We start from the raw sequence: 135,843 nt of genomic DNA, 5'->3' as shown, positions 1-135,843 counted from the left end.
AGGGGAAAAAAAAGGAGTTATGAACTATATTTACTCTGCCCGAGATCCTTCACTGCCTTCACTTCTGTGTGTGGTTATTTATTCACCGAGGGCCAAATCGCAGGAAGCGCTCGGAGCCGGCGGCTCCTGGCAAATCACTGGAGCTGCTGCAGCTGCCACGGCAATCCTGCCTCCCACACCCCTCTGGGACCTTCTCCCAGCAATCCTGGCTCCTGCATCCTCAGGGACCTTCTCCCAGCAATCCTGGCTCCTGCATCCTCAGGGACCCGACACCGGCGTCCTGGCCGGAGAGCGTGGCACTCACTCCCAGAGGCTGCAGTGGTCCCCATGGTGGTTCCCCCCACTTCCAGGTGGTGGTTCCCAGCTTTTCCAGGTGGTTTTTGAATACTGCAAGCTGTCACCACCAGCGGTTTCTCAGCAGAGCAGGCTGAGTGTTGGTTAAGCGGGAGCTGATCCAATTCCATGTGTTGGACCAGAGGAGCTGGGGAGGGGCTGGTTGGGCACCCCAAACTGAGTCCAGCCCTCTTCAGCTTTGTAAGGCAAGTGCAGAGCAGTTCAGACCCACCCCAGCATGGCCAGGCTGCTCAAAAACAAAAGACTGCAAAGGCTGATGGCTGCCTCCACGTAATTTTTAATTTTGTTACTTCATTTTCCACTGAAATGCCTCCTACCGGGGCACAGGGGTTTCCTAGGGAGCCGCAGGTGAATCCCTGACCTCGTTTTCACCCCTTTCAGATGTAGCAGGTGGGGAATGACTCGAAATGCAAAATCTCCCTTGTTTTCAGATGCTCTTAACACCTCACTCAGGCCGGCAGTGAAAGCGTGGGCAGCCCTGCCGAGAAGTTCACACCCGAGTGTGCAGCCCTGTGCCATCCCCAGCACCTCCACCATCCCCAGATCCAGTGGGACCAGTCAGAGCAGGCAGGAAGGTTCCTCTTGGACTCTGCTGCTTTCCAGGAGCAGCAGCCCCAGCGAGGAGTTTCTGCTCCTGTGGCTGTCAGGGCTCAGCATTCCCACGTGCCTCGATGCAGGGTTATTTTTCTAACTTTTTTTTTTTTTCACTCATCCGGTAGGGTTGTTGTGACACTGCAGTCAGCAAATATCACTGAGCAGTAGGAAACGTGAGGTTTTACTGCTTCAGTGAGATTCGGCTGATTAAAAAAGGAAGAGAGAAACCCTCTCTGAGAGGGTGTGAAGCCCTCATGTGCCATCCCAGACCTCCCCTGAACCGCTCAGATGCCAAAATCTGTGTCTGGTCCAGCTGCAGCCACACTTAGGGGTCACCCACAAAGATGCCAGGGTGTCACTGCCTGCCTGGCACCCCAGCCCTGGAGTGGAAAGAGCAGGACATGAGTTGGGTGCTGCTCCCAAATTCCACATAAACCCCACAGGGCTTGCTCTTGCTGGTGCTGGTGGCCACGGCCAGCACAGTTCCTTTATCTGATGGGACATTTTGAGGGAACAATGTCCCCCGTGGCAGAGCTGGGGTGAACAATGGGCACGGGGTGGCTGGGCTGCCGGGCTGCGGGACCCCGGGCGCCCCGGCCCGCAGGAAATCCTTTTATTTTTCACTTGTGCATTGAAACAAACACAAGCTCCTGTTTATTTCCTGGTCGATTGTATTTTGGAGGATGGAGGTGGCTTCCCAACGCCGGCAGTTTAACCCCTGCCGTGCCAGCTGTGACTGTCCCCCTCCCCAGCGAGGTCGCTCCTCGCGGGGCAGCGGCCACGAGCGGGACCCCGCTTCCCTCGCCCTCGCTAATTTATGTTTAATTTGAAAACCTGGGGGTCATAATTAACACGTGCTGGCGTGGGAAGTCTGGGAAGAGGGAAGCCAGCCCATCCCATCCCCTGGCTGAGGCTGGGGAGTCTGGAGCTGCTGCTGGAGGAGTGATGCAACATCCCTGAGGCTGCTCCACACCAGCCGTGGTCCCATGGGATGTCCCACTCTGGAGCAGAAGGGAAATGGGGTGGCTCTGGCTCAGCTGGGCAGCTCCGTCCCTCCTCTCTCCATCCCTCTGTGCCTCTCCATGCCATCCCCCAGCCCAGACAGCCACCATCCTTCAGGACTGGCATTGCCCAGCAGCCAAGTCCTGTCCTGTGAGGGAGAGGATCCCACGGCGAGGCCGAAGGTTTGCCGACCTCAGGCTTTTCTCACAGCTTCCCCATCACATCCTCCCCAGCTCCCACGTCTGCCGTTCACAGGCGCTGCTCTCTTGGCTCCCGGCCCCGGGGCCTGTGCCTGGGTGGAAACAGCATCCAGATGGAGCTATTTTTTCACATTTTTGAGGGGGAGGGGAGGAAGGTTTGGGAAAAAGCTGCAGGGACCAGGAAAGCAGAGGGAAGGAGAGTATTTGAAAGGGGTCTGGTTAGCATGGTCCCGTTTCTGCAGGGAATGGAGGGTTTGGCAGGGAAACTGAGGCACAGAGCATCCCACCAGGCCAGTGTCCTTGCTGACGGTGAACTCTGGCTCCTGCCCCAGGAATTAAATCCCTTAACTCCTGCCCTCAATGCAATTAGGGGGCCAGCACAGTCCAGATCCCACTTCCATCAGCAGGAGCAGCTGCCCAGACAAGGAATTTGGTGCCACAGGCAGAAACCAAACTCATCTCTCGCTCATCCAGAGCCCAAAGGGGGAGGAAAAGCCCCTCCACCCCTCCAGCCTTAAATCTCATCCATAGAAAACTTTTGAAACCCCACCATTGTGCGAGAGGATAAACATTTATTGAATATTTCCTGTTTGGCACAAATTCTCTGAGAGTCCTCTGCAGCCTTTTTCTTCTCGGGTCTTTAAATGAGAATTATTTGAGTTGAATGTAAAGGAAAAGTATCCCCCAAGCGTGGAGCTCCTGGGAGCAGGGAACGAAGGGAAGCCCACGTGTGTGCCATGCCTGCTTGCTGTTAGCTATTAATTTCTGTCTCCTGAGGTCTGACATGAGCAATGCATTATGCAAAGGTTGTGGGAATATTTCAGACTCTGCATCCCGGGAGAACTACAATTTCAGTTTTACAGGGTTTGGGGTATTTTTTTTTTTCGCTGTTTCTTTCAAATGTGTTATTTCACTGAGTTGGAGAAGTGGTTATGAGTTACACAGAGTAGGGAAGGACAAGCTGGGTCCTGGTCAAGGGATCACTGACTGGCCCCTTGTGTCCCCAGAGCTCTCCAAATCTCCAAATCCTCCATCCACCAAATAGAGCAGCAGCAGTGTCACCCCACTTGCATATTTGGGTGCAGGAAAAACCTGTGGGGGTGAAGAGGGGCTAAAATCAGGGCTAGAGAGGGGTTGGAAGTGGGGATGTGAGCCATGTGCCACTGATGCTGAGGCAGTAGCCAGGGTGGGAGGCTGGTGGAATGCTCGCACCAGGGAACACACTGGGGTTTGGGCCAACACTTGGCATATCCTGGGCTGGGAAAAGCCTTGCAAAATATTAATTTATCCAGCAGATAAGTCTTGCAACAGGCAGCAGCCTCTGGGAGGCTTCTGCTCAGCACCACTCCTTGGGGTGTGCCACCACGGAGCCTCTGGGCTGGAGCTGCAGAAGGTGGGGGCACGCAGAGCCACCCTGTCCTGTGCCACTGGGAGCCCAGAGGCAAAGAGGAGGCTCAGGCTGAGATGAAGTTGAACAGGGCTTGGCCTGAAGGCAGTCTAATCCTGGCCCAGGCACAATCCAGAGGGGTTTATTTTTAGTCTCTGGGCTATCGCTGCTTTGGGTAATTGAATGGAAAATGTATATTTAGCTTCTTTGGTGATATGCTTAGAAAAATAAGCTCCTGTCACTGTTGTGGGTGGTGATTTGTGCCAGCCCTGCCCTTGCCAGTGCTGGGAAGCATCGCCCACCTCACAGCTGAAGCCTCCAGCCCTGGATCTCTTGGACAGCATGGAGCTGGGAGCTGGATTCCAGGCTTCCTTCTTTTTTGCTCCTCAGAAGGATCTCACCACCCGTCCCACAGACTTTGCCCTCGCTGTGCAGGTGTGGAGGGCAGCAGCAGGCAACCTCTGCATTTCCCACATCCCCGTGCCATGGGTTATCCCACCTGGCATCCCAGCAGGGCCCAGCACCGTCCTCACAGCAGGGACAGGGTCACGTAGGTCCCAGTGCCGGGACCTGCTTTGTGCTGTGCCCGTGGGAAACACCAGGGCTCTCCAGTGTGGAAGCTGCACACGAACACACGGCAGGGACACGCTGTTTCCTCCCCAAAACACAGGTGAGAGCCAGAAGGGCAGCACTCACAGCGCCTCTCACACTATAAATATACCACATACACAGGAACCCGGGGCTATTTTTGCCTGCAGGAAGCCGGGATGAGAAGGAGAGCATCCCTCCCTCCCCAGCACATTGCTGGTAGTGGGACGTGCCCAGAGCCAGGATTGCCTCTGGCAGAGGGTGCAGGGTCCCTGTTCCAGGCTGCTGCAAGTGTCTCATCTCTGGGTAGTGGGAGTGGCTGGGATAGAGCCTGGGTGGGTGACCCCAGAGCCACCGGACCCCAACATATTCCCCAACACCCTCTGGTTGGGCAGCTAATGGAATAGATGTGACTGAAATCAGCTCCACAGCCCAAGGAAATGTGCCTGATATCCCTCTCCTCTTGCATGGGAAACGCCAGCACTGGATGAAGCCTGCGAAGCTCAGCCAGTGTGGGAGGCATGGCTGGGGCTGCCTCTTCCTCTGATCAGGTCTCAGACAACTCTCTCCATCCACACTCCTCTGTCCTGACTGCCTCCTTACTCAGCTGTGTCTTGGCTAGCATCACTTCTTTAGAAGAAGCCAAAGACAAAACTTGCACGGAACCAGTGATGGCAAATCCCCAGCAGCAGCATCACTAATTGCACAGATGTTATCAAACCCCCCCAGCAGTGCCTGTCTGTCTCTGCATTCTCTCACCTCTAGAAACTGGGACCCAGAAATGTTTCTTGGTGCAGAAAAACTTAAAGCAGAGTCCTGTCTTTGCCAGATACTTGCTCAGTCCCTACCTGTGTGTGTTGCACATCTGCGCCTCTGGCTTTGAGTGTGTTTGTGTGCGTAGAAAGCACATTTTGCAACAGACAAATGGGAATGAAATATTTCAGGAATGTCTCTTAAATCAAGTAATCTTGGGGAATTTGACAGCCAAGGTCACCAATGACTTTTGGTTCTTGTTTGCTCAGTGTGGAGCCAGGGCTGGGCTCTGCCTGGGCAGGGCTCCATGACTGAGGGGGGTGTCAGGTCCCCAGCACCCTGAGGAAAATCTGTGTGTCTTAAAATCTATGTCCAAGGGCAGGAATAGCTTCAGGACGTGGCTGGAACCCAGAGCTTCCACCTCAGGAGCAACTCTGCCTGGGGAATGCCTCTCCTTCGAGTCCTGGCATGACCTGCCGGGGCACGCTCCAGCTGTGGCATTCAACAAGAGAAAAGAAGCAGGGAAATAAAAAAGTCAGCTCCTCGTGATGCAGCCCCGTAATTACCTGTTATTCTCATATCGAGGTAATTAACAATTAGGCAGCCGTCTGAATCACATGCACAGGAACAATCATTTTGTTATTAATGGATTCTATTTAACAGGTCCGATTTTCCCAGTTGTTTTTTTTTTTTCCTTCCTTGCGCTCTCATGAATTATCCTCACAATTAAACCTGCACCAGAAAGAGGGAGGAGTAGTCCTAATATTTACTGAACCTTGCAAAGCATCACATTTCTCAGCTTATGAACCTGTCACAAGCCATCGGGGGGCTCTGGCTGTGATGGGGAGCCCGTAACTCAACACCCTGCACTGTCACCTGCACAGCCCCGCTGGCTCTGCCCTGCTGCTGCCAGGAGCTTATTCATTTCACTGCAGATAAAAGCCATTATTTACAGTCAGTTACATATTTCCGTTGGCAAACCTCCTCCTTCAAGAGCAGGTTTGAAAACATCCCTCTCAGCAAACCGAAGCCAACCCGCTCTTGCAAGGGGGAACGGAGCCCCCCTGCCCGCCCCGTGCTCCGTGAGGCTGTGCTGGGTGTCACCCCCGGATGGTTGTGGTTTGGGGGGCAGGGACAGCCTGGATGAGCCCCTCACCCTCCTGTTCCCTTTGCAGGAGACACCTTGGGCTCTTCCCAGGGAATTTGATAGGGTGGGATGAGCTCCCCTTTCCTGAGAAGCACATGTTGCTCCTGCATTGCTGTGCCTGTGCAGGGAAACACGTTAATGTTTCAATTCAAATAATGTTTTAATTCAAACCCCCTGAACACTTAGCACAGCCCAGGTCTGATCCTTGGAGTCATCTCCCATGGATGCAGAGGTGGTTTTGGTCACACTGCCAAGGATTCTGTAGGGACAGATTCTGCTGGGCTGCCTGGGGGCCAGCAGGGATGAGGTTGGAGGGGAGTAGGAGCATGGGGGATAATCCCTCTCCAGGGAAAATTTAATTTTGATTTTCACTTTGTCTCATGCCCCAAAGAAGGAGAGTTTGACTGCCTCCCAAACCCCTGGGTCTGGGATTTCTGTGGAGAGGGGATTTTTCTGAGTCGCTTCCTCAGTTTCTGACTGTGGACCAGTCCAGCTCTGGAGTTCGTGTTTTCAACAAACAGCCAAGGCTGTGCCCTTGCAGCTACCCTGCACAGGGCCGGGCACCTGCTCCGCTCTCATTTGTTTTTTTTCCAGGCATGGAGTTACGGATTTCGCTGAAAAACAGGAACTTTGCTGGACAGCAGCTGCTCCGAAGGCGGTGAATCAACTCATCCCACTGACGCCCAGCAGAGCCGTGCCAGCGCCGCGCTCCCATGTCCAGTGCCGGCGTGGTTGGTGTCCCCGTACACACCAGTGTCCCCAGCAGTGTCCAGGGAGCCAGCCAGTGGCTGTGACCACCCACGTGGGCAGCAGTGAGGGGTCTGTGGCTGCTGCCCTGGCCCCACCACCTGCACAGAAGTCGGTGGCCACGGCCAGGCACGGACAGCTAATGCCTTTTGTCCCAGCCCGACTTTTCGCCTCCCAGCAGGATTAGGATGGGATGACCGGCCAAGGAGGGCCTTAATCCCATTAGGGATCCTGGTGCAGCCCTGGGAACTGGCCTCAGCACCGGGGGACTGGCGGGTGAGGTAGCAGCCTGTGCTGCCACCATCCCGCTCAGCCTTGTCTCCACCAGTTTTCCTAAATCCACTTTGCTCAGAGCACTGAGCACAATGCCCTGGTATGCACGGGCAGCAAGAGACACAAGGGCACCCACGACCCCTGCAGCCCCCACTGGCAGGGTTCAGCACCCTCACAACATTTGGAGCAGGTGGTCCCAAGCCCTTTAAACCCATTTGGTCCATTTGGCTCATTTGGCTCAATTCTCCACGGGGTCACAGCTGAGCAGGCAGCAAACCTTCTCCCGCCTGGAGAGAGAGTTGTTTTTGTCCCCCGCCAGTTGCGAGGAGCCGTGTTTGTCTTTCTGTCCCTTCCTGTTTACTCACTGCCATCAGGACACGCTTTGATGTGTTTATGCTGCTGGATGTCCGTGGGAGCATCGTCCTGCAGCTCCCTGCTCCACGGGGCAGTGCCCTGGCTCCATCCAGGCCTTTGCAGGACCCACGTGCCCAAGGAGCACAGCTTGGCAAGGACACCACCACCCTCGGCAGCTTCTGCACTCCAAAGTCCAGGTGACAACACCAGCCCAGCCCAGCTGTGCCAGGAGCAGGCGTGACTCCAAAGGCACAGAATCCTGCCAGGAGTGGGGAGCTGCTGGTGGCATGCGGGTCCCACCAGGCAGCGTCACCTCGTCCCCATGTGCTGGCGCAGGGGGTCGGTCCCATCCATCCTGTGGGTCCAGGTGTGTGTGGCTTCTTTCCCTCTCGCAGCCCCCTCTTCCTCCCTGGCTGGGAGTCTCCCCGCCCTGTGCAGGAGCTGCTGCATTTAAAAGGTCACCGGGCTTTGAAGTCGGTGGCTCCGGGTGGCAGAGGAGGGATCACACCTTGCTGGCATGTCCCGGTTCCCAGCCCGCCACCCGTGCCGGCCCGTGCCGCAGGCGCAGGTGCTGCCGGGGGGTGGAACGGCACACGGCCCGGCCCGTGTCACCATCCTGTGCCACCACCGTGCCACGGCAGCAGCCACACCGTCCTTGTAGTGGGGGAACAGCCAGGGAACCTCGAGCCCCCCATCCCGCTGACAGGCAGCACCAAGCGGGAGTGGGCTCTCCCCATGAAGGGAAGACAAAGGATTCTGGCATCACAGGGACTTGTTGTTAAATTTGCTTTTCAGGCTAAAGCTAAAGGAAAAAAAAAAAAAAGTTGTCTAGGAAAGCCAGTAGATGTAATCACTGTGAACTTCAGCAAAGCTTTTGATACCATCTCTCACAGTATCATGTATAGGGTCAGGAACTGAACTCCGTGATCCTGATGGGTTCCTTCCAACTCAGCATATTCCATGATTCTGTGACAACCCACAAGGATTTTCTGGGATAGAAATGGCTCACATAAAACTGCCTGTGAGCAGAGGTCGGGGAATGGGCTCTGGGGCTCCTCCAAACCCTCTGGAATCACCTGTGGCACCACCAAATCCCCACAGCCAGTACCATGGGAGCCACGGTGGCACAGGGCAGGGTGCCACAGCACAGGAGGCGCACACTGGGCATGACAAGGATTTCCTGGAGCTCCTGGGTACCCCAGGAATGGTTTTCAGGGGTCGTCCCTCCCTGCCAGGCACAGATCCTGCTGTGGTAGGACACACTGTGATAGCACAGGCCCCACAGCTGCTCCTCTCTGAGAGGAAATGGCATCTTTGGGCTGATTTCTCCTGGTTCCCATCTTCGTGTGTCTGGCTTTGATTCGCGGCCGAGCCCTGTGATAATGTGGCTGCCTGGGAAGGAAGGGAGTAGAAGGAACTGGCTATTATGTTTGGCCCCTCTCCAGGAGGTGTTTTTGCTGGGAGGCACCAAGGTCAGAGCTGGGTGGGAAGAGTTCCCCCACAGCAGCCCTCAAACATGTGCCCAGCCACGGCAAGGGGGGGGACAAAGGAGCACCCCCACCTCCCCAGTATGGGGCTGCCATGGTGAGTGCAGCAGCCCAGCACACCCTGCATCAGTGCAGAGGGTGTGTGGTCCTCCCTGTGTGTGTTTTGGGGTTGAAAGGGCTGCTTTGCAGCCATTTTGGAAAGTAAAACATCTCCCAGTCTTCCCGTTTCCATGCGGAAGGAAAGAGGGGGTGGTGGGTGGGAGTGCCCGTGAATGGAGCATCAGCAAAGGCTGGGGTGCAGAAAAGTAATTTTTTACTCTCTTTTTGTAATCACTTAAGAATTTCAGCTGGCTTCATCCCGGCACAGGAATCCCAAATCCCAGAGCTGTGAGAACAGAGCTGGCACTGAACTGCCCCTGAAACTCCCTGCTGGTATCAGTGGCATCCCAGGACCCTGCAACCCAGCCCCCTGGCAGGTAGGGCACGCCCAGATCTCTGTGGGTGATGTCTCCCAGAAAACCAGCCTGAAACCTGTGCAAGGCGAGCGGCCACATGGCTCGAGGTTTTTCTTGAGCGTGTGCCCTGGGAGAGGCAAATGCCATCAGCACAGAGCTGGGTGAAACTGCAGGGATGCCAGCGTGACTTGGATGAGCTTGGCATTGCACCACGGTCAAGAAATCCAGTATCAGGTTCATGCCCAGGCTTGTGCACAGAGAATCACACTTGGGTTTTTACAGCTGTGAGCGATGGTTTTCGATTATTTAATGGAGATATCAGAGGAGGTTCAATCCTAGCCCCTCCACACACTCTGGTGAGCAATTTATTTGCTGAGGTGATGAAAACTGCCTCAGCAGGAAAAGGAGGAATGGAAGAAAAAGCAAAGGAATGGATGGCTTTGAAGGAAGATGCACATGAAATGCAAACATGTCCCACATGTCCCCAGAGCTGGGACAAAGCTAGGCTGGGGTCTGCACTCTGGAGAGTCAGGGTCACCTCTTGCATTTCCTCTGTGGGTGGGAGCTGTCCCCATCCTCAAGCTGGGTGTCTGTGACACCCTGAGGAACCACCCTGGCGAGGGACAGGAGAGGGACACGCAGGGTCTGCAGCACCAGGGTGCAGACAAAGGCATGAACAAGCATGGAGGGAACAGGGACATGCACCCAAGGACAGGGAGAACTGCATTTCCAGCAGCCCATGTGGGCTGGGACGGGCCTGGGGACAATCACATTGTCACTCACAGCTCCATAAACTCCACTAGGCTGTGTTTACACAACAGAGAATGTTTCAGTTGTTTTATGGAGGTGGATAGGAACAACATAGGGACCAACGAGGCCAGGGCCAGGCTGAGCAATACGTGCCCAGCACCTGCTCTCCTCTCACAGCCTATAAAAACATTTTATTTTAAACGTGACACAGATTTTATAGCGCAATTTCGCAGCAGCACCTTTCACCCGGGTACAAACCGTGCGAGCAAAGCGGCTCCTCCGGGACGTCTTCCCGCCTGTCACTAATCCCTGGGTGAGAGTTCCTGAGCTGACTTTACACACCGAGAAATGATGGCCAGGAGCAACCCTGCAATTTAAACCAGTTTCAGCAGCCCGTGAGGAGGAAAACTCTGCGGGCACCAAGCCTGGTGCAGCAGCCGTGCCAGGGCAGGGACACACATGGCACCAAGCTCTGCCCATGGCAGCAAGGATTGATTGTCCTTTGTCCCATCCCAACCCTGGGCATCCTGATGGGACCAAATCCTACTGCACTGCCAGGAGGAAAGTCGTCCTCCACGGGCACATGCTGCCAGAGCACCATGGCAGAGGCATGGCACAATGGGTGTGATTTAACTGTGACTGTCCAGGCACACTCCTCCACTCAGCTATTTAAGAAAAATAAGATTTTAAAAAAAAAAAGTAAAAATCGGGATTTAGACCACTCTTGCAAATCCAGTCCCTTTCCTCTGATGCCCCAGAGAATCATGCCTTAATCCCATTACAGAGAAGTTTGGGGATTGTTTTACCTCACAGACTCCATGACCAGTGCATTTTTATCTGCTCAGACTTTCCAGGATGCTCTACCTGCTTTGATTCATGCTTAATTACTAAAAATTAGTTTTTTTCAGAGCATGAGGGAGGGTGGGGGTGCATGTACCAGCATGAGGAGGGCTAACCCTCTGTGCTGCTCCAAAATCCAGGCGGCAGAGCAATGCCAAGCCAAGCACAGTGGGGAAAAAAGGATAGATCCAGTTTGATGTCTGCCTTATCAGTCTTATTTTTATTGCACCGAAGGTATAAGAGCAAAATATTGATTGTGATGATAAAGAGATGAAAGTGTCAAGAAGGAATAGGCACACAAGTTACTCAGGCGATTGGAAGCCACGTTGGTTGTATTTAACAGGCATTTGCCATTAAGAAAAAACGCCTGTTTTTATTTAAATAGCCTCGGGCAAATTTCTCACTAAACCAACTTTCCCACGCCAGCCCAGTGCTCTAACTCTGGTTTTTGGCAAATTTTTTCCTGAGCTGTCAAGGCAAAATATATATAAGAATGCTGGTCTCACTTAGGTTTTTTTCCAGCCCCTGGAGACATGAAAATAATTTACAGATGTGCATTACCTGTTTATATTTGTATTAAGTTTTGCTTAACGGACATGATTTTCTTAGCTTGCAGTAACAAAAAAATATTCCCAGAGTTTCACTCATTTAATTTTAACTTATTAAAACTTTTAAACATGTGTGGAGGTTTCATGTTTTTAAATCACTAATCACATGGACAGTTGCCAAGGTTTCTATTAAAGCCTTTTACAAACACTATTTTTAAAAGGACCTAAAATCCCATTATTTTTAACCCCTGAAGACCACTCATAAGAAAAATTTCTTTGGATTTATGTCTTATTCACCTCTTACTGCAAAAAGATTTATGCTGAGCGCTGACTTCTGCCTTCCTCCCTTTTTGACTTTTGCTGGTAGGAATCTCTGGAGGAGACGTCTGGGAGAGGGAAACTTGAGGAGGTTCCCCACGAGGATCTTGCAGCAGATCCCTCTGTACCAGGGGAAGGATGGAGCCAGATTAAAGCGGCACATCTCGCAGCAGCGCCTGGCTGGAGGAGCCTTCCTCGTGTTGAGACTTTTATGGGATACCACAGAGGACCCTTTTAGCTCCCTTACAGCAGAGCCTTTTCCCCAAGCAGAGCCCCAGAGCTGCGGGGTCACAGAGCCCCCGGGTGATGGCAATAAATAGATGTATTTGACCTTCTGCGCTCGGGGGACGAGGCGGCGCGGCTGCGCGGCCGCACGCCCGGCTCTGCCTGTGTTTATCCACGGACACAGCACAGACCCTTCCAGCCACGGAGGGAACCCAGGGCTCACTCCTGGCTTCCCGTGTGTCCTTTCAGTCCAGCACCTCCAGGAGTAGCCTGGGACACACGGTGATCCGGTGTCTCGGCCACTCTGCACATCCCTCAGCATCACCACCTCTCCATCCCCAGATGGCACAGGCGTGGCACCCTGACAGCCCCGTGTCCCCAGGCATGCCCATGATGGTCCAGAGGGACAGGGGGGTCTCTCCCAAGTCTGAGGGATCAAGTTCCAGAGTGCAGCTGAGCTGGATGCACGGTGCTTTCTGCACACGGAGAACAAGCCCGGGCAAAGCTTTGGCCGGTATTTCCAGGCAGGTAGAGCTGAGGTGCTCCGTGGGCTCTGACAGAGAAGGGGAAAGGGGAGGGATGGAGAAAGAGCACAAAGTCTCCGTCTGCAAGGATGCCCAAGTGGAGAAACCTCAGGCTGTCCTCACACCTCCAGAGGATGGTGACAAGGTTGTGGTGGCACAGCTGGGGTCACATCCCACTGCCCAGTTGTTGTCACCCTACTCGTGCCTCCCTCTGCAGGGAGGATAGAACAGGCAGCACCCACATTCTGGATTTGTTCAAGGCTCAAGCTACCAGTGGCACCAGGACCCCGAGTGGCACCATGCTCCACACAGGGCCCTGGCTCCCCAGCCCCAACCAGGGCACTGCTTTAGAGCCCAGAGTGGGGAAGGCAGGAGGAGCAGGGAAGGAGGGAGCTGCGGGAGCGAGGTACCGCTGCAGGGCTCAGGCCTTTGATCTGGTGAGCAGACTCTGCCCTTCGGTTTGTTTAATTGTTTCACACTTGCTCTGGAAATAGTTTACAACAGGAAGCAGTGGGATAACAGCAGGGCTGGCATGGGATGGGATGAGCCCAGGGGCTGGTGGAGAGGTACCTGAGATGAGAGACACAGATGACCACAGTGTCACCCCCTTCCCATTAACCCGTTGCTGACCCTCCTTCCTCTTCCTCTTTCCCAAGCTTTCAGCCATCCCTCCATGTCCTCATGTTTGGGAGCTGTAAACGAGCCATCCAATAACCTCCAACAGCTCTTGAGGTAGAACACAAGAGTCCAATGAGATTTAAGTACCCACGTCCCTGGGAGAGATGGTATCCCAAATTCTCCATGCTCTGAGTTTTTGCTCCCTGCTTTTGCAGGCACTGCAGCCTTGCTGAGTAGGGCTGGCCCCAAAACCCCATGGAAGCATCATTTTTAAGCACCCTCACAGGGGCTGTTCCCATTAGTGGTGCTCTATGGGTACAGCCCTGAGCATCCCCCTGCAGCCACAGCTCACAGGAGACACCCACAAACACCGGATTAAAGGCTCCAACCTGTCCTGGGCTCAGGGCAGGGCACTCCAACTTGGTTTTCCAGGCTTGGCTGTGGCACGGTGGCAGCTGGGACAGAATGGGGCTCTGGGGATGGAGGCACAGGGACCCTCTGTCACCGCTGCTCTAATGGGAAAGCTGCACACACATGTGGAGGTTGTGGGGCTGCCCCTGGGTTTGGCTTCTCCACTTCTCCCAGTGTGTTTGTTTATTTGTGGATGCGGCGCACGGGGCTGGCCAGGCTCTGCCTGGGAGTTCATGAGTTCACAGCACAAAACAAACAACATCCGACCCAGCTCTGCTAGCACTGCCAGCACCTGCGGGGGAGCTGGGTGGGAAATGGCTCCATGTACCTGCACACACCTGAGTCCTGCTGGGGGTCAGAAGGGGAACCCCACACTGAACTTCCCAGCACCCAGGGGATGGTCAGTCCATGTCCTGGTCCCCCTGGTATAACCACCACGTTCCTGCGTATCCCGTGGTTTGTGTGCTCTGGGACCTTGCACGGACACACCGTGGGTCAGGCTGGGCCTCGGGGCTGCTGTGGTCACTCAGAACTGTGGCCCCCGGGGCTGTGCAGGGACTGGGGGGGCTGGACTGGGGAAGGTGTGCAGGAGCTGCACTGGGACCACAGAGAAGCTACGCTGGGATTACCCAGAGTGTGCATGGCGGGGGTGCTGCACCAGTACTGGGGTGAGGGCTGAACTGGAGGTATCCGGAGCTGCACTAGGGAAATGCAAGGCCGCTTGTGGGGGCTGCACGGAGGTGTCCAGAGCTGTGCTGGAGCTCTGTGGTGGCTGTACGTGAACTGTCCTGGAGCTGCACTGGGAGGATTTGGGGGACTGGAGGGGCAGGCTGCACGGCGAGAAGAACCTGATCCGTGCCTGCATGCAGGGAGCTGCACCGGGGGTGTCCGGTGGCCGCACACGGGGACTCAGCTGCCCCGCAGTGGGACTGGAGGGGGGCTGCGGGGATCCTCGGTGGCGGGAAGGGGGATCCCAGCAGCGGCCCCCGGGGCTGGGCAGGGAGGAGCGTCTCTCCCATCCCGTCCCATCCCCTCCCGTCCCGTGGCGCCCGGCCCGCCCCGCACCGTCCCGGCCCGCCCCCCGCCGCCCGGCCCGGCCCGCCGGGGCTGAGCAGCCGCGGGAGGCGCCGCGTTCGGAGTCGCTGCTCTCGGGCGAGCTGTGCTTGGGGCTCCCGGCGGGGCGGAGCGGACCCGCACAAGCACCGGCACCGGCACCGGCTCGGCTCGGCCGAGGCCCCGCGGATCTATGCGGCTGTGAGCGGCGGGAGCAGAGCGGGATGGAGCGGCTCCTGGCGCCCGGCCTCCTGGTGCTCCTGCTGCCCGCCCTGACGCGAGGTGAGGGCCGCCGCCGCCACGGGCCCCGCACCGACCGCCCCGAAGGAAGTTTGCCGGGAGCGGGGCCGGGCGCGGTGGGCACCGGAGCCCGGCAGCGTCGGGGGTCCGGGCCGGGAGGTTCCCGTGGGAACCGGGACTCGGCTCCTGCGGCGGGACCGGAGCGCGGAGCCCTCGGGGGTGGGGTGGGGGGGGGGGTGTCCGGGAGCGGAGTCCTCGTGGGAACCGAGGGATGCGCCGGGACCGGGCTCGGTTCTAGCGGGAGAACCGGGACCGGAACCGTGTTGGGAGAGCTGGGCTGAGCCCCGCGGGGGTGAGCGGAGCTCGGGGGAGCCGGGGCCGGAACGGCGCGGGGGGGAGCGCGGCTGAGCCCGCGGCTCGGTGCCCCCAAGGAGGCGCTCGGGGCCACCGGGAGCCGGAGCTCGGTGCCCGGGGCTGCCGCGGGGAGCGGCGCTCGCTGCCGTCGGGGGGAGCGGAGCTCGGTGCCGGGAGAGCCGAGGCTCGGCCGGGCGGAGGGGCGAGCAGGGCGGCCTCTCTCCTGCTGCCGTTCTGCGAGAGCTTTTGACCGTTTTGCAAATTTTCTTCTCGGTTTCCTGTTTCTTGAAAGCCGGGGCCCCTCGGGCCCCCGTCCTCCGGGGCGGGTGCTGGTGCTTCGCCGCTAAGCGCTGCGCGACCGTCGGGGGCAGCGGGTCGGGGCGCGGGAAAAGAGCGCCTAAAGCGGCTGGGAATGCGGGACGGAGTGGGGGACAATCCATCCCGGGGCGGGTCGGGACCCTGCAGTGCCCCCCTGCCTCGGGACCGAGCTAGTGGGGAGAACCCGGAGAGGATTTTGGGGGAGCGAAAGCAGCGGTGCTGCTCCCACAACAAGGCTGGGAGCCGTCGAAGGCTAAGTTTGCAGAAAGTTGTGCCCGGTCGGAGTTCCAGCACCCCCGCTGGAGTGATCCCCAGCCCCCCAGTCCGTCTGCCGTGGGACACGGAGCCGCAGCGGGGTGAGCCCGGGGCTCGGCAGCCGTCCGGGGCAGGATCTGGGTTGTGGTGGTGGCGGTGCGAAGCTGCAGTCGCTCAATGTGAAACTGCCCCGGCTGCACACGCGTGTCGCAGAACCAGTTACCGTGAAGAGCGAGAGGGCAGAGAAGGGGAAGAGCGAGCCGGGGTGGAAATCGGAAGCGATTCTGGGTACTTTCAGCGAGTTGCTGTGGTAACTCTGCAGAATTTGGCTCTGAGGGCCAGACAATGAAACCTTTACTCATAGCAAGTTATGACGGGCGACTCATTTCGTTACCGACCTCACGGTAACTAATGAGCCCCGGGCTGGATGTTTTTTTCCCAAATGGCATTTGTCAATCAAGGGCCTGATCTGCGGTTTCTCTCTGTCGGTCCTCCTGCTGGAGGAGCAGGCACAGCCTTCCCTCAAACCCACCCTGGGTTTATTTTTAGGTGAGCCTCTCAGTGCAGGGGCCACACAGTCCCTGCCCCATCCATCACCCTCGGATGAAGGCTACCAGGTGCTGGACCCCACCTCACCAGGCTGTGCAGGAGGTCTGGGGTTCTCAGCGAGCCTGTCCCCAGCCCAGGTGACACCAGGGGATGCAGCCCCCCTGCTGCCACCAGGGTCCTGAGCTGTGGCTAATGCTGTCCCTCTGTTTGCAGGTTTACGGTGCTCACAGCTTGCTGAATCCTGCCTCAACGGGGGCAAGTGTGAAACTTTTCCCAACGGGACGGAGGTGTGCCAGTAAGTATGGAGCAGCCACAGGATTTTCATCTCCCCCGACCAAAGTTATTGACATGCATGTTGACTTTGCTTTGAAGGCTCTGGATTTAATAGGGCAAGATGCGTTTTCTTTCCTTGAGTGGCAAGAATAACCTGCTTGTGTAGGAGTCACCACGAGTTTGGCAGGATCGGGCTTTGTTCCTGGCTGGGTGGAAAAACATGGGCAAAGGGCCATGTTTTGCTGGTGTTAGCCTATGCAGACTGCCCTTCTGATGGAGCAGGAGGTAGGGCCAGCCCGAGGCGCTCCTTGGGCCATCGGGCGGGGAGGGAGGCTGTCTGTCTGTCTGTCTGTCTGTCTGTTTTCCAGCTACTCCCTCCTGGCCCCGAAGCATTGCCTTTCAGTCCCTTGCACACTAGAGTGACCAGTAGATCTCCAATAAACACTCGAGACAGGTTCCATGGCATGGCTCTGGCTGCTGGAGCTGCCCCAGTGGTGTCCGTGGGCCGATGAGGCATCACCAGGGGAGCAGGGCACCTCCTCCTGCAGCCCTGCCAGTGCTGGTGCCAAGCTGTGGTCTAGCCTGGTGTTCCTGGTGGGACCTGGCACCCAGGCTGGGGCTTTCTCCAAGCTGATTGTGGGGAAACGGATGTGTAAAGCGTTGGGACTCTTTGAAGGACCAGCCGACCCACCGCAGCGATGGCCGATTCACTCCAGGCTCCCAGGGAACAATAACCAAGAGAAATGAATAAGACTCCAGCTCCCTTTTTAAAACTATTCCATAAAAGAAATGTGAATGGGCAAGGCTCTGCTTTCCGGCCAGATTTCCCCTCTGCCTGTTGAACATGGCCTGAGCTGCGAGCAGGCAGGGAGACGTTCCCACCCACCCCAAATTTCCAAATAGGAAGTCCTCGGCGGAGGAACCTGAAGGCATTTCCAATCCCAACCTGTTGAATGGCAGTTTCCCTTGACAATGTGTGTTGCTTTTTTGCAAATCCGCCTGGGTGCCGTTACTCTGCCCAGTAGCCGGGCACCTCCCGCCCCCTTCTCCAAGCTGAGCCCCCCAACCCTTTGGTGCAAATAAATCAGCAAATCAATCAGGCACATGAGCAATTTAATGGACAAAGGCTGGGTCCCTTTGTGAGGCACTAATGAATGCACGCCACTTTTTTTTGCACAGAAGCCCTTACCAACGCTTGACGCTCTAAATCTTGTTTTCTTTCATTCAAAGAGCGACAGCTGGGATTCGGTCGAAATTCGGCAGCTATTGTTAAGGGAGGCAGATTAATGCTGTGTGACTAATCATGTATGGCTTCCCAGAATGCCCAACCCTCCACCCCCTCCCCAACCTTACACCCCTCCTTTTCCTTGTGGTCATTCTTTCCTTTTTTTCTTAAGTCTCTGCAACTCCTGATTTACATTTCATGTGCAGATGGTGATGGAATCTAATTAGATCTGATGTGTTCGAGCTCTATTTGGAGAAGCCTCCAAAGTAGGCTCGGGGTGGATTGTTTTTTTAAGAGAAAAAGTTAACTTTAAAAAAGTTCTTGGTTGCTGGCTATGAGTAACCACTTCTCTCTTGGCTGCAGATGCTTCGTGAGTGTGCGTGAGTTATTTTTGTAGGAGCACAAGGTGTGTGCTCTTGTCCCGTGCAGGGCGATGGGGGGCAGATACTGGAAGTACAGCCAGACTGAAGGAGGTGCAACTTCCCAAGTTACCTGATAGCAACTCTCAAAATCCTAGTTTTTCACTTTGTTTGAATATCTCTTGACGAGGAGCTTTGCTTCCAAGCTTCTTAAACAAAGCAGAGCCAAGAGCACAAGATACCAGACACAGAAAAGCTTGGCACTGCCCTTTGGCGCCTGCGTGAAATGCACCATTTTGGCTGCTGGCCACATCTCTGCTCGGCCTGGCACTTAACAAAGTTTGGCCATAAAGCCCCTTTGTGCTGCCCCCACAAATCCAATTAGAAAGTGGAGTGAAATAAATAGCGTACGAGGGGGATGCTGCTCCAGAGAACGAGTGTCCCGGCGCTTGCGGCGGGACAGAGCTCGTTGGGTTACGTGGAGCCAACTCTGATAACTCCAACCCCAGGTTATCAGCCCTGGTACGGAAAGGGAACCGCCAGCGCGAGACCAGGAGCTTTCTCTGCCTTTTAGTATTTTACAGGGGTAGTTTGTAAAGCTTCAGGTGCCTTATCTTGCTTTGTGCCTTTGCCAGGTGGTGCAGGGCACACAGGGCTTTAATTGAGTGGAGGGGACCAAGCATTGGATTGGAGGGCTTGGGACAGAAGTGCCCTAATTAAGATCCTTCAGAGCTGCTTTCCATCTTGGCAGGGTCTTTCAGTGCAGGGAGAGCAGCAGCAGTTTTGTGGGTCTTGCACAGACCCCAGCTGAAGGCTCTGGGTGCTTTTGTCCCAGAGATGGAGCTTTAAGAGGTCCAGGCTGGAGTTGGTGGCTGCTGTGAGGTTCCGTGGCTCTGGGGAGCTGTGGCATTCCAGAAAAGGCACTCGCCTTGGACTAAGGAATTTTCCCAGACTAAATGAGAAGGTTTTTCCAAGAGGTCGTTTTTGACTTCTAGTGATAGCTCCTAATTAGACTGTTGAATAACCCTAGTTTTTGACTGGCATCCCTGCAAATGAGTCAGGCTGATTTTAGCTCCCTGTGCCATGTGACATTTATTCCCAGGACCTCCCTTGCTCTGCTAGTTAAAAGCAGATGGCATTGAAAGAGGGCTGAATTTCCAGCCCTGCTCCACCAGGCTCTCACCACTGAAGCCAGAGGAGCTGTGCCTGAGTTCTCCTCTTGCTCAGAGATGCAAAAGACATGGTGGAGGGAAAAAATAAGTTAAATTAATCACTGGGCTTGTGCTGAAAAGGGGGAAAAGTCAGTTTGCTAAAGTACTTCCTCTGTTTATGAATCAGCACAGCGTTGTTCAGCCAGTGCAGTGGCTGCTGAGCTGGTGCCCATTGCCACCACCAGCTTCCATGGGCAGCGGGCCAGAAGCATGGGAAGAAACATTCTGAGGGGGACCATAGTGGGAAGAGTTGATTATTTTAGTTCAAAACTCTTTCAGGAGACAACCAGGAAGGCAGAGGAGTGATGTGAGCCCCGTGAGTTTCTGTGCCCTTCAAGTTATTCAGCTGCTCAGTCATTGTTATCTCATTGTAAAGGGCGGAAGTTTCCTTCTGGTTTGGTTTTTCTCATGTGCTTTAAACCCAACATTATTTCCATGAAATAATAACAAAGAAAAAATGCAGTCTCGGTGCTGGAGAGGAAGAGGGTGGAGTGTTGAACAATCAACCAGAGGAAGCTCTTAAAGAAGTAGACGAGCAGTGATTCAGCCATGTTGAGAACTCTTGATGGCTCTTTCGAGTCTGATCTCATTCTCGGAAAGAGCAAGGTGGAAATGGGTAAGAGGGGAGATTAAAAATACCAAAGTGTCACCTGTTGCAGATTCCAGTGGAAGAGAAACCGAAGCTCAGCTGCTGAAGTCATTGGGACAGCAGTGGGGGTTTTAGGTCTTGTCTAAAAGAATCTGTTTGTATCTCTGCTCTCTGCAAGGTGTCTCAGGTGGTCCCACTCACTCCTGCTCTCTGTCCTTGGGATTTTATTGCTTGGGCAGAGGTTTTTTTTGCTTGGTTTTTCTCATGGCTTGGATGCCTGTGGTGGCCTGAGGGTTGTCCTCTGTGTGATGAGCATAGGATATGCTGGAGAGGAGTTAACTCTGGAGGTCCCTCAGCAGCAACCACAGCACAGAGATGAGCAGGAGAGATGGGGTGATGCAGAGGGGATCAGAAACTCACAGTGGTGTTCATCACTCAGATTAGTGGGGCTATTCCCCAGCAGCTACTCGAAGCTGTGTGCTCACAGGATGGTTTGGGTTGGAAAGGACCTTTAAAAGTCATCTGCAATGAGCAGGGACATCTTCAGTTTCTGTGGTCTGGTGGTGTGAAGCAGTGCACGGGGCTCTGCTCCCTGGGGCTGGAGGTCACTCACTCCGTGGAATGGGGTGAGTTTTATTCCACCAAAATCTCTTCCATCTCAACACCTGACTCGCTGCCTTCTTTCCTGATGGCAGTCCATTTGTTCCAGCTGATACCTCACACCTGGCCTCCCCTCCCAGGCTATTATGCTTTATTGTATGTAGCATGAGAGTGACACGTATAAGTCACTGCAACACCAGGCTATTCACCAATTAAGGACTCAGACAACATAATCAGGAGGCAGTTAGCAAGTTTTAAAATAACATTGTTTGGAAATTAACCTGCTTTTTCCAGGCCTGGAGGTGTGGTGACCCTCATTTTGCTCGTGTTGGTCAGTGTCCCGAGTGGTGGCGGCGTGTGTACATGAGTGGAATGTGAAATTTATAGAGCATCAGCGTGTTTAACGAGGGAGTAGCCCCAGGGTGCACTTAGGGAGAGCTGGTGAGCTCTGGATTTGGATGGAGACTTCTCTGTGGTTCACGTGCTGCCAGGTGAAGGTTTTGCACCATGTGTTGGGGCCGCAGAGTGCAAGAGCTTCTGGGATATAACTTAACCCCCCTGGAAAAGCAGACCTGCTGTGGGGTCTTGGTTGAGTCTTGTCTTTTTCCCAGTGGCCAAAAAGGTGTTCAGGGTGCCCTGCTCCACTCAGGGCTGTGTGCAGCCATCCTTGAGGACCTGCCAAGGATGGGGCAGCACCAAGGGCCACTTGGGCTGCTCACTCACCACTGTCCAAGCCAGGCTATTCCTGCAGCCCTGCTTTGTGTTCAGGGTTAGAAAGGTCAGCAGTCTGGAGAAGTGATGGTTTGGGATGATTCCAGTTTCCTCCCAAATGGTGTTTTCATCTCATTACATGGCCCATGGTGCTGAGCCCCGTGCCTGAAGGATGGTGCTGCATCCACCCATCTCAGCAATGCCCAAATCCCATCAGTCCCTGATGCTGCCTTGCTGCATGGTGCCCCCATGACCCCAGATTTGCTGCAGCCAGAGCTCTGGAATAAGGACAGAAATGCTGCTCTGGTGTCAAGGGGGAACGCTGGATTTTTGATTCTTGGGTATCTGAATGTGGAGGCACCCAGGAGCAGAGAGGTGTTGGACTTCATAGCAGAGCTCCTGTGTGTGATGCTGAGAAGTCTTTGCAGCACCCTGCTGGTCCCAGGCCATGGCAGCTCCCCAGGACAGTTAGAGATGCCCACCTGGGAGCTCCCCAGTGTTTAACACATGGGTCTTGCTGGTAGAGCAGCTCAGTGCTGCTTCCAGCTGAGCATCTGGCCAGGTGTGATGGTGCCAGACACCCACATCTGGACTCTGCCTTCCTCTCTGCATGTCTGGTGGGTCAGGTCCTCTCCTGTCACCTCTTCATGCTGGCAGGTCCCCAGTGGGCAGGGTCTGTGGTACTGTGATCTTGGTATCTCAAGCAATTTGCTGGTGGTTAATAGGGTGATCGTGGAACTGTGGAATAGTCTGGGTTGGAAGGGACCTTAAGCATCTCATTCCGCCCCCTGCCACCCACCTTCCACTAGCCCAGGTGGTTCCAAACCCTGTCCAACCTGGCCTTGGACACTTCCAGGGATGGTGCAGCCACAGCTTCTGTGGGCACCCCAATGATGCTGGAGGTTCCCATTGGTAAATGCAGTGCTTGGTGTGAGACATGCAGGAATAAAACCTCTGTGAGGTGTTGGAGATGGGGGAAGAGATGTTTGGCTGGGCTATATGGGGAGCTCTGTCCCTAGAAAGAATATTTTCAGTTGAAAGGAACCTACAATGATCACTGAGTCCAACTCATGCCTACCACCTCACATGCAGCAGAATTCATGCTGTACTTCTAGCCATCTGTACCCAAAATCAGTTCGGTAGAGAATCATAGAATCACAGAATACCCTGAGCTGGAAAGGACCCCCAAGGATCATTGAGTCCAGCTCTTGGCCCTGCACAGAACAAGCCCAAAATCCCAGTGTGTGCCATGGGAGCAGGATGCTGGTGAGAAGCGAGCTCGGGGTGTGCCTCCCTCACACAGCAGTAATTAATGTCTGCTTTAAGCTCTCACCCATCACATCCTCCCCTTCCCCCCATGGCAGTTAATATTGGAAAAGCCAGTTAAACAGTTAATGTTTAGGCCATGGTTATTAGGCCCTTGCATATTTCCAGCAAAGGGAGCCCAGTCGCATTTTAATGGGAAACTTTCATGCTCAGTCAAGTTGCAAAAATTTATTTGTGCCAAAGTCATTTTCTTTTAACAAGTTTTCACCCTAATTCCCTTCCCCAAAACCTGAATTTAATGGTATTTATATGGGAAATGGATTTATTAAGTTTTAATGATGCTATAACGTTGCCCTTATTTAATAGAAGGGGCACCCTGCAGGCAGGTGGCCTGGTGGTGGTGGGCTGGGAGGGCTGGGTGCCACAGGGGCACCCTGGGGTGGGGATCCCTCTTGCTTTGGGCTTGATTTAAAGTCACCATGGCTGAGAGTGGCAGTGCCAGCTTTGCTTCTCCCCTCTGGGTTGTGCACGATCTGTTGGCAGGACTGAGTTTGGCATCCTGCTGCCAATTCCTCCTCATCCTCTGTGGTGTGATGTGATGCTACCTGTGCATGTCACACCTGTCCCCAAGAGGAGCATGGAAAGGAGCTTTTGGCAAAGCTTTTGGCTTTGTCAGCTGCTCTGTCCCACGTCAGTGAGGTGACGGGGACCCCAAGGGCCACACGCTCCCTGCTGGCTGTGGATTGAGCATTTGTGAGTGTCCCGTGGTTTATTTTAAGGAATTTTCTGCTGTTAATGAGCAGCCATGGAGGAGAGCGTGTCCCCAGCACTCCTGCCCCACTGGAGCATCCCTGCTTGGGGGGAACAGGAGGAAACCCTCCGGAGGGCACTCCTGTATGGTTAACCCACGGGATGGCTCCTCTGGAGCAGGTGGAGAAATGTGGCTATCCTCTGGGAGCTTTGGGACGGGCTGGGAGAGTGACCCCATGGGGGAACAGCCTGGGAGGAGGGGTGTCTGTCCCTGGCCCCCAGCCCCTATTAAAATGTTAGACACAGACCTCCAAGTCAAAAGGCAGGGCGACAGACGGCCCTTTCACAGGGCCTGCTGCTCCCCACAAAAGGGGGGTTTCCAGGGGAGGGGGGCAGGAATGCAGGCTGCGGCCGGAGGGCAGAGCCGCCACCATTGTCCCCGCTCCCTCGGCGAGGGCGTCATGTTGACACAGGGATTTCTGCCGGCAAAAGGTGTCGGATGCAGAGGTTTCTCTCCCTCTCTCTCCGTTTCCTTGGTTAGATTCAGCAGAAGAAATCGGCAGCAGCAGAAATCCTGGGATCTGTATCCCAGGAGCTGATACCCGTCTGCTCTTGGTGTTTTACGTCCTTAAGCGCATGGTTTCCAAGTGGGCAAGAGTTCTGTTGCTAATAACAATTTTTGGGAGTTTTGCTTGCAAAAAGGGAGACCAGCAGCTCCATGTCTGTGAGGTTGAGGGGGACTGGATCCATCCCTGTCTGGGCATTGCCACCTTTGCCCACTCCCCATCCCACTGAAACATCCCCGGCAGGAATTTCTCTGGCTTTCCATTGGCTTTGTGCCACAGGGCACCCGTGAGCTCTGCAAAACCCCCCTCTCCTCCTTGTTTATAAATATCAGGGCTAAATTTAGCTTGCTTAAACTTTTGGTGGCTGTTCAGATCCTAATCGTAGGTTTTAAGTCAGGATTAGACGAGTGGGATGGTGGGGTCACGAGTGGGAGTTTTCCATATTTGGCTCTGGGGCAGGACAGTGTTTAGCCAAAACTTGGTTTGAGGGGGAAAGGGGAGAAAAGGAGTCCATCATCACTTAGTGAGATGGTGACACTGGGGCTGTGTGTGTGCCAGAGCTCTGAGAGCACAGCAGAGTGAATTCAACCTGCACGGGCAGCAAGGGCTGGGTCCAGAGCAGGGAAAAACCAGGAGTTACCCCAAAAGGGGTGGGGAGGAAAGAATGACCTCAGGCACCAACAATGCTGGGCTGGCAGGCACCCTGTGGAGGTAGAAATTCCTTATCTCCCCCAAATTCTGACTTTTTCTTCTACTGGCTTACAGAATAACAGATTTTTAGAGGGCAAGAGCAGGGAGTGTTCTCAGATGCCACAGGTGCCGCTGCAGTGTCTGATGGGCACTGTGGGTGCTTGTTGAGGGACCTGCCCCAGGAAAGTCACACGGGTGGGTGATGGGACCATGTGGCAGCCTCAGCCCCAGGCTGTGTTGCCTGGGGATCCTCTGCTGGAAGCACATCCTTCGTGGTCAACCCCTCAATGGGCAAGAGAAGGAGCAGGGGCCAGGGTGAGCAGAGTGAGCCGGGCTCCCACAAACAATGGGGCTGTGCAGCTTTACTGCACAGAGGATATAAAAAAACATCGACTGGGGAAAACAAATATTTCATAGCAGCCATTGTTGAGGGTGGGAATGAGGCGAGTTTTGTCTTGGGTTCTTCCTTCGACATCTTTCATGTTTGTTGTGAATGAAGCTCCATTGAAAGGCAGCTCCTTCCCAGGTAGCCAGTTACCACCCGTGAATAGCCTGGCCACTCTGCTTAGTAATGGGATTATATTGTTTTTCATTACAATGGGAACTTTGATTCCCAAACTGTCCTGACTAATGTCTGCTTAAGAAACAAAGCCATTTTTTTCCTTCATAGGAGGAACAGGGCTCTAGCATGTTTTTTTCCCCACTCCTGTCCACGAGTATATCCAGCTTTGGGAATTCCTTTAGTTTCTCTCCAGATGAAAGTCTGGATCTTAAAATCTCAATTAGATGACTTGGGCTAGGTTAAAAATGAAATGGAACAAGAAAAAAAAACACATCAAAGACTCAGGATTGCAGTTTGCTTTTTTAATTAAACAAGAGTGGAGATCTGCTCTTGCTTTATTAACCTGATGTCACTTGGAGTAACCTGCTGCTTTGCCAACCACCTCCCTGTGTGAAACTCTGCCTTTTTCCCAGGCTGGTGTCCCAGAGTGTTTAATAAAGCAGGACCTGGATGAGACTTCTTAAAAAACCACCACTTAGGTCTTGTGCTGGGTTTTGGTACCAGGAGGTCCATCATGGCTGCTGGAGGTTTCCTTTTTTTTTTCCATTTTTTTCCAATTTTTTTTGCTGCATGGGGCTGTGCTGGTGCTTTAGGATGCATCACCCAGTCGGGGTGCCCCACATGGGTGAGGACAGCTGGGCAGCTCTGCCTTCGTGCCTTGGCTCTCCTGGGTGCTGTGGTGAAGCCTTTGGTTTCTTAACAGCCACAGGGCCAGGAGCCACCGAGAAAAGTGAGGTTGGGTGAGCCCTGCTGTGCTCGCTGCCAGAGGGGGCTCAAGCAGCCCCCCCAAGCCTCTGGCTGCCAGGGTACAGGGAGCAGCCACAGCCCCATGTGCTCCAGAGAGGTCAGGGCAGCGTCCCAAAGTATTCCTTGTCTCCCTACACCCCTTTCTTTCTGTGTGCTCCTGGTGATGCTAGGCGGGGAGGTGGGGGCAGAGAGCAGGGTCCTGAGCTCCGATTCTCCAGCAGGATCGTTTGCCAGACCTCCCTGCCTTCCCCCGGCTCCAGAGTGTGCTCATGTGTCAGCAGGATATTTCCAAGGCATCCTGGAGTCCGTAGTAGTAACACCTGTTGCTCCATGCATCACAGGAGGGATTCTTGGGGAGGCAGTGGAATGAGAATGAATGGAATAAGATGCAGTGAGAAGCAGGTTTTCTTCTCTCAGGGACATGGAGACATATCCCCAAGCACTGGCCTTTTTCTCTGGTCAGATTGGAGCCAGGGGAGATCACGGTCCCCTGGGCTGGCAGCGAGCAAACGTGTCTTACGGGGAAGGGTGTAACTTCAGGAGAAAGCTGGGGTGTTGCTCCCAGGCTGGGCCAGGCAGGGAGCCACTGGCACAACTGGAAAGGTGACTCTTGTGCGTGGCTGCCTGATGGAAAGCAGGCTCCCTGATGCCTGGGCTGTGCAGCTGCTGGGGTGCAGGGGAAGGTGTGGGGCAGGAGGTTGGGTTCCCGTTGTCAGCCCCAGGATGATGGTTACCCCAAGAGGTGTGGGGGCAGCAGGGTAGGGCTGTGTCACTCTGCACCTGGGAGCAGCCTGCAGTGGCTCTGGGCTGTTGTGCAGCTAAGGGAGGCTGTCCTGCGGGTTGTTCCTCCTTCCCTCAGCTGTTGCCAGCAAACATGTGAAATCTGAGTGTCCTGCTCACGTTCAGCCACTTGCTTCGCTCCATGGGGTCCCGACCATGCTGGCACAGCCACCCACAGGTCACGCAGCACATTTGCTGCTGCACAGGGCTCTGGGGGTGGGAAGGTCCCTCGGGGGGACCCTCTGCACTACTCAAGGTCACAGTTGTGGTCCTGAACCTTCCCTGTGCTGAGGTGACTCTGCCTGAGACTCAGGGGCTCATCTGAGGTGGCTGTTCCAAGCCACAGAGCAGAGAATGGCATCCCCCAGCCCAGCCTCTTGGGGTGGGGGCCTCTCCTCATGGTGGGAGACCCTACACCCAGCACCAGGGAGTGTCCTGGTCCCATAAGTCTCAAGTGCCCCCAAAACGGTGCTTGAGTAAAGACCTGAGCCTGCTCTGCTCAGCTTTCCCACGCTGCTCATACCTTGGGGAAAACAACCACGGCCGTTTGTACTTCCAGCAGTTGAGGGTGAGGAAGAGGTTAGGTGATAGCAGAGCAGATAAGAGGCAGCCTGGATGTGGGGCTAGGGGCCAGGATGGGGCTCCCTGCCAACCCCCTGTCCCCTCCTGCAATGTGGGGCTGACCCCTGAACCTGCCCCTCTGTAGGGTGGGCGTGGGGGACAGCCCGTGCATGTGCTCCAGTTTACACCTGGTTTCCACTTTGCTTGTTGGCTTTGGTTTTTTTTTGTTTTTTTGGTTTTTTTTTTTGTGCATTTTAAGCCCAGAGTGGGTTTTACCTCCAGCCCTGCCACGGTCTCAGGGTCCCTTGGGAGGAGCAGGCAGGAGAGCAGTGAGTGGTGTGAGCTGAGAGGTTATACAGGCTGAGCCCCCACATCCAGCACATCCCTGTGCATCCAGCACCTCCCAGACACGCCCTGCCCTCGGGCTGTGCTTGTGCAGGGCTGTGCATCCCAAATTTAAACAAAGCCCCCGTGCTGCCATTCGGGAGCCGTGCTGGGGCTGCGGGAGTGCCTGGGTGTCATCTGTGCCGGCCGTGGCAGATGGCAGCTTAGTGCAGAAAGGAAAACATTAGTCTTGGGTCAGAGGTCGCAGAAACATCTGCCTCGGGATGCTTTCAGTGCCCGCATTGCTGCGGAGGGACAAAACCTGTTGCTGGTGGCTTGGAGGAAAAGCCTTGCACGACAGAGTGAACAAAGGGCTGGCAGCACCAGAGCCACACACGGGGAGCACCCAGAGCAGAACCCTCAGGCTGGAGGGGATGGGATGGGATGGGCACCCCAAATCTGCCAGCACTGCTGGTGGGGCCAGAGGTGTTAGCAGAGGTGTAGAGCAGAGCTGAGGCAGCAGCTCTGACACTCCTGCAGCCCATTCATGCTTTTGATTATGTGATCTGCTGAGATCTCCTGGAGCCTTGCTGGAATAGCTGCAGCGTTGGGCCACTGGTTGTAACTCCTTAAGGATGTGCAGCAGACACAACAAATGCACGTGGCTGTGATGAGTAGATCCAGATTTGGCCCAGGCTTGGTGCTGGGAGCAGAGTGGGAATTTGGGGCCACTGTTGCTGTTCCCAGGCTGTCCCCAGGGACTGCTGTCTGACCTTGGACAAGGCCTTCTCCATCACCCTTCACACTGGCCATGAATCATGCAGATTTATGGGCTGGCAGCTCACAGCATTATTAATCGTGTCCCCCCTCACCACAGTTTGCACTCGGATGCTCATTCTGAGGGGAAAGACACATCTCAGCCTGGTGCTGTGGGAATCCAGCTCCCAGCCTCTGCCTGACCCCCAGAAACAAAAAAAGCCACCAGGATGGCCAGCAGCCCCAGACACCCAGGGGGTGTAAATCAGTGTGTTCATCCCTGCAAGGAGCGCCCTCATCCCCAGGGATGGGAACTGGCTGCTGTCCCCTGTCCTTCCTGGTCTGTTGGTGGAGCACACCCCAAAAGTGTGGAGCTGTGAGATTGTTTGCTGGGATGGTGCTGGGAGAGGAAGCATTGTGTGTTGGAGCAGGGCTTGGCCATCGCTGGGATCGGGATTGGGTTGGAGTTTGGGATGGGGTTTGGGATGAGGATTGGGATGGGGATTGGGATGCCATCACCCTCCATCAGTCGCTAAAATGGAGCATTTGATGCCTCCTCAGCACATTAATGAGTCAATGGAAACAGTGAGGGAGACACACTGGTATTTTTAGCCATTCCTGCCTGGTTTGGGAAAGGGGTGCTCGTCATGCCTGGAGCTGGGACTGTGACCACACCAGCCTAATTGAGGCTTTCACAGAGGCTCCTCAGGACCCCAGGGAGTTTGGCCACATTTCACTGCCTCAAAGCTGCTTTCTAATGGCCCTCCTGAGCTGTTTTAATCCTGCAGCACCCGCCCTGTCCTCTGCCAACACATATATCTGTAATTAAAGCCGAGCTTTAATGTCTCCTATGCTAATTTCCATGAGCTGCTTGGGGTTTGGTTTGGGTAGCCCTGGCTTGGGAAATGCCAAAGGAAAAACCACAGGGTGATCTTCACCTGGCTGAGCCTGCGGGGATGTCGCATCGTCCATGTCTGCTCACCTGGAATCCCTGACACCACCTCATGTTTTTTACAGAAAATAAAGCTCAGCTCCCTGGGCTGAGCTTTAGGAGAAGTTTTTAGTTCCTGGAGAGAAAAGTGGCTGCATCATGAGGTTGTAGCATAGCTGGGAGTTGAATTTAGCTCTGCTGAATCCAGACCTGGAAACGTTGAAAAATAACTACAACTTGGATTACCTTGATCCTTCACCTGGTTTTTGATCTCTTGCTTTGCATGCAAGACTTGTCTCCAGGCTTTCCTCTGCAGCCAGGACTCTCTGAATCTGCTGAGGTCGCTGGGCTTTGAAATGCAGCTCCAGTCTCTGTGAGTGAGATCCAGGACCATGAGGGGAGGGAACAGTGAAATTCATCCTGTGGCTTCATCCATAGCTAGGAATGTGCTCTTCCCTGCTTGTCTCAGACCTGTTCTGTGCTGAAGCATCTCCAGAAGATGCAGGAGCAGCATGGAAGCCACCAGGTGTGATGGAGGAGGATGTCCTGGGCACAGAGAAACCAAGATGACTTTGAAACCATGGAAAGATCTGGGAGGTTCCCCACGCTGGGAGTGGGTGCGTGAGGTTGGGAGTTGCTGGGCTCATACAGAGGGTCTGTGCTGCACAGCCCCACGTGGCACGACAGAAACTCCTCCTGGGGTTAGAGCAGTGACTGCTGGTTGGAAGGGTGCCTGTGCTGTGTTGTTTTTTTCCTGAAGATTTCCTGGGAATGCCCCTTTTCTGGGAGGAAAAATATGGAGCATGAGTGTACCCTGGACTTGATGGCCCACATGTGCCTATCTCAGCCCTTCCAAGCTGAACTCTTCCCTGCCATCTGCTGCACTCTCCTCATTTTCTGGAGCTGATTGTGGCCATAAATCAGCTCTTAACACAAACAAATAGAAATCAATTTTTTAATAATCTACCAGTTTGAGGGGTTTCCTGAAGCACAAGCCTGGAAAGCACCTGAGCAGTCCATCCAGGCATGAGGCAGCCCCCAACCTGGGCAGTGCCAGTGACCCCAATCCATCCTGTGCCTTCAGGCAGGGGCTTCCCTGTCCCTCAGGGTTCTTCCAATCATTAATTAACCTCCTGGATAACAGCCGTGCCCAGATTCAGGCTGGGATTTGCCTTGGTTTCCCATCCATGTGTTCAAACCCCCACTTGCCTGGAATGAGGATCGGTCCGAAAACTAATTGGGCGTGATGGTGTAGGGCTGTGTGCCCCTCTCCCCGACCTCACAGCGCAGGAACCCCGATTCCAGAGAGCCCTACTGCCCTCCTACCTTGACCTGGGATGCCGAGCATCCCCTCCTGGTCCTCCAGCACCATGTCCCTGTCCCACGGTGTCACCACCGCACTCAGCGCTTCCCGCGCTGCCACCACCGCTCTTTGTCCAGCAACAATTTTTTTTTTTCCACTCCTTATTCCTCTTTTTTCCCTCCAATTAGAGACTCACGTAACTCTCCTCTATCCCCCATCCGCCACCATAGCTCAGGGAGAGGAGAAGATTGTTTTAAGTAAAAAAAAAAAAAAAAAAAAAAAAAACACAAAAACGCGAGTGTGCGGTGCGGCGAGTTTTTGCCAGATGACTGCACAGGCGAGCGGCGTGCTTTTCCCTGCTCCTCTCCCCGCTCCTATTCCTATACCCAGCCCCGCACAAAGAACCCTTCTCAAGCTCCACATTCCCCAGCTCAGCCACCCAGAAGCGCCGTCGGTGCCGGGGCTCCGAGCCGCCGGCGAGCCGGGCACCGTCCGCGGTCGCCGGCAGCTGCTCTGCCTCATTAGGATGCACACCTGCTCCCCGCCGCCCTTTGTGTGCCGAGCAGATGCCCCTGATTTATTATTATACACATTTTCTTTTTCATTTGGCCTGGATAATGCCGTCTCATTAACTCAAAAAAAAAAAAAAAATGTCTCCGAATCCTGACAAATTCTCACACAATCCCCCGACAATGAAATCAGAATTGGGTTAAAAAAAAAAAGGGGGGGGGGAGAGAAAGTAGGGGAAGAGGGAGGAGAGGGGGAGCGAGGCTGAAATGTGGTCTTGCTGTTGGCAAAGCACAGTGGCTCCGGGCTGGGGCGGGTGAGGGTGGGGTTTGCTGGTTGTGCTTTACCAGAGGAGCCCCACAGGCTTGTTTTGGGGGTTGCAGGAGACTGCTGTGCTCTGCAGCATTGTCTGGGACCACCCCCGCTCACCCCCTTGCCGCAGGAGCTTTGGAGGCCATGCAGGAGGCTCGGGAATGCGATGTCCCACCAGATCTGATGGCAGCAAGTGTGAGCTCGTGGTGCCCTGAGCCTGACCTGCCACAGTTCCCCAGTGCCCAGGTGCTGTCACCTTCCCTATCCATCACCTCCAGCTGGGGTTGCCTTACCCCAGGCTCCTGGCCATGCAAGATCCCAGATCCATTTCTGCTCTCAAGGCCTCTGGTAGATGCCCGTGAGCTGAGCGTGGTGCACGCTGTGGTGGCATTGCCATCATGGTGTGGCACAGCAGAGTGCCAGCACTGTCTCACTCCTCCCATGCCCTGCTCACCGTGGCTGCTCAGCACAGCACAGCCAGGACAGAACATCCCTCTTTGGAAGAGCTGTAATGTGAGCAGAGCTGGATGGGGACAAAACCCGTGGTGGTGGTGGCATTGCGTGTTGCAGACAGGATACAAGAGATGCCACGCGGGAGGGTTTGTGCCTCATCTCTGGGATTGTTTTGTGTCAGGTGCACAGCTTTGCTCCATCCTCATCTTCCCCCCTCTGCAGGGTCCTGCCAGCCACGCATCCTGCCCAGGCCCACCAGGATGGCTGGTGGGATTTGCACTAAAGGCATATCCCTGGTGCCAGCTCCACTCCTGCTCCAGCCCAGGTGGCCAATGGTGACAGATGGTGAAGCTGGTGGTGGCACTGGGGGTTCTTTTCTCAGGGCCCCCACGCAGAGGGATGCAGCAGCCAGGGCCACTCACCCTCCTTGTGCAGGGTTTGGCTTAGGGGAAGCTCTCAGCTGGCTGCGAGGAGCAGGAACTTGTCCCACCTGTTGCCAGCCAATGCCGAGCTCCTGCTTAATTGCGTTTGAGTGATTTGGGACGAAGGGAGGATAAAAATAGCCCTAGTGAAGCAGAGACTCCAGTGTGGGCACGGGTGTCCCCGTGCTGCCTGGCCCCATGGATTTGGTGTGGGTATGGGGATACACCTCTTGCTCCCACCATGTGTCCCTTGTGCCTCGATTTCCTCTTCATCTGGGAGGGGAGGGAGAAGAATCTCCCTGCGACGAGACGCAGGATGTCAGCCACGGCTGCGGTTGTGCAAGTCAGCACAGGCCCCTCTATGGGGGACGCCTTTGTTCCCAGCACCTCTTTCATCTTCCTCTTCCCAGCCTGGAGCAGCCAGGGCAGAGCCTCACTACTGCCAAACCCAACATGCAGGGCTGGGCCGGTCCCTGAGGGCATCCAGTGCCCTCTGGCCACTCGGGGCCATCTCACTGATGATGGTTTTTTTTGTTTTTTTTTTTTAATCCTGCCAGGTGTAGCGGTGCCTACGTGGGCGAGCGTTGCCAGCTCCCCAACCCCTGCCTGAGCTCCCCCTGCAAGAACGCCGGCACCTGCACGGCGCTGGTGCGTGGCAGCACCGTGGATTACACCTGTGCCTGCCGCTTGGGCTTCACCGACGAGCTGTGCCTGACACCCCGGGACAATGTCTGCCTCAGCAACCCCTGCCGCAACGGGGGCACCTGTGACCTGCTGACCCTCAGCGAGTACAAGTGTCGCTGTCCACCCGGCTGGTCAGGTGAGGGTTGGCACATGGGGACACGGCCCGGGTGGGGAGGGGTGGTTTGTGATAAGGGTTAGCCCCCTGGGGTCAAGCTGTGTCAAGGGGAAATTAGGTTGGGTATTAGGAAAAGGAAATGCGATGAAGTACTGGAATGGTCTGCTCATGGAGGTGGTGGAGTCACCGTTCCTGGGTGTGTTTAAAAAAAGACTGGATGTGGCACTCTGTGCCGTGATCTAGTTGAGGTGTTAGAGCGTGGGTTGGACTCAATGATCTTGAAGGTCTCTTCCAACCCAGTGATTCTGTGAATTCTGTGAATTCAGTGAATTCTGGGTGTAGAGGTGCCTGTGATTTTGGCTTCAGAGAGGTGGGGAGGGTAACCTGCAAACCTGACTGGGGGTGGGTGGATTGCAGCTGAGGGAGCTTCGACCCTCCCGCACAATGTGGGTTTGAGGTGAGGGATCAGTTACAGCCAGTCCCAAAGCCCTGCACCCCAGTGCAGATCACTGCCACCAAGAGCTGAGCTGCTGTTTGCATCCTCACCCTCCCTCCCTGCCTTCCCCAGGTAAAACCTGCCAGCAGGCCGACCCCTGTGCCTCCAACCCCTGTGCCAACGGGGGCCAGTGCGTGCCCTTCGAAGCCCACTACATCTGCCGCTGCACCGCCGGCTTCCACGGCGCCAACTGCAAGCAGGACGTCAACGAGTGCAACATCTCCCCACCTGTGTGCAAGAACGGGGGCAGCTGCACCAACGAGGTGGGCACCTACCAGTGCTCCTGCAAGCCAGCCTACACTGGGCAGAACTGTGAGCACCTCTACGTGCCCTGCAACCCTTCGCCCTGCCAGAACGGGGGCACCTGCCGCCAGATCGGGGACACCACCTACGACTGCACCTGCCTGCCAGGTAGGGAGGGAAAGGCGTGGGCCAGCACCTTAGTGCGCTCTAAATGAGTAGTGCCTGAATTTCCTGGGAGGAAATTTCCTGAATTTCCTGTCTCTGGGAGGGGAAAAACCCTCTGGCTGTGGGTTCGTTGTGCCATGTGCTTTAGGGAAGATGTCGGGCAGCGATGCCCGAGGAGGAGAGTTCAGCTGGGGGTTTTATATACTTTGTGTTTCACCAAAATAGCTCTTCCATAACAACTGTTTGAGCAGAGGCCCCTGTGCGGATGCTCATATTCCAGAATAAGAGTGCCTTTTTCCGCTTTAGCTTAATCCACTTCCAGAATGGAATAATTAGCCAGGAATAGCTATTTTGGAAAGTTTCCGAGTGCTAATGGAGCTGGGGAAGGAAGACCCTCTCTGTGCTCACTGCTGCTCCCTCTGGCAAGCTCTGGAGCAGCTCAGCAGGATGGCAGCCTCTGGCATGGAGAGCTCCTGTGGAGGGGTCTGGTGGGGGCTGTTCTGGGAGCTCAGCACTCTGGAAGGGATTTTGGCACCCTGGAAAGGAGCTTGGCGCTCTGCAAACCCCAGAGAAGAGCAGCTGTGATAGGGCCCCCTGACCCCAGCAAGCCCTTTCACTTCTGCTCTCGGACACTGGGTCTGCAGTGCAGTAAGGGCAGGGAGAGGAAGGGACTGAGCAGCTCCACACTCCCCCTGTCCCTGGGTCAGCTGGAGAAATGAAACTGGAGTTTCAACCCAGAGCCGTGCTCAGACCAGGTTCTGTTTCCTTGGATGAGTGCTGCTCCTCACCCAAGCCAGCCACACTCGCCAGCTGTGGCAGATGTGGAGGGGATGCACCCGCCCTGTCCCTGGGAGGGAAGCTGTGGGCAGCACTGCACTGCCTGAGGAGTCTCTTGTGGGGTTGGTTTGATCCTCTGGTCTCCCATAGCCCAGCAGTGGCCAGAGCAGGATGAGGGGTGGGTGGCTTCTCTGCTCTTCACCCTGGGCAGGGCTGGGCATTGCCATGGGGAGCTCCAGCCTCCCTCCCTGTAGCTCCTGCCCCATCTCTGCTGGTGACATGGCCTCAGGGTGGGGATGGTGTCTCCCACATGGCACAGACACCCACACCCTGCTGGCAGCCCAGCCCAGCTTAGGGGAAGGTGAGTGATCCCTGTGAGCTGTGTGGGGGATCTTGTCCTGATGCCTGACACACATTCAGAGGTTCCATCCCCTTCCCAAAGCTTTTGGCCTCAGTACCTCAGGAACCTCATGAAACATCCGGAACAGATCCCTGCGGGATCTGCTGCCTCACCTCCACCCCAGCTCACCCAGGCTGCAGCAAAGCTCCTGTCCTTAGGGACAGCGAGGTGTGGGGCTGACCAGGTGAGCAGTGCCAGGTTGGGAACCTTTCCTTCCAGGATGAGCTCCCGGGGGCGATGCTGCCTTGGAGCAGCTCCGAGCCCTGTCCCGCAGGGATGGGCAGGTGGAGGTGGCAGGAGGAGCTGTGCTGGCCCTGCCCTGCCATTCTGCTGACGAGGCACTTTGGCTGAGCAGCCCTAGCGTCGGGCATGGTGAGGTGAGGCACAGCCCTGGGGGAGAGCCCTGCTCCCGGCAGCATCGACGCTGTCACACCCATCTGCAGCTCCCTGGGTTGATTCCAGATTTGCATCCTGCAGGAGCTGGTTCACCTCCCGTGGGGTGGCACAGCCCCTGCTCCAGGGAACAGGGGGTCCCTCAGCACCTCCTCCATCCCATACGAGGCAGGAGCTTCACCAGCAGCAGAGGCAGGGGGACAGGGGGCTGTTCTTCTTGATAAGGGGGTGATTGATATGCTGGTATGTGGCACAGCAAACCTGGAACAATGTCCCCTTTTCATTCCCAGAGAGGCCTGGCCCTACCGGGTTTCTTCGAGTTAAACTAATCTGGGCTGTTTTATCATGCCATTGCTGCAGAATGTAACCCTGAGTTTAAAGTAATTGCCATACTAATTACTCATTTGGACGGTTCAGAATGAGTAAATCATGGTATCTAGGACATTGCAAGTTATTGCTGCTCAGGCTCAGCCCCGCTGCTTAAAAATTAAGTGCAAATCAGTGTTGTCTGCTCTGGAATCCTACCAGCAATCATAAAAAACCTGTGGCTGCTCCCCATGTGATGGGGCTGGGGAGAGGAAATCGTGGGAAGAGTGAGGGGAAAGCTCCCAGCTGGGCCAGGGTCTGGCCCATCCCACAGAGGATGAGTGTGGACACCTGGTTCTTACCTGTGGGGGTGACATTTTGTTCTGCCTGGGTGGGGAGCAGCCTGGTCTGGACCTGTGGAATGCCCTGGGGACTTTGAGGGAGCTGCAGATGGACACTGGCACAGTGGGCTGGCACTGCCATCCCAAACCCCAAGCAATCGGGTCAAGAGCTTTGAGGTTGATACAATAAATGCAGCTTTAAACAGAAATGCCAGTCAGAGGTGGCTTAGGACATGTCCTGGCTGGTCTGCTCCTGCTGGAGAGGCTGGGGACAGCAGGGTTTCCGTGCTATCAGCTGCAGGTGATAACAAACCCAAGCAGGAGGTGGGATGGGATGAGCCCAGCACCGTGTAGGACGGTGGATCGCCCTGGTAAGGATCTGGATACCCCTCAGGGGCAAGCACTGCTGCTGAGGCTCTTTACAAGTGAAATTAAAGGCTAGTGATTCAGCACTGGGTGCCACAAGCCTTCGTGGGAGCAGCCCTGCTTCGTTCTGGCTTGTGTGGAGTCACATCCTCCACTGCCTGGGGCAAGCACCTCCAGAGCTGGAGGATCTGGCAGCAGGGACACCCTGCCCTGTGCAGAGGAAGCTGCTGCCTGCCAGGCCTCAGCAGAGGCAGAGTGGGGATGAAGATGAAACCAGGCAGCTGCTTCAAAGCCACCTGGTACACACTCATCACCTGATAATGAACAACCTGCTGGTGGGGGGTGGCGAGGGGCAAGGTGGTGACACAGCCAGTGGGGCAGTTGGCATCATGGCAGGTGTCTCCTCTGTGCAGGCTTCACGGGTCAGAACTGTGAGGAGAACATCAACGACTGTCCGGGCAACAACTGCAAGAATGGGGGCACCTGCGTGGATGGCGTCAACACCTACAACTGCCAGTGCCCACCTGAGTGGACAGGTAGTGCCAGGAATGAGGGTGGCACAGGGCTGGGAGGACGGGTCCTGCCTGGGGGGGATGCTGGGCACAGTGTGGGCAGAGCTGTCCTGCTTCACATGGGGAGCGGTCAGTGCCAGCTTCATGCAGCTGCCCTGTCCCCTGGCAGGTCAGTACTGCACTGAGGACGTGGATGAGTGCCAGCTGATGCCCAACGCCTGCCAGAACGGTGGCACCTGCCACAACAACCACGGTGGCTACAACTGTGTCTGTGTCAATGGCTGGACGGGCGAGGACTGCAGCGAGAACATCGATGACTGTGCCATGGCTGCCTGCTTCCACGGGGCCACCTGCCACGACCGGGTGGCCTCCTTCTACTGCGAGTGTCCCCACGGCCGCACAGGTGAGGGCCTGTCCCGCTTTGTCCCCTGCCCTGCGCGTCCCCTGGCTCCTTGCTGCAGTCTTGGCTCACAGTGACTCGTGTGCCCATCATCCTTGACGTGCCCCTGCCTTTGGCTGCCCAGGTTTGCTGTGCCACCTGGACGACGCCTGCATCAGCAACCCCTGCAACGAGGGCTCCAACTGCGACACCAACCCCGTCAATGGCAAAGCCATCTGCACGTGTCCTTCGGGGTACATGGGGCCAGCCTGCAACCAGGATGTGGACGAGTGCTCGCTGGGTGAGCTCCCATGGGTGACAGCAGCACAGCTGGGGAAGGCTCTGGCACAGCCAGAAGCAAGTCCTGAGAGCTGTGCTTGTGTTTTACAGGAGCCAACCCGTGTGAGCATGCAGGGAAGTGCATTAACACCCAAGGGTCCTTCCAGTGCCAGTGTCTGCAGGGCTACTCAGGCCCTCGCTGTGAGATTGATGTCAATGAGTGCCTCTCCAACCCCTGCCAGAATGATGCCACCTGCCTGGACCAGATTGGGGAGTTCCAGTGCATCTGCATGCCCGGTGTGTGGACTCAGCCTTAGTGCTGGGGGTGGGCAGTGGGAGGGTTTTGAGTTCCCCTGAGCTTCAGCTTGGAGCAGGGTTGGGTCAACAGCTCCTGTGTGCCTGGGGACAGCACTGAAAAGAAAGAGCTCAGTAAAGGCTGTGTGGTAAGGGGACAAGAAGTGAGACTTGGGCACCATGAGCCCTACACTGAACTAACTCCTCCTCTTGCCAACCTTGCTGGCTTGAATCAAACCAAAACCTGTTGATCCAAGGAGCAGCTTTTGCATCAAATCCCACCATGTGTAGGGTTGTGCCAGCCCTGTGCCATGGTGCTGACAGTGCTGGGTGTCTCGGCAGGGTACGAGGGGGTTTACTGCGAGATCAACACGGATGAGTGCGCCAGCAGCCCCTGCCTGCACAACGGCAACTGCCTGGACAAGATCAACGAGTTCCACTGCGAGTGCCCCACTGGTACGTGGCACTCCTCCCACTGCCAGCAGCCATCCCATTGCCAGCAGCCATCTCACTGCCACTGTGGCAGAAACAAAGCCAGGATGCATCCTGGCTCGAGCCAAGAACGGGATCCTTAAATTTCATAGCCCTCCGAAATGGGGAGAGTGTAGCGAGCACCTCTTGGTGCTTCGGAGGGGATTTCTCCAATTGTGATGAGGGGCTGAGCCCGTGCAGGAGATGCTGCTCCAGCTCTGGCCCATGGGAGAGGGGAAGGAGGATTAAACCCCACGTCTTTGCACTTGAAAAGGCCCCTCTTTGGGAAGGAGGGCTGGGGGCTGTGGGGGCCCGCACCAGCGGCTTTGAATGCGGTGTCAAAGTCACGGGGTGGAGCAGAGAATGGGGAGACGGTTAATCTGTGAAAGGAGGTTTTGAAGTTCAGAGACTTTGCTCCTCTAGAGATGTAAATAAGATGCTCTCAATGGTGGGTCGCAGCCCCGTATTCAGGGCCCCCAGCAGCCGTCCCCATGGAAACCCGGCGCCCCAGCCGGGATGCGGGGGGCCCCATCCCGCGGCGGCAGGGAGGGGACCTGGCGGGTCCTGCCGTGCGCAGGGACGTGACTTCTCCCTCCATTCCAGGCTTCAACGGGCACCTGTGCCAGTTTGACATCGATGAGTGTGCCAGCACCCCCTGCAAGAACGGTGCCAAGTGCGTGGACGGCCCCAACACCTACAGCTGCGAGTGCACTGAAGGTGAGGGGATCCGGCGGGGGCTGCGGGGCTCCTGCCCCGTGATGTGCCGTAAAACCGCATTGAAAAAATCGCTTAGTGCCCACCTCTCCAAGCACCTGCTGTGCCAGGTGTCCCCAAACCGTCTGTCAGTGGGGTCAGTTCCTGCTGATGTGACTCCCGTGGGGGCAGGATGTCCCTTTCCCTGGTGTTGGTAGAACAAGTCGAGCTCTGGAGCCTGCTGGCCCTGGAGCCAGGTGTATGGATCCTGGCACTCCTTAGGTGTGGCCCCGCAGCCGCCGTCCCACCGTGCTCCCACCCGCCAGGGCGGCAGCGAGGGGGAAGGCAGGAAGGAAGGAATAAAGCTGCCTCTATGGGGATGCAAGGTGCAGGACTGCGGGGGCTCACCGACCGAAACCCAAGGAGCAGTTGCACAAAATGATGACTTGAGCCCTGGTGGCAAACAGTGGCTCTTTTGTGGAGCAGCTCCCGCCAGAAATCTTCCAGCTGAATGGCCTCTAATTAGTGTCTTGCTAATGCCAAGCCCCGATGAAAAGCTGCTATGTGGGCTTGGCGGGGTCTAGTCAAAGCTGTACTTTGTCCTCAGCTCTCCACCCCCAAACCCGGTGGGGAGGGAGCCGGCCAGGAGAATAGGAGCTGCCAGGGGGGGTTATTATTCGGGGGTGCCTGCAGCCAGCCCCCCCCCACCCCCGTGCGCTCCGGGACAAGGCGCGGGCGAGCGCGGGGCCCCGCTCTGCAGCCAAGGAGGCTTTAATGCAAGTTATTGTGCACCCCGGGACAAAGCCCCCGGGCTGGGGTCTGACCAGCCCCTCTGCCAGCACATCGGGGTGCTCCCTGCCTGCACCCCGCTCCTGGGGGTCCCACAGCTCGTAGTGGGGCAGGTAAAGCCACCCCAGTGCACTGCCTCACACCCGGACAGGGTGGGAAGGAGCGTGCCCCATCCCCACAGTCTATCCCCCATCCCCACCCTGTGTCCCTCATCCTCATCCCGTGTCCCCCATCCTCACCCCATGTCTCTCCTGCTGGTGCCAGGTTTCACAGGTGCTCACTGCGAGGTCGACATCGATGAGTGTGACCCTGACCCGTGCCACTATGGGACCTGCAAGGACAGCATCGCCTCCTTCACCTGCCTCTGCCAGCCCGGCTACACAGGCCACCGCTGTGACATCAATATCAACGAGTGCCAGAGCCAGCCCTGCAAAAATGGGGGGACTTGCCAGGACAGGAACAACGCCTACAACTGCATCTGCCTCAAAGGGACCACGGGTGAGCAGGGGGAGCCCTTAGGGCTGCTCATGGGTGGGCAGTGCCCCGCTCCCATCCTCCTCCTGGGGGCAGGTTGGCCCTGGGCCACCACCAGCGGCCGTCCTGGTGCTGGGCCCGGCCTGGGGCATCCTGGGTGAGGGCGAGTTCTCCCGGTTTGGTGCCCAGCTCTGTCAGGAACCGCGCCCAGCCAGGAGCTGCCCACGGCGGAGGCGCTTTGTTGTGGGGTGATGGTGGCAGTTGGTGCCAGCGGGCTTTGTTTTATTGCTTTGACAGGGCTGGGGACCTCCCAGTGGCACCCCTCTCCTCTTGGGGACCCCCTAACAACCCCCGTTTCCTCCCCAGGTCCCAACTGCGAGATCAACCTGGATGACTGTGCCAGCAACCCCTGTGACTACGGCAAGTGCATCGACAAGATCAATGGCTACGAGTGCACCTGTGAGCCGGGGTACACAGGTGAGAGCAGGGCCTCACACCCTGGGGACCTGCAGCTGCTGGTGCCTCACAAAACCAGGACAAGGGTGCAATAAGGAGGGGGGATGCTGCCATCCTGTTTGTAGGAGGTTTTACACCCTTCAGCGCTCCTGTTTGTTCAGGAGGGTGACCCCGGCTCAGTCTGAAATCAAAGGGGTGTCTGGTGCTGTGAATTTGACTCCTGCTGCGCCCACTCCCATGGGTATCAGGTTGCTGCCTTGTCTGACTGGTTTGTTTGATGGCTGCTGGAAATGGTGGAGGGCTTTGATGGGAGCAGCCCCCACCGCTCCCCGCTCGCACGGCCCCTTGTCCTCGGGAGCTGAAATAAAGCCTGGCTTTGTCAGCCATGGCAGGTAGGGTTACAGGCTGAAACCTCCTCCCTTCGGTGTTCCCCTCCTGGACCAAGGCAGCCCAGGGCACGGCCTCTTCCCAATCAGTCACATTTAATGAAGGCAGGCAGGCAATGCAGGGTGTGAAGTCACCCTGCCTGCAGGGGAGCCCACTCCTCTGCAGCCCACATACCCTGTGTCCTGTGATCCCAGCCTCCAGCAGACATTCCCTGTGTCCTGAGAGACATCCCAGCCTCCAGCAGACATTTTCTGGGTGGCTGGAGGGGGAACTGCCTGGAGGGTGCACTCCCCACACCATGCTGTTCATGCTTATGGGGTGACTGTTCCTTGCTCCCCCTTTCCCAGGGCGCATGTGCAACATCAACATTGATGAGTGTGCCAGCAACCCCTGCCACAACGGGGGCACGTGCAAGGATGGCATCAATGGCTTCACCTGCCTGTGCCCTGAGGGCTTCCACGACCCCAAGTGCCTGTCCGAAGTGAACGAGTGCAACAGCAACCCCTGCATCCATGGGAAATGCCACGATGGATTGAATGGGTAGGCTGGAGGGTGCAGGGGCTTCTGGGGGGCTGCAGGGACCAAAGGGTCCCCAACAAAGTCAAGGTTAGAGGAAGGCAAACATCTGTCCCCTGAGCTGGTGCTTGCCCATGCTCTGGGCCAGTGCCGTGGGATATTTCCCTGAAGGATTTGCTGGATAAATGATGGCTGGTGCAGCCTAGAGGGACAGGATGGACCAGCTCTTTATGCCCTAATTTTTCCTCAAAGCTACAAGTGTGACTGTGACCCTGGCTGGAGTGGGACAAACTGTGACATTAACAACAACGAGTGTGAATCCAACCCCTGCATGAACGGTGGCACCTGCAAGGACATGACTAGTGGCTACATCTGCACCTGCAGGGAGGGCTTCAGTGGTAAGTGGGCAGTTAGATTGGATATTCTGAAAAACTTTCTTCCTGGAAAAGATGGTCAGGCACTGGAACAAGCTGCCCAGGGAAGTGGTGGAGTCATCATGATTGGAAGCGTTCAAAAGAGGTGGGGATGTGGAACATAGTGATGCTGGGTTAATGGTTGAGCTTGATGAGCTTAGAAGGCTTTTCCAGCATTAACAAGTCTGTGATTCCCTGATTCTAAGGCTGCAGGGATGCTGCTGTGTTTCCCCCACACCGAGGCCTGCATGGGAGCTGTGGGTGGGTGTTCTCATAATGCTGGGTGCGCTGGGGGGTTCATTTTGGGGACAGCGGAGCCCCAGGTGTGGCTGGGAGCTGTGGCAGTGCAGCCATCCTGGAGACCTTCAGCAGAGTTCAGGGCTGGAGCTGAACCACTGTACCCTCAGCCCCCTGCCACCAGCACGCCTCAATCACAGCCACTTCTATCTATTTATTTTTCTTAACACAGGCCCCAACTGCCAGACCAATATCAACGAATGTGCTTCCAACCCCTGCCTGAACCAGGGCACGTGCATTGATGATGTTGCTGGCTACACCTGCAACTGCCTCCTGCCCTACACAGGTGAGGGGAGCACCCCGAGTCCCACCATGGCTCTGTGGAGTTTCTGCTTCATGTGTGACACCAAGCTGGTCCCCAGCACATGCAGTGGAGCTGGCACTAAGCATGAAGGCTTCTCTCATTCTGCCCTGCTGAGGGGCTGCCTACAGCCACGGCTCCACCTCTCCACGGCACAGCTGGAGGAAATTTGGGAAGCTGCCAACCGCAGCTTCCTCCCTTCCTCCTCTTCCTCCTGCTGCTGGAGGGCATCAGGGCGGTGGCTTGGGGGCAGCAGCACTCAGGGGCTGCCCCACTCACACCCCACCATTCCCCAGCCATGATACCCGTGCTGGAAAAGGCGATCCGAGGCCGAGGGGCTGGGGGATTCTGCTGAGCCAATTCCTGTTTGCCGGCCCTGTGCTTCCGCTCGCGCAGCCCAGCACAATTGCAGGAAGCCATGAGCTGTTTCCTGCCCTCACCAGTGGCCATAGAAACCCCTGGGGGGTGGACGGGGACTGGGCAGGCAGGGAGGGAAAGGCTCTGGAAAATAGCAAAGGCCAGTTCAGGAGATATTGGCTGACAGGGAAGATAAGGGTTCGGAGGGAACGTGTCCCTTGGCTGGACATAAACAGGAAAAGCAGCAGAGAGGGAAGGGGGGAGGGAGTGCAAGGGGGAAAAGACACCCCGAGCAGCACTTCCCTGCCAAAGGAAGTGTGCAGTGCTGTTGTGCAGTCCAGATAGCCAGGGCTTAAAAGTTTGTGGGGGTTCAGGGTCATGGGTAACCTGGAATGGAGGAGACAGCCCCAGCTGGGCTGCCATGGGGTGCTGGGGAAGTCCAGAGCCTTCCCCACAGTGGCAGCAGCCCAGAGCAGGGGACAGGGATAGCAGGGTCTTGGGCCACCTGTCATTTTGGAGGGTGTCAGTGGGTGCTTGTGCCTCTGCAGGAGCCACCTGTGAGGACGTGCTGGCCCCCTGTGCTGGCAGCCCATGCAAGAACAGTGGTGAGTGCCAGGAGTCGGAGGACTACAAGAGCTTCTCCTGCAGTTGCCCCCCTGGCTGGCAAGGTATGGACATGGCCCTTTTGGGGGTCAGAACTCCCCGCTCCCCTGAGGGAGGGAAAGGCTCAGGGAAGGGAAGCCAGGCTTTGGGGAGGGTCCTGACCTGCCCATGGCTCAGCTGGCTGGATGGGACACAACATTGCCTGCATCCCTTGGCTTCTGCCCTGGTGTGAGCAGCGCCCAAGATGTCATTGTCACCCCTGGGGCTTTCACCAGCACCCCCAGCCCACACAATGGCTTTCCTGCTCTGTCCCCAGGTCAGACCTGTGAGATTGACATCAATGAGTGTGTGAAGAGCCCCTGCAGGAATGGGGCCACGTGCCAGAACACCAACGGGAGCTATCGCTGTGCCTGCCGCGCCGGCTTCTCCGGCCGCAACTGCGACACCGACATCGACGACTGCAAGCCCAGTAAGGGCAGGGGCTGCCCCAGACTGCACCCAGCCCAGCCCTGAGCCTCATCACCCTTCCTGGGGCTGGGATTCTCCTCCCCATGCACGGATCAGCCCGAGCTGCCACTGTGGCCTGGGCTGTGCTGCGAGCCCTGCTTGGCTTTTGGGGCCACCTCACGCATGTCCCTGTTGAGCTGTATCAGTCCAAGGCCAGATGGGAGCAGGAGGAAGGAGGTTGGGGGACAATGTGTGCCAGGGGTTCTCCTTATGCGCAGTCTCCTGGTGGGATTGTTATGGCTTCTGCCCAGTCCATGGGCTCAGTCCCATTCCTCCACGTGGCCAGGGAATGTGTATGGGGACAGTGCTGTGACAGCTCCTGGGCTGGGCTGCTGCACCCCAGCTGGACCCATCACATCTTCACATGCACGTCCCTCCTCTCCAGATCCATGCCACAACGGTGGCTCCTGCTCTGATGGCATTGGCACGTTCTTCTGCGAGTGCCTGGCTGGTTTCCGTGGGCCCAAGTGTGAGGAGGACATCAATGAGTGTGCCAGCAACCCCTGCAAGAACGGGGCCAACTGTACTGACTGCGTCAACAGCTACACCTGCACCTGCCCCTCCGGCTTCAGCGGCATCCACTGCGAGAACAACACCCCTGACTGCACAGAGAGGTACAGTCCTGACAGCTGGGACAAGGAGCTGAGGTCCCTGTGCTGTCCCAGAGCCCTGGGTTGGTGTGAGGAGCCTTTGGCTTAGCCACGATCAGCGGTGACTCACTGGGGTGCGATGTCTGTGTCCCCAGCTCCTGCTTCAACGGTGGGACGTGCGTGGATGGCATCAACACCTTCACCTGTGTCTGCCTGCCCGGCTTCACGGGCAGCTACTGCGAGCACAACATCAACGAGTGTGACTCCAAGCCGTGTCTGAATGGGGGCACGTGTCAGGACAGCTACGGGACATACAAGTGCACCTGTCCCCAGGGATACACCGGACTCAACTGCCAGGTACTGGAAGTTTGGGTGGATGCTGCTGTGGAGATCTGGGGTTCACTGCAGTCTCCACTCCTGCAGGAGCCCTGCTGGGTCCTCACCCTCATTTCTTGCTCTGCTCCCCCAGAACCTGGTGCGTTGGTGTGACTCCTCACCCTGCAAAAATGGAGGCAAGTGCTGGCAGACCAGCAACCTGTACCACTGTGAGTGCAACAGCGGCTGGACAGGGCTCTACTGCGATGTCCCCAGTGTGTCCTGTGAGGTGGCTGCTAAGCAGCAAGGTAAGGCCCTACGATGTGTGCAGGGTGGGGTCCCCAGGTGTCCCCTGTGCTGGGCACTGAGCAGGAATGTGGCCAGTTCTCCTGATGGGGGATCTTTGGCACAGAGTGATCTCAAGGATTGCTCTAGCAATGTGCCCCCAAGGCTGTAGTTCCCTGTGGGATGTGTGGTGGCCAGGACGTGGCTCTGTGGTGTGTGGGTGTCACTGCATCTCACTTTGCTCTCCCTGACAGGTATCGATGTAGCACATCTCTGCAGGAACTCGGGGCTCTGTGTTGACACTGGCAACACTCATTTCTGCCGCTGCCAAGCCGGCTACACCGGCAGCTACTGTGAGGAGCAAGTGGATGAATGCTCCCCCAACCCCTGCCAGAATGGAGCCACCTGCACAGACTACCTGGGAGGCTACTCCTGCGAGGTGGGTGCCTGGAGAGCAGGAATTCCCAGGGAAAAAGCCTCAGTTAACTGCCTTTCTGCTGCCCTTGCATGATGCGCCGTTACCAAATTGGAGAGTGGAGTGCTGGCTGTGCTTCTAGAGCCATGTGGAATGGAAGGAAGTTCTTTGATAGTTCCCCTCTTCCCTCCTTGCAGTGTGTGGCTGGTTATCATGGAGTTAACTGCTCAGAGGAGATCAATGAGTGTTTGTCCCACCCGTGCCAGAATGGAGGAACCTGCATCGATCTCATCAATACCTACAAATGCTCCTGCCCCAGAGGAACTCAAGGTAAATTAATTCCCCAGGCTGGGGCATTAGTGGGCTGAGTGCAGATATCCTTGGATTCTGCTCATTAGCTGCTCGGGCTGGCAGCAGCAAACACAGCGGGCGAGGTTTGTGTTTGCTTGTGGGCTTAGCCATCAAGGCCACGCGGCCTTGGCCACGTGGTGCCACGTCCCTGCTGCCCGAGAGGTGGCTCAGGCTGCCACTGACGTGGTCAGGCTGAGCCCCTTGGCAGGGGAGGCTCACACAGGGGAGCAGCGGGCGCCCCGATACTGTTTGATGAGCTGTGTGGGTTGTTCCCCCCTCTCTCTAGGGGTGCACTGTGAGATCAATGTGGATGACTGCAGCCCTTTCTTTGATCCTGTCACCCTGGGGCCCAAGTGCTTTAACAATGGCAAGTGCAAGGATCGGGTAGGTGGCTACAGCTGCATCTGCCCCCCTGGCTTTGTAGGGGAGCGCTGCGAGGGAGATGTCAACGAGTGCCTGTCCAACCCCTGCGACGCCCGCGGCACCCAGAACTGCGTGCAGCGGGTCAACGACTACAAGTGCGAGTGCCGACCTGGCTATGCAGGTGAGCACTGCATGTCCTCTGCTCTCAGGGTCCAGCCTGCAGCCCCCCCAGCCCTACCCAGGTATCCCTGCACGCCTTCGTCTGCTCCTCACGCGCTCCTCTCCCTCGCAGGCCGTCGCTGTGACACCGTGGTGGATGGCTGCAAAGGCAAACCCTGCAGGAATGGGGGAACCTGTGCTGTTGCCAGCAACACAGGCCGTGGTTTCATCTGCAAGTGCCCCCCGGTAGGTGTCTGCCTGTCCAGCTCTGAGCAGGGAATGTTGTGTGGGCAAGAAGGGTGGTCAAAAGGCCAGTTTAGCCCCTGAGGCTTCCCCAGCTGGGATAGGCATGGATGGGAGGATGCTTTGCTGTGGGTGCATCCATAAGTGTGCACTCTCCACTCTTGCAAGGATGCTGGAATAGAGTTAAGGAGAAGATGGCTCCGGCCTGAGGATAGAACAGGCTGAATGTTACGTGCACCACACCAAGTGGGACAGGCAGCTGTGGAGAAGAGCTCCCTTCACTTTGAAGGGATGCTCTAACGAGCTTTACATTCAAGATTATTCTTGCCCACCAGCAGTCTTAGAGGGAGAGTTTTATTTTGCCAGAGCACACGTGTGTTAATGCTGCTTGTAGCACAGCATCAGTGGTTCTGACTCCCTCCTTGCTGTGCCTTCCCCAGGGATTCGTGGGTGCCACCTGCGAGAACGACTCCCGCACCTGTGGGAACCTGCACTGCCTGAACGGTGGCACCTGCATCTCCATCCACAAGAGTTCCAAGTGCATGTGCACACCAGCCTTCACGGGCCCTGAGTGCCAGTACCCGGCCAGCAGCCCCTGCACCTCCAACCCCTGCTACAACGGGGGCACCTGCGAGTTCTTCAGCGACGCCTCCCCCTACTACCGCTGCAACTGCCCCGCCAACTTCAACGGCCTCAACTGCCACATCCTCGACTTCGACTTCCAGGGTGGCATCGGGCAGGACATCATCCCCCCCAAAATCGAGGAGAAGTGTGAGATCGCCGTGTGCGCGGGGTACGCCGGCAACAAGATCTGCGATGGGAAATGCAACAACCACGCCTGTGGCTGGGACGGGGGCGACTGCTCCCTCAACTTCAATGACCCCTGGAAGAACTGCTCCCAGTCTCTGCAGTGCTGGAAGTATTTCAATGATGGCAAGTGTGACTCTCAGTGCAATAATGCTGGCTGCCTCTACGATGGGTTTGACTGCCAAAAGTACGAGGGCCAGTGCAAGTAAGTGGCTTCTTTAAAACCTTTTTGTTCTAAAGCCCATGAAAGTCACCGTCTCTGGTGGTCCTCTGGCTCTTCTGATTGTATCTGGTAAAACTCCTTGACTCAGGCCTGCTGTTCACTCCCAACATTTTGTTCTGCTGCCTGTGGGGCTGCAACTCAAGCATTCACATCTCCCTGTGGTCCTTCTAAGTTGACATCCACTTGGAAGGTCTCTGCGTTTGACTCATTGCAGATGGCTTCCCTGTCCTTGCTTTTATCATTCCCCAGAAGTGGATTCTCCCACTCACAGCAGTAACACAGTCGGTTTCAAAGCAGGGAGATCCCATATGGAAGAGCAGCCAGGAAACATGATGATGTTAACATTCAAGCATTTCCCAAACATTGTCTTTGGCAACAGCAGGAACTTAGTCCCAGATTCGTGGACCAACTGTGGTCTTAGTAACTATTCTGTGTCCCCATGCCTTCTCTGAGTCACAGTAATTTGTCCCTTTTTCTTTTGTAATTTAACAGCTGCTCTTTTCTCACCTGCAGCGGTGAATGCTCCACAGTGCTGCATAAAACAGCTGCTTTCTGTGTCAACTAGTTTAGTGTCTGTCAGGGTGAAGAATATTTATACCAAAGAGAGACCACCATTGCTTTTCTCAGCAGATAGGTGTTATTTGCAGTACTTGGTCTAATTCTTCCTTCTGCCTTGCTTCTTCCTCCACCCAGCCCTCTGTATGACCAATACTGCAAAGATCACTTCTCAGATGGTCACTGCGACCAGGGCTGCAACAATTTTGAGTGTGAGTGGGATGGTCTGGACTGTGCAAACAACATGCCAGAGAAGCTGGCTGATGGCACACTGGTGGTGGTGGTCCTCATCACCCCCGAGAACCTGAAGAACAACTCCTTCAACTTCCTGCGGGAGCTGAGCCGTGTACTGCACACCAACGTGGTCTTCAAGAAGAACCCCAAGGGGGAGTATATGATCTTCCCATACTATGGCAATGAGGAGGAGCTGAAAAAACATTACATCAAGAGGTCCACAGAGGACTGGTCTGATATGCCCAGTGCTGTCATCAACAAAGTGAAGAGCAGCCTCTACTCCAGGGCTGGCAGGAGGCAGAAGAGGGAGCTTGACCAGATGGACATCAGAGGGTAAGAGGGTTCCATTTGCTCTGAGCAGCACTCAGAGTGTGTTTTCTGTGTTGATAATAGTAACACGCTAGGAAGGGAAGGATGTAGGCCAGATAATTTTATTTAGATGTTGCTTTCTGTGTGAACAGAAACCGGATTTTGCTCTCATGTGGGAAAATGGAGTGATCATTCAGGAATCCCTGGTACAATGCTGCGCCGACTCTCACGATTGAAGGAGTCCTGTGCATTGTTGGGAGCCGGGGCTGGGCTGGGTGGGACCTGGAAGCAGAAGTTGGCTTGACCGACTGTCTGACTTCAGGAAGTCATTAAGTTAAGCCTCATTTTCTCTCTGGGAAATGCTTTCTAGAGCTTTGTTGTAAAACTCAATTACTGCTATCTGTGTTTGGAGATCTTTGGTGTAAACATGCACATCTAACCTGCTCCCTCTCCATGGACTCAATCAGAAACCCTTTAAAGCAAAGGAGTTAGAGCAGCAGAGCTGATGTGAGAAGATCTGAAGGCTCCCAAACAGCATAATTTAAGATTCTGTAGTGTCTGGGTAATTTTGAAACATTGTGAAGCAGAGACTCCCTTCCATTCCTGTAGACAAAGAGCTGGATTTTACAGCATTCACTGAGGCAAATCCAACAGACCATAAGTGTGAGCTGCACAGGGCCACAGGGAAGCAAGGAGATGGGTTCCCACCTTCTAATTGCCACTGATGTGGGTTAAAGAGTGAAAGGAGATGGGGCTCGCCCGTGTCCTCGGTGTGGTCATCGCTCCCTGTTCCTTATTGACTCTTCTCTCTCTCTCTCAGATCCATTGTCTACTTGGAAATTGATAACCGCCAGTGCATCCAGTCATCTTCCCAGTGCTTCCAGAGTGCCACAGATGTGGCAGCATTCCTGGGAGCCCTGGCCTCCCTTGGCAACCTGAACATACCCTACAAAATAGAAGCTGTCAAAAGTAAGTACAGCTGGTCAGCAAGGGAGGAGAGAGAGCCAAAACTTTGAGCTTTCCCTAAGTTTAGTTATCTGTCAATTGGCTGTATTTGAGCACAGTCTGGTTTTAATAACTTCACTTTTTTTTTTCCTTTTAAGTCTTTTCTTTAAAAAAATTGCAAGCCCACTTTATTATTTTTGCTTATTCCAGGTTTTATTTCAAAATCATTATCACTCTAAAAGTTATTAAAAAAAGAAAAGAAAAAGTAAACCCAAGCAGCTCCAATCAATCAGTGACATGCAAGGAGTTGAAGTTTGTATCTTGAAAATCCCCCCTAAATCCTTTTGTCTTAACAGCTCAATGCAAGCGCAATGATTTGAAGTTTGCTAATCCTTTTCCTTAAAGGAGAAAAAAGTGAAGCTGTCTCCTGGTGCAGGCTGCCTTGTGCAGCCGAGAATTTGCCGATAGTTTGCAATTCTGATTAATAGCGTATAAAATGACCTTATTTTGGGGAGGGGGGCAGGTGGGGGGGGCTGGGGGCTGATTTAGATCAGACTTAGGTACCTCTATTAACAAATTTTCCTTCATTTCCACTCTGTCCCTGGTTTGCTATGCAGCTTAATGTCTCAGCATCTCTTTGTGCCCCACTGTTTTGTAGGTGAAACAGCCGAGCCCACGAAGAACTCCCAGCTGTATCCTATGTACGTGGTGGGGGCTGCACTGGTTTTGCTCGCCTTCATCGGGCTGGGGGTGCTGGTGTCTCGCAAGCGCCGCAGGGAGCATGGGCAGCTTTGGTTCCCAGAAGGCTTCAAAGTGACAGAGTCGAGCAAGAAGAAGCGACGGGAACCCCTTGGGGAGGATTCTGTTGGACTGAAGTGAGTAATTTGCTTGCTAACCCGACAGGCGTGGTGCAGCAGGGCTGCTCAGGGCTCTTCTGAGAGAGCCCGTTGGAGTTTTGTTGTCTAGTGGGTCATTGTGGTGTGGCAGGGAGGAGAAGAATCAGGGGTCTTAAAGTTCTGCATGGGAAAGAAAAAAAAAAAAAAAAAAAACAAAACGGTGTTCCGTCTGGTTTGTGCTCTGTAATAATTTTGTACTTGGTTAAAAAATGAAATGCAACCTGAGGGGAACCTCCTGGAAATTGGTTGATTCTTCTTTCAGTTTGTGCCTGTACACAGACAAACATCACAAACAGTTCCTGCAGAGGAGATAACTTTTCTATGTGGTTTATTTTTAAAGACCCCTCAAGAATGCTTCAGACGGCACGCTGATGGATGACAACCAGAATGAGTGGGGTGATGAGGAGACCTTGGACCCCAAGAAGTTCAGGGTAAGCCCTCTGCCACATTCCCTGAGCTGCAGGCAGGCGCTCCTGGTTTGTCACAGAAGGAGCAGAGAGACCCTCAGGGCCCCTCATTGCTGCTCTCAGCTCCTTTGTGACAAACACACACCTTGGAGCTTCCAGAGCTTCCCAGGCTGGAGCTCAGCCCGGGGTGCTTTTCTGGGAGCTCATTCCCTGCTGTCGCCCTCAGTTTGAGGAGCAGGCGATGCTGCCGGACACGGATGACCAGACAGATCACAGGCAGTGGACTCAGCAGCACCTGGACGCCGCTGACCTGCGCATTTCCTCCATGGCCCCGACGCCTCCACAGGGGGAAATCGATGCTGACTGCATGGATGTCAACGTCAGAGGGCCGGGTAAGGACCCCTTGTGCTCCTGCACTGGCTGTCAGCTCATGTCAAACCCTCCCTCAGCCCCTGCAGAGGAGCAGCCCCACAGCCCTCCCCATCCCTTGCTGGTACAGAGTCACTGCTACAAGCTCTGTACCACAGGGTTGCTGTTGTGTGTGATTTAGGGAGAGACCCTGTCACATTTTGCTTTCCATGAGAGCTCTTTTGTTCAGTGACTGAGATGGAAATTACAGAAGTACCTATTAAATCATCCAGGTTATCTCTCTGCTGCTCCTGTATTCCTCTCCTCCCACCCAACTGTGCATTTCACAGTCTTCCTTTAAGGTTTTTAATAATGGTTAATAGTTTTTTAAATTCTTACAAACACTTGGTCTTCCCCGTGTCTGTGAAATTGTCCTCTGAAATAATGAAGGTATTTGCCATGCTCTATTTGCTTTGAGTAGCCTTCTGTACAAACTGCACCTTACACGGAGCAGATGAAATAGGGAAAGCAGTGAGTAGTGAGATACCACTAAGGAATTTCAGATCCACACCAGAGGAAGCATATTTGCGTTTGATGTTCAGAACTAGTCAGGAGCTCAGTCTCGGCGCACCCAGGAGAACAAGCATCTCTCGCAAACAGAGCGTTCGACTGAGCCTCCTGCATTACAGACGGTAAAAAACCTTTTTTCCCTGGGCTCCCCTGTGCTTTTCAGATGGCTTCACCCCCCTCATGATCGCCTCGTGCAGCGGAGGAGGGCTGGAAACCGGCAACAGCGAGGAGGAGGACGATGCTCCCGCCGTCATCTCGGACTTCATCTACCAGGGAGCCAGCCTGCACAACCAGACTGACCGCACGGGCGAGACCGCCCTGCACCTGGCAGCCAGGTACTCCCGCTCGGACGCTGCCAAGCGCCTGCTGGAGGCCAGCGCTGATGCCAACATCCAGGACAACATGGGCCGGACGCCCCTCCACGCCGCCGTCTCTGCCGATGCCCAAGGAGTCTTCCAGGTAATTGATTCTTTGGCCGCTGGTTTTGGGGTTTTTTCAGGGGGAAATAGTGGTGCTGTGTGAGCAGTCTTATCCTGCTCACCTGGGCAAGGTGTGGGGTGACAGTTGTAAGGAATGAAGCCCTTGTTGTCTTCTGGCACAGCAATGGCATGGCAGCAGCCCTGGACTGGGAGCAGAGCTGGAGAGATGAACCTTTGGAAGGGTGTTGCAGGTCCTGAGAGCTGGATACCTGCAGTGCCTTGCTGTCTGCCCCTCCTAACGTTTGTGTTCCCTCTGCTTTGGCCTTTCTTGTGGCAGATCCTGATTAGGAACAGGGCAACAGACCTGGATGCCCGAATGCATGACGGGACCACTCCCCTGATCCTGGCTGCTCGTTTGGCTGTGGAGGGGATGCTGGATGACCTCATCAACTGCCACGCTGATGTCAATGCCGTGGATGATTTAGGTACTGAGGCAGCTAAAACACCAGTTCACATGGGACATTCACATGGGCATGGGACAAAAGGGCTGCTTGCTGTCGTTCTCAGCACTCCCTATTGTGTGTTGTATTTTCTGGTTTTCCTCTCCAGGCAAGTCAGCCCTGCACTGGGCAGCTGCTGTGAATAATGTGGAAGCTGCAATGGTCCTCCTGAAGAATGGTGCCAATAAGGACATGCAGAATAATAAGGTAGGATCTCCTAGGGTGATATATGCAAGGGAAGAACCATTTGGGGAGTCTGTTAAAGAGTAATTTCTGGCTGAAACACAAATGTCTGGCACTGAGACTCTGATTGTTCTGCTGTGAATGAAGTTGCTGGATTCAGCTGAAAGGAGCACTGTGGGATTTGGTTGTAGGGGTGATGTTGAGGGGCCATGCAGTGTCTTTGTGGCCACCTCCAGCCCATTCTGGGTCACTCACAGGGTTCCTGGTTTGGTATCAGTAGATGGCTCAGCAGGGTAGGAAAAAGAAGGAGCAAACCCTCATCAGAGGAGAGGTGATGGCAGAGCATCATGGGTGTGCAGCTCAGTGCAGTGCTAGCCAGCAGAACCTATGAACTCAACCCTAACCAAACCTTGCTGGCTTTCCAGGAGGAGACCCCACTGTTCCTGGCAGCCAGAGAAGGGAGCTACGAAACCGCCAAGGTCCTGCTGGACCATTTTGCCAACCGGGACATCACGGACCACATGGACCGGCTGCCGCGGGACATCGCCCAGGAGCGCATGCACCACGACATCGTGCGGCTGCTGGACGAGTACAACCTGGTGCGCAGCCCCACCCTGCACAACGGCCCCCTGGGGGCTCCCACCCTGTCCCCCCCGCTCTGCTCCCCCAGCAGCTACATCGGCAACCTCAAACCCGCCGTGCAGGGCAAGAAAGCCAGGAAGCCGAGCACTAAGGGGCTGAGCTGTAATGGCAAGGATGCCAAAGACCTCAAAGCCCGGAGGAAAAAGTCCCAGGATGGAAAAGGGTGTCTGCTTGACAACTCCAGCGTGCTGTCTCCAGTGGACTCCCTGGAGTCGCCGCACGGGTACCTCTCGGACGTGGCCTCTCCCCCACTGATGACCTCTCCGTTCCAGCAGTCCCCTTCCATGCCTCTGAACCACCTGCCAGGCATGCCCGACGCCCACCTGAGCATCAACCACCTCAACATGGCGGGCAAGCAGGATATGGCCATGGGCAACTCCAGCAGGATGGGCTTCGACTCGGTGCCACCACGCCTGTCCCACCTGCCGGTGTCCAGCCCCAGCACGGGGATGAGCAGTGCCCCCATGAGCTTCTCGGTGGGCAGCGGGGCCGGGCTGAACGGGCAGTGTGACTGGCTCACAAGGCTGCAGAACGGGATGGTGCAGAGCCAGTACAACCCCCTGAGAGGCAACCTGCAGCCCGGGGCTCACCAGCAGCCCCAAAACCTGCAGCACGGCATGATGACCTCGCTGCACAACGGGCTGCCCACCACCAGCTTGTCACAGATGATGAGCTACCAGGCCATGCCCAACACACGGCTGGCATCCCAGCCCCACCTGATGCAGAGCCAGCAGCTCCAGCAGATGCAGCAGCAGCAGCAGCAGCAGCTCCAGCAGCCTAACCTGCAGCCACCACCACAGCAGCAGCAGCAGCAGCCGCCGCCACAGCAGCCGCAGCAGCCACAGCAGCACCACAACCCCAGCTCCAACGGGAGCGGCCACATGGGCCAGAATTTCCTTGGTACGGAGCTGAGCCAGCCCGAGCTGCAGCCGGTGAGCGGCAGCGCCATGGCCGTGCACACCATCCTGCCGCAGGATTCCCAGATGCTGCCCACCTCCCTGCCCTCCTCCCTCGCCCAGCCCATGACCACCACGCAGTTCCTGACCCCACCTTCCCAACACAGTTATTCCTCCCCCTTGGACAACACCCCCAGCCACCAGCTCCAGGTGCCCGACCACCCTTTCCTCACGCCGTCGCCGGAATCGCCGGACCAGTGGTCCAGCTCCTCTCCTCACTCCAACGTGTCCGACTGGTCCGAGGGCATCTCCAGCCCCCCCACGAGTATGCAGTCACAGATGGGACACATCCCCGAGGCCTTCAAGTAAAAAAAAAAGAAAAAAAAAATTTAAAAAAGTGTTTTAGAGACGCTCATCGGGAGCCAGATGCTCAAGGGAAATCTTTTTTTAAAAGGACGTCGGATGCTTTTATTAAAGGATCCTTTTTAAATATGTTTTTATAAAAAAGAAGAAAAAAAGAAAAGAAAAAGACTAATTAATTCCTTTTTTTTTAGTATTTATTTATGTACTTTTTATTTTACATGAGAACACTGCCTTTTTTATTTATATGTTCTATTGTTAAGAACTCAATGTGGGACACCAGTTGTGTTTTGAGAAATCAACAAATTAGGTTTTTATAGGACGTTCTCTTTTGTTTGGGGGGGTTCATTGTGTTTGATTTGAGAGGAAATGTTTATATAAAGCTATAAGCAACGATTTGTGATTCTGAAATGCCATTAATTTATTTTTTTCTCTTTCAACTCAGAAAGAGAGGTAAGAAAGAAGAGGGGAAGGAAAAATTGACTAAAAATGCCACTCCTTAAGGGGAAAAAATTAAGTATGGACAAATTTTTTAAATGTACTTTAAAATGTTTCCTTTGCAATTACATGAGAGGACATTTTATGGTACCAGTCATGAATCTTTGTTTAAATTTCAGTATTATATAGTTGTACATTTGCCTTGATAATAGAAATTTTTGTTCTCTCTTGTTTTTATATATATATATATAAATATATATATTTAAATGATTTTTATGATCTAAAGAAAGAGAAAAAGAAAATCAGGATTATAGACCTGTAAGAACAGTTTCAAAGCTAAAAAAAACTTACAAAAACATGAATACTGTCCCCCATCAAAAAGAAATGTATTTGCCAAACTTCCAAGAGAGCAAGCCCATAACTATGGAGTATATACACAAAAGAGACTTAATTTTACTTTGAATATCTTTACTGATTTTTTTTTTGTTTGTTTCATTTTCGTGTTTGCCTTTGAGTAACTGTTTTAAGAAATAAATGCCAATATAAACTTTGTAAACCACATCCTTATTTTAAGGATGGCCTGCCTATTTTTTAAAAGAAGGTGTGTCTGGCAGTGCAGACACCCTGAGTGAGATTACAAAGCATTATCACACTGCCACCCCCATGTGCTCGCCCGGCCCCAGCTCCTCTGGCAGAGCCCTCACTGGGTGCCCAGTGAGATGTGCTGCTGGTTTTGGTGGGAAGCTGACTGGCCAAACATGGAGGGCGAGGGGCCAGCACAGCTGTGCTGTGAAACGTTGACATTTTGTTCTGTGACGTTAGCCTGGAGTGATGCATCTTTTTTAATACTGATGTGCACTCTTTCTGTGTATCATGTAAAATATAGTATAAGCCTGTGGCAGATTTAATGTTTGTAAATATGGGGGGGGGGGGGGTTGTTTTTTGTTTTTTAATCAAGAAATGGTGGATTTTGTTTCAAAAATCTAAATGAGCAAGTCTTAAATATATCATAAATATATCACCTTATAGAGGTGTTGGAATATCACTCACTCGGGTGCAAAAGCAAGCAGACACCCTAAGAGTAGGTAATGTGTATGGGACAGGCAGATAGAGAGCAGTTAATCAAGAAAACCTAAGAAAAGGGTTCCTTTTCCTCATTCTTTTCTATTAGAACACCAAATAAAATGGATATTTCTCAAGGCACAGCGCCTTGCTGAGCACTCATCATAGTTAACATTTCAGACCATTGTTATTGTGACACGCCTAATATGAGTGATATAAACATCACGTGGTGTTGAATCTTCCTATGTTTTATAAACTAGAGTGTAGTTTAAGAAAAGATATCTTCTGTAATAAAGTTATCTACATGCAAAGTTGTAGTTTGCAAAAATGATGTATTTTTTTTTGGTTAACTGATTTGCAATAAATGATGCTTCTGGGCGTCTAGATTTTACTAAAACTGGAACTTGGTGTTTTTGTTACGGATCACTTGAATTCTGGATTTGACACCTGCTGTCTTTCCTTGCACAGAGGGCTGGAACTTCCTCTTGTTCTCTGTGTCAAAACTCAAAGAGGAGCTTTGGACAATAAAAATTTCTCTTTAATTTCTGCTAAACTCTCACTGAGTTGAGACACCTGAGCAAGGTGGGAGGAGTTGTGCTCAGGTAGCTCTTCACCTGCTGTGGGTGCTCTGATATCCTCAGGCCATCGAGTCAAGATCTAAAAGGGGAAACATGGAAAAATTATTTTAAAGAATGTCCCTCATGCATCTTCAAAAAAAAACAAAAAAAAAAATCAGGAACAGCAGCACCAGAGGGACAGTTTGACTTGTGCCACTGTGGGCACAAACACCACCCAGAAATGTTTGCTGTCCTTGCTGTGCTCAAGATTTTTAAGGTAATTTAATTTAATTTAATTCTTTCTCTACCCCACAGGGACTCTGCAGAGCAAATGCAGCTGCAAAGTCCCCAAATAACTGGATATAAATAGCAGAGCCATTGACCTCCTCCCAAATCACATAAGCCTGGAATGTTGGTATTTTCCACTCCTTGGCTGAGGAGGGAGAGGGCTTGTGTGTGCTCAACCCCAGACACATCCAGGGCCACCAAAAACCTGCTGCACACCTGGTCAGCTTCTGCTGCTGTGACAGTGGGGTTTTATGTGCCACCCACAGCAGTGACATTCCAACAAAGGGAACGGCAAACTCCGTGAAAAGGGGTATTTTAACAGAGAACAAACCCCTCTTTCCCCCTGCAAAATGTGTCACCAGCGAGGATCTGAATACCCAGAGGGACATCCTGGAGATGGGCTTGCCAGGATGTGTCATGCCTGAGTCTGGCTGCATCCCATCAGGACTGCACTAAATGGAGCTTGTCTGCCTCCAGCGTGACTCACACACGAGCTGCTCACGAATCCCACACAGCCCAGCCTTCCAGGCTTCTCCCACACATTCCCATCCCAGTACCAGCCCAGTGCTGCCAGCGGGGCTGGGAGAGGCTCATCCCAAACTGAGGAGGCATTTGAAGGATCTTCTCCTGCCTGGTCCAGTGTAAAAGCAAGTCAGTCGTGGGCAAGGCAGAAATTTGGCCTGGAATAGATGAAAAAAAAAAAAAAAAAGGGGGGGTTATGAGGACATGGGAAACAATGTGGACGTGGGAAAAGATGACAATGTGACACTGCGAGAGGCAACACATGTGGCTCGTTTAACAAGAGGGGCTGCAAAGCATGGGATGTTCCATGAGGAATGGTCAGAGGGACAGGATGAGGAAAGAGGGGGCTAAATACCATGGAATGGATAGCTACTAATTAATTGTCCACAAGGTAATTGAAACTATAAGTCAGTTAAGGTTTTTAAGTAGTGGAGGAGTAAGGATGCAAAAAAAAATAGGTTTTAAGTGTTTAGACCCAAATGACTTAGGTTTATGAAGGTATCTGGTGACCAAGCAACTTGTGGGTACTTGAGATGATTGTGGTGCCACAGATCCAGCAGGGATCCAGGCAAAGTTAAACAAGAAATAAGAGAAATGGCCCCAGTTTCAAACTCTCACACTTAAGGCTTCTTCCCACACGAGGTTGTCCCACTACAAACTCATTTTCACCAATTCGTGCGGGTAAAGATTTTTGGGAGCTGAAATTTCAAGCTCCCCCAGTACCAGAAGAAGCCAAGGCGTGACTGGATCACGGCAAGCACGGCTGTCTCAGCACAGGTGAAAAAGGCTGAGAAGCACTAAAATCACACCCCACACCGTGGGAAGGGTTCAGGAGTGCTGGAGTAAAACAAGATTAGCACTGGCTATTGCCATGGCAGGTATGTTGGTGCTCTGAAGAATCCCTGCACCTGAAATATTTGTTTACATGCTGGAGGGCTTGGTTTTTTTCACTCTTTGTTTTCATTATTCCTGCTCAATTAGATGGGACATTTAGAAACTGCTACTCTGTATTGCTTCTTCCTCCAGGCTGTTGGTGTTTGCTCACAAAAGTTGCTCGCAGCTGCTCCAGCCCTGATTGAGGAATTGTTGCTGCAGCTGAAATCAGCCCCTGAAGAATGTACAAGAGGAGCCAAATTCATCTCGGGTTTAGCCTTGTTCAAATCACACAGGGGTTAATGTGGCTGGGGAAGTCTGAATAATCACAGCAACTGAATGAGTAAATAAATAAAATTCAGATTGTCCAGTTGGCCAACACCGTGCAGAATACTGGTATGGGTTAGAGATACCCTCCTTTAGCATTTTCTGTGTTTCTAAACTCAAAGAATGATCCTTTTCATAGCATGCCAATGGGGCAAGGTTGTGTTTCTGGTTGCGTGCAACCTGAAGACTGAATAAATTACCAGAAAAAGTTCAGAATCGTTTGTGTTGTATCCCAGGTGAGCTGAGGAACACAGAAGCTGTGGCTGCACCTGGATTCCTGGAAGTATCCAACGCCAGGTTGGATGGGGCTTGGAGAAACCTGGGATGGTGGAAGGTGTCCTTGCCCGTGGCAGAATGTGGGATTTGATGATTTTTAAGGTCCTTTCCAAACCATTCTGTGAAGCAGGAGAGAAGGACACACACTGTCCTCACTGGCAAAGGTTTCCATTTATACTGGGTCACTCAAGTCCAGAACTACTGTTGAGTACAGCAAACCAGCCAGAAAACTTCAGGTTAAAAAGAGATTGAATGCTTTGACGTGGCAGTTCTTCATAACCACAAATTTATCAAGAGAAGAGCAAAGGTGAGATCCCATTGTTGGTGTTTGCATTGTGTACCCCTGCATAAGGGGGTTAAATATGTAACATAAATGTCTAACTATAGACACACATGTGAGCTATTGACGGTATTTAGCCCACAAAAAGCCAATCAGGCTAATTAAAACCATGTTTCCTCAGATTACACCTGTTGGGGGGAAATACCAAGGGAGAACCAGGGCTTTATCTGCAACTCATTCCTGCGCAGGGAAATTGTATTTGACAAGCTGGTTTATAAGAATGTTCCTACAAAAGAGGGAGATGAAAGGCACTTAAAAATCACAGTGCTGCCTCTGGTTCCCACACCAGCATCAAAGTGCTGCTTCCCCTGCTTGGCCAGGGCTTTGAGGATATTCCCCTGCTTTAATGATCAAGCGTGCAGGAACAGCACTGATAACGACCCTTGATTAAGATGTTTGTTTAGGTGCTGGTGTTTTCCTCTCCAAGGCTTGTTCTTGGGTGCAGGGTGTGACTGTATCAGCTCGAATGACAGACATTCTTCTGGCGCTGTCTTTTTAGGGGGTTCACTCCCCTAAAAAGATAAAGAGATCTGTCACCGAGATGCTGAAGGGTCTGGAGCAGCTCAGGGAGCTCAGCCTGGAGAAAAGGAGGAATGTTTTGTGCTGTTTCTGTGCTTTTGATTCCCAAAGAGCTGTTTTCAGGGACTCACAGACTGGTGCGGGTTGGAAAGGAATTTAAAAATCATCTAATTCCACCCTCTGCCGTGGGCAGGGACATCTCCAGGACAGGAGGATGGACACAGGAGGGGCTCAGGGAACAAGAGACAGGGTGGAACAGCCTCAAATTGTGCCAGGGGAGGCTTAGGTTGGCGACTTGGGAAAATTTAATCAGAGAAAGGCTTGGAACAGTGCTGGGATCACCATCCCTGGAGTGTTCCAAAGGGCACCCAGACGTGGCACTCGGGGACGAGGTTTAGCGGTGAACACGGCACCGGGTGATCTTAGAGGGCTTCTTCAGCCTTAAGGATTTTGGGATTCGTGTCTGATTCTGATGCTTTTGGACACCAATTAATGCGCCTTTCCTAATTAAACCCCCCCACGGATGTGCAAGGCCAGGGCCGCTCTGTGAGGCACAATCCCATTTCCCGTGTCTATAAACACGGATTTCTCAGTTCCAGCAGAGCCGTCCCGCCCCGCTCCCCCGGCACCGGACCGGTACCGGACCGGCGGAGCTCTGTCCCGCCCTGGCGGCCGCCAGCGTCACTGCACCGGGCAACCGAGGGCAGCGGGACCCGCACGGGGCCGCGCTCCGCCGCTCCCCGGCCGAGGGGTGAGATCGCGGCGGCACCGGACGAGACGCCCCGAACGGGACTCGAACGCGCGACCTTCAATCCCGCAGCCGTCCCAGCCGGGACTCGAACCCGCGGTCTGTCACGCCTCTGTTTTTTTTTCCCCCGTTAGGGTTGGCGAACGGTGGCAGCGCCGGGTGCGCGCGCGCCGCCGTGACGTCATCGCGCGCCGCGCCGTGACACGTCGGCGGCGGCGGAACCCCGAGCCGGATGTGCCAAGATGGCGGCGGCCGGTGCTGGGGCCGCGAGGGGCGGTGGCGCCCGCGCCCGCTGCTGAGGGGCCTCGGCCGGCAGGGGCTGCTAGGTACCGCGGGGCGCGCCCGGAGGGAGGGCCGTGGGTCCCGGGTGGGCTGCGTGAGGAGCGCCGGGCCTGAGGTGCAGGCCCCGGTGTTCACGGTGCCCAGCCCGCCGTGCCTCAGCCTGGGCCTCAGGGCTGTCGCAGCGCAGGGAACCGGCGGGTCCCGCAGTCCCGGCTGGGGCGGGCTGTGGTGCCGCAAAGAGGGGCGAAGACGCTGCCGCAATCGCCGGGCTGCGCTGCCCGGGGCTTCTCCCGCAGGATTTGGGTTGCTCTGGGTGGTATCGAGAGGGGCGGCGGGACAGGGACGCTGTGCGGGGATCCGAAGGTTATTCCGTGGGGTGCGGGAGGGAGAAGGTTCCGTCCGGTTTTGGCCATCACGGATACCCTTTGACGCCGCTGGTCCCAGGTCGGGGTTATTTTTCCGAGCTGTCAGGTGCCACAGGTCTGTGCAACTGGTGCTGACTCAGGAGTGCGGCTGCCTGAGAGCCTCGGGACCTGCTGCGGTGAAGAACTGGTGGTCAGGATCCTTTCGGAATAAACGGGAATGCTTTGTGCTGCTTCTGTGCTTTTGATTGCCAAAGAGCTCACAGACTGGTTTGGGTTGGAAGGGACCTTAAAAAGCATTAAATTCCACCCCCTGCCATGGGCAGGGACACCTTCCACTACCCCAGCCTGGCCTTGGACACTTCCAGGGATGCAGGGGCAGCCACAGATTCCCTGTCGGGGCCTGCCCACCCTCCCAGGGAAGGATTTTTTCCTGATATCTCATTAAACCTTCCCTCTCCCTCTTTAAAGCCATTCCCCCCCACCCTCGTCCTGTTGCTACATTATAACAAGATAACATTTCTAACTCTGGCTGATGTTTAGGAAAAGCCTGGTAGGAATCTGTCAGGGGCATGACTGATGTAGAATGTGTTCAATCTGTCACCCACATGTGTGCAGCTGCCTGCGTAAGATAAAACTGGAAAAAGCAGTTGCTGATTTTAAAGCTGCAAATCTCATTTTCCAGCTGATCCTGTATTTAAGATTGCTGTGGGTTGTTTTGGTTTTTTTTTTTGTCACTTTGTTCTTATTAGGAATCTGTGTATGAACGCATTGTTGTTTAGTTCATGTGTGAAGATGAGAGCTAATATTAGTCCTCTGTAACCTGCTCTATGGGCATAGTTATTCTGTTTAAGAGTAATTTATTTAGCTAGGTTTAAATTAACTGCCCCCAGAGAAATTATTTCTTTATAGATGAAGCTATAGAGCTCATCAGGTGGAATTAATTTTATGACCTTGTCTAGAGGGTTTTAATATTTTTTTCCTCTTTGGCAATGTTTTTTTGGCATGCCTGGAAACACCTTCTGCAGTTGTTCCTCCTAATGACTCACGTTTAGCAGGCTGCCCTGCTTTATCAATTAATAAACCAGCTGAAAGGTAAGAATTTCCAAACTAGATAAAGCAGAGATGATTGCTCTTAACCTGTGTAGTTATTTCTAAATTCCTTAAAATCAGCATTTCTCTTAATCCTGGACGAGGCACAAGGGAGGGTCAGTAGCACTGGGTTATCTTCTGTTTAATTAGTTGACATGGGCACATTCATTTTATTTGGACTCAATTCCTCAGTCTTGCTTGCTTTTAATACTGTGTGCAGTCTGTTAATATTAACTTTGCTTCTGAGGAAGCTGATCCCTTGTATTGAACCTCTGTCATGCATCATCAAAGATCCTGTTAGAGAATGGCAAGTTCTGCCTTAAAGTAGGACTTTACATTTATTTTTGTTAGCTAATTACTGGTGCAGGCTGTTACAAAAATGTGGCGAAGTATTAGGATTTTTTTAAAATAAGACACTGCAAGGAGTAAAGTCCACATTAGACATTTGGAAGTGGGTATTTAGGTTGGCTTTTGTGCTCAGCTGTATTTCAGAAACAACTTTTCTATGAAAAACAGAGCTATTTAGTAGATACCAATATTTCCTTCTGTGAAGTTTGTGCTTTCCAGGACATAAATGCCTTGGCAGATGGTTTAATTGGCTTTTTTCCTTCCCAAGACAAAGTATGTCCCATAAACCCATGCATTTATTTGAAGGGGAGATCTTATTATCTTTGTTAATACAACAAAGAACAGGAGAAAAAAATAAATGGGGATGTTCAGGACAGCCAGAAGTTCCTTAAGCCTGTGGAAATTGGGATGGGTATTTGGGCAGGATCTCCTGGAAAGGTGGTTGGCAGCAAGGCTGGTAAGCATGGCCAGCTGGAAAACCTTCACCTCAGGATTGTAACAGGAGAAAACATTGCAAAGTCCTGAAACCTTTCTGTGAGCATTCCTTGATGGAATTCAGCAGCTGTGCTTTTAGAAAGAATGGTGAAGGCACATGCAAGTAATGCATGAAAATGCTGGAGCTCTAATGTTTCTGTTGAAATCTGGTTTGTGTTGTCCTTCCCATCTTAATAAAACAAAAATTAATGGAGTCTTAATTCTAGTTATGTCTGTGGAATATATGGATGGAGGGGAGAAATTGAGAGTCCTGTTATCTCTGAAAGAGGGACCTGGGTTATACACAGGGCTGTTGGAGACATTTTTTTCTTCTACTTGATGTCCAGTAAAGTCTGTGGGCTGTAGTATTGTCAGTATGATTTTATTAGAATTTTTTAGGTGTAAATCTTTATGAAATACATGCAGGATTTTTGATAACAAGAAACCAGAGAGCTTTGCATTTGAACTTCTCTATAACTCTTACAGTTTTGTCCTGATTATAAACATCTGACTTTTTTGGCTTCCCGTTTTATTACTCTTAAGACAAAGATGCTGAATCTTAGAAGAACTCCAAAGAAGAATTGCACAGCTTTTCTCTTTTATAGGCAAAAGTGCATCTGGTGTGGAGCAATTGCTGTGGGTACTTCACTCTGCATATTGTAAACAATATTTGTTTTTGTGTACCATGAGAAAACATCATTATCATATGCTGCTAATGCTTCACTGAGCTCCACTGGATAACTGTTGATGAATTCCTCTGGTTTGTCAGCCTCCATCCTCCCCAGATTTTTAAGAGGTGATAAAATTGAAAAAGACACCCTGATGAATTTGCTGAACTTCCTGTGTACAGATTCCTGCCTGGTATTGTTTGGAGTTGGGGTTGGATTACTTCTGAGCGTGTCCTTTCCACCCTGAAGTGCAGCTGTAACCCTGATACTGTGCCAGAGTCCCACTGGTGTTAAAGTGAGAATGGTCACTGATAGGTGGGGGTGGTTGGTTGTTTTTCTGTCCTTAAATGCAGATTTGCTATGCAGCATCCATCTGGAAGAGAGAATATTTGTGATGAAGATGCAGTTGCCTTTCTCAAAATAAATAGCCATGCTCTGCCACACGATGTTTTCTTAGTTAAACTAAAAGTGGGCCATTGAGGGTGATAACATCTAATGAATTACTTCTTAGGATACTTCTCATCTTACCTGTGAAAAGGTCCATTCGTGTGGAGTGCCAGTGCAGCAGGGCTGAAGATCATCTGTAACAGAATTAGAGTTAGATAATGACTTTTCTTGATAATTAAATTGAGCAGGGCATGGTGCTGCAGGCATTGTTCCAGGCTGGTTGCTGTCCTGTCTGTGATGCATATTTCTGGGAAATGTTACAGTGGGATGCCACTGGAGGGTTTGATACTAGTACAGGTCTGAACTGTGTTTCATTAGTCTTACTTGGATATATTTAATAGAATTGTTAAATAACGTGCATTGATACTACACAGCCTTACACGTCATTAATGCTGGACTTGGATTTAGAAATACAAGTGCGGAGTGTGTCAGTTCCTTATGCATTCTGAAGAAAAGGGAGATATTTTCCACTTCAAATTCTTCGAGTGATTTTATTTCTAAAATAAAAGCTGCTTAAGTGCCTCACTTACTGTGAGAAAGGGAACTGACTTGTACGTGTGTTATCTCAGCAGGGCAGAAGAAGAAATCTCTCTGCTGCCTCCACGGGCGGTTTGTCACCGTGTGACCCTGCCAGAAGGCCACCATGCAGCAGCCACCGCAGCCCGTCCCTCCAGGAGCGGCTCCTCCTCCTCCCGCCGGCGTGGCTCGCAACATGTACTGGAGGAACAGCCCGCTGAGCAAGCGGGCAAACGTCGCAGCTGTACCGCCGGTGCAGCCCGTGACAGACCCCTTTGCCTTCGGCAGGCAAACCCCCCAGGGCTCTCCTCTGGATAATCCATCCAAGGGCAACGCCCCGGCGTTCCCGCAGCCAGCCCTGGTGCATCCCCCGCCCGCCCGCGCCGGGGACAGCCCTCACGGACCACACGCGTCTCTGTTAGCTCCTGTGTCTCAGGCCGGGATCAGCACCAGTACCTTTTCTAATGTTCCAGTTCCTTCTCCGTCCCTGGGGTATGTTATAAATAGTGCTGCAGAAGGGCATCCCGACGCTGATCTCGGACTCCGTGGGCCTGCAGTGCCGTTGCATTATAACCCAGGAGCAGCAGTGGAAAATTCTTTCGGTGTGCATCCTGGAATGGTGTCTGCAGTGAACAAACCTGGAGCTAGGCAGGATGTTGGCAGGGATCCAAATGATGCACCTGCAGCACCCAACACAGCAGCACTCTTCCCACCACCTCCCCAGCAGCCTGGGCCCCAGTGGAGGCCTGTCCCAGGGAATCTGCAGTCTCCAGTTCGGAATTTTGTGCCCTATCCTGAGCCAGCTCCTCAGACTGATGTTCAGAACATTTCCCAGCCTTCCGGCAGCGCTTCTCACCCTCCTCCACACACAAATGTCCCACAGGGTCCTGGACACCAGGGGATTCCACAGAACATTGTGCAAGCGCCTTTACCTGCTGGTTTTGAGAAGAATGGCAAAAATGGCCCTGCCAACAGCAGTCATCACATGAACAGCATCCAGCCTGGCAGTGTGTTTAGGCAGAACACAGAAATGGCTAGCCCTTGGTTAAGCCAACCTTACCAGGAGCAGTTCTACCCACAGCCACCTTTGCAAGACGCCGGTTTTGTCCTTCCCACAGCTCAGGAAAACAACCCCAAAAACCAGTCTCCAGCTATGTCTGAAACATCAAATAGATCTATTCATACAGATCGAGATCCAGGAACTCTCTCCATGTTTTTTAAAGGGGATGAGGCAGAAAATGAAGAAATACTTTCATCTGAGAAAAACTATGTAATGGAGAAAACAGAGTTTGATGCCTGTCAGCAAAATTTGGCCTCCCTGTATCACCAGCCTGTGCATCCTCAGCAGGTGGCAACCAATATTGTCTCTCAGGCACAGCTGGCTACAGGCTCAGCTGGTGAGATGGTACAGAAAGGAATGGATGGCCAGTACTTCCCTAAACTAGTCAACCATCAGGAGGCACAGGGTGCTAAGCACTCTCTCTTTGCTCGTGATGACAAGGCACAGGTAGGTGACCCAGCTGCTGGGTCCCAGTATGAAAATGTGGAGAACCTGGAGTGCATTCAGAATCAGGAAGTGCTGCCAAGTGAACCACAGGCCATCAGTACTTCCTCCCCTGCTGCTGGTCCCGATCCGTACAGGTACGGATCCTTCCCGGGTCAGATGCTTCCAAAGAATGCTGCTGTGAGCCATGCTGAAGGAGGACCAAACCTGGAGGCACCTGATTCCTTACCTCACCCTGTCCGACCTGACAGTGTCTCTTCCAACTACAGCAACATCAGCCACAGGAGCACTTCCAGCTCAGCACGGCCCCCAGAGCAGGTCGGTACATTTATCCAGCAGGAAATTGGGAAGCCTGATGAGGAATCCTGTGCCAGCTTCTTCAAACAGATTGACTCCTCTCCTCTGGGAGGTGATTCAGGTGAGCTAAACCTGAGCAAGAGCTACCACGGCAATCTATCCCAGCCTCCCACTCCAAGCCCTCCTAAGCCTACAGGAGTGTTTCAGACAAGTGCAAATAGTTCTTTTGAACCTGTGAGGTCCCATGGAGTTGGTCTAAAACCTGCAGAGATTGACCAAGCAAAGATGGTGGTTGAATTAAGAGAGAACCATTCAAACCAAAAGAATATCAAGAAGAACGCAGCAGTGCCTGCTGCATCCCCTGGCAATCTTGAACAGCCACCAGATAATCTGGAAACAATTTACATGCCTCAGGTACACCCAGGGCCTCTTGCAGGCACTGGGGAAGCTGGAAATACGCTGCACTCGGGGCCTGTTGTGGAAAATATACAGTCAGTATCTGAGAGACGGTCCTCAACCAGAGCTCAGGGAGCAGTTAAGAAGTGTGATAGCCCAGCAACAACCTTATGGGCTCACAATGAGTTACCAAATTTTGGGGGAAATGTTCTCCTAGCTCCTGCTGCTCCTGCAGTGTATGTACCTGCCAAACAGACTGTGGAAGTCATCCAGCCACCGGAAGAAGGCCTGTCTAATCAGCAGCCATGTAAACCAGGGACTATTGCTGTGCAGCACTCCCAGGATGGAAATCTAACTTTTGAAAATCTTGAGAATCCTCCCAAAATGGGAGAAGAGGAAGCACTTCAGTCTCAGGCAAGTTCTGGTTATGCAAGTTTATTGTCTTCTCCGCCTACAGAGTCTTTGCAAAATCAGCCTATCCTGATTGCTCAGCCTAATCAAAGCTATAACTTGGCTCAGCCAATTAATTTTTCTGTTTCTCTATCTAATCAGCTAAGCAACAATGAAAACAATCAGCCAATGAAGGACTCTGGAGTTGGGGACAAGCCTGCAATGAGTCCCCAAACTTCACATGCTGGTGGGGAAAACATGCCGTTACCTGTAATGCAAGTTGGATCTCTGTTAGTTAATGCACTTCCAAATACTAATCTGTTAAAACATAATTTATTACAAAGTCCTGGTAATTCTTCTGATGCTGCTGCTAATCAGCCTGCAAACTTGCTTATGAAAACTCCTCTTAACTTGACTCCAGAAGGGCAAAAGAATGTTAATATGGAAGGCCTTGCTCCTGAGTTTGCTAGCAAGCCAGGGTCTAACTCATCTGTTTCTCCTGGGACAGATCTTCCCAGTGGAACTGCAAGTGGCCTAGTCCCCCCTGTTAATTCCATAGCACAGGCTAATAATTCTGCAAACCAATCAAGTAGCAAAGAAGCTGCTGGAGTGTTGGACTTCACAGTGTCACAGACGTTGGAGAAAAGCAGCGCAAGTAATTCAGTGCAGGTGCACAGTCAGTCACCTTCTGGTGCTCCAGTCCAACAGGTATCCAGTGGTGCTGCTCAGGTGCATCCCGAGGTGCCTGACAAACAACATTTCTATCAACAGGTGACAAAAGATGTGCAGCACCAGGCTGTAGCACAGGGAGCGCTGCCACCTCAACCTCAAATGCAAGCAGCAGCTCAAATGCAGCCACCAACATCTGGGCAGTCCTCAGTTCCTCCAGACTCTCAGATTTCCACAGGGGCTAAAGCCATGCAGCAGGGGGACAGCCAGGTGCTGGGCAACCGTGCCCAGCCTGGGGGGCCCCAAGAGGCAGGTTCAGCCCAGCCAAGGTACGACCAGACGAGTCCTGGGAAGCAGCCAGCATCAGAACAGCCTCCAGGTGCTCCAGCTGCCACAGCCCCTCCTGCTACCACTGCTCAGGCAGTCCCACCCAACGGGCAGCAAGACCTGCAGCGTCCACCCCCTCCTCAGACCCCTCAGGAAGCCTTTGGTCCACCCCAGAACCCTTACTACTACTACAGACATCCTTATGATGCTTACCAGGCCCCGTATCCACCACATTATCCTCCTGCAGACCCCAGGACAGCAGCTCACCTTTATTACATGGTAAGTTTTTATGTTTCCCTTTCTTCCCCCTTAGTATCTATTATTAATTATTTTTGTTTTGAGTTATGAGTTTAAACAGTTGTGTCACAATCAACATTCAGCAGAGCATTCACGTGAAATGTTTTAAGTGTTGGGAAAATCCAGACAACAGTAACAAAACTGGCACTGCAAAGATTATGGAAACTTCAGTAGTTGCTGATACCAATTCCAGTTGGCACAGATGTCAGCTCACAGCAATTTGTTTGATTCTTTGGAAAAAGCTGACAGTTATAACTGGCTTGGCTGTCCAGGTGCTCAAACATGGTTCCTATCTGCTGCCTGAATTATTGATGGTTTAGCAGAGAGGTTGAAGTGCAGATATTTTGTCCAGATATAATGTTTTTTTCCTTAAGTTTAGTATATTAATAACTTGACTATAACTTCTGCCACAAAAAGTAATGAAAGTTAAACTGTAGTTTATTAAGCCGCATCTCTTCAGGTGTCACTCACTGTGACATACCACCTCACTGTGGTGTGAATGGTGGCGTTTTTTGGTTTGAACTGTTAATTTTGGAGGTGTGAAGCCTCTTCCCTTGCCTGTGCTTTTGCAGGAGGACAGCTATGGGCAGTACGACCCCCGGTACCGACACTACGACAGCAGCAGTGCCTACATGGAGCCTGGGAGTTATCGCTACCCCGAGCCTGAACGGCCCAGCTCCAGGGCCAGCCACTGCTCTGACAGACCCTCCTCCAGGTGTGTAATTCCTAAACCGAGTCGAGATTTGGATACCCCAAAGCAGGGAGTGTAGTGATGCCTGTCGAAGTTTTACAGCATAAACCACAGGGAGGAATCCAAAACCTCTTTGTGTGCTGCCCTAGGGACGGACGGTATCAAATGTCTGAGAAGGATACAATTCCCCTGCCTTTTCTCTTGCTTGTTATTCCTTTCATTCAGTTCTCTGGGGTCTGTTGGTGTTTCTGCCAGGCAGGAAGTCACTGTGATAGCCTCAGTGCTGATGTTTGCTGTGAAAGAGCAGTACAGGCCATGGGGTTATTAATCAATGCTCATTTATTTTCTGCCTTGCACTTAAGCATTCTGTTAATGAGTGCCACTTCTGCACGTTGGGTTGGATTTGCCTTGCAAGCACCATGGATACACTGTGGTTCAGGTGCTCAGAAGAGAGTGGTGAGTCAGGTGACAACATCCTGGGGCTGTGCCAGGTCCATTTGTGTGACAGTTCCCTGAGCTGTGGATAAGCTTTCCTCACAAAGCTCCCAGAATGTGGTCTGGGTGGCAGAGGTGCTGTGTGGGCATGTCCCACCCACTCATTTCATTGCAGGTTGTGGTTAGGGAAACATAAAAGCCTTAATCTGTCTGATTAATACAACATAAAGACATTTGAGAGAGGGGAACAATCTGTTCAGATGCTACTTGAAAATGTTAAATAAAAGCAGGGTTAAATCTCTACTCAATCAAGAAGCAGGAGAGCACCTTGAAGAGATTGCTGTTTTCTGATGATAATTGTGCAAGTTATTTGTATGAACTTCAAATTAATGACAAAATGTTACTGTTACCTGCTGAGGGGTTTGCACTTTCTAACAGAGAAACTCCTGTTACCTGTCTGGAAATTATTAAACCCTTTGTAATGTTTGTCTGTTGTTGGTAGTTCACTCATGAAGCAGTGATCAAATTACAAATACAACAATTTGTTTACCATCTCCAGAAGATTATAGATGTATTTTGGTCTGGAGGAGTACAAAACAATGGTTGTAGCTTTACCATTTTCTTAAGTGAATTTAAGTGTGCTGTGAGCTCTTGAAATGAGATGATAAACTCCAGTAGCACTTCCTGGTGTGTACTCTGCTGAGGTACTATTTTTAGAAGGAGTTGAAGTTTCTGTATGTGGCAGTGGGCTGATCAAAGCCTGTTCAAAGTGGCTGTGTCAGGGCTGATGTGTGAGTGCCAGTGCAGTCACTACAGGGACTGTGCTGTGGAGCTGCAGGGCAGCAGAGCTCTCCGTGTGTGTGTGTGTGTGTGTGTGTGTGTGTGTGTGTGTGTGTGTGTGTGTGTGTGAAACTGCCCTGAATGTGCAGTGGTGGTGATGCAGCTTTGGGAACTCTGCTTGGAGAAAGGAATAAGATCTCTCTGTAGACTGGGGATACTGGTTGGGTGGCTAAAGCTGATGTGATAAGATCAGACCTCCTCCTCTGCAGAGTGAGTGCTGTGTTAGCAGACTTCCCACACTCCTGGGCCACTTTGGAGCTTGCACTCTCAGTTGTAGGACCAGTTGTAGGGAAAGGTGGAAGTTTCCATCACTCCATGCTGGCATTAAATATTTCCACCTGCTGTGTGTGTGCACAGGTGTATTTGTGAGATGAATGCACCTGTGTGGGTACAAACATACATGGATGTATATCCATATATATATATATACACACACACATTCATGTGCATGCACATACATGTAGACACTGCATTTTTCATCTAACATTCATCCCCTGGCTTTTTTAGAAATTCTAGGATGATGACCTGAAAATATGGTATTTCAAATAATGGCCACATCTCTCTTTTTTCATCAGAAGACTTCACCTTTTTTCTATACATTGACTCTTACTTTGCTGTGTTGGTTTTAGCCAGGTTTTTGTGCTTGTTTGGACAATCAGCTCCATAAATGATTATTTTCTTCATTGTAAGCTGTATAATAAAACTGTTAAATTTGGAGCAGCTATTATTTCTTAATGAATTGTTAAATTATTGACTTCTCTGTTGAGACAGTTCAAAGGATGCTAATTATAGCAGTAGTTTTCTTGATTAATTGTCTGTAAGTAATTAAACTTCTCACCAAAGCAGTTTATAAAGCCACTGAATTATTGTATGCTAAGGGCATATGCTATGTCACCTTTTGATGGCACACAACAATTCAGTGGTATATTGGCTTCTAAAGTCCTCATTTTATGATTTCTTGGAAATGCCTTATTTTAACTATGGAACTTTGTCTAATCAATTGTGGCAAGGAGTTTTTCCTAAGTCCTGCTGAATTTAGAAGATATTAAGGAGGAATAGCAACTTTTTTTTTTTTTTACTTGTGTGCTTTCTTTCAGGCAAGGATATCCAGAAGATTATTATGGAAAAAGTGGATGGAGTGATTATTATTCAGGCTATTACCCAAACTCCTATGATTATGGAGGTAAGGTGTCCAAAAGAACTCTGATTTTTTCCATAGATTTTCCTCACTTCAGCCTTCAGTTTGCCTTTCCTTTGTGCAAAACTCCATTGTAAAGGTACAGAACAGTTCTGTTCTATGTGTTGCAAGGCTGCCTTTCACTGGGGTGTGTCCTTGGTGTGTGACCTGAAGGCAAACCTGTAAAGTGAAATCCAGGTGGGTGTTAACAGAAGTTGACTCACGACTGGATTTTGGTTTTGTCCATCATTATCTAAGTGCTCACTGAGACATGCTGGTGTTGGGAGTCTGGAGGTAATTGCCTGTGTAGTGGCTGGGAGGGTTTTAAGCAACATCTGTCCACATCCTGAGATGTTTTGCTTGGCACTCTGCAGATCACAGGGATTCTGTGAATGTCATAACAAATAGTAGGATTGAGTTTTAAAGATGTTAGAAAAGATCTGATGGCAAACACAGACCCCTCACGAGCAAGTAACTGTAACAACCATGTTTCTCTGAAAGGTGTGAAATTTATTTTCTAAGCTTTTTTTAAAACTAAAGACAGTGGAAATATTTATGTAGGTTCAAGTACATAGCTTTGGTTTTGCTCTGTGCTTCAGGACCAAAGCAGCTTGTAATTAAAGAGAAAGGAGTAGAAAAAGATGATAGGCAAAAACTACCAATATCTGAACCATTTCTTCTTCTTTTCCAAAGATCCAAGTCGGTGGGAGCGATACCCATATGACCCCAGGTACAGAGACCCAAGAAGTTATGACCAGAGGTACTGGTATGATGCTGAACACAACCCTTACCAGAAGAGAGAAGCATATCCGTATGGCAGCAGGTTTGTCCAGTCAATCCGTGTTCTCCCAGTGCTATTTCCAGAGCACGCTGTTAAAATGCAGTGTTACACATATTTCACAGTGTTACACGTATTTCACAGTGTTACACGTATTTCACAGTGTTACACGTATTTCACAGTGTTACACGTATTTCACAGTGTTACACGTATTTCACAGTGTTACACGTATTTCACAGTGTTGCTAGTTCTTTCTGTAGCTTTAATATAGGTCATAGAGGGAAACCGGATGAGCTGAGAGAAGGGTTGAAGGTAGCAGCACTTGTTTTTAGACCAGTGGAACATTCTGAGTATGATGTTGGTCTTGATCTTGAATAATGTGGATGAACTCCATGAAGGAATGTCAGTTTGTTTACTGTGCAGCAACCTCAACGTAGACAGTGATTTAAGAGCTTCTGGAGTGAGGTCCAGTTTTCCTGACAATCACCTCCCTCAGTCCCATGGGTGGCTGGAGCTCATTCCTGCTCTCTCTGTGCCTCAGGAATGACCGGTACGATGAGAACTGGAGATACGATCCCCGTTTCACCGGGAGCTTTGACGACGACTCGGAGCCACACCGGGATCCCTACGGGGACGACTTTGACCAGCGCAGCGTCCACAGCGAGCACTCCGGCCACAGCCTGCGCAGCTCCCGCAGCGTCCACAGCCACCACAGCAGCTTCAGCTCTCGCTCCCAGCAGGTGAGTCCCAGCTGTCCCCAGCAGCCTGGCACGTTCCAGCTGTCCCCAGCAGCCTGGCACGTTCCAGCTGCCCCCAGCAGCCTGGCAGGTTCCAGCTGCCCCCAGCAGCCTGGCAGGTTCCAGCTGCCCCCAGCAGCCTGGCAGGTTCCAGCTGCCCCCAGCAGCCTGGCAGGTTCCAGCTGCCCCCAGCAGCCTGGCAGGTTCCAGCTGTCCCCAGCAGCCTGGCAGGTTCCAGCTGCCCCCAGCAGCCTGGCAGGTTCCAGCTGCTCCCAGCAGCCTGGCACGTTCCAGCTGCCCCCAGCAGCCTGGCAGGTTCCAGCTGCCCCCAGCAGCCTGGCAGGTTCCAGCTGCCCCCAGCAGCCTGGCACGTTCCAGCTGTCCCCAGCAGCCTGGCACGTTCCAGCTGCCCCCAGCAGCCTGGCAGGTTCCAGCTGCCCCCAGCAGCCTGGCAGGTTCCAGCTGTCCCCAGCAGCCTGGCAGGTTCCAGCTGCACCCAGCAGCCTGGCAGGTTCCAGCTGTCCCCAGCAGCCTGGCAGGTTCCAGCTGCACCCAGCAGCCTGGCAGGTTCCAGCTGCCCCCAGCAGCCTGGCACGTTCCAGCTGCACCCAGCAGCCTGGCAGGTTCCAGCTGCCCCCAGCAGCCTGGCACGTTCCAGCTGTCCCCAGCAGCCTGGCACGTTCCAGCTGTCCCCAGCAGCCTGGCAGGTTCCAGCTGTCCCCAGCAGCCTGGCAGGTTCCAGCTGCACCCAGCAGCCTGGCAGGTTCCAGCTGCACACACCAGCCTGGCAGGTTCCAGCTGCACACACCAGCCTGGCAGGTTCCAGCTGCACACACCAGCCTGGAACTTGCACTGTTGGGAGTTAGAGAAGCATTAGAAAATAAGAAAAATATTTCAGGTTTTAGCACAAGGAATGTGTGTTTTGAAGATTTTCATAAGCTAAGGCTGTTTTGTAATATAGTTTTGAACTTAATGTTTGTCACAGTTGTCAAGAGAACTTTAACCAAAATCAGCACTCAGCTGTGCAAGTTGCCACACACACAGAAGTGGAAAATTTCCTCTGCTGAATCCATTTGCTGTTTGTGAGAATATTGCCTTCCTTGTGCTTGCCTGTAGTGAGCTGGCTTTATGTCATGTCATTTTTCTCATCACAAGCTTGGGATGTATTAAAGGACTAATTCCATATTTGTATGATGGTATTTTGACTTGAAAAGCAAAAACCAAAGCTAACTGATTACTCATCCACTTACACCACAAATACAGATACCTGAAAACCTCAGAGAATATTTGACTAATTTGTAAGGGACGTTTTTTTGCTCATGTAATGGGTCATTTTACCTGTAGTTGGTTCATCATGTTTCTTGGAAGTTTAGGTACTTTTCCAGTCTGAATTCCAATTCATTTAGTAATGTCTGAAGTAGTATTGGAGATCGTTTAGGCATTAATCCTTAGACACCTGATGGCATTTGGCATTTGTTAGGGTTTTTCTATTGGGATGTTCTGTCTGTTACAGCAGAGGTGAACAATTATTCTGACCCACAACTGTTGGTAACAGAACTGGTGCTATAATCTTAACTTTTCACACAAGTGCATAGAAATTCTGTTGTGAGAGAACTGAACGTGTTGGGACGTGAACAGATCAAACAATGATCAAAACACTGTAGGAGAAGACAAAGATAATTAATTATCTGCACAGAAGGGTCTCACAGGGTGGCTTTCTGCAATGCACTGGTGCAGTAAGCCTGGTTCACAAGAACAGAAGCTGTCAGGAAGGAAATGCTCACTGTCTGCACTCCTGCTTGCAGTGCTGCTTGCTCTGTGTAACTCCCAGCTAACCCTCACTAATCTGATCTGCCTAGAGCCAGCTCTACAGGAGCAATCATGACCTAACAGGTAATGCCTATGAAACCCCTGCGCAGGCAGCGTCGCTCCACGCAGATTATCCCTATGGAGGCTATGATCCCAGCTTTGATGGACAGCAGCCTTTCCCAGACTATGGCTACCCTGCTGAAACAGGCTGGGCAGCAGTGGAGCAAGGTATGGACACCCTGGGGAATGAGGGAAAGCACTGTGCTGTAGATACAAAACCCTTTCTCTAGAAAAACTTTTCTAAAGCGTTGATGTCTGTTTAGCTCTTTGAACATGTGTTTGTACACAGATGACAGGAACGTGTCTGATACAAACAATCCAAGTCCCTGCATTGAAAAAAAATAACTGGATTTTAAAGTTTGGAGTTTAGTTTTGTTCTAGTTACTGCAGATCTTCAGGTTTGGGACTTTGGGATTATAAAAGAACTGATGGTTTCTTGCAAAGTTCAGCCAAATTCAAAAACAAGGTGTTTTACACTAACACTTCAGGATTATTGAATTGGATAAATATATCAGCAAGTTTATTTAGTTGCAGGACAAGTTACCTGTTCTTATTTTATCTCTTCTCCCCATTTCAGCACCTTTAAGGCCCTCAACCCCTGAGAAATTTTCAGTGCCTCATATCTGTGCCAGGTTTGGGCCTGGAGGCTTCTTAATAAAAGCACTGCCAAACCTGCCTTCTGAGGGTCAGCCAGCTCTGGTTGAAATCCACAGCATGGAGGTAAAGTTTAAATAGAAAAATGGGAAGTAATGGAATAAAGGGCTTTCTTTTGGAAGGGGAGTGGGAAACTTGAATTTATAACTTCCTGATTTATCTTTTTTTTTATGTCAGTGCATGTATCTTTATCTGTTTGGTCTGTAATCATAAGTAGAACAGTTATAAAAGTTCCTTTCCCCTGAGAGGTGACTTAGTCATGATGAGATCATCCAGCTCCTTATAATTTTATTGAGGATGATGTACGGAGTAATTTGCCTGTAATCTTCATACTTTATCATCCTTGTGCAGGTTGTCGCAAAGTCACCCTTTATATTTTGCTTAAAAGGCTTGATTACACAATGAGCTATGTTCAGCTCTGGGGATTTTATCTGTAAAAAGTAAAATATAGAGTTACAAGAATTTCTTATGGATTATATTTGTGTTTTAGACTATGTTACAACATTCTCCAGAGCAAGAAGAGATGAGAGCCTTTCCTGGACCTCTTGCTAAGTATGTTCCTTCAGTTTTCAGAAATAATTTTCATACATTCCGAAATTTTTTCTTTATTGCAAATTACAGGATTTAAACTGACTTAAAAATTTGTGTTTTTTCACCTGCTTAAATAATGCATGAGCTTTAAATGTATTCCTCAGACTAATCACAAATAATGACCTGAATGTTTACATTTGTCTCATTAAAAACTTTTTTCTTTTTTTTTCCTCAGGGATGAGACACATAAAGTGGATGTTATTAATTTTGCACAAAGTAAAGCTGCACAGTGCTTTAAGAATGAAAATTTAATTGACAAAGAATCTGCAAGTCTTCTTTGGGACTTTATTGTACTGTTGTGCAGGCAGAATGGGGTATGTCTCACTGCTTGAGTTTTTATCCATCCTGAAATACTTTGTACACAAATAGTTTTTGTGCAAAGGTCAGGAATATGTGTTATAGTCACTGATCTTGGATGTCACAGACTGAAGGAATGGGTAAGCTGGGCACCCATCAGATATGCTGATATTCACATATGGCTGTTGAAGTGCCAAATAAAATGCAGGCAGTGTTGAAATAACAGATTTTTTTCAATTTTTGTTTTCTCTCTATACACACAGACTGTTGTGGGAACAGACCTGGCTGAACTTCTGCTCCGAGATCATAAAACAGTGTGGCTTCCTGGGAAGTCCCCTAATGAGGCAAATTTGATTGATTTCACTAATGAGGCTTTGGAACAAGCAGAAGAGGAATCTGGTGAAGCCCAGCTCTCATTTCTCACTGATAATCTTCTAACCACAGTTGACAGTTTTGAGAAGGAGACTGAGAGGTTCAGGGAGTTACTGCTTTATGGCCGTAAGAAAGTGAGTGCCTGTGCTGCTACTTATTTTTGCAACTTCTGTAGTGCATGTAATATTTCATGGCACTGTACTTCACTGATGCAGAAGTTTATACCCTACAGTTCATAATCTAAAGCAAAATTATAGTTGTGTGTTAGCTGTTATCTAAGCAAACATATTCTGATTTGATCACAAATTACTGCTGTAAAACTGTTTTTTGTGAGTAATATGTGAAGCTATTCCCAGGAAACTAATTTGTGTCTTTATTAGGATGCTTTGGAGTCTGCCATGAAGCATGGTTTGTGGGGTCATGCTCTGCTTCTTGCCAGCAAAATGGACAGCAGGACACATGCAAGAGTGATGACCAGGTACTGGGTTGCTTTTTGATTACTGAAATTTGGCTACCTGTTCTGCTAATGAGGTGGAGAATGTCAAAGTCATGGGTTATCCATAGTAGTTCATGCAAGATTTATGCTTTAATTTTGCCTATGTATTTATTTGCCATTTGTTACTTTTTATTCTGAGGTCTTCTGCCTATAAATTTAAGCCTGAGAAGTTGTTCTCTGCCACCTGATCCATTTAAAAAACTGCAAAAAACTCAACTGTCAAATTTGGTAAAGTCAGCTGACTTGGGGAGAATCCAGAGGTTTTCCTGGTTTGGACTGTCTGATGTTAGAGTGACAGAACCAGTTCACTGGGAATGTTCTACTTTTGAACATTATCCACTGGGTAATTTCCTCTTTGGTGTAGTATTTTCACGCAGCACTTCCTTCTGTTGAACTAGGTTAGATTAATTGCCACTGAGAGCTGAAGTACATTTTAACTGCTTACCCCACGTTTGTGTTTTGTTTTTCTCTTCAATGTCTCTGTAGATTTGCCAACAGTCTCCCAATTAATGACCCTTTGCAGACTGTTTACCAGCTCATGTCTGGAAGAATGCCAGCTGCATCCACGGTAAGATTCACTGGAAGCTGCAGGGAGTAATGGAATTCCAACAGAAATCTTTCCCAGAATGTCAGAGAAGTTGTTTTGGTCCTTTTTCGGTTGAAACACACATGCAGAGCTGCAGTCACTGATTTGACCTAGTAATTCTTCTAATTTTAGTGCTGTGGAGATGAGAAATGGGGAGACTGGAGGCCTCATCTAGCAATGGTGTTATCCAACTTGACCAATAATGTGGACTTGGAATCCAGGACCATTGCTACCATGGGAGACACTCTTGGTAACTCTTGGGGAAATGAACAGGGTGATGACTGAAGGAAAACCTTTGATTGCTCTGCCTATTTTATTTGCAGACAGGCAATTTCTTTATAAAGTACAAAGTGGAGCAGTTTTATGTGGGCTTGTCTCTATTGTGAAGGCATTTGAATACAAAGCCAAACAATACAGGAACACTGAATGTGCCACTGAAATATCCTGAGCTCTGTCCTTTATTTCTCTACAGCTTCTAAAGGCCTGCTGGATGCTGCTCATTTTTGTTACCTTATGGCCCAAGTTGGGTTTGGAGTTTACACAAGGAAGACAACAAAGCTTGTCCTAATTGGATCAAATCACAGGTTTGGCTTTTCTTATTTAAACACAGCTTTCTCGATGCAAAAATGAAAGTTTGAAAGACTGAATTACACTGTTCCCCTTATCCTCACTAGCTGGTTGTGAGATAACTGTCTGATGTCCTGTCCTCTAGTCGTTGATATTTTGTGTCTAACAGAGCTGTGTGTCTGACATTGATACATCTGTGTTAGTTGTCAGCTCAAATAATATTTTTCTTCTCCTATTTGAAACAGCTTGCCATTTTTAAAGTTTGCCACCAATGAAGCCATTCAAAGAACAGAAGCCTATGAATATGCACAGTCACTAGGAAGTCAGCCTGGCTGCTTGCCCAATTTCCAGGTGAGGAGCTGTTCCTGCTTTGGTTTGGTTTCTGTTTTGGCAGATTTCACGCTTTTAATCTCTCCTGTGCTGTAGTCAGTGTGGCAAATACTTTCTCTGTCAGAAGATGAAATATTCATAGATGGTAGTGCCATGTAACTGTTTTCCTGTTTTCATTTAATTTTCACTTTTTTCATCCCTATATCCCGAACTTCTGAATTTTAACTTTTATAAATTGTAATTCTGTATTCCAAAATAAAAATCCAGCAGAATTTGCTTGGAATCACTTGGTTCATTTGTCCTGCTTGCCTCCCCAGGTTTTCAAGTTCATCTATGCCTGTCGGCTGGCTGAGATGGGCCTTGCTGCCCAGGCTTTCCACTACTGTGAAGTCATTTCCAGAACTGTCCTCAAAGATCCACATTACTATTCCCCTGTGCTGATTGGCCAGCTAATCCAGGTAACATGAGCAGGAATGAAGTGTTTGTGGCTTGGTATTGTTGGTGAGAAGCTGTGGCTGATGAAATCACACTTTGCAATGGCTCCTTTCCTCAGATGTCATCCCAGCTGCGCCTGTTTGACCCTCAGATAAAAGAAAAGCCAGATCAGGAATCTTTTATTGAGCCCTCCTGGTTAGTGACACTTCGACATGTGGATGGACAGATCAAGGTATGGTGTGTGCTTTTCAGCATGAATTACTCCCTTTAAAGGATTAATATAAATCCATTTTAAAATGGTTTTCTTTACACTGTTAATCACAGAAACATGGGAAGTGACCTTATATATTCATGTCCTAAATTGCAAATGTTATGGTGTAAACCAGGTGAATTTACCACACTCTAGTGCCCTGAGATTCAATAGAGAATAATTAAAATTACATGAGACAGGTTTTTCTTAATACATAATGCAAGGAGAATTGCAAAACTCATTAGGTTGCAATAATCAGGGGATCTGTTTGCCATGGAAACACCTTGTGTGTGGATTGGTGTTGCTAGATTATAACAGAGTGGAAATAATTATCGTTTATTTAAAGAGATGTGTTAGAAATTTGAACCCTGAATTAATTAATTGTTTCAATTTAAAAACAAATAAATTCTTTTAATTGTTGGTTGATCTTGGCTTATAAGTAGCTGACAACTCCTTTTTTTTTTTTTTTTTTGACTGAACACTGAAAAATTGTTTTCACACCAAAGATGTCCTTTGGTCTGTGACCCCTTGGTTATGAACTAAATGTCTGGTACAGATCAGTTGATAATAAATTGTTTTTTCCTGCAGGAGGGTGCAATAGCCTATAACACAGACAGATCCACTCCCCCTCCCTATGAAAGCAGCACTCCCAGCTCTGAACTGGACCGTGCCAGTCAGTGTGATGGGGGAGGTGGCCGTGACGTGGGACCAGGTGCTGAAAATGCCTTGCTGGCATCCTTGTTACCCAATATGGCTCAACAGATGCAGAGCGTACAGCTGATGCCTTCAGGTTGGTGTTTCATATCCTTTATGACTGAGAAAAAACAAAGGGTTTGGGTTTCTGATACAAGAAACCACTTAAGAGGCTGATTAGAACAGGGAGATTTCACTTCTGCATTGTATCATTCATAGGGTAAAAGGGTCACATTGGAATTTCTGCTTAATTATAACTCTTAACTCTGTTTCTTTTTTTTCATCCTGCAGTACCTCAGGCTGTCCTTGATGGCTCAGCTGCCATGATTCCTCCTGGTGACCAGGGAAGTGTCCCCTTCTACCCAGTGGCTCCTCAGCCTCTTGGCCCAGGACTTGGCTTTGCACCTCAAGGATTTTCAAATCCCTATGGAACTGAACCGTCCCCACTATATTTAGGGTCAACACTACCCCCAGGAGGGCCACCACAAGAAGTGGAACCACAGCCAGAAGAGCAGACAAAACTTGAAACAGGTCTGGGATCTTAATAAACAGCTTTCCTTCCTTAGAAAGGGATGAAGTGTTTCAGGGAATAATTCAAAATTTCTCAGTATTTAAAAAATAGTCACGTTTTGGTTAATGAAATTTAAAACCACCATGTAATGGTATAGAATCATCTGTAGAAAATTGCAATATTCATCCTGCTTTTTTAGCTTACTTTAAAAGAGAGGTCAGACTCAGCAGGTCATGATTCAGACCTTGACTGATAATCCCTGAGTGCAGTGAGACTGGCAGTTCTGTTTCCAAGGGATACCAGGGTTATCTGCCTCTGGACATGAGTTTCTGGGACCCTGCTCAGTTTTAACTCTGTGACAGCAGAGCCTGACACATGTGGAGGGAAGGAAATGTAAGTTTGGCAGAGTGTGAGAAGTGAGGAACCTTTAATTGCTCCATCATCCTGATGGTTGCATCCCTCAGCCTGCTCTGGCCTGTGTTTAGAACAAATACAAACCCAGACAGGAGAGGGGAAGAAATCACAGCAATTGCAGCTCTTATGCTTTAAAAGACCAGGTTTTCTCTAGCACAAAACTCATAACTGGTGAAAACTTTTGCCTTATAACTGTTGTGGGGCTTGGGGACTTGGGTGTTTGTTGTTGTTTTTTTTGTTGGTGTGTGTCCCTGCTAACATAATCTATTTTTTTTTTTTAAGGAATGCAGAGAATTGCCTCAGAGTCTCCTCCACAAAACTCCTTCCCTGAACAGAGAGAGGATGATTTCTATGGCAGAATGGCTAACATGGTATTGTTATTTCACACATTTCCTCAGCTGCCTTGCAGCACAATGCAAAAAGAGGATTTGGGGGCTCTGTATTTGCTCTTCAGCAAGACTTGAAGCTTGGTTTTTAGAAGTCCCCAAAGAACCAGATTAAATGTCTTTGTGTGGTAATTCTTGATAAAAAATTAATGCTGTGTCAGATATTTTTCTACTTGTGCATTTATCTCCTGGCTTGATATCTAACCAGGCAGCAGGACAAAGACCCATCTTAAGGTGTAGTTTGTAGGAACTTTTGGATGTGTTCTGCGTATGGATTTTTTCAAAGAAGGATTTTTTAAAACAAGATTAAATGTGATCCATCACTGCAGCAGTGACAACTTTGTGCTTTCCTGTGTATTTGTCACCCAGGGCTATAGACAAAGATCCCGAACAACCTCAGAGTCCTCTGCTCATTCTGTAGGACGAGAGAGATCCAACTCTGCAGCAAAACAACCCTCTCCTCCTCCCTCTGCTCCTGCAGGGAAGGACACTAAAAAGGAAACAAAAAAGGAGGCAGCACCTAGAAAGGTAAACTTCCTTAGGAAGGTACTTAGAGCTGGAGAAGATCTGTTAATAAATGTGGTAACTCCTGGTCCATAGTACTTAAGAAATCCTGACTAAACTATTTATTTCTACTTATTAGTTGCAACTCTGGGCTCAGAGTTGAAGTCCCTAACAGAAAATGTGTTGTTGCATGAATTTGTTTTAATTTGCCTGTAAAGTGAGACAAGAATTAACCGAGAGGGAGAGAAATAACTAAGTAAATTTAATTTGTTTTTAGAGTGGTGCAACCTGGTTTCGTTGGCTGATGGGAAAAGGAAAGAATGAGGCTCACCTGCCAGATGACAAGAACAAATCAGTAAGGCCCAAAAAATCACAAAAAACTTTATATATTTGAATTAGTTCCTAATGTTCTCCTGGATGATTTTAAACTTTTTTAGCAAGTTGCTTTGAGCTCTATGTTTTTGACTGTGATTTTCTTTTAGATTGTTTGGGATGAGCAGAAACAACGTTGGGTTAATCTGGATGAACCTGAAGAAGAGGTAAAAATCTGAGTCCTCATTATTTCTCCAAGTGGAAAACAAAAATCTCTACTTGGCACACAATTTTCTTTAATCTGTTATTGTCTCTTAAGAGATGCTTTTTACTGAATTTGGATTAAAATGTGCAACATCAGTCGATTATGTGATTGGATTTTTTTTTGTCTCCCTTAGAGTAAACCTCCTCCACCACCTCCAACAGGATTTCCTAAAGCTGCTCAGGCTGCTCCCCCCGGGCCTGGAGGCCCACCTGGTGCCTCTGTCAATGTGTTCTCCAGGAGAGCAGGTAACAGCCAGCACTGATATTTGAAGACCTTCTCCTGCATAAAACATGAAAGCAGAAGTGCTGACTTTCCCTGGGTTGTTTGGGAACAGTTGGCAGCTCAGTGGAGCTCTGGCTATGGCTGGCTTTGCTCAGTTTTAGCTCCTGTCGCAGTACCCTGACTTGGGTATTCCTGTTTGTATCCCTGGAGTGTTATTTCCTGATCCTGAAAGATGCTTTTACTAGCAAATTATTCAAAGTAGACACAGGCATGATAAACACAAGGGTTATTTCTGTTTTTCTGCATGTTTCTGGTTTAGCTGGGAGCAGAGCCCGTTATGTGGATGTCCTGAATCCAGGAGGAACCAAAGCAAGTGGTGCTGTTCCTGCACCATCAGACCTGTTTGCTCCCCTGGCACCAATGCCCATTCCTGCCAACGTGTTTGTTCCAAACTCAGGTGTGTGGATAGGATTGTGGGGAGGTTTTATGGCTATTTGTGGGAGTGTGTTTGGCTAAATCCTAATTCCTCTGTAGTTCCAGGAGAATCCCAGCCCATGGAAGGGAGTGGAGCAGCAGAGCAAACACCAGCTGCAAACCAAACCAGCACAGACCCTGCTGCAGCTGTGGAACCAGAGGTGGGTTTGAAGGAGTGTTTTGTAGACAGAACTCAAAGTTCTGATTCAAATCCCCTCAAGATTCTGAGCAGCAGTTTCACAGCCACAGTAAATAAAGCATGAGGTTGTTGCAGGGTTTGTGGTTTAATGTTTTAAAGAACAGAAGAGAAATACAAGTGCAAATGGAAGTGGGAGGTTGCATTTCATAAATTGGCAGGGCTGCAGCTTCCATGGGTGCAGGAAAGGGACTGAGAACATGGGAATAGTCTTCCACTGCACATTGCACCTGCCTGATGGGCTGTAACATTGTTCTGCCTCAGTGGGGTCTCTAAGGGAAGTGGTGAATAGCCTTGGAGTAGTGATGATAAACAAAAGTGCTTTGTTTCTCTTCAGTACTTAAACTCTGCAGCTCTTCCTCCTGGATCTGGACTTCATGTTCCTAACCCTGATGGCTCCCAGTCAGGCGAGGTAAGGCTTGATGCTAAGTATTTAATTAAGGACTTTTTGCAGTTAATTGTAGTGGTCTTAAAATGGGCCATCTAAAACAACAACTGATTCAGAGACTGATAAGTAACCAAGATGAGATATGACTTCCTCCAGAATTATACAGAAAAGACCTCTAAGCCCATATGAGAAGTTCAGCCACCATATCCTACATTCTGTGATCTCCTTTACCTATAAAAATACTTTTTAAAGCCTTTTTCAGAGTAAAACATCAGAAACAGTTCAAGGGTCTCTTCTTGCCTCCATGCATGCATATAATTTCACTAATATTAAGTGCAAGACAAAAGAAGAACAAGTTGCTGTGTGTCAGGCAGCGTAACATGACCTTTGTTCCTACTAAATATTTTCTATACCTACATAATTTTGTGCTTTAAGAAGTCCTTTTGACTTAAACTAACTTCTGGCTTTACGTTTGTTTTTGTTGTTTTATTTATTTTTTATTTAACTTGAAGTTGGTTTAACCTTTGGCAGTGAGACTTTGACAATGAAATAAAACAACTGAAAGCTTGGGGCAGTGACATGCATGACGACTTTTTTTATTTGTGTTTTTTTGTATTTGTGTGTTCTTGCTGTTTTGTAGCTTTCGCGCTCTAGTTCAATGAGTTCATTATCACGTGAAGTAAGCCAGCATTTTAATCAGGTACATGTGGCTGGCCATTCTCATTTATGTTAACTTATTTACTTCCCCCCCCCCCCTTAATTTTGCATTTGCTCAAATACTAATGCTACTTTCAGCCATTTCCCCCTCATTTCACAGAAATGTCATTAAAAGTAGATCATGATGTAGTGTTCCTTTTTACACTCAAACAGGGTCTTCAGTTTTGTGTATTTGTGAGAGTGCATGTAATCCAGGCATGCTTTTTATTTTTGTTCCTAAGAGATTCACATAATTTCGTCATCTTTTTCCTGGAATACTAAAGAAATCAGTTGATTTTAAACAAAAAGAAACAAACAAAAATCCTCCAACAAAATCAAACGAACCTCCTGAAAAGACTCAATACAAGCAAAACTCAGTCATTCTGCTGCTGCCAGTCTCAAATTGGTAACAAAGCATCTGCAAAAGTCCCTGTAGGAATTAAAGGAATGCTTCATCTCTGCTGGAAGTTCAGAGCTGTGGGGTCACCACAAAGGGGTGACACAAACCTTTCTGATGTTTCTTAGTAAAGCAAAACCTGACATAGAATGTTTGTTTTGGGGCAAGTCTTGAGGTGCACTAACAAAGGCAGAAGGTACTAACTGAGTGGAGTTGCACTGGTGTCTTGTGTTGGTTTTGCATGCTTTGGACCTGCAGAGCTATTTGCAGTTGATGCATGTGGCATTGTTTGGCCAATTCCTACATTAAGCCAGCCCTGTTCTAGATCTGGATGCAAAACTGTACCAGCACTCTGGAGTTGTTCCAGCAGGCTGCGCTGTCCATGTTGTTGGCATTATTCCTGTGAATATTTGCTCTGTATAACCTAGCAGACCACGTTTGAGAGGCACTGCAGTGCCTCTCTGCCCTTGTCTGATTTCAGTGTTTTCTCTTCCCAGCCTGCCACTGTTCCACCCTTGGGGGCACCTTCAGCAGGAGCGGTACCGTTCTACAACCCCTCTCAATTTGCACAAGTGAGTGAAGGCTTCACCTTTCCTTTTCCTTATCCTTATTATCCAGCATTTCCCAGAGCAGCTGTGGCTGCTGGAAGTGTCCAAGGCCAGGCTGGACAGGGTTTGGAGCAGTCTGGGATAGTGGAAGGTGGCCCTGCCCATGGCATGGTGGAGGGGGATGTGCTTTGAGGTCCCTTCCGACCCAAACCAGTCTGATTCTATACTTTGAACAAAACACAATTTTGTGCTTTACCAGCTTGTGTTGTTGCACACAGAGTGTTAAATGTGCACAAAGACCACTCTGTTCAAATTAACAAGTTTCCATTCAAAACTTTATTCCTGGATTTTGAATTTTGTCTCCAGCATGACACTTTTACAGACCGTTTTGTTTATTGCTGTTCTTTTTTCAGTCTCCTGCAGCCACTGGAAGTTCAAGACTGGGAAGAATTGGACAGAGGAAGTATCCAACATTGAAGTAAAATACAATGGCTTCGTATTTGGAATCCTCACTCATATTCTGAGTATGCAAAGAACTATTCAGCCTTAGGGCATGTGGTGTCAGCTGCAGTTGACATGACAGATATCTAATGATGGGTGATCTTTTTCATGCTTGCACCTCATCTACGCAAACCATTACCAAACATGAATTCCGTGTAACTTTTCCTTTTCAAAACCTGGCTAGAAATAGCTTTGCTGTGATAAAGAATAGACACACAAGGGAGGAAATAGTTGCTGTCTGTTACAAAAACCTGTTTGTAAATTGCATAGGCAATTTATTCCTTAAGTTTATTTTAAACCTTATTAGCGTGACCTTCTGAGACATAGTTTCAGGGATTCCTTAATTTCTGAAGGATGCTCCCCTCCCAGCAGGGGTAAAAATAAAAAAATACAAACCGTGTCCACATTGTAAAATAACTCTGTGGCCTTAAGAGGACCATGCACAATCGTGATGCTTTCAGCCAGAGTGTGGAACCAGAGATGTTCCCCTGGGAGAGGCTCACCCAGGAGCTGCCTCGTGCTGGTTTGGTTTTTGGGAGGTGGGAGGGGGCCACAGCTCATCCAAATAAATCGACCTATATTGAATGAAAACTGTGACTGTAATCTAATCCTGATTTGATTTGGATCTTTCCTAGTCTGTACGTAGTTTTTGTGGTTTAGACTACCTGTAAAGCCAAGTGTATAGTGGGAAGGAGCTCTGTATCATAGCCAACGCTGTTCTCTTGATGAGTGAGTGTTTGTTTAAGTGCAATACGGTTACTTTGCTTTCTCTCAAACTGCTGGCACTCTGCAGCTGGGGGGTAACAGCTTGAAAGTTGTTTTTTTGGGTTTTTTTTTGTTTTTTTTCTCTTTTTGGGAGTGCCAGAATCAGTGTAATAATCTGTTCTTGAATCTCCCTTAAAATAACCAAGGTCTTAAATAGCTAACAGCTAAATTTAATACTAAAAGTAGATGGATTAGACCTCTACAGATGGATTTTAAAATCTTCAGGTTTAATATAGGAAATCTTGAAAACCATGGTATGCAGCATTTATATTCACTGAAAAATCTGAATTATCTGCAAAGAGAGAAATAAACTTTAAATATTTATTAAATCATTAGGCCATATTTTATTTAGAACTTGCCACCAAACTGTTTGATTTTACTTGAATTTCTGCCCAGGAGTAGAAGTGATATGAATGTGATTGCCAGTATTTGTCCCCCCTTTTTTTTTTTTTTTTTTTTTTTTTTTTTCCTGAATAACACCACTTTTCTAAGATTGTGATAGCCTTATGTATGTCCCAAAAGGTTTGTATGCAGCCCAAGTATAACACTTATTTGGGGGGATTAGAAACCTTGGTGTGCTGGTCCATGTTCAATTCCAGACATGGACAGCAGCAGTCAGTGTGGTTTACTTTTCTATAATTGAAACCTAATCAGACACTTGGCTTTCCTCTAGTCCAGCCAGGCTGCTGATTATTTTCTCCTTTCAGTAGAGACTGCCAAACAACTTCATTCAAGGAGGCTCCCTCTGAGCTGGGGGCTGCTGTCTTTCCTAAGTGTAAGATTTGACACTGTAAATTCTTAAATAAAATATTTTGCGCTCTGGAGCACTTTCATATTTTAATTTCTTCTTGTGGTTATTGCTTTAGTGAGGTGGGTGGAGGAACCTTTCCTGTTTGTCTGGGAGTGATCTGTGTGAGGAAAGGGAGCCTGGAGTGTTTGGTAGAGCTTCATAGGAGAAGGTTTGGATGTGATACTGGAGGAAATCCTTTCCTAGGAAGGTGAAGAGGCACGGGTTAGGCAGAGAAGCTTTGGCTGCCCCATCCCTGGAAGTGCCCAAGGCTGGACGGGGTTTGGAGCCTATGGAAGGTGTGTCCTATCCACGGCAAAAGTCAGAAACGTGGGTGATCTTCAAGATCCCTACCAGTGTTAGTACTGAAATATTCAAAATCGAAGCATTAGCCTTAATATAGGCAACTTTTAAACGTCTTCAAGCGTAACACGTTTACTTGAAGCCGCTTTTTAAACTCCGCCTTCATCCCCTACGGTGACAGCCGCGACTTTCCGCGCTCGCTGCTGCGCGCTCCTCCGGCCGCCGGGGGGCGCTGCGGGCCCGGCCCAGCGCTGCCCCCGTTACCACGGCCGGGCCGGGGGCGGCCGCACCGGGACCGGCACCGAAACAAACGGGAACCGGCACCGAACCGAACCCGCGAGGAACCGGTGAGACCCCGGTTGCATCCGTGGGGAAGGGGTGGTCCCGGCGGGCGGGAGGCGAGGCCGTGGTGAGGGTGAGGGGGTGAGGGCCGGGTCCGCCCTGCCCGGCCGGGACGTGCAGGCCGCGGCCCCTCGGTACCGAACCCGCGCTCTGAGCTGCCTTCACCGCGTGTTGTTGCCATCCCAGGGCCGGGGGAGGCTGGTCCGCGGTAGCCGCAGAATGACGAGGTGCTTCCCCCGTGTAGAAATATACTGGAACCCCGTTTCCGTACCCTTAAGCCGACCCTAAATGAGGTATTTTCTCGGTGTCGGCGGCGGTGAGTGGGGTTGGTGCAAGGTAGGAGAAGGCGGCAGCGATTTCCTGGCTGTGGCATCACTGGAAATTTCCTGGCCTCGGGCAGCCGGTGCTGGTGACGCCGTGTGTGCAGCAAGGACAGCGAGCTGGGCTTTCCGTGCAGCGTAAATTTCCTAACAGCCTTTCCTTAAAGAAGGGTGGACATAGCCGTGATGCCTGCAGCGGGGAAGAAGTCTCTGCTCTGCTTTTGGGTGAAGAAAACGGGAAATAACAGTGATTTTCTAACAAGGTCACGTTAAGGTGTGAGCTGTGCTAGAGGGAGGTCCTGCAAGGAGATGCTTTGTGATCAAGGAGTACAGTTAGCAGCTCGATAACTTTCCTTTCTTACATCTTTCTCTTGGGGGAATCCAGGTATCCCAAGTCTTGGAATTTTGCAGACAATGCATCTGCCTGCACATTCACCTGCCCTTCATTCCCAGCTAAAGGCTGAGCTGTCTGCAATCCCCATGTCTTGCTGGCTGAGTAAAGCCCTGTGAACCCACAGGGTGATAAAGGGAGGGAAAGTATGCTTTGAGGAACTTTTCATCTGGGGCAGCATCCACAGCTGGTACCTGGGGGACAATGAGTACTCCGAATGGATTTCCGCAGCACTCAAGGGTGTGTCTTACTCGGAGCGTGGAGGGTGGAGCAGTACAGGACCTGCAGGCGAAAAAAGCTGGAAAAGCAGCCAAAAAGGAGGCTGGGGGCGATGGGGCACCTCCGAAAATAGGCACGCCCATAAGTGAGACCTTAAAGCTTCTGCCAGAAGAACTCAAAGCCAATATGAAAATTAGATCCATCACTCCAAGGCCCCCTCGGAAGCCCCGGCTGGAACGTGCTGCATCCCTGGATGAAAAGAGCTGGAGGAAGTGGAGACGATTTAGGACAAGCCAGGAAAGTCTGACTGATCCCAACGAGACGAGCTCCTCCAATGGTTCCCTACAGGAAGCGTCGCCCAGCCCTCCCACCAAGGGCAGGGCCAGTCCCTGCAATCCCTGCTGCCAGCAGGATTCTTTGCACAGTTCACCAGACGCCTTGGAAGCCAGTCCCGGGGGAAAGAGCAGGGGAGGCACCTCGGACCTGGGCAAACGAGCCTCCGAGATCTCCAGTGCCTTTGGGGGGCTCCTGCGGGGGAAGGGGGGCAAACCCCGGCTGTCCCAAATCATGCCGGCCCGCCCCCTGCCCCCCCCTGTGGAGCTCAACGTGGCCTCCCACTCGCTGAGGACAGCTAATAGGATCGACTCAGATTGTCTGGATTACCGACATTATTCTCAGCACAAGTTTGGGAGGGTGAGCAGCAGCCTCAGCGACTCCAGGCTGCAGGGCAATGGGACTCTCTATGACAATTGCTCCACGGACTCCATGAAATCCACCTTCAGCGTGCTCACTCCCATCCGAGCCAAGGATGTTCGCAGCAGGTAGGGCTGCCCCAGCTTTTCTCCTGGCTTTTGGGGTGTTAGCAAGGAGGAGGATCCCACTGGGCAGGGAACTTCTGAGCTCCTGGTAAAGCACAAAAGCTGTGTTGCTTAACCTGCTGTGCAGAGAGTTGGAAGACGAAAAAAGAGATCAGTACAAATACTCTGCATTTGCTCCTTTTAGATAAGTATTTTCAGAAATACGAGTCTGATTTGCTGTCAGTTTGCTTGTCATATTAACATAATCTGGTTTGAGAATTAAGAAGAGATGGCTGTGCATGCCAGCAGTTGGGAAAACTATTTAGAAAAACCTAAAAATACATTGGGCTTGAACCAAAATGATAAATTACAGAAAAAAATAACACTGGCTATTTTAAATGGAGATCTTCTTGCAGCATTATCACAGTCCTGTGAGGTGCTGAGCAGATGTTGCACTTGTCTGGTTTCTGGCAGGATCAAATTATGTGCTGGGAACTACTCCAGTGTCCCACAGGAGCTCCTCTGTCCCAGCTTCTCCAGGAGAGAAAAATCTAATTATTGATCCAAAGCGTGGGAGTCAGTAGTAGAAATGAAATAATTCTGACATAAATTCAAGTGTTAGTAGCTGGTAAAAAAGCCCCAGAGATAGATTGTTACTTGATAGTTACTTGATAGATTGTTTGCCGTGAGGGTTTTCTTCCTCATTCCTCCCTAAAGCAGTTGGAGCCAGGTGGGCAGTGTTGGGTTGCCCAGAACTCCCTGACGTTATTCTCTCATCATTATTTGCAGAGCTTAAGCAAGATTAAAAATGCTTATTCAATATGCAGTCCCTGTGCCAGCATCCCTCACCTCTGTAAGCATGTCCTTTCAGAGAGGCAGGTGCTGTGGGATGCATCTGTCCTTTCCAAAGGGGATATTTTGAGACCTCAGGCTCAATAAATTATTTTCTTGAAGCTGATGAGCTGAATTGAAGGAAGGATGTGAGTTTAAGTTTTTGGTTAGGAGAAACCTGATGCCAGAACACTGGGAATGGTGGAGCTGGTTTTGTGTTTGAAGTAAACTGAGCTGCTTCAAGGTACTCAAATTTAATGGAATCACAGAATGGTTTGGGTTGGAAGGGACCTCAAAGCTCATCCAGTTCCACCCCCTGCTATGGGCAGGGACGCCTCCCACTGTCCCAGGGTGCTCCAAGCCCTGTCCAACCTGGCCTTGGACACTTCCAGGGGCAGCCACAGCTTCTCTTGGCAACCTGAGGTTATCAAACCAATTTCTTTGTTGTGTCTGGATGAGTATTAGTAGGGCGGAAGACTTTGGATGGCTTCAGCCTTCTCATCACAGACTTGAGCAGCATCAGCCTCACCGTCACCCTCGTGTCCTGGCTTTGGAAGGAGCTTCAGACAAGCAGAACAATTTATAAATATTAAATTCTGTATTCTTAAAGGTATATTCTTAATTACTTCAAGATTCAAACACTACACATCAATATCCCAGCTGCCATGCCCTTTCCTTAGGTGCTCTTTTTTGGGTCTTCTGTCCACAGGAGCTATTTGGAAGGCAGCCTTCTGGCAAGTGGTGCCTTAATGGGAGCAGAAGAACTCAGCAGATATTTCCCTGATCGAAATATGGGAATCTTTGTGGCCACCTGGAACATGCAGGGGCAGAAGGTAGGTGCACAGAAGTCTTCACAGGTTCTTTGGCAGCAGTAAAGTTACCCCAGCTCTACTGAGAGGACTGGGGGGATGTTTTTCTGTTCATGACTGTGTTCCTTGTCAGCCTGAGTCATCATCTTTGTCAAATTACAAGGTATCTTTCTAGTAAATCTTTGCATAACTAATACTGCTTTTCTTTTCTTTCCTTTCTTTTTGTTTTAAATTTCTTGTGTAATAGGAACTTCCAGTGAATCTGGATGACTTCTTATTGCCAACAGATCCAGACTTTGCCCAGGACATGTATGTCATTGGGGTTCAAGAAGGCTGTCCAGACAGGTAGCAAAAACAATGTAATGAACCATCTTCTTTTATTGTTAACTAATCATTTTGCTTTGAATTAGACTAGAAATAGTCTCCATTATATTCCTAATATTTTCAGTAATCAACCCATTTATCAAGACTGAATTCTATTGCATGAGCACCAGAGGAAATGGGATTTAGAGAAAGAAGTGACAGAGATCTGTAAATCATAAAATCCCAGAATGGTTTGGGTTGGAAGGGGCATTAAAGCCTGTCCAGTGCCACCCCCTGCCATGGCAGGGCCACCTTGCACTAGACCAGGGTGTTCCAAGCCCTGTGCAACCTGCCCTTGGACACTTCCAGGGATGGAACAGCTTCTCTGGACATGCAGAATTTGATGGCAAAGCCCTTTTGGTTTCCGTGGCACCACCCCTTAGTTCAGTGCAGGGAGGTTTTGCTTCTGAGTTGTTCTGCGTGAGAGGGATTGCTCTGTGTGCACAAGGCTGATCTTCTCTCCTGGTTGTTGTCTCCTGTACTGTCTGTGTGATCCAGCTGTTATTCTTTCCTGCAGAAGAGAGTGGGAGATCCGCCTGCAGGAGACCCTGGGCCCCCACTACGTCCTGCTGCACTCAGCTGCTCATGGAGTGCTCTACATGTCCGTGTTCATCCGCAGGGACCTCATCTGGTTCTGCTCAGGTGTGTGGTGAGCTGAAGGCACTGCTGCCAGCCTGTGCCCTGCCCTTTCCTCCCCCTCCTAACCTCCCTGCTCACTGTCAGAAGCGTTTCAGTAACAGCATTTTCTTTTCCTCCTTCCAGAAGTGGAGTACGCCACGGTGACAACTCGAATCGTGTCTCAAATCAAAACCAAGGGAGCTCTGGGAATCAGCTTCACGTTTTTTGGGACCTCCTTTCTCTTCATCACCTCTCACTTCACATGTGAGACATTTGCAATCTTGCTATGAGTGTCCTGGTTGAGAGAAGAGGGGAGGGAACTGTACAGAGGTGAAAAAGCTTTGGCTGAAGCCAAAGCTCAGGATTGCTGAGCTCCGAAGGGAGGAGGATTGTTTGGTAACAAACTTGCAAAAGAACTGTGTTTATGGAAACAGAAATCAACTCTGCACCGTGTATCCCCTTTTCCACACTTCTGCCATCATTATTCAGTGCAGACACTCCCAGAGTGTCACATTTTACATGTGGAAAATGTCTGATACCCTTTGGAAGCTCTTGGCATAATCAAAGATGGTCATTGAATGAAAATGATTCATTGTTGGCAGTAACGGGCTTTCTGTCTTGCAGCTGGGGACAGTAAAGTGAATGAGAGGAAACTGGACTACAATAAAACCATTCAAGCCCTCACACTTCCCAAGAATGTTCCGGACACAAATCCCTATCGATCCAGTTCTAGTAAGTGTGAAACCATGAGTGTGGGAGAGCCCAGATCAGCAGAGTCTGTGCATTGTCTCTCAGTCTGCACTGAGAAAGAGACAAGAGTGATAATTTGAGACTGTGTAAAAACAGGTCTTTTTGGTTTGAGGATGGTTATTACTCCCGTGATTTTTTTTTTTTCCTTTAAATTGGGAACTTGAGAAAAAAATTGTGAGAGAGAAAATTCAATAGGGAATTCTTATGCGATGTATTTTTTAGCAATATGATAATTTTGGTTTAATTATTATGAATATGACAGGTGTGTTTTGCTTTCTAAGTGTTTTCTAGAACAATTAGGAATTACTTCATTTCAAAATTTAGGAGAACACACCTTACATCACTTTGCCTGTACACAGGTCAGACTATTGTTTGCCAAAGTCCATTATTGTTTTCTAATACTGTGCTGACAACTTGATGCCTAGATAAATAATTAGGTCCTTTTACTAGGAAATTGAATATACTCTGAAATTGAATGTATCTGTAGTGTAGCATGAGCTTTTTGTGTTCCCTCTGGTGTTAGGTCCTATAGATAGTTTGGTCTCTTTTCAGCTTTAAACATTTCTGTTCTGGGTTGTTAATTACCACATTCAGTGGCGACCACAGGTAGAAAACAATACTCAATATCACATCTCCAGATAGTGAAAAAGAATTTCTTCCTGTTCCTCAAACTCATTCAGCAGCATCCCTTGTGATGAACACTTGCGGTGTGAATTTGCAGGTGATGTCACAACTCGGTTTGATGAAGTTTTCTGGTTTGGTGACTTCAACTTCCGCCTGAATAAGGATCGGGAGACTGTGGATTCCATCCTGAACCAGCACCCAGACACAGACGTGTCCAAGCTCCTGCTGTATGACCAGCTGACCAGTGAGATGAGTCGGGGTAAGGGGCAGCTGTTTGTCTCCCTCCTCTCCAGAAACAAAGCTACTTCCACACAGGAGTAATGTCAGCCCAGTCCCCATTTCCTGGAGACCTTTCCTGCTTTCTTTGGTTAAGTTCCCTAAAAATGGGAGTCAGCAGTTGGCAAATACAGTGGCAGTGTGTCAAGGGACCTTTGGCTGTAGCAATTTGCTCTGTTTAATGTAACCTCCCAACCCATTTGCTGCTGTTTCATCTGACTCCTCCATAACCTGGGCATCATTCTGTCCCAGTGTCCAGGGAATTTGGATTTGAACAGCATCTGCAAAGCAGCATGAGTTTTCAGTGGAAGTGCATGGACCGGGTTTTCTTTGTTTAACTGACCACTGACTAAACAGCCACTGGCTGTTTTTTATCCTCTCCATGTCAGGACTGGAACTTGCTCCCTTTCTGGAGCCCAAGCCTAGGTTTTTCTGGGATGTACATGGCTGTTGTTTCTAGCCAGCATTTGTAGACACAGTGCCCAGTTCTCAGGAGGGATGAGTTTGTTCATGCTATTTTCCCCTTCCTGTACAGGTTCTATTTTCAAAGGATTCCAAGAGGCTGATATCCATTTCCGACCTTCCTACAAGTTTGACATAGGAAAGGACAGCTATGACTCCACTTCCAAACAAAGGACTCCCTCCTACACGGTAAGGGATTATTTCAGAAGTCAAAGGGGATTCAGTTGTGCTGAGATTTGTTGCTTAAGGGCATGTGGGACTTCTGGAAGAAAGGATTGTTGAATTTGTGAGCACAGGGAGTGTTTGTTCACCGTATTTTCCCTGCCTTACATCCTGTCTGAGTGGGCTCTCCCTGTGCTCAGAACAACTGGCACAGAACAACTGTTGGGATCAGACGCTTCATGAATGGATCCCCATCCAAGGACACATTAATTTCATTAAGTGGAATGTGTAAATGATTGGATTTGTCTCTTGTGAAGCAGTGCTGCTTTCCAGGGTGGATGATGTGCAGAGGGAGTCTCCATCACTGTCCTCTCTGTCCCTGCCTCCAGGACCGAGTCGTGTTCCGCAGCCGCTACAAGGATGACATCCAGGCTGTCAAATATTCCTCCTGTCCTGTCATCAGAACCTCAGACCACCGACCTGTGTTTGCCTTGTTTCGTGTCAAAGTGAGGCCTGGCAGAGACAAGTGAGTACCTCCTGCAGCTCCACGGTTGCTCACGGCTCCAGTGATCCCAAGGATATTCTCCTGTGTCTATCCCTGCAGGCCTGTTTGGGTTTTACTCAGTGCACGCTGGTGGTCAGAGCAGTAAGAGCTTAAACCTTGCACTGACAGCTGAAATCCCTGCTGCCTCAATCTTTCTGAGGGGAATAAACAGAGCCCACAGGAATGGAATAGAAATCTGTGTTTTCAGCATGGGCAGCTTTCCTCTTCTCTTCCTCTTTCCCTCTTTAGGATCAGTTCTGTTTTCCCTCCCCAGTGGTGGCTGCAGTTCACCACAGCTGGACGTTAGTGGAGTATTTTCAAAGTTCTAATGTCCTACTGTAGGCTGTTGTATTAGTAGACCTCCTTAGAAAATTTGGTTTGGAATTTTTTATTTTTTGGTGACTAACATGGTCAGGAATTTCAAGACATATCTGGAAAAGTGATTTTTCAAAGTATTTGATCAACAGTGCAATTACAATGGGAATTTTGTTTCTGGGTATTAAATACCCATTAAGTAACAGTGTGTGATGGGCTGCTCAGGTCCTCTATATATGAAAGCAGATGAGTTAATGCTAAAATTTAAAGTACATTTCCCTTTTACAACCAGCATTTTAAAATATTGTGAAAAACCTTAACTTGTTGCTGTGGAAGAACAACTCTTGTTCCTCCCACAGCAACAGCTGAATGCCTTAAGAAAGTAAAAAATTGGGTTTATGGCCTTTGTTGTATGAAGTAGTTGGGAAATGCTGGGCAAACAAGAATTTATTTCTGCCCTGACCTTCTGGCTTGTGTTCCTGTTGCAGCATCCCCCTGGCTGCAGGGCTGTTTGACAGAGACCTGTATTTAATTGGAATAAGGAGGCGGGCTACAAGGGAACTTCTGAAACGCCGTGAACAAAAGGACCAAAGATCCAGCAGCATATGTAGCATTTCTTGAGCTGAAAGCTCTGCAGTGCTTTGTGGTAGAGGTGCCCCGAAAGAGGATTTCAGGCCATGGCAAACTCTGCAGGGAATTGTCTGCATAAGCACCTCTGGCAGTTGCTGTGGCTTGTGAAAAATGTCTTAAACCTCATCCTGGATTCATTTGCATGAGCTAATCCATGTAGCTCAAGTGCTTCTGCCGAAGAAGAGGAGTCAGTTATTTAAAACACCCATCCCAGCTGGTGTAATTGATTTATTCTCAACCAGACTATCTTAGGAAGCCACTGGGTGCAGACCTTTGGTTCCCCTCCAAGCAGGGGCACAGCTGCTGGAACTGGTATCAATCACCCAGGGCAGGGGACCTAAGAAAGGTCTGCAGGAAGGTGAATTCTTTGTTTGTCTCTTTGGTTTGGTCAGATTAACTTCCATCCAGTGTGGGGTTGGGTTTGCTCCTTCTCTGTAGCCAAGTGTTGGTACAATTCTGTACAAGGAGTAACAGGGACTAGTTCATGGCAGTCCTGTGTATGGATGGTGCTCCTGTGTTGGGCTTTTTGGGTCCTCTACAGCAAATCGTATGTGAATGTACTCCTGTACACTGAAGTGTAGAAACATTGCCTTTCAATAATCATTCCATAGGCCTTCTATTCCTAAGGGGGTAAATACCAAACTCTCAGGCCATGTATTTGCCTGCTGAGACTGCTTGAAGCAATCCCTTCCTGAACTCACTTGTCCTCCCCAGGGCTGATTAAGCACTACCTGCCTTCAGCAGCAGCAGCAGTTGGAATTTATCTGAGAACAGGGCATTGTGTGATGCTTCACCAAAGTGATGCCAAGTGAGTGTGCACCAGGGAGGTTTGCAGAGCAACTGCAGCCACTCAGCTCCACACAGCTCCATTACCTCCAATCACAATCAATTCCTTTTGGTTTTATTTTTCCAGATCAGTAAACTGTGAATAACTTGCTATTTTTGAAGTAGTGTTGTCTTAAGGCTATATATCCTACAAGGACCAGTATGGCACTGGTAAAATGTTAAGTACAGCTAATAACTAAGAACTCCTCGTGGGCACAGATGGGATCATTAATCACCTTAGGACCTAAAACATCATGCAAACACCTTGGAGGAAGTGCTGCTGACTATGCAACCTGTCCAAGACAGGCTCCTGTTCTGCGGTACATTTATGGCACTGACCTGTCTGTAGCCATCAGGTATTTGGATTTCCTTTCTTTTTAAAGGAATAAAAATAAATTAAATGCAATACCTTATCTGAGAACCAGCTTTTATTTTTGTCAGAACCAGAGTTCTTTGCGTGGTGTGTGTTTGGGTGACCTGGGCCACTTGTCTTCAGATGAAGGGGTGGGACAGATTTCTCTGTAATTGTTTGCATTGAACAAAGCATGCTCCACTTGCCAGTTCAGGAAACCTTTGGCAGATGAATTTCAGAACTCTTACTACTTGCTCTGGTTGTTCAGAGGTCTCTTTTATTTCCTCACAAGCATACACAACAGCTGAACAGGACTTCCACACTGTGGGCTCTGCAGGAAGTAATGCAACATTTCCTTTGAGCTGCACGAGGAAAGGATGGGGTAAAGCAGGTAACTGCAGCCTCACAGTGCTCTGCTCCCAGCTGCATTGCTCCTTACCATACACGTGTAGCAGTGAAGAGCTGCAGTGCAGCTGTCTCGTATTTTTAAACCCATGAATTAGGGGATTATATAAATCCAGTCTTTTATTCCTCTTTTGAGTCTCCATTTCTTCAGCATGTCACACGTGTGGCACTTGGCTTTCTGTGACGTGGTGTCAGTCAAGATCATGTTTCTAAATGTTGTGATTTTATCTTGACTTCCAGCTGAGCCACAGCTCTGCTGTAAGACTGATTGTGTCTTCTTTTTGCAAGGCCTTAAGTCCATCTGGGTGACACTGAGGAAATGAGGCAAGAGTTGAAGGTGCAGCAGCAGCAACTCTTTTAATAACTGTTTGTATAGCAATTCTAGAGGAAAAGAACTTTTATTCTTTAGCACAGCTCATGTCCAAGTGAAAAACGTAAAGAACAGCATCAATCTCATTCTCAAGTAAGTGTCCAGTATGTACAGCACCTCTGCAGAGGAACTCCACAGAAAATTGGTTCTGTCCTGGGTCTGCTTTCCTTGGAGCTCTAGCAAGATGATGAAGCTGTTCCCAGGTGGGTGACTCCTTGTCAGATGATGAATTACACTGATGAAATGGATCCATGATTTGTAACAAAACCTGGATTACAGGAAATTTTTTGCCTAACTTCACAGGGACAGTAACTATTATTTTCCTAATTCAGTCTGACCAAGTCTTTGTTCACCTTGGTAACAGTTAAAAATATTCTTTGAATTCAGACATGTAAGCCAAGCTGTTTTAGGTGCCACACATTCCTCAGGGATGGCACAGTGGGGCCTCTTGTGACAGCCCCACTTCCACTGCTGGGGTGATGGAGACAACGACTGACTGCTCAGAGATGTGCTTTCATTCCAGTGATGAGTATTTTGGCTTGCTCTGTTCTCCCCAAAGCCAAGAGAAGGCAGTCAACACCCATCTTCTCTTGTAACCTACTCAGAGGGTCAAACTCCTCCTCCAGAGCCAGTGCTGGCTCCTTACACCAGCTCTGCACAGTCCAGTGCTCCGAAGCAGCTTTGCTCGGCTCCATGTTGCACAGAATGCCTGGGAGCATTGGGGGGAGGGAGGGTGGAACAGCAACATGAGAAATAAAAAAAAACCCAAAACAACAAAAACCATTAAAAAAGAAGGGATTTTGAGTCGGGCAGGGGGTGCTGCTCTATCGGAAGAGGCGGTAGAGCCGCGGGAGCCGCCCGTCCTTGCTGGAAAGGGCAGCCTGGATGTGCTCATACGTGGGCAGATCTGTCAGGTCACCCAGGGCAGCCACTGCTGGCTTCTTATGCAGCATCTTAGTCACCACCCTCTTGATATCAGTGGGTTTCACCTGACCTGCAGACAGAAAAAAGGCAGAGCTGTGACACCTCCATTGTGAACAGCACAAAGCAGCTTCAGGCTGATGCTCAGAAAACCAACTCTGTATCTTCTCTACCATGATTCTCATTTTCCCTTCCTTCTGACTAAAATAAGCCCTGTGTTAGCTTGAAAGCAATTAAGCTCAGTTTGAAATGTATTTCTGTAGTATGTATGCCCCCAGGCTTTCAGAGGTAATTCACCAGTGCTACAAGAATATTTTAACTGTACCTACAACTGCAGGTACAGGTGCCCACAAGGCAAAGCTTTGTCTACTCACTGATGAGGGCACAGAGCTCATGAGGTAGCTTCCTTGTGTTTGTTGCCAAAACCTGCCTCCCCACATCTTCAAAGATCACTGGTCGAGACTCCAGGTTCATCATGAGCATGGATTTGAGCTGTGTCTTTGCTCTCTCAAGTTCCACCTGTAAATGAGCAGGAAATAAAAAAAAAAATCTGGCTGCTCTCTGTAGTACAAGGTAATGTGGAAGGGTTATGCAGACACCTCTTTGTTGGACGCATTGCTAATGTTAATGTGCTCTTTTACAGAAAAGTGTAACAAAATTATCCAAAAAAATCCAGTCTAGCACAGTCAATGCAATGCATTCACAGAATCCCAGACTGGTTTGGGTTGGAAGGGACCTTAAACTCATCCACTTCCACTCCCTGCCAGGGCAGGGCCACCTTCCACTATCCCAGGTTGCTCCAATCCCTGTCCAGCCTGGCTTTGGACACTTCCAGGGATTATTTCAGCTCAAAGACCACCTGCAAACTCAAATGTGCTGCTGACCTCTCCCACTGCTCCTGCCATGAGGATGAATTCCCTGGTGATGATTTCCACCATCTCCCGAACCTGTGGGGAAAATAGACAATGGAAAAGATCAGAACAATCCTTATGTACACAGAACTCTCTGGTACTGAGTGATGTGGTGGTTATTGTTTAGAGACTCCTGTCACTGAGTACAGGACTCTGTACCTGTTTTGGGTCTGCACTGGCATGGATACACAGGAGACCTGTGTCCTCATAGCTGTGGTGGTAAGAGGTGGCATTGTACATCCAGTGGTGCCTGTGGATATACAAACAGTATTCTAAAATTTAAAACCCAGAATTTACCATGTAAAAATTCAACACGGACAGTGAGCAAACTCCTAGTGCACTTTCAGGATTCTCAGCAGTGCAAGGAGAATTATCAATCCCTGCCTCTGACATTTTATGCATGTGGCATTTACTCCTTTCTCTCCACTTGAATCCTTGAGACCAAACCCAGGACCATAAACAGCCAATCCTGTTAATATTCCCAGATTAAAGTATCAACAGGACTAGCAGAAGAAAGCAGAATTCCTGGTGACTTCTGCCCTTTACTTTCACCCTCTCAAAATGCCAAGTGTCCATGTTCCAAGCAGAACAAACTGATGTAAAACCTGGTGGGGTTTGCTTTTTTTTTTTTTTTTTTTCTATGTAAACCTGCTACAGGATTGTTTCTGCCACCCCTTAAACTGAAGACAAACCAACCTGTTGAGCACATTGAGGTACAGCCGGGTGAACATCCCTTTGCCAGGCCCTCCAGCTGAAAAAGAGCCACCACCTCCCATCATCATGTTCAGCACCGCAAAAGGAATGAAATCGTCCTCCTGGATTGGAACAAAAAACTCAGGTAATGGCAGAGCTCTTGAGGGTCTGGGGTGAGTAAAGGGAAGAAAAAAAAAACACAGCAAAAGAACAGCGTGAAGGTCAAGGCCTTCAGCAAAATGTCATGGAAAATGCTGCTTGTTTTGATGTGCAGCAGCAAAGATGTCAGTATTTGTGTGATGGATCAGTGATCCTGGGATTCTTCAAGTATAGGCCATACAAAATGAAGGCTTTGAAATTAATACTTACTAAAAATGAGCAGCTTTCTAACCCAATCATGATGTGGGTGAGCTCTGGGATGGGAGTAGGGCCCAGACTCACATCTGACATGTCTTTTTCAACCTGTGGGAAACACAGACAGATTATTAACACCAACTTTCAGAGCTGTTGTACCCAGTTTGATACATCCCCAATAATTACCATGCCACCCAATTAACAGCTGTCATTGACCAGTTTGGGCTCATACTCATGAAATGTAACTTAAGAAAAGCAAAAGCCTTTAGAGAAATCAGTAATTCCCAGCAAAATGCTGGATGCCACCTCCACCACGTACCTTGATGATGCCTCCAGTGTACTGAGCCACGGACCTGTCCACAGCCTTGCCCTTCCCAGAGCCCCACACGGGCTCCACCCCCAGCAGGTATTTCCTGGCACACTCCACCAGGTGCTCATGCTCTATGCCCACCCCAGCCAGCACCATCCTGTCTGGGGTGTAGTAACTGCTCAGGTAGGAGTGCAGAACATCTCGGTCAATTTTGTCTGTGTTCTCCACGGGGCAGAACCTGTTCAGTCCCACTGTGTTGTCTCTGAAGGCTGCCTAAAAGGGAACAGGCACATGAAAAGTCACAAACACCGCTTCATTTTTTTCCATAAATCCTTCCCTAAACCTCTTTTTGATTTGGAATTAAGCCCACATCTCAGAGAGGAAAAGCTAAACATTATTTCACTAATGTCAGTACAACTCAGTAACATTTTGTCACCCACATCAACAAAGAGAAGTTACAGATAGGTTTTTTTGTTTTTTCAGTTTGGGTTAGAATCTTCCACATGTGGGGAATGCTGGATTTCAGAGTGAAGGGACAGCCAAATTCTCCCATCACAAAAACCGAATAGCAAAAAATCTGCTTTTTAGTCTAAAACAAACCCTGAAGCTGGCAAAATTCACAAGGAAGAAAATGCAGCAGGAGAGGCTGCATGCAGGGTGGGATTCCCAGTGTGTTACCGCATGGATCATTTCTGTGAGGAGAGGCTCTGGGTCAGGTCTCATATTCAGATCCTCCAGCTCAAACCTTATGGCCATTCGGGTCATCTCAATTTCCTCATCTGCAATGAGACAAAGCAAGGGATGGCAACCCCTACACAAAACACCCAGCTGCTGCAAGGGCACTGCTGAGAGAATTCTGAGCAAGCCATGTGTTGGAAATGTTTGGGTGGTTTTTTTTTTTGTTGTTTTTTTTTTTGAGGCAGAGGATTTGTTGCCAGACCTGATAACCTGGGCTGGAGGGTTACATCAGCCAGCAGGTTGACCACGGTGTCCAGGCCTCTGGCATCAGCAGACACTGCGTACATGATGGTGTCCCTGCAACACAAACAACAGGTTCTGCACTGAGAAGTCATTTCTGAGGTCATTCAGTGTCATCTCAGTATCAGGAAATCACAGATGAAGCTGTTTTAATCATTAAATGCTTCCAAAGTTAAAAAGAACTGAATTTTATCATCCTTTCAGGCTCACTTTTGTAGCTTCCCAGCAGCCCAAACAGATTTCTGCTGCTTGGGAACAAAAAGTGGCTTTTCCTGCCCCACACCACAAAAAGAGATTCAAAGTGCTGTCAGTGCTACAACACCCAGGTAACAGCAGGAGAAGGAGCAGCTCACCTTGATGCCTGGCAGTCACAAATGCCTCCATGCTTCTCTAAGGTGAGAAGAATTTCATCTTTGCTGCCAAACTGAGCTGTGGACTAAGAAAGAAGATACCAGTGTTATTAATTAGTAAAGCAATAACTATCTGATAACCCTTCAGTGTAACCCAGACCATCTTCTACATTCATTCAAGTCACATGGTTTGATCACTACATGCCAGCCTTGGAGGTGAAACCACAAAGACTTCCAAAATATAATTAGTCATGACAATTAACAAGCAATTAAGATTCTGTGACTCTGTCAATGCTGTCACCACTGTTTTAACAGCTCAAGTGCAGAGAGCCCTACAGGTCAGGCCCTCCTTGGCTGCTGTCCCTCACTGCCCCCGCAGATTTGGGGACCCCTGGGCATTGCAGAGCAGTACTCACAGAGAAAGCCAGTTTTTCCAAGAAGTGGGAGATACCGCTGAGGTATTTCGCTTCGTGTCTTGATCCCGAATTTACCAAAACTGGTGTAAAGAAGAGAATAAACCAGCGTGACTTTTACACCCTCCGATCCTCACAACCCGACCCCCGGCTCGGGGCGGGGGGGGAGCTGAGGCGACAGCGGCTGTCCCCAGCCCCGCCGGGTACTCACTGCCCACGGTGCAGAACTGCCCGAACTTGTTCTGGGAGGCGACGCGGAGCCCGTTCTCCAGCACCGTCACCCGCGTCTCGAAGCGCTCCCGGCTCTCGGCCGCCGCGAACACGGCCTTGGGCACTCCGGGCAGCGGGCACGTCAGCGACACGCTGGGGTAGGCGCTGCCGCCGCTGTAGCTCCGGCCGGCCGCCAGCCCGCACCTGAGGGACACCGGGGACACCGTCACGACACCGTGCCGCGCGCGCCCCTCCGCCAACGCCGGTACCGAGCGCTGATCCCCTCCCAGAGCGGGTCCCGAGAGCTACCGCCCGTTCCCCTCGCTGTCCCCAGCGCCGTGCCCTCCCCGCGCGGTGCCGGGGCCGCTCTCACCGCCGGGCCGGGCCGCAAGCGCCTCGCCGCAGCCACGCCATGGCCGCCGCCATCTTGCCGCCACCGGGATGGCGGGGTCAGGGGGCGGGGCCGAGCCGGGAGGGCGGGGCCTCCATTGGGCGCTGCGGCGGCGGCCGCCCGTTCATTGGTCCGCTCGCACGGGGAGGCCCCGCCCCACCGCGCCCTCAGGCGGCCATGGCGGCGCCGGCGCTGCCGGTGGCGGAGCCGCTGTCGCGGGGCTCGGCCGAGCCCAACCCCTTCTCCTTCCGCGAGTTCGTCCGCTCCAAGTCCCGCGGCGGTGATGGGCCGGGCGGTGACACACAGGTAAGGCCCTGCGCGGCAGCACGGTTGAGGTCTGTCCCGTCAAGACGGCCACCTCACCCCCGGCTGTCCCCTCCGCAGGCGGCTTGGCCCGGGCCCGTCGCGCCCCCGCTGCCCGCAGTGCCCGCAGAGTCGGGGGACGAGCAGGACGAGGAAGAGGAGTGGAGCGAGAGTTACCAGCCGCTGGCCGTGGAGCAGGCCCACCTGGTCACGCTCGGAGCCGCCCCGGGACCGGCCTCTGGCCCCTGCCGGCAGCCGAGCTACGAGCAGGTGAGCGCTGCCCGCCCTGCCGGCACCTTTCTCTGTCCCACCAGCTCTGAGCTGGCTGCTGGCTTGCTACAGAACCCGGCGTCACAGCCTGCTGCTACCAAGAGCTGCTGAGGAAGAGAATCAGGTCTGGAAGTGTGCTTTTCAACGTGAGCAGGTCCGGTACTTTCTCTGTCCTGCTGCCCTGCACTTGACCCAGGTGACTTCCGTGTGCTCCTGCCCCCTGAGGTCATGTTTATTTAGAATCGGCAGCATTAATTAGTCTCATTTGCACTGGTGGTTCAGTGCTACGTTCCTGTGCCCCACAGTGGTTTCCGATGGATAAACTGAAGGTAAAATTAAGCATGAATGTATTAGAAAGCACAAGGGTTTCCAGTATTAAAGCCGAGTATTCTGTTACTGATCTTGGATCATTGGTATTGTTGTGAAAATGCACCTCAACCCTAATAAGATTTATTTCTGTTTTTAGTTAAAAGAAGAGAATGCTATTTTGAGAAGCAAGATCAATAAGCTTCAGATTCTGTCTGAAACTCAAGCAGACAAGTGCGTGAAAAATCATTTTCCTTATAACATGAAACCATGAGATTCTTGATCCTTTCCCAGAATTTCCTTCCTAAAATATTTAATGGTACAAGTGCTTACTGTGTGTTATCCCTTATTTGTTTTAAGGATGAGGAAGCTTGAGAAGAAGCTGGAGGAAAACAAAATCAAAGAAGAAAAAGAAGCACAGGATTTGGAAGCAATGGTGCAGCATGTGGAGCAGAATCTCCAGTTGATGACTGTAAGTGTTGGCCTGATGTTTAGATCAGATGTCAGAAAGAAATTCTCCCCTGTGAGGCTGGGGACGTTCTGCACATCCCAAAAGGGAGCAGTGAGGAAGGAAGGAGGGAGCTGTTCCTACCTCCTAAAACATTCATAACATGGCATGGTGTAACACAAACCATATCCCTCCAAGTTCTGTGCTGGGATCACTCCTTCCCACATAGCTCAAGCTGCCTGGTTTATCCTCAGCATGCTGTGGTTTCAATAATCTCTGTTCTGTTGCAGAAACGGGCTGCCAAAGCTGAGAACAGCGCTGCCAAACTGAGACAGGAAAATGCACAGCTCCAGGTATAGAGTAGCATTGCTGGGGCTGCAGGGATTCATCTCAGAATTGAACCAGTGGAAAGGATATTGCAAGGGTTTTGCAGGCTCTGAGGAAAATGCTGGGTGTGTTTTCAGGTTCAGTAAAGGCTTGGGAGTTGTGTCCTGTCAGAGGCTGGGAGGGCCTGGATGGTGTCAGACTCTTCAGTGATGCCCAGTGCCAGGATGAGGAGCACTAGCCAGAAACTGAAATGAGGAAGAATGTTCCATGAAGGGTGGCAGAAGCCTGGAGCAAACTCTCCAGGGAATGCCTGGAGTCTCCCTCTCTGGAGACATCCAAACCCACCTGGACATGTCCCTGTGTCACCTGGAGCAGGTGACACTGCCTTGGCAGGAGGTTGGACTGGATACATCCAAAGGTCCTTTCCAACCCTGATTCTGATTCCCTCACTCTAGGCAGTCTGGTTATGGGCTCCTGTCACTATTTATTACGTTGTTTTATTGTATTAGTTATCTTAGCGTTAGTTAACTATTACACATTCCGCACCCATGAGCTGCTGTGTGAATGTATTCCTTAGCTCTAGAGTATCTGCTGAAGTTCTGAGGTTGTTTCACATGGATTTCACCCATTGCCCCCAGGCTGAACTGAGGAGTTCCAGGCTGGAGAACGAGGCACTGCGGGCAGGCCAGGCGGGGTTGGCCACGGCCAAGCAGAACGCAGAGGTGGCCCTGCAGCACCTGCTCCAGGTCACAACCAGCTCCAGAGCATCCATCAGGTGAGCTGGGCTGGGACAACTCTCCTGACACCCTCCCAGGCACTGAGTTATGTTCTGGGCTCACAAGTAAACGTCCTCAGTGAGTTTTTTAGGATTGAAATGCAGGGGTTTGTGTTGTGTGCCAGAGGAGCTACCCCATGTTCTTACCTGTGATGTGTTCTCTTCCAGGCATAGATAGCAAAAATAAGTGAAAAGTGGGAGTCTGAGTTTCCAGTCCTGATAAAATGCTGCTTGATAAAACACAGAATGGGAAAACTCCCCACACTGCCTGTTCCCACACATAACACTGTGTCTCTCCCATTCCAGGCAGCTGCTCTCCGGAGCAGAATCCCTACAGCTTGTCGCTGATCTTCTGAAATCCATAGACAGAATCGCTGAGGTGTCAGAGGATGGACAGTGATGACAGCGACTCACACAACACGGAGGACTTTGTTTTCATATGGAAACCATTACTAAAACATTAATTTTTAATACTTGGCCTCTTTTCGACATGCCAAACTGCAGACCTGGCTTCTCCATCCTTTCCCGCGGTGCAGCCACAACCAACGGATCCATAACCCCGGAATGGACCAGACTACATCCCCGGTCCTGCTGGGCGGGGACCGCGGCCCCTTCTCCCCGTGCCTCCTGCAATTCCCCCACGTTTCGGCTGGGACTCCGCCAGCACCGCAAGTTTTTGCTGGGGCTCTCGTCGCCGTTCAGTGCTCTGGTTGTGCTGGGGGAAAGGCCCGTGGGTCCGCTGGTGGTCGCGGTGTGCCGGTGCCGCCGCCGGCTGTGGTCGCGGTGTGCCGGTGCCGCCGCGGTCCCGCTCGAGGCCCGGCCCGGGGCGGTCTCGGCGAGCCGCGGGGCCGCCCCTTGGCCGTGCACGTGCGCTGAGCCCCGTCCGGATTGGCTGCGCGGTGTCACGTGCTCTGTCAACTGACCCGTGCCCGCAGCGGCGATTGGCGGAGCGGGGAGGCGGGGCCAGCGCAGCCCCGGCAGTGGTGGGGGCCGCCATGTCCCGCGGGCCGGGCCAGGCCGGGCCCCTCTGCTCCCCACAGGGCCTCGACCTCGATGCGGAGCGGGAGAAGATTCGCCGTGAGATCGAGCAGCTGGAGCGCAGTCTGCAGCCCGGCGGGGCCGACATCCAGCTGGTTCTGTCCGACTCCAGCCTCAGCTCCGGTACGGGTTCGGGTGGGCTTGGGGCGCTCCCCCAGGCAGCCGCCGGTACCGGCGCTTTGCACGTTCCCTTTGCGCCCAAATACCGCCAGCAGTGACATGGCAGGGCCTAAGCGATCCTCACAAAATGCTGTGTGAGCTGCGCCACGCCCAGCGCTCCTGCCCCTCCTGAAGTTCGTTTTCAGAGCCAAGAGGAATCGGTGACAGTTCGAGCATCTCTGTCCGGAGCGGCTTCACCCGTCCGTGTTCGGATCTTAGTGCTCTGTGTAACTTCTGTCAGAAGTCTGGAGCGCACCCGGGGGATGCTGAGGGGCTGCTGGTGCAAAGTTTCTGTTTCTCCTGGCTTGGAATTTCGCTTGGCTGCACACCTGGGAGCCTTTCATGTGCGGGACCGCGACTCAGCTTTGCTGTAGTTATCCGGAGCTGCTCTTTTTTTACCTTCTCCAGAACATTAAAAATAACACCAAAAAAACAAAACAAAACAAACAAACAAAAAGAAAACAACACAAAAAAGACATAAGTGGAGTATAACTAAATAAACTTTTTATTTGCCAGTGTCCAAATCCGCTTATGGTCCCATCTGAGATCTCTCTGGTGCTTTTTCCTCTGTGCTTTAATTGAAAATATTTGGGTTTAAAGCTTTCCTTTTATCCCACTACAATCAACATTTTTGTGTTCTGTTTGTCTAGCTGATGGTGATAATGAAGATAGTGATGATGAAGATGGTGATGATGAGGATTCTCATGCTGAAATGGTAACTGTTTTCTCTTTAAGTATATATTTCCAGCTGTCTATTGAAGGGAGCAGAAGGAAGGGAAACCTCACCCTCCTCTGGGGAAATCCAGGCAATTGCTTTGGCTTTGTGCTCAGTAAAACCTTAATTTTGGGTATTCCTGCCCAGAACTTTGTTATTCAGTGTCAGAGATTTCTTCTGTGGCAAGTACCAGGGTTAGAGGCCTGCCTGCTCCCTGTCCCTGCAAACCCCTCAGGCTGTGGGCACACACAGCAGGTTCAGCTGAGGTGGTGCTGAGTTACAGAACTGATTGATACAGACCTGCTTTTCAAACAACTGTTTTTCTTTGCTTTCTCCCTAAATGCCTTATTTGCCTCAAGGAAGTGGAAATAGAAGACAGCAGTGGTGATCAGGATGATGATGATGATGATGATATTGAAAACCTGCCCCAGGATCCAGAAACCTGCCTGCAGATGAACCATGTGTACCAGGAAGTTATCAAGGAAAAGCTTGAGGAAGTGGAGCTGCTCATTGCACAAAACAAAAAACAGCAGGTGAGCAAAGCAGGAGTGAAATGCTCATTTCTGTGCTTTTCTGGATTTGCCATCCTTCCTTCCTTCCCCTCAAGCCCAGGACTCAGGTGGTTTCTTTAACTTGCTTTCTTACAATAAAGAAATTAGTATTTTACATACCATTTTTAGCTTGTTGTGGCAGGTTAGTATTAATCTTTTTAATCATCTGCACTGTGCCATCTCAGGAAGTTCCAAATCCTGCCTTTAACTCTTGCACTGATTTTACAGTGTGGTGCTGCAGATCTGAACCATGCCTGGGGTGTTTGTGAGGGTGCAACCCCTCCTCTCTGAAATGAGGAATTCGGAGGATACTCTAATGCTGATGATGTTCAATTCATTCTTGTATTGCAGAAGGAAATCATATGTGAGTTTGATGGTCCAAAAACAGCCAAAGCAGGAGATGGCAGAAGTCTACGAACAAATATGTTTTTGGGTCATTTTATGAAGCCATACTTTAAGGATAAAATAACAGGAATTGTAAGTAAATAATTGTAGCCACCAGGGGCTTGAATGTTCTTGAGTCTGATTTCAGTTCCAGGACCCAATTCCATGCTGCTGTTTTTAGCACTCACTGAAATCTGGTTATCTGTGAAATTGAGTTTTCTCAGTTTCTGAGATTTTCTGTGATTTTTTTTTTATCAATTCTTAGTACTTTTTTTCGCATGTCTTCAAAAGGCCATTGGAAAAAGGAAATCTTGGCTTTTTGTGGTAGCCAATATGTCAGCTGTCATCATCCATATATTAATATATTCAAGCAATTTCTGGTAGTATTTCTGTTTATGTACCTGTGAGCTCTTGCTAACAAAGGTAAGTAAACAGTGTGAGTGTGACAGTTTGAACAAGTTTGAGTTTCTAGTTATGTTTGTAGCGGTTCATGCTGGAGTTTTAAGAAGAAACAATAATTTTGTCTGACTCTCAGTGTGTCTAGCCCTTCTAATCCTCAACAGGGCCCTCCTTCCAATGAAGATGCCAAGGAGAAGGCAGCTCAGGGCATCAAATCCTTTGAACAGCTGCATTCAACCAAGTGTAAGTAAGTCTGGCTACTGTTCAGTGTTCTAGAAGAGCTGTAGCATGTCTGTATTCATGTAATAAATGCATATATTCCTATAGTTAGTGTTTGTGTGTGTTCCTGTTTGCAGTTAAACATCAACACCTCTGGTTGACTCACGAAAACATTGTTAAAAGGGAATGGAGTGCTCTGTAAATTATTTCAATGAGTCACTAATGACTGCTTTTTAATTTGTTCTGCTGCATCAGCTCCTGTGAGCACTCCTAAACCAAGTAAGGTGGTGAAAGGGTAGAGCCCAGATGAGGGAAGTTCTAGGGACACCTGCAGCTCCAAGTGCTCACAGGGTGATTCCTTTATTGGGGTCCATTTGGAGATCCCAATAAAACTGAACCACAGGCTGAGCCTTGCCCAAGTCTGACATGATGTTGGTGATTCAGACATTCCCGGGGGTGCTGGGAGCAGTGGGTATCTCCTGGCAGTGGTTTTGCACTGATGTCTGGCTGCTCCCCTGTCTGGTTTAGGGAAAACTGGAGAGAAGACTCTGCTGCAGAAATCCGTGGTGAGTGACCGCCTGCAGCGCATGCTCCAGCCAAAGCTGTTCAAGTGAGTACTGCCCAAAAATCCTCTCCTGCTGAGAACATTGCATGGGAAAGGAGGAGAAGGGAGATGTGGAGACTTCACCTTCCTCCAGCAAGTTCCTGTGTTAATTGCTTGTGTTTGTGGGACTTTACAGCATCTATTTCTTCCTATTTGCACTGTAGTGTAACTTAAAGTACTTTCCAGGGCTTGAAGCTGAAATTGTGATATGTGGTGAGGCCTAATGGTGTGTCCAGCTAGGGATTTCTGTGCTGGAGCTGGCACAGTCTTTGTGGCTGTTGCAGCAACCCTTTCTCTGTGTAAACACCAAAATGGTTTATCAGCAACCTGTTGTGGGTCAGGGATTGCATTGAAGGGGCAAAAATACAGCAAGGAGTGTGCCTTATGGGAAAAACTTGGAGAACAGTTTTGTGTGGAAATAAACTTGAAGGGAGGAATGGTACTGATGGGGAAGGTATTTCTGCTGTATGTCTTCTTATGCCATTGACCTCATTCCCATCTAGCCTATTAAGTAGTGATAAAAATGTCTTTGCACAGGTTGAGCTATTGGAATCAGAAACTGGAGAAAGTCAAGACTGACACAGAAAAACAGACCTTGGAAAAGCAAATCAAAGACTTGGAGCAAGAAATAGAGAAAATTAAGTAAGAAGTCTTCCTGTGTTCTTGGTAAAAAATGAAATGTCTTAGAGCTTAGCTCTAAGAGTTCCCTCCTCCTACTTCTAGATGGGTCATTGGTGTTGAGTTGTAAAAAACAAGGTGCTGTTGTGGCTCTGCAGCTCTGTCATCTCCACAGTTCTTTACTAAGAAATGTGTTTGGGTCTTGATAGACAAAGTGTAGTGCCTGCACCCAGTATAGAGGTGTTGCTTTAAGTGCTCTTTACTTTAGCAACAAAGCAGAGCTCTGAATTTTTTTTTCCATATTTCTCAGCTTTTGCTCATGAACAAAACTAGAGCAACGTATTTGGATATGGCATTAATTGTTTCTTGTGCTAATCTGAGTGTTCAGTTCTTGTGGAAGTCAGGAACAGGTGGGAGGAATGAGATGAGGCAGGATCAAGAAGACAAAATGTTTAATTAACCATTTAATATGATTCTTTCCTTTCTGTACCTTCTGCTTTAGCCAACTCCCAGAAAGTGACTTAATAGGAAACAGATTTGATGAGCATGACTGGGACAAAATTTCAAACATCCATGTGAGTTGGGGGATCAGCTCTTTTATTGCTTCTGATATCTGTGTACTTCCTCTTGAGAATCACCTGACCTGGTTTGCATCCAGTGTTTTCATCTTGCAGTTCTCCAAGTTGACTGCTAAGTGATCTCAACTTGTTAAATTTGCTGACTTAATTGTGGCAAACTTGGCAGTAAGACATATCTGGAATGTAAAATATGGCTTTTCCTTTTTGTCCAGGTGTCTTCATGCCAGCTCTGAGACTAAACATGTTTTTGTTGTTTCTTGTAGTTTGATGGACAACGTAGCTCAGAAGAACTGAAGAAGTTTTGGCAAAATTGGGAACATCCAAGCATCAACAAAAAGGAATGGACTGAGGAGGAAATAGAGAGGCTGAAGCAGATAGCTGCTAAACACAACTACCTGGACTGGCAGACCATTGCCCAGGAGCTGGGGGTAAGATCTGTGCTGGCAGATTGGTTCATTCGGGCTTTACTTTGCCTCTTGTCAAGTTTAAAAAATAATGTTAATACTAATTCACAGTTAATTGATGCTTTCTGAGGAGTGTCCATGAACAGTAGCAAAAGGGTTTTGTATTTTAGCTTTTTCCTCTTGCTTTTTATCCTTATAAATAACCAGTTACCTGCTTCTGTCTGTTTTCCTTGTATTAAGACAAACAGGACACCTTTCCAGTGCTTGCAGAAATATCAAATCTATAACAAAGATTTAAAAAGGAAAGAATGGACCAAGGATGAGGATCAGATGCTTTTAGAGCTCGTTCAAGAGATGAGAGTGGGAAGCCATATCCCATACAAGAAAAGTAAGTGACCAACAAGTGACCAGCCTTTCATTCACCTAGAATGCACCACTCTCCCATTCTCTTTTCCTTGGTGGAAGCTGTGATCTCTTCCTTTCCTGTACCTATCTGGAAGTTTCATTATATCAGCAGGAATTTAATATCTCTTGGAACCTTTATCCCTACTGGAAATTTGTCTGAAACTGGCTGAGCACCACTTTTTAAAAGATTAAAGTGCTGCTATAACAATCACTGCTTGCAACTGTTGTCCAGATGAAGGAAGAAGCATTAATTACAACAGAGTTAAATAAACCTTTTAATTTCCAGTTGCTTATTTCATGGAAGGAAGAGATTCTGCTCAGCTGATCTACCGCTGGACGAAGAGTGTGGACCCCAGCTTGAAGAAAGGAGCCTGGACACCAGAGGAAGATGCTGTAAGCTCCATTCTCCGGGCCTGGAATTGTAGGGTGGGAATGTTGGACTGCTGAGGTGTGGCATGGCTGTAGATCTAATCTTTAGCCGTGGCACAGAGGAGTGTAAAACAGACCAAGGTACAGCTCAAGAAAATGTAGAAACTCCTAAACACTTCTGTCCAGAGATTTACACAGGAAACAAACAGAACTGCTGCTGTCTCAGGCCTGTTAGGGATGACGCTGGTGAGGATTTCAGCTCTTGCTCTGTCTGGTGCATACAGATGCTGATGGCTGCAGTTAAGAAGTACGGGGAGAAGGACTGGTACAAAATCCGGACGGAAGTGCCGGGCAGGAACGACGCCCAGTGCCGGGAACGGTGAGTTCAGACCAGCTACCACCAGCCCCTTAAATAAGGGAAAGCTCTGGTTAGGAGTGCTGGTTTTGTTCAGCCTTGGATTGCAGTGATGATCTGATTTTTACAAGCAGGATTGAATGTTCCTGACTGTAATGTTTTCATTTTGAAGGTATTTTAAAGTATTGCACTGGAATGTAAAGAAAGGCAAGTGGAGCTTGGAGGAAGAGGAGCAGCTGATTGAACTGGTTGGGAAGCATGGTCTGGGTAGGTGTTTCTGTGACTTAATCTACAGAAGTTTAGAGATGTCATTGAGGTTTTCTCTTTCATTGTAAACCCTGCAGGCTCTGCTTTGTACTGATGACTGCAACTTCTTTGTATTGTGTGTTGTGTGTATTAAGGATTTGAGATCCCCTCATGCAGTAATTCTGTCTTTTTATCCAGGGAAGTTTATAATATGTGTGTAATGGCTGCATTGAAAGACCTGTTGCTCAGTTTGTGGCCCAAATAAAAATATTCTGCATCCTGTCCATCCTTTTCAGGTCACTGGAGCAAAATAGCTTCAGACCTGATACATCGGACTGGCTCCCAGTGCCTGAGCAAATGGAAACTCATGGTTGGCTCTAAGGTATTGTGGAAGTCCTGCTGTGTCAGTCCCATCTCTTCAGTTAAGTTTCTCTAAACTAGAAGTGGGATCCTGTGAAACCAATTTTAAAAATTGCATTGATTTCACACAATAAGGTTTTTGTTGTGGATTTCACAGTTGAAATTTTTGGTGGGTAGAGCAGCCTTTGTTCCGAGGAGCTAAAGTTATTTGCTATATATTTGTGTATTATCCAGAATTCTTTCCTGCCTTGAAATGCCTGTAAGGATGGGATATATGTCTGTTTTCTTGTCCGTACCTCATGAGTTGCTGGTTTTGGTCCCAGGCACTCAAGAAGTTCTGGCTGCTTAAGACCATATTGAACATGATCTTGTTTCCAAAATCTTGTTTCCTTTGGAGAAGGAAACTTCCTGATTTGAGAGAGTTGCAGGCCAGGGGCAATCACTGACTAAAACTTGTGTGTGCTTGTTTTGACCAAGAAAAAGAGATCTGGGGTGAGCAAACGGTGCCACGATGAGGAGAGCTCCAGCCCTTCAGAGAGCAGCAGTGAGGAGAACATGGAGCTGAACCTGTCAGAGAGCTCAGAGGAGGAGGGGAGCAGCACCACAGGCAGTGAAGAAGAGTGTGCAGTTCCCAGCATTGATCTGTGGATACCAACAGGGACAGACATACAGGAGGCAACCAGGGAGGGACACCAAATCAAATCCCTCCTCTCTGCTGCCAGGGCTGGTGCAGTGAGCAGCTGCAGTGGCATTCCAAGGGCAGGATGTGACAGAGCTGCTGATAAATCATCTGAGCTGAACACCCTGCTGAAGGGCATTGCACAGCCCTACTCCACAGATGTGCTGGTGAAGAATCCAGAAGAAGTGATGGCCAAGGTGAGCTGGGATGGGAGCTTGGATCAGAAGTTAGAAGTGCAGCTGCTGCAGCAAGGGCAGATGTGATTAGCAGATAACATCTTGCCGTTCATTCCTTTATAATGTTAAGTCAAAAAAAGTGAAGATATAATTACCCAGTAAATTCTGGTTTTGGGGTTTTGGTAGATTCCTCACACAAAGGCTTTTATGAAATAGGAATTTGGTGGTGTGATGATGCACAGGGATTAAAAGTAAAGGTCTTCAGAATTAATTTCATTTAATAAGATACCTTCAACAGCAAGAATGTTGAAAACTTGTATCTGCTGTGCATGTAAGTGCAAATAATTTTCTTAGAGTGACTTTCCCTTCTGTCTTTTCCTGTGTACTTTCATCTTCAGGCTTCCCAGTGTGGAAAACAAGTGCTGCAGGTTAGCCTGGAGGAGGTGAGAACAATATTAAGGAAAAACACAAGCTTCCAGAGGAAACTGGTGAGTGCCTCTTGTGTCTTTTCTGCTCTTCTGACATGAGCACTGCCAGGCTGTGCTTAGTAGGAATTTATTTTTATATGATCACAGATTTTACACTGTAATCCCAAGAAGAAAAGCTCACAGATTTTTTTTTTTCTGCTAACTGCCCTGTGAATGGTTTGTCCTGGGACTAATGGCAGAACCTTCCTAATGGGAACTCTTAACTGTGTATTTTTTTTTCACGCACGGCAATAAAAGATGCTAAAACCACCTGCCAGCCTTTTAGCCAAGCCCCCTGGAGTGGGTGCAGCTGTTGGCCAGGATGTCCAGGGGCTGCAGGAGCTGCCAGAGAGAGCTCAGCGCCGGGTCAGGGAGTGCTGGAGGAGGCTGAGCCTGAGCAGGAAGCTGCTGATGGCAATGACCCCTTGGGTGGGCAATGTGCTGCTGCCCTGCACTGTGCAGACTGGGAGCATGGCTTTCTACCAGACAAAAGGTACTGGGGGCCCATCCTACCTTTGTCCCTTCTTTCTGATGTGTTCTGAGTGAATTCCCAGCTGATTTTGATCTTGGATTTCTTTGCAGCTGCTGCTATTCACGAGAAGTTGAAGTCAGTCAGTCTCACTAGCACTCCCCTGTTTGCACTGCTGGTTCATGTAAGTTTTACTGTCTTAAGAGCATTATCTGCTTTTAAACAGCAGGAGTCTTTATTTTTTTCAGTATTTGAGGCTTAAATAAATAGTTTATCTTTGTTTCTTAAACGAATAATCTAATTACTGGACTAATCTACCCTCATGGTTTGCATATGAAGTTTCTTAAATAAGTCCTGCATCCAAAATCTGATCCTGCCAGGGCTTTATCTGTACGTGTAAAATATCCTCACAATCTTGCATGTGAAGCATGATCCCTCTATTTTGTGTTGTCACTGACTCCACCAAAACATTTTTGCTCTCATTTAAATCTTCATGAAGCTCTCACCTTGCAGCTCTTCCAGATTGATACCAAAGGCTGTATGAAGATTATTAAGGAGAGGAAGCAGAGGCAGTTGGAGCTGCTTAGGTCTAATGCAAGGAGCCCTCAGCAGGTACCGTGTTTTTAAGCTTTTCCCACTGAAGTGTTGACTAAAATAAACATTTTTAATTGTGTGGCCACACAGTTTATATGTGTGTTAGCAGGCAGAATAAAATTCTGGCTGTATGGCCACTTGTTCAGGAGGTGGCAGATGTGGGCTTGATTCACATCTCTGCTATTTTAATCATCTTTAAATTTATCATAAGTATAATTTAATATACTTTTTTTTACAGGCTTCCCAAAATATGGAGACTTCTTCAGGTACCTACCAGAACATTTATTTTTATGATGTGCAAGAACTTTCACATAATTCATCACTGTTACATTAATAACCAGTTTAACTAAAGGAGAACTTTGGGGACAAACCTACATTGTCATGCTCATTTTTGCTAGCTCTTGGATCTTTAAGCATGCTCCCCTTTGGTAAGGACTGGAAAAACCCCTGGAAGGGTTTGGGAACCAGTGGCACTGGACCAGTTTAGTGGGGTGTTAGGGTGCATCTCTGATTTTTTGGGGCATTTACCCCTTGCTCAGCTTTTGAGACCTGGCTTGATTAAATTAGGACCGTGGCATTGTAGGAATTCTCAGAAACAGGAATTTGCCACATTCCTTGATGTTTAATGAGAAATAGCTTTTGGAACTGCTGTTCATTCATTGTAGTTTTATGTCCTCTCCTCTGCAGGCAGCTCATCCCAAGCTTGTTCTCAGAGGAATTCCCAAGGGGACATCCCAAGGAATGCTGCCAGATCTGCCTTGAGAGCACAGGACACTGCCACTGGTGTCTTGGAGAGCTGTGCCAGAGCAGTGCAGGGAGCTGCCCCAGCCCAGGGGCAAAGGCAAAAACCTAAAACTGTCTCAGAATTGCTGCGAGAGAAGCGTTTAAGGGAGTCCCAGGCCAAGAAGGCCATGCAGAGGACAGTGTTGGTTACCTCACAGGTGCTGGTTTCAGGCCCTTTGATAATCCAGCATCCACCACAGCAAATCCTTCCCTCTGCACAAGTAGGGAGTAAACCTCCAGCAGCTGCTGGGACAGAGAGCCAAGCACAGGGTTCACCAGTGCCCACAAGGACTTCTGCTCTTGTGCCTGAAAAACATTCCTCAGCAGTGGCAGAAAGTGGGGACAGCCCTGGTTGCTCAAAAGGGGCAGAGCTACAGCCAAGTAAGAACCTAAAAGAGGAAACTCTGGAGAGCAGCCCTGAAGGAGGGGTTTTTCCAGCTGTGAATCCAGCTGCACCACAGAAGGCCCCAGACCAAGGAGAGTGCTATGGTCAGGTCCCAGCCAGAAGCTCAACTTCAGCAGTGTTGCAAAACCAGGCTTTTGTACCTCACCAGATCACAGTGGTACCTTTTGGCCTGGAGTGTGGCACCAACAAATTGTCCCTTCCCACAGCAGTCACCTGTGAGCTGAAGAGTAACAGGCCACAGCCAGCACCAGTGAGCCTGCTGCCTGCTCTTGTCACTCCACAAGCTGCTTCTCCTATGATTCCCAACAGCATCCTGCCCTTCAAGTGGGTTGTAATCCCCCAGGCTCTGTTCCCCAGCCCTGTGCAGACTGTGGTGGGTGTTCCCCAGGGAATGCCAGCTACTGCTGGGGGAAGTCAGTGTAGGACAAATGTGACTTCCACTGGTAATGTCTGTGCTTTGGGAGGGACTCTTGTACCAGCTGGAACAAATCCACCTCACCCCAGCAGCACAAAGACAAAAGGACCAAGTTCCCAGCTGGCAGGAGTTCCTTTGGGACAGGCAGCTGACCAGTCCACAATTCTCTTACCTCCAGCCTCAGTGTGTGCTGGAAGCACCACCTCCAGCTTTTCTGCTGTAACCCCTGTGTGTTCAGATGGTTCCTCCATGGCTCCAGACTCCTCTGCAGCTCCAGCTGCCCCTCCAGCTGCCAGCCCAGCCCTGCGTGGCATTGTGCTGTCCCAAACACAGCCCCCTGCCAGCACTCAGGGCTCTGGTTGCCAGCCTGTGCCCAATCTCAGCAGTTTGGGAAGGAGCAGTGACTCCATCACAACAAACACATCCTCCTTCAATGCAGACAGCATCAGGACAGAGACTGTGCTCCGTCCAGCAGCTGCAGCTCCTCACAACAATGTCCCAAGGAACTCTGGTTGCTCTCATGCCCAGAAACTGAGGAGCAGACCCATTGCCTCCAAACCACCAAGTGCTGACGTTTCCCCCCAGCCAAGCACTTCCAGTGCAGAGAAAAATCTCCTTGACTTCAGCCTGGTCTCCCTGGAGGACGAGGGGCTGGTGAAGGAGTGGCTGAGTGGGAAGCAAGGTGTTCAGGTGCCACCACTGCAGACCAGGCTGCCTTATCTGCCACCTTTCCTCTGCAGCATAAAAACCCTCTCAAAGCTCCTTGTACAGAAAGCAGCTCTGGAAGAGCAAGCAGCCTCTCTCCTGTCCTCTGAGGCCAGTGGGGATGGGGGCACTGGGGATGTTTTCCATGCTATTGGAGAACTGGTGCAGCAGAAACTGGGTGATAACCCTGCTTACCTCCTGCTGAAAGCCAGATTCTTGGCAGCCTTCACACTCCCAGCTGTCCTGGCAACTCTGCCTCCTCCCAAAGTGACAACAACTCTGTCAGCCAGCAGGAAGCACCAAGAGGACAGTGATGACGAGGAGTGGCAGAGTAAGAGAAAAATGTCTGAGGAAGAGAGTTGTGGGAATGAATTAACAGGAGCACAGGAGGACTGGAGACGTGAGGATGAGCCTGGAGACAAAGATGCTGATTTACTAAATCAGGTAAAACGGATTCCAGAGGCTAAAAGCAGAAAATCACTGCCAGATAAATACTGCATTGGAATCCAGGGGGAAGCCCCCACTGTTCTTAAGTGTAGCAGAAATTTGGTCTTTGGAATAAACACAGTTCTAGAGCTGATGAAAGGAACAGCTCTGCAGCTCATCCAGTGAAAGCCCATGGTTTATTTAAACATGTCATGACAGTTGCCAGAAGTGGGTATCAAAGCTCCCTTCCCCTTTGTGTTTATAATCTGCTGCCCCGACTCTTGCATTTTTGAAATCAGGCCTTTGTTTTCACTGTGTAAACTGATGTTTTGTGCCTTCTCTGACATTGGTAATGGAACGTTGTCCCATGCTTCACTTTGAAGGTAAATTAAAGATTGTTTGCAATGCCTTGCTGAGCTCCCTAAATCAGAAAGGTGGCTGAAGGAGTTATTTGTAATTCTCATGGTGTTGATCATCTGCTTCTCTTGCAGGGTATGAGGGCTGAGGAGAGCCCTGCTCAGTCTGCCTTGGGCTCCTGCACCGATGTGGCTGATGCCAGAGCTCCCCAGATCAGGAGAAGTGCCCGCTTCAAGAAGAGGAGGAGGATATGAGAAGGAAATGTGTTAGTAGCTCCTCAGTGGTTAGTGCATGTTGTTGAGAAGCTGAACCACGTTTGTCTGTGGTTCAGCTCAGACGATGAATCATGACCCCAGGAAAGGACTAAAATGATCTCTGCTCTTGTTCCCTGAGGACACAGGGTTCTACAGTCACCATCAATCACAGCCTAATGCTGATAATATTTGGAGAAGAGGGGAAGTTAATGACTCGATAAAATTATATAAAAACTCAGTAAATTAAAATGTTTGGAAGCCCTTTAGTTCATGCCCCAAACCCTACTTAGTATGCACCTAGTTGGTAGCACTCTATAGGCTTGACTGTGGAGTTTTGCTTTAATACTTCATTTTTGAGCAACTTGGTGGGGTTTGGGGTTTATTTCCCCTTATTTGGCTTCATTTCTGTACAGTTATAACAAGTCACCTTCTGCAGGGTACAAATGGGTGATGTTCTAATACCTGCTGAGACTTTTGGTGCACTGGATGGAATGAACATGAACAGTGTTTGATTCACATGGTTGTCAGATGAGACTAGTTGGGGATTTTTTTTCTTGAAAATTCATTTTAGAAACTCCAGAAGGGCAACTTCCCTGTAAAAATGCTGTGACTGATAGGAGCTGTTTGTGCTTTTGTTAGAGGGGTCACTGGAATAAGTTCTGCCTTCCTGCATGGCAGGAGGAGATAATCTTTGCACTGTTCACTTTTACCACTTCCAATGCCGACTGAATGGATCTGGCGAAGAGGAAAATGCTGGATTGATTTTTCCCATCCCTCAACAAAATCTGCATCTCTAGGCAAGGTGTAAAAATGAAGGAAACTGGCTGCAGGAAAATCTTTCAGGCACAGACTTCTGCTCTTTCAGACTCCCACCTGCCATAGATGCTGAGGAGGAATATTGGTGGAAATCTGAGGAAACGAGCAGTGGTGGTTATTTATTTCCTTCTTGTGTTAGCCCTTATTTATGTGAATGTTTATCCATGTTCAGAATATGTTAATTGGATGTTTTTTAGTGCCGTGACAGTGGCTTTGCTTGGGTTTTGCTTGGCTTTGCTTTCCACAGACTGAATGCTGTGGAATAAGCAGTAGATTAATTTTGTATCCAAATGACTCTTAACTATTTGTTGAAATACAGATGTTTTATTTTTCTCACTTAAAAATTACTTATGTGTTCTGTGTGGGGTTTTTTTCCTGGTAAATAGTGCTTTTAATAATGTGTGTATGAGAGTGATTGCTAATGAGAAAAATGAAGTTTTCAGGCTGCATGAAAACCAGGGAAAATGGGGGGAATGAATATTCATGTGCCTAAAACTGCAGGATAGAATTAGGATTCTTTCTTGAGTCTTCCACAGCCTGCCCTGTACAGACATCACAAATCACTTTAAAAAAAACTTGTTTCTTCATTTATAACCCAGCAATTTCTCTCTCGCAGAGAGGTGCAAGGTTAGCTGAGGCAAAGCTGATAAAAGCTAGAGGGAAATGCTGTGAAAACTTCATTCCACTGCACTGACTGAACTTCCCCAAGTGTAGTGGGGAGTTGGGAATTTGAGCTTTTCTACTAGGGCTCCTCAGGCAGAGCTGGAGATAGAGGGTCCCTGGGTGCCAGTGTTGCTGTAATTTGGTGTCAAGACTTTATGGAGCAATAGGAATGATTGTGGAAGGCTCTCCTCTTGCAGTGTACTCTGTTTTCCATAAGTCACTGTAGATAACACTTTTCCAGGAAATTCAGCTGTGGCAGGAGCTGCTGCACAGTTGTGGGTGCTGTGCCCAGGCTGTTACAATGAGGCACTGGTGGGAAAGGTGAGCTGTGCTCTGAATGATTGTTGGCCTTTGCAAATGCTGCTCAAAAGATGCCCTTGTCACTTATTTGTGGGAAAACTGCATAAGGAGCAGCTGGCTTTGCCCTTTTGCAGGATTAAATTGTTTTGTCACTAGAATAAAACCTCCCCAAGCCAAACTGGTCAATTAACAGACACAGTGATTACCTTCAGCAAGGGCACAGCTGACATCTTTTTTTAGTATAAAACTGATTTAATGACAAGAAACACAGGCTGAAAGAATCTCTGAGCATCTCTGCCCTACTCCTAATGATAACATGGAAAAACTCTCAATAAACTTAGAAAGCAGAACAAAGAGTGGAGTGGGAAGCTAATGGGAACATGTGTCATGCTGCCATGGCATCAGAGCCTGTGTGTTCTCCAGGCTTTTTTAAAAACCACTCTGAGTGATTTCTGAGTTCAGCTCCAGGGCTGTAGGGAGGGGGGAGGCAGGCTCAGGTCTCCTGGCGATGCTCAGCATTCTCACAATGCTGCTTGCTGGGCTGCTCCTTTATTGCTGCCATGGCCATAGCCTGTCATTTGGGAATCATGGGTGATGTTCCTTGCTTTGCCAAGACTTGATTCCCTTTCCCTTTCTTGTCATAATTATGCTGGAAGCTTGAGGACATCCAAAATTAGCGGCATCAATATGGAAATCATCCTTTTCAGCTGAACTCTAAACCAAGAGCAAGTTCTTGCTGCCACCTATTTTCCTGGAGAAGGATGTTAACAGCTGGAACGCCTTTGAAGAGCCTCTTTCCTCTAATTCTGTGGCTTGTTTTGTCCCCTGAAATCAGCTGTACACACCTATGGCTGTGACTTTCATACTTACCACGGCACAAGAAAACTTTCTGGACCCCAGCAGGTACTTCAATGGAGCAGATTAGAAAACAAAAGCAGAATTAATCTAAAATCACTGCCTATGTGTCGCTGCTGACTCACGATGCCATTACCATCTTTCTCCTCCCCCATCACCCATTCTGGCTTCTGCTTTTTTTTGTTTATCTCTCTCCTTTTCCTTCCCTTCCCTTTCCCGTCTTAGGGTATAGCTGAGTACTTCCCCCTTTTTTCTCAAACCAGTTTTGTTCCTGAAATTATCTTTTCTCTAGTCAGAATACAGAGGGAGGCTGCACCCAAGACAGGTTTTCTCAGAGCCAGGACACCGGAGGAGAATCAAGCTTTTGTGACTGAAGAGGTGAAGTGATACAGAATGGCTGTATATTAACAGGGAATAAAAGTTTTATTTTACAGCTCTGAGGTAAAGTGTTAGATTTGGTGTCTGTGTGGTCAGACAGAACACAGGGATCTCACATGCTGGGAGGTGGAGGAGGAGGAGTGAACTGCTCGTAAATCAGAGACAACAGCTAATTAAAACACTTCTGCATTCTCACTCTGTGACGTCCTTGGTTTAACCACCACTGCCAAACTGCTCCAAGAGGCTCAGGGGCTGCTTGTTTGGTTTTTTTGTTTGTTTTATTCTAGACAGAACAACACTGCTCGCTGGTTGCCCTCACTGCTGACATGCTGGAAGAGGATAATGATGAGATCTGTTGGAATAACCTGGAGAATTTCCGTGTGAAGCTGATCTCAGTGATTGACCCTTCCCGGATCACCCCTTACCTGCGCCAGTGCAAAGTGCTCAGCCCTGATGATGAGGAGCAGGTCCTCAATGACCCCAGCCTGGTCATGCGCAAGCGGAAGGCAGGTGGGAGCACTTCAGATATTCTTGTGGAGTTTCCAGGCTGTTGGTCTGGGATTGTCTGGGGAGTGAGACACTGGAAGGACTGCCCAGGGAGGTGCTGGTGTCACCCTCCCTGGAGGTGTTTAAACAAACCTGGATGTGGCACTTTGTGCCATCGTCTGGTTCAGTCATAGGATGGACTTGATGATCCCAGAGGTCTTTTCCCACTTAATTTATTCTGTGATTGGATCCTAGGGACTTATATATGTGGAGGAAGTGAAGCCAGTTTTTTCTTTTGTTACAAACAGGTAAAAAGAGAAATAACTGAATAGAGTATCCTGTTGCCATGATTTCAGGTGCTCTCCTGGACATTCTTCAACGAACAGGACACAAGGGCTTTGAGGCGTTTATGGAGAGCCTTGAGCTTTATTATCCCCAGCTGTATAAGAAAATAACTGGCAAAGAGCCCAGCAGGGTTTTCTCTATGATTATAGGTAATGTTTGTGTTCTCAATAACATTTCTTCCTTTGGTGCTGCTGAGCAGAGTCAGGAGCATTCTCTGTCTTGCTCCATGTGTGCTTTGGAAAGGTTCTGGGAAAAACAGCCGTGGTGTCACAGGCTGGACTAGGGAGGGAGAGGAGGAAGAAGGATGAATTCTTCCTTCTGCCTGTTGTGTCAGTGACTCTGTGGTGCAGAGAGGCACAGTGGGGATAATTTCATCGCACATTGTCAGGGTTGGCTGCAGTGACGTGGAGGGGAAGCTGAGCCCTGTGTGTGTGCCTGGCAGCAGCCAGGACACAGAGAGTGACCCTTGCCCCCCAAACAGACACAGCTGGTGAGTCTGGCCTGAGCCAGGTGCTGATGAATGAGATCATGAAGCTGCAGAGCGCGGTGCAGGAGGAGCGGCGCAAGGCGCAGGAGCTCACGGTGTGGCTGCACTCCAAGGAGGACACCCTCAGGGAAATGTGGGTCAGGGACAGCCTGCTCCGAAAGCACCAGGAGCGGGCCCAGAGGATGAAGGAGGAGAGGGACAGCCTGAGCAAGGAGCTGCGCAAGTGCAAGGATGAGAACTACAACCTGGCCCTGAGCTACGCCAAGCAGAGCGAGGAGAAGAGTGCAGCCCTCATGAAGAACAGGGACCTGCTGCTGGAGGTCAGTCACAGCCTCTGCAGCTTCCCCCTTCTTACCTGAGCCTGGAAGGCTGGGCTGAGCACCTTGCCTTTGCCAAGGATGCTCCAGTCCAGCATGGAGCACTGAGCATCTTCTCTAGCAGGTGTCTTTGTGGTCCCTAGCTCAGCCCTGTAGGCCCATATTTTACAAGCTGTGCTATGAATGATGACCAGTCCTTCCCTCACTCAGGGCTGCTCTCACAAAGGCAACGCAAGAACATGTACCTGCTAGCACACAGGCAGAACTCTTGTCCCCAGAGCACAAAACTTCCTGAGGAAAACAGAGCGGGGGAGAAACTTGCCCTGCATTTGGCTGGGGAACAGAGAACTGGTTTTGCAGGACAAAGCTTTCTCCTTGCTCCTGCTGAGCTCTGAACCTTCGTGTAGATCGATCAGCTGAAGCACAGCCTCATGAATGCTGAGGATGACTGCAAGCTGGAGAGGAAGCACACAATGAAGCTGAAACATGCCATAGAGCAGCGCCCCAGCCACGAGGTGGTGTGGGAGATCCAGCAAGAGAAGGAGCTGCTCTTGGCCAAGAACCAGGAGCTGGAAAACACTCTCCAGGTTGGTGGGGTGGTTGAGTATCCCCTCAAGGGGTTATTTCTGGCAGCCAGGGCAGCAGTGGTGCAGTGAAGATTGTGGGAGGTCAGCTGTTGCCCCAGAGCTCTGAGGGGAGAGAACTGATACAGAATTAGATGGTGACCCTGTCTCACTTCCTCCTTTGTCTTGCAGGTTGCCAGGGAGCAGAACTTGGAGAAGAGCCTCTCCAAAGAAACTCTGGAGAACGACTGCAGCCAGACTGTGGAAGAATGCCGGGAGCTGAAGAACACCATTTACAGCTTGCGCAAGGAGCTGTGCCGAGCCAAGGTGCTCCAAGACAAAGTAGGTGCTGCTGTTCAAGCTCCTGCTGAGGGTCATGGATAACACAGGAAGGTGAAGCACCTGCAGTGTCTTGCCTGTGGAGCAGAGCAGCTGCTCAGGAGCAATCCCTGCTGCTCCTACTGTAGTACCTGTATTTCAGCACTCTGTGTGTGGCAGGTGACAGCTCAGACATCCTACAGAGCAATCTGTGGCACAGAGCAGGAGTGGGGACAGTCTGGCTCAGGCTCTGCCCACAAGCAGGTGCTTTTGACCTTGTCTCAGCAGTGTGCAGAGGAAAAAGAGGTGCTGGAGCTACAGTGCACATCTCTGAGGAGGGACTCCCAGATGTACAAAAAACGGATTGAAGCTGTTCTGCAGCAGATGGAGGAAGTGGCTTCAGAGAGAGACCAGGTGATAAAATATTCCCCTCTGCTTATCACTGCCTTTTGGGCAGATTGTGCCAGCCTGTCTGTGCTGTTGTGTGAATGCCACATGCTGTCCCTCTGCACAGGCTCTCCTGACCCGAGAGCAGTTCCACATGCAGTATTCCAAGAACCTGGTGGAGAGAGATGCCTACCGCAAGCAGATCCGGGAGCTGGGGGAGAGATGTGATGAGATGCAGCTGCAGCTCTTCCAGAAGGAGAGTCAGCTCCTGGCCACTGAGGCCAAGCTGAAAAGGCTGCAGCTGGAGCTGCCCACACTGGTACAAGTCTCCTCTCCTTGGTGGGATTGGGAAGCTGAGGGTGGGGTTAGACTGTGGCTGTTCCCAGGCCTTTGCACCTGAGCAGCTCCAGCTCATCAGGCAGTGAACACCTGCCTGAGCCACCATCAAAATTCATGAAAACCATTGCCATGCAAATGCTGAGTTTAGAAAATGAAAAATGCGATGGTTTCTATGACCTCATCCTGGTTTCAGACATGGAAAAGCTGGACAGATGCAAGCTCAGGACACCTGCATTTGTATTTGGAGCATTTCCAAAGGTGATGAGGGGTTCATCAATCACCATAGAGTAACTCTATTTAGAGACTGGGTGTGAGCAATTTGGATGAAATGGGGAGCTAAGTTTTCTGGAACTAAATTAGATATATTTTAACTAATATGGCATCTTGTGTACTTTCCAGACAGGAGTGTAGGAGACAGCAAGTCCACACTTCTGTGTTTTCTGGAGCTCTCAGTCTCCTGTATGTCCCCTTGCTGTCATTTCCTGTCTTACAAGGAATGATTAATGTATACTGGTTTTGTTTCAGACCTCTGACCTGGATGACACCTCCTCCAGAGATTCCCAGGAAGTGAGTAGGGAGCCTTGTTTACCTTTCACTTTCCTCTGGGGTGGTTTTGTGTTCCTCACCTGGGCTCAGTTCCCCAAGTATCAGCAGTTTTAAATGGCTTAGGCTCATTTCAGTGATGTCAAAAAGTCCAGAGGCAGCAAGACAGTGACAGAATCTCCCCGTGTCTGAAGTTCTAAGCGTAGGACACAGTTATGGCTTTAGTCAGCAAGATTTGTTGTGTCTAAGCAAATAAATGGAATTGAATTATTTTGAATTGCTTTTAATTGTCTGTCTTGTGTGGGAACAGGCAAAAATAAGTCTTACTCTGGGGCCATCTGTAGTAAAGAGTTTCACTTAGTTCCTAACTTCAGTGAGGGAGTGATTGACACATTGTCTGGAGGCCAAAAGTATAAATGAAGCCAAAGGAAGCTGGATCTATTCATGGAGGATAAATCCATGAGCAAATCTGTAACTCTTGGCTCAGTCTGCTGCTTGTTGGCAGCAACAGGGAGAGAGAGGTTGGTTCTAGCATGTCCTGGGTTTTATATTCCTTTATCTGTTCCTGCAGACTGAGGGACAGTTCTGATGTTCTTGCTCTGTTTTCTGCCCCACAGCTTGTTCTTCACAGTCACCTGGATGAAGATACACAGGCAGCTAAAAGTAAGGGGTAAACACTGAGTAGATTTCTGGGAAGGATGGTCCATTCTGTTTTGTTCTTCTGCAAGATCTAAATGATCTTTTCATTCACTGGGATGGGAGATTTTTCACTAAAACTAAACAGCACTGATCCAAAAAAGGGTTTTTAAATTATTATTCTACCTGCTCAGTTAAATATAATATATATTTTAACTCCTGGTCACTACAGAAGGAGTTTCATCAAAATAGGGTCTGGTGTGAAGTGCCATGATATTCACAAACTTAGGGAAGCAGGGATAAATGATGGATAAAATAATGATTAACACATTTCTCAAAGTGGCCTCTGACATGAACATTATTTTAATGCAATGAGCAGAGGAGCTGCTTGGCAAAGGTTTGTTTTGCTCCTGCTTAAGTTGAAAGTGGAAAGCTCTGTCTCTTTCTGAGTGTGGTGAGGAACTCCACCATCCTGGGCAAATTCAAGGCTCAATTAAAATGAGGAGTGACTTGTGATTGATCACAGGATGGAGTTCTGACCAAGCTTTGGGCTTGGTTTCAGTTCTGCTATGGACTCTGTGCAGTTACACCACAGCTCTTCTGTTGGAAGAATTGCTGGAGGGAAAATTTACTTTGCAATGGCAACTCTGACTAAAGCTGTGATTCTTTTTTATCTTTCAGAAGATTGTCTGAAAGTACAAAACCAGGAGCTCAGCCCTCGAGAGAGCCATCTGCCCCCAAAATCACCAAGTGTAAGAGAATCTTTGTGGGGTCTTCTTTACTATGACTGGGGTTTGTGATCTTTAATATTCTCATTAATAATGGATTTACTAGTTTGGAGAAGCATGTCAGCAGCCCCTGCTTTTCCAAACTCTGAGCACTTAGTGCAGAATCCAACCTCCAAGAAGGGTGAGCTCTAAACAGCAAAACATTTACGGTGGACATTTCTCCATCTGTAAATAAAAACTTCTTCTAATTACTTTTTGCCCTTCATCTCTGGCTGGGGACGTTTTCCAGTGTAATTGTCTGCAGAATTGCTGTTGGTGTAGAAAACAGACTCATAGAATTACAGATATTGAGGGAGTAAATGTAGTAAAAGTGTGTGCAACATAAGCATTACCATCCTGCACACACAGTAGAGAACTTGCTGGTACTTGACTGCACATGCAGGAAGCCACCTGGTATTAACACTGCTCTGATTAAGAATAAATTAATATGTTTTATGGTTGTTGTTTTTTTTTTTTTTTTTCCATTTCAAGGAGTGTGGCTGGGCCAACGAGGAACTGGCAGAAAAGGAGAAGAGGAGGATGAAGGGCTGCTTTGAGCGTTACCGAAGGTCTGGGCTGCAGTAAGCAGTGCTAACCTGGAAATATCCATGATTTTTATTTCCCCTTTGCTGTCCCCACGCTTGATTCACGAGAGGGACTGATACATACTGACAGTATGAAATGCCACGTGTGTGCAGAAAACACCCTCTGAAAGTTGTATGTCTGGTCTTGTTTTCAGAAAAAGAGCAATGAGAAGGGCACCCAAAGACCGGCACCGTGAGGTGGATTGGGACAACACCTCTGGCAGTGACAACACCGACACCGAGGGCTCCTGAGACAGAGACAACACCAAAGTCCCTTGGAAAAGCACAACACCAACACCAAAGGTTCCTCAGGAGCCGATCTCTGAGGGAAACACCAGCCTCTATAGGCCGTGCCTCTCAATTTCACTCACAACGGACTGGTTAGATTTAAAAACCATCCAAACAGCCATTTATGAGAAGCGCTACAGTGGCGCTATTGCGTGGCTCTGACGTTCCCTCGGTTAATAAACAGGTTTAAACTTGAGACAGGGCCGGGCTGAGCTGCTGGTTAATGACGGGTTAACGAAGAGCATTGCCCGACACCCTCATGGCCGCCGCCCGCACCCAACATGGCCGCCGGCGCTTCAGGGCCCGCCCCGCGCGCATGCGCCGTGCGATGCAGCGCGCGCTGAGGGCGCTGCTCCGGCAGCCGCCGCAATGGCGGCCCCGCCGCCCCCCGCCCGGCCTGAGGGGCCCGGCCCGCACCGCGCCGGGACCTCTCTGCGGTCCTGCCCGCCCGCTCTGCACCGTCCAGCGACAGCTCTGTGGCCCGGCACGCCCGCTCTGCACCGCCCCGGGTTCACCGGAGGCCACGCATTATCGTCTAGTGTACACCTGCAAGGTGGGCGTGGAGCCGGGGGGCTCTGAGGGCGCCGTCGTTGGGGTGGCAGCGAGGATCCTGGCCTAGGTGTTTTTGCAAGTTTAAAACTAAGTAGAGTAATTCGGAGTGGGAGAACCCTCTAGAGGGTCAAGTTCCGTGTTGGAGGAGGATGTTCGGCGTTTTGTGAGCCTCTGCGGATCCTCCTCATTAGAAGGCAGTAAAAGCTCACTCAACCTTTGTATCTCGGGCCGAACTCACGACATCGTAACATGATGGAGCCGACTTGGGATAGTTAGAAGCGAGGGAGGGAAGACGCTTTTAATGGCAAGAGTATTTTTGTCTTGGAAGTCACAAGAGCTGCAGTTACCGTGCTCATAAAATCCACTTTGTTTTTCAGGTGTGCCAGACACGCTCATCCAAATCCATCTCTAAGGCCGCCTACCACCGAGGGGTGGTGATCGTGACATGTCCCGGCTGCGGGAACCACCACGTTATCGCCGATAACCTGGGCTGGTTCTCCGACCTGGAGGGAAAGAGGTGAGTGTGCCAGCAGGATGCTCCTCACACCCTGCTCCAGGTGCAGCTTCCTGAGCTGATACCTTGGTTTAGTGATTTTTAAAAAATGTGGCTCGTACTAAAAGTTTCGTCCAGTCCATTAAAATCCACCGACTCTGTTTTCAGTCACTGTAATTTGACTGTCGCTGTTTAGGATCCAAATAAATTGGTGTGAAGCTGCAGCAGAAGCTGTGGGATACACAGGGGTCCCTAGCAGTGCTAGCAGGTGATTTGCAGTTCCACTCAGGCTTCATCGCTTCACTGCTGGGTTTCCTTGGATGTTTCAAGTGTGTAGATTGATCTGGTGTGGAATTCTAATGATTTCTAATTTCCTGAGATACCTTGAAAAGCTTCTGTTTGCTAAATTATTGATTCTAGTGGATGAAAGCAGTTCCAGAAGGTTTGGGTGGTTTTCTGAGGTTGATTTTGGGTGGTTTTCATGGTGATGTTTCTGTGATTCCCTGTGTAAGTGTCAGTCCTGAGGGCAGAGTGCAGTGAGCCTGTGTGTTGATTCACTGTTGGTTCTCAAATCGCTGTCCAGGAATATCGAGGAGATCCTGGCAGCCAAAGGGGAGAAGGTGAGACGTGTGGCTGGTGAGGAAGCCCTGGAACTGCTGCTGGAAAGCTCAGCAGAGCCTGGGCCCCAAGGTCAGCTGGCAGAGGGGGACAGCAGGGAAGCCACCCCAGATCCTGGCAGCAAGGGACACACCTGACACGAGGGATTGTGGCCTGTGGGACAGACCTGCCACGTGGGATTTGGGTCATTCTGCTTGTGGCAAGAGACTCTTCAACTTCATTCCCTGACTTCAACTGTGTGATTTCAAAATAAACTCGAGTGTTGGGTTTTTCTCTGTTGTGTGTCTTTCCCTTGTGTAGTTTTGCCTTTGATCAAGTTCATGTCTTTAGAAATGGTGTTGGTATTTTTCCTGGTACTTCTTTTTGCTGATTTTTCAGGCAATTTTCAGTGCCCCACCAATGTCCTGTGCCTGGCTTTGTTCCCTGCTGAGAAGGCAGCCAGAAATTCTTTGTCTATGTGTGTTTGACCTAGCGAGGTGCAGCTGGAGCTGGAGGTTTTAGGGATGCTCAGGTGTGGCAACTGAAGAGAGGGGGCATTTGATACCACCTGAGGAGATGGCTCCCAAAATTCTAAAGCCAAAGTAACTGCAGGAAGGTCAGATCGCCTGGTCTTAATGCAGTCAAGTGCTGCTTTTATCTGTCCTTTTGACACCTTCCAGTTTTGCTTCTGTGCCACACATGTCAGGGCGAAAGGTTTGTATTTTGATCCCACTTGAGCTCCAGCATGGGGGGTTTTACAACTCCTTGTTGGTGAGGGGGAGTGTGGGTGTGAAGGCAAAATTAATAGTTGTGGAGCATGGTGGAGAAAAGTAGAGGACCTATCAAGTTGTCTTGGCAGGTGTTGAGAGGCTTGTTAGTGTTACTGCAGTATGTTAAGATTAGTTAGAAATCTAAAAAGTAATAAATGACAGATGTAGGAGTTTGTCAGCATGCAGCTCTCGGGTGGTGGTGGATCAGGCACTGAGGTGATCATGTTGTGCTTTGTTAGGGCTTGTTTCCTCTGCACAGTGGAATAGCTGCTTTCTTAGGGTTTTGAGCTCACAAACAAAGACTAGTTCAGTTTGGAAGAGCCTGCTGGAGGATCTGCTTGTCAGAATAAGATATTCAGGAGCTTGCAAATATCTCTAGGGGCAGAGGTGCTGCAATCTCTATGGATCCCCCTCATCACTGAGCCACAGAAAGCAGCAAAACCATTCTCAGCCTTTGTGTCTTGAACTGAGCAAACCCAGTTCTCTCAGCCAAGCATGTCCAGGTGCTTGTGGTGCTTCATCAGCCAAGGATTCAGTGAGGGCATTGTAGGCATTAATGAGTTTCCTTCATCTGGAGTGTTCGTAAGAATTTTATTTGTGTTGCATTGTAAGTGTTGGGTCAGAGCACCAGGAAAGTTGTCATGTTCCTGTAGGTGTGTCAGTGCAGAGTGATGAAACAGGGCCAGAAACTTCATCAGGCAGCTCGTGTGTGCTCAGATCCTGGTGAGATGCAGCTCTCTCTGAAACAGCCAGCTGCTGGAGTGACCCAGGACTGACAAACAGGATCTTGCATCTCATGTTCTCCCCCTGAGCTGGGCCGCTGGCACCTGTTAGCACTGCTGGAAAAGTGTTTGTTTGATTACCTTTAATCTGAAAATCAGCAGTCTGCTTCCATGGTGCTGATGCCTTTGATGGGGTGGAACAGAGCAGCTGTAGCAGGATCCATGTTGCCTTGGAAACAACTCATTTACAATCTGGCTTTTATACTGTTTTCCTCACCTTTCTTACCTGTTACTGGGTCCCAGCTACAGGAAGGTGGTGCCAATTTTTGCTGTGTTATAGTAAAAAAAATGTAACAAAATGTAGCAAAATCTATGTTGGCTGTTCTTAGATTTTAGTGTTTCCTTGTCCCAGTGCCCTTTGTCACCAGGTGCTCTTTGGGGGCAGGACAGAGACAGGTCCCTGTGCCCTGAGGCTGCCTCTTCAGCTCTGAGTATGGAGTGTGGCAGTTCTGAACGTTCAGGCCAGCATCAAGGGGAGGGAATCTGCACATTATTCAAAACTATTTGTTGCTAAGAGTTTTGCAGGTAAAAAAAACCCAAATTTTTTGGTCCCTTTTGAAGCTGTTTTTCCTGAAAAAATATGTGTCATGGGGCAGTAGGTTTGCTCTGGAAAGGGGACACAGGTAATCATAGGGGCTTGCTCTAGCCAAAGGCAGGGAGTGAGGAGAAGCAGCCTTTCTTCTGAGTGCCTTTCTCCAGGCCTGACATCAGCCCTGTCTTGTGAGTGCCTCGGAGTGTACAGCTGGGTAGGAGAGGGCAGAATCTCGTGTTTCTGCTGGATTTTTAGGGTTCTTCGTGAAGAGGAGCTGCCCTGCACTGGGACAGACCTGCTCCCAGTAACTCACTCTCCACAGCAGCAGCAGCACTTCCCGGGCTGGCAATCCCGCGGCTTTCCAGAGGATGTCAGCATCGGCGAGCTCTTGCCGACGTGGGAACGAGCCTGGCATCGTGGGAGAGAGGAGGATGCAGCACAGCAGCCACCACTGCAGGCTGCTCTGAGACTCAATGGTAGCCAGAACTCCCTGTTCACAGGGGCTCAGAACGAGCTTGTGCTGCTCAGGATGGAGGGACATGAGGTGAGACCATCTTTGACCCCCAGGGATCACCTGCTCCTGAGAACCTGAGCCTCTGCACACCTGGGTTCTGTACCCAAGTCACACACAGAGCTGCTGTTCCCAGGCACCCAGAGGTGTGAGAACACCTAATGAGAACAAGTTGGTGGCTTTTTATTAATCTTTGATTAGGGCTGGCAGTGGCCAGCACAACAGAGCCAGGCATGGGAAGCTGAGCTGTGACTTGGCTTTATCCTCACAGGGCTCAGGATCCAAACTGCTGCTCCCAGGCTGCCTTCCAGCCCAGTCCAACACCCTGCTCATGCCTGCTGTGCTGGAATGAGCTGGTGCTGCTGCTTTGTGTCTACTCCAAGGGCTGGTGCCAGGGCTGTGCCCAGCACTCCCTGCCCTTGTCCCCTGGCTCTGGGGAACAACCCAGCTTTGGGCCAGGCGCCGGGGCGGCACCAAGACCAGGCAGGGCCTTGAAAGGAAGAGCTCAGCTTCTCCTCAGCCTTTTGCAGTGGCCTTTTCTCAGCCATGCAGGGCTGCTCTGTATGCCCTGTCGTCCTGGAAACTTCTGGCAAGGAATTCTCAGGGCTTTGTGCCTTCCCTCCACAGCCACGTCCATGCTGGCAGGCAGAGCTGGGATAGTGGTGGCTGTGAAGAGACCCCTGTACTCATAGTGTAAAGTGATATGGAGGTCAGGGCACAGCACTTTTCTTAGCACATGGGGTGGTGTCTGTTACCAGAGACCCCCCCTTCACCCCCATCCCTATTCTTAAGGGCCAGGATTAGCCCTGCAGTCATCCAGGAAATAATGGAAATGAGTATTTGCACTGAAGCTTAGACACAAATATTTATTAAGCACAATTCCCCCCACCCCTTCCCCTTAAGCTGTATTCATTTCTAATATATTAATCCATTTGGCAGATTATTTTTTAGAAAAAAACAAGTACCTGTGGGTTGGAAATTCCCCATTAAAATGACATTAGCAAATGCACATGTAAAAAATAAATAAGCTCATACATTCAAGTATATGGCAAATAATACCTCAATAATACCTCTGAAAGCTTAATGGTCAGGTTCCAGTTCGCCACCTGGCTAAGAGCTGCACAGACCTGAGCCTGCAGCTGGTCAGGTCATTATCATCACTGTTTTCCTCTTTTACAAATGCCAGCTTGGCTGGTAGGTAGGGGATAGGCAGCTCCTCCTCTCCCCTCTCCAGAGCTCTGCCCAGTCTCGGCCAAGCAGCAGGTGAGTGCTCCCAGGTAGCAGGTAAACTGCAGCTACCACTCCACATGGTCAGTGCAGGCAGGGTAAATGCCCCATGAGCAGCATCACTGGTCTAAAAATATCTCCCTGCTGGTTGGGAATGTTTCCATGGAACACGTTTCCAATGGGAAGTGCTGATTTATTCTCTGTAGGAACGGCACTGCTTCGGCACAACTAAGTGCTGGAGTTTCTGAAGTCCAGCATAGTGTCTGGTCAAGCAAAGGAAAAATACAGGTCCCTGCTCCCTCCTCCAGCTTTTCCAGCTGGTCCAAAAGGGGAAGGAATGACAGTAAATATGAGTTCCCAGCCAGCCCCACAGGCTGGGGCTCTCCTGAGGCTCCAGTGGCTGGAGACAGGTGCACAGAAACAGAGCGCCTCACTGGGAGCAGCTCAGTGCTGGTTTGGGGAGACACAAGAGGAGGGAAGGGCCATTGGCCCAAGCTGCTGCTGGACACAGAAGGAAGGAGGGATGAGCCATGGGCAGAAAGCGTTGCTGGCTGTTGAAGCAGGGCCCTGTCACACACAGGTTCTGCCTTGGACACCCTCACATCGGCTCAGTGGCACCAGGAGCTGTCCCTGTTTGCCGTGGGCTGGACATTTGGGCAGAGACCTCTCTCCTCCTCTCCTACCCGGGAGCAGCCCCTGCCATGGGGCTGCAGTGGGCTCCAAAGGTAACAAATCCCACTAAATCCCTCTCTCAGGATGAGAGAGGCTTTGCCCCTGCTCAGGAGGTCCTGCAGGGCTGCAACTGTAGGCAGAGAATGTCCAGGGCTCTCCAGAGAGTCCTCAGCAAACCTAAAATACACTCAGGTGTGTGGGACCAGGATGCAGCTGGGGTGGAGAAAGGTTTAAAGGACTTGGGCTCTTTTTCTCCTGTAGAAGGAACAAAGCTGAGCAAGACGGTCCAGAGAAGGATCCAGAGCCATTTGTGTCGGGAAGACAGAAGGACTTCAAAATGGAAAAGGTGTTCTTCCTTTTCCCTGTTTAAATGTAAGT

General features: G+C 50.2%; 8 protein-coding genes across 16 annotated transcripts; 7 read left to right on the top strand and 1 right to left on the bottom strand.

Annotated features, from left to right (window-relative positions):
• The first annotated feature begins 14,852 nt into the window (after positions 1-14,852).
• NOTCH1 (notch receptor 1) lies at positions 14,853-56,658 on the top strand. 2 transcript variants are annotated; one of them, XM_062505415.1, is made up of 34 exons: positions 14,853-14,910; positions 16,558-16,639; positions 32,800-33,062; positions 33,610-33,948; positions 36,942-37,064; positions 37,210-37,443; positions 37,565-37,720; positions 37,810-37,995; positions 38,335-38,448; positions 39,067-39,180; positions 40,210-40,443; positions 40,786-40,896; positions 41,610-41,802; positions 42,031-42,176; positions 42,661-42,774; positions 43,695-43,814; positions 44,066-44,218; positions 44,642-44,870; positions 45,002-45,203; positions 45,316-45,469; positions 45,701-45,885; positions 46,059-46,191; positions 46,637-46,756; positions 46,868-46,980; positions 47,418-47,989; positions 48,701-49,129; positions 49,926-50,074; positions 50,709-50,925; positions 51,287-51,377; positions 51,580-51,745; positions 52,435-52,730; positions 53,028-53,175; positions 53,300-53,397; positions 53,799-56,658. In XM_062505415.1, the coding sequence occupies exons 1-34, from the start codon at positions 14,853-14,855 to the stop codon at positions 55,278-55,280; spliced, it is 7,524 nt and encodes a 2,507-aa protein (XP_062361399.1). In that variant the 3' UTR covers positions 55,281-56,658. The 2 variants fall into 2 exon arrangements, with proteins under 2 accessions (XP_062361399.1, XP_062361398.1); XM_062505414.1 differs by having other exon boundaries at positions 46,499-46,756.
• Positions 56,659-61,431: 4,773 nt separating this feature from the next.
• Positions 61,432-88,500, top strand: SEC16A (SEC16 homolog A, endoplasmic reticulum export factor). Of its 4 annotated transcripts, none has more exons than XM_062505915.1 (31): positions 61,432-61,547; positions 65,467-69,272; positions 69,863-70,005; positions 72,354-72,439; positions 73,127-73,256; positions 73,753-73,951; positions 75,808-75,985; positions 76,395-76,537; positions 76,962-77,023; positions 77,238-77,376; positions 77,623-77,865; positions 78,112-78,209; positions 78,714-78,795; positions 78,946-79,063; positions 79,286-79,397; positions 79,626-79,731; positions 80,028-80,168; positions 80,264-80,377; positions 80,984-81,185; positions 81,380-81,619; positions 82,296-82,384; positions 82,769-82,927; positions 83,181-83,258; positions 83,386-83,442; positions 83,614-83,725; positions 84,022-84,159; positions 84,237-84,337; positions 84,710-84,784; positions 85,401-85,460; positions 86,351-86,425; positions 86,815-88,500. In XM_062505915.1, exons 2-31 carry the CDS (start codon positions 65,538-65,540, stop codon positions 86,881-86,883), a joined length of 7,284 nt encoding a protein of 2,427 aa, XP_062361899.1. In that variant the 5' UTR covers positions 61,432-61,547; positions 65,467-65,537; the 3' UTR covers positions 86,884-88,500. The 4 variants fall into 4 exon arrangements, with proteins under 4 accessions (XP_062361899.1, XP_062361901.1, XP_062361898.1 ...); XM_062505917.1 differs by having other exon boundaries at positions 65,464-69,272; positions 75,868-75,985; XM_062505914.1 differs by having other exon boundaries at positions 65,464-69,272.
• Positions 88,501-89,873: 1,373 nt separating this feature from the next.
• Positions 89,874-98,422, top strand: INPP5E (inositol polyphosphate-5-phosphatase E). The gene is made up of 10 exons (XM_062505558.1): positions 89,874-90,850; positions 92,367-92,490; positions 92,714-92,811; positions 93,347-93,471; positions 93,592-93,711; positions 94,072-94,179; positions 94,919-95,080; positions 95,633-95,748; positions 96,111-96,247; positions 97,069-98,422. Exons 1-10 carry the CDS (start codon positions 90,015-90,017, stop codon positions 97,199-97,201), a joined length of 1,959 nt encoding a protein of 652 aa, XP_062361542.1. The 5' UTR covers positions 89,874-90,014; the 3' UTR covers positions 97,202-98,422.
• Positions 98,423-98,503: 81 nt separating this feature from the next.
• Positions 98,504-104,728, bottom strand: PMPCA (peptidase, mitochondrial processing subunit alpha). 2 transcript variants are annotated; one of them, XM_062505760.1, is made up of 13 exons: positions 104,676-104,728; positions 104,304-104,506; positions 104,096-104,175; positions 103,683-103,765; positions 103,292-103,386; positions 103,030-103,130; positions 102,361-102,624; positions 102,057-102,149; positions 101,691-101,809; positions 101,154-101,244; positions 100,968-101,030; positions 100,458-100,602; positions 98,504-100,156 (listed from the first exon to the last, which is right to left on the bottom strand). In XM_062505760.1, exons 1-13 carry the CDS (start codon positions 104,726-104,728, stop codon positions 99,987-99,989), a joined length of 1,560 nt encoding a protein of 519 aa, XP_062361744.1. In that variant the 3' UTR covers positions 98,504-99,986. The 2 variants fall into 2 exon arrangements, with proteins under 2 accessions (XP_062361744.1, XP_062361745.1); XM_062505761.1 differs by lacking the exons at positions 103,683-103,765; positions 104,096-104,175; positions 104,304-104,506; positions 104,676-104,728 and having other exon boundaries at positions 102,952-103,130; positions 103,292-103,491.
• A 142-nt stretch (positions 104,729-104,870) lies between these two features.
• ENTR1 (endosome associated trafficking regulator 1) lies at positions 104,871-107,863 on the top strand. Its single transcript, XM_062505937.1, has 7 exons — positions 104,871-104,999; positions 105,078-105,266; positions 105,733-105,806; positions 105,933-106,044; positions 106,311-106,373; positions 106,986-107,122; positions 107,429-107,863. Exons 1-7 carry the CDS (start codon positions 104,871-104,873, stop codon positions 107,520-107,522), a joined length of 798 nt encoding a protein of 265 aa, XP_062361921.1. The 3' UTR covers positions 107,523-107,863.
• A 148-nt stretch (positions 107,864-108,011) lies between these two features.
• On the top strand, positions 108,012-121,414 carry SNAPC4 (small nuclear RNA activating complex polypeptide 4). 3 transcript variants are annotated; one of them, XM_062505395.1, is made up of 22 exons: positions 108,012-108,283; positions 108,970-109,034; positions 109,394-109,567; positions 109,937-110,062; positions 110,533-110,611; positions 111,116-111,197; positions 111,729-111,833; positions 112,312-112,384; positions 112,651-112,815; positions 113,032-113,179; positions 113,483-113,589; positions 113,850-113,944; positions 114,093-114,187; positions 114,463-114,548; positions 115,004-115,402; positions 115,780-115,869; positions 116,107-116,341; positions 116,431-116,501; positions 116,831-116,929; positions 117,150-117,177; positions 117,599-119,664; positions 120,138-121,414. In XM_062505395.1, the coding sequence occupies exons 1-22, from the start codon at positions 108,118-108,120 to the stop codon at positions 120,255-120,257; spliced, it is 4,674 nt and encodes a 1,557-aa protein (XP_062361379.1). In that variant the 5' UTR covers positions 108,012-108,117; the 3' UTR covers positions 120,258-121,414. The 3 variants fall into 3 exon arrangements, with proteins under 3 accessions (XP_062361379.1, XP_062361381.1, XP_062361380.1); XM_062505397.1 differs by lacking the exons at positions 108,012-108,283; positions 108,970-109,034; positions 109,394-109,567; positions 109,937-110,062 and adding an exon at positions 110,100-110,392 and having other exon boundaries at positions 110,533-110,615; XM_062505396.1 differs by lacking the exons at positions 108,012-108,283; positions 108,970-109,034; positions 109,394-109,567; positions 109,937-110,062 and having other exon boundaries at positions 110,100-110,615.
• A 1,833-nt stretch (positions 121,415-123,247) lies between these two features.
• On the top strand, positions 123,248-129,525 carry CARD9 (caspase recruitment domain family member 9). 2 transcript variants are annotated; one of them, XM_062505471.1, is made up of 12 exons: positions 123,248-123,779; positions 124,112-124,249; positions 124,582-124,907; positions 125,312-125,491; positions 125,660-125,809; positions 126,074-126,199; positions 126,300-126,491; positions 127,037-127,078; positions 127,672-127,717; positions 128,372-128,441; positions 128,943-129,026; positions 129,197-129,525. In XM_062505471.1, the coding sequence occupies exons 1-12, from the start codon at positions 123,596-123,598 to the stop codon at positions 129,291-129,293; spliced, it is 1,635 nt and encodes a 544-aa protein (XP_062361455.1). In that variant the 5' UTR covers positions 123,248-123,595; the 3' UTR covers positions 129,294-129,525. The 2 variants fall into 2 exon arrangements, with proteins under 2 accessions (XP_062361455.1, XP_062361453.1); XM_062505469.1 differs by having other exon boundaries at positions 128,372-128,442; positions 128,950-129,026.
• On the top strand, positions 129,321-131,264 carry DNLZ (DNL-type zinc finger). The gene is made up of 3 exons (XM_062505472.1): positions 129,321-129,882; positions 130,259-130,398; positions 130,958-131,264. The coding sequence occupies exons 1-3, from the start codon at positions 129,589-129,591 to the stop codon at positions 131,127-131,129; spliced, it is 606 nt and encodes a 201-aa protein (XP_062361456.1). The 5' UTR covers positions 129,321-129,588; the 3' UTR covers positions 131,130-131,264.
• Positions 131,265-135,843: the final 4,579 nt, after the last annotated feature.

This window comes from Cinclus cinclus, chromosome 19 (genome assembly GCF_963662255.1).
Source record: "Cinclus cinclus chromosome 19, bCinCin1.1, whole genome shotgun sequence".
In the NCBI taxonomy this organism is placed as follows: Eukaryota; Metazoa; Chordata; class Aves; order Passeriformes; family Cinclidae; genus Cinclus; species Cinclus cinclus.
This window is presented reverse-complemented; position numbering and strand designations above follow the sequence as displayed.

Coding starts and splice junctions, on each gene's coding strand:
- INPP5E (XM_062505558.1), top strand. CDS start 90,015: ATGAGTACTCCGAATGGATTTCCGCAGCACTCAAGGGTGTGTCTTACT. Junction 94,180..94,918: donor TCCCTATCGATCCAGTTCTA/GTAAGTGTGAAA, acceptor GTGAATTTGCAG/GTGATGTCACAACTCGGTTT. Junction 96,248..97,068: donor GTGAGGCCTGGCAGAGACAA/GTGAGTACCTCC, acceptor TTCCTGTTGCAG/CATCCCCCTGGCTGCAGGGC.
- PMPCA (XM_062505760.1), bottom strand. CDS start 104,728: ATGGCGGCGGCCATGGCGTGGCTGCGGCGAGGCGCTTGCGGCCCGGCC. Junction 102,150..102,360: donor ACACTGGAGGCATCATCAAG/GTACGTGGTGGA, acceptor TGTTTCCCACAG/GTTGAAAAAGACATGTCAGA. Junction 100,603..100,967: donor TGGCAGGAGCAGTGGGAGAG/GTCAGCAGCACA, acceptor GCTCATTTACAG/GTGGAACTTGAGAGAGCAAA.
- SEC16A (XM_062505915.1), top strand. CDS start 65,538: ATGCAGCAGCCACCGCAGCCCGTCCCTCCAGGAGCGGCTCCTCCTCCT. Junction 83,726..84,021: donor TGTGTTCTCCAGGAGAGCAG/GTAACAGCCAGC, acceptor TTTCTGGTTTAG/CTGGGAGCAGAGCCCGTTAT. Junction 86,426..86,814: donor ACCCCTCTCAATTTGCACAA/GTGAGTGAAGGC, acceptor TTCTTTTTTCAG/TCTCCTGCAGCCACTGGAAG.
- SNAPC4 (XM_062505395.1), top strand. CDS start 108,118: ATGTCCCGCGGGCCGGGCCAGGCCGGGCCCCTCTGCTCCCCACAGGGC. Junction 111,834..112,311: donor CAAGAAATAGAGAAAATTAA/GTAAGAAGTCTT, acceptor CTTCTGCTTTAG/CCAACTCCCAGAAAGTGACT. Junction 119,665..120,137: donor ATGCTGATTTACTAAATCAG/GTAAAACGGATT, acceptor CTTCTCTTGCAG/GGTATGAGGGCTGAGGAGAG.
- ENTR1 (XM_062505937.1), top strand. CDS start 104,871: ATGGCGGCGCCGGCGCTGCCGGTGGCGGAGCCGCTGTCGCGGGGCTCG. Junction 105,807..105,932: donor TCTGAAACTCAAGCAGACAA/GTGCGTGAAAAA, acceptor ATTTGTTTTAAG/GATGAGGAAGCTTGAGAAGA. Junction 106,045..106,310: donor AGAATCTCCAGTTGATGACT/GTAAGTGTTGGC, acceptor GTTCTGTTGCAG/AAACGGGCTGCCAAAGCTGA.
- NOTCH1 (XM_062505414.1), top strand. CDS start 14,853: ATGGAGCGGCTCCTGGCGCCCGGCCTCCTGGTGCTCCTGCTGCCCGCC. Junction 37,996..38,334: donor CCAGTGCATCTGCATGCCCG/GTGTGTGGACTC, acceptor GTGTCTCGGCAG/GGTACGAGGGGGTTTACTGC. Junction 51,378..51,579: donor TGGACCCCAAGAAGTTCAGG/GTAAGCCCTCTG, acceptor TGTCGCCCTCAG/TTTGAGGAGCAGGCGATGCT.
- DNLZ (XM_062505472.1), top strand. CDS start 129,589: ATGGCCGCCGCCCGCACCCAACATGGCCGCCGGCGCTTCAGGGCCCGC. Junction 129,883..130,258: donor GTCTAGTGTACACCTGCAAG/GTGGGCGTGGAG, acceptor TTTGTTTTTCAG/GTGTGCCAGACACGCTCATC. Junction 130,399..130,957: donor TCCGACCTGGAGGGAAAGAG/GTGAGTGTGCCA, acceptor ATCGCTGTCCAG/GAATATCGAGGAGATCCTGG.
- CARD9 (XM_062505471.1), top strand. CDS start 123,596: ATGCTGGAAGAGGATAATGATGAGATCTGTTGGAATAACCTGGAGAAT. Junction 125,492..125,659: donor AGCTGGAAAACACTCTCCAG/GTTGGTGGGGTG, acceptor TTTGTCTTGCAG/GTTGCCAGGGAGCAGAACTT. Junction 127,079..127,671: donor CCTCCAGAGATTCCCAGGAA/GTGAGTAGGGAG, acceptor TCTGCCCCACAG/CTTGTTCTTCACAGTCACCT.